General features: G+C 32.1%; 15 protein-coding genes and 1 non-coding gene across 24 annotated transcripts; 12 read left to right on the top strand and 4 right to left on the bottom strand.

Moving 5' to 3' along the window:
* The first annotated feature begins 1195 nt into the window (after nt 1-1195).
* On the top strand, nt 1196-3056 carry LOC106776379 (40S ribosomal protein S2-4). The gene is made up of 2 exons (XM_014663820.2): nt 1196-1929; nt 2709-3056. The coding sequence occupies exons 1-2, from the start codon at nt 1273-1275 to the stop codon at nt 2865-2867; spliced, it is 816 nt and encodes a 271-aa protein (XP_014519306.1). The 5' UTR covers nt 1196-1272; the 3' UTR covers nt 2868-3056.
* An 8811-nt stretch (nt 3057-11867) lies between these two features.
* On the top strand, nt 11868-19072 carry LOC106777798 (microtubule-associated protein 70-2-like). The gene is made up of 11 exons (XM_014665556.2): nt 11868-12411; nt 12508-12593; nt 15288-15353; nt 15441-15611; nt 15733-15903; nt 15996-16151; nt 16265-16411; nt 16540-16611; nt 16690-17217; nt 17318-17511; nt 18533-19072. Exons 1-11 carry the CDS (start codon nt 12273-12275, stop codon nt 18570-18572), a joined length of 1770 nt encoding a protein of 589 aa, XP_014521042.1. The 5' UTR covers nt 11868-12272; the 3' UTR covers nt 18573-19072.
* Nucleotides 19073-23477: 4405 nt separating this feature from the next.
* Nucleotides 23478-24230, bottom strand: LOC106776845. Its single transcript, XM_014664312.1, has one exon. The coding sequence runs from the start codon at nt 24228-24230 to the stop codon at nt 23478-23480; it is 753 nt and encodes a 250-aa protein (XP_014519798.1).
* Nucleotides 24231-28604: 4374 nt separating this feature from the next.
* LOC106776910 (dynamin-related protein 1C) lies at nt 28605-42004 on the top strand. Of its 2 annotated transcripts, XM_014664381.2 has the most exons (17): nt 28605-28931; nt 29051-29114; nt 29324-29431; nt 30141-30242; nt 31517-31567; nt 31666-31727; nt 32964-33054; nt 33191-33255; nt 33357-33551; nt 33666-33785; nt 33872-33942; nt 34151-34376; nt 35121-35171; nt 36467-36571; nt 37807-38056; nt 38717-38856; nt 41772-42004. In XM_014664381.2, the coding sequence occupies exons 1-17, from the start codon at nt 28800-28802 to the stop codon at nt 41895-41897; spliced, it is 1959 nt and encodes a 652-aa protein (XP_014519867.2). In that variant the 5' UTR covers nt 28605-28799; the 3' UTR covers nt 41898-42004. The 2 variants fall into 2 exon arrangements, with proteins under 2 accessions (XP_014519867.2, XP_014519868.2); XM_014664382.2 differs by lacking the exon at nt 36467-36571.
* Nucleotides 29946-30018, bottom strand: TRNAK-CUU. The gene has a single exon. It is a non-coding gene; the product is annotated as a tRNA-Lys (tRNA).
* Nucleotides 42005-43160: 1156 nt separating the features above from the next.
* Nucleotides 43161-44468, bottom strand: LOC106777331. The gene is made up of 2 exons (XM_014664905.2): nt 43805-44468; nt 43161-43402 (listed from the first exon to the last, which is right to left on the bottom strand). Exons 1-2 carry the CDS (start codon nt 44147-44149, stop codon nt 43223-43225), a joined length of 525 nt encoding a protein of 174 aa, XP_014520391.1. The 5' UTR covers nt 44150-44468; the 3' UTR covers nt 43161-43222.
* A 198-nt stretch (nt 44469-44666) lies between these two features.
* Nucleotides 44667-51871, top strand: LOC106777889 (two-component response regulator ORR21). 2 transcript variants are annotated; one of them, XM_022787390.1, is made up of 7 exons: nt 44667-45031; nt 46616-46768; nt 46851-47243; nt 47409-47485; nt 48664-49293; nt 49375-49842; nt 51391-51871. In XM_022787390.1, exons 1-6 carry the CDS (start codon nt 44890-44892, stop codon nt 49840-49842), a joined length of 1863 nt encoding a protein of 620 aa, XP_022643111.1. In that variant the 5' UTR covers nt 44667-44889; the 3' UTR covers nt 51391-51871. The 2 variants fall into 2 exon arrangements, with proteins under 2 accessions (XP_022643111.1, XP_022643110.1); XM_022787389.1 differs by having other exon boundaries at nt 48664-49842; nt 51391-51437; nt 51518-51871.
* Nucleotides 51872-54452: 2581 nt separating this feature from the next.
* On the top strand, nt 54453-63543 carry LOC106776498 (sec14 cytosolic factor). 5 transcript variants are annotated; one of them, XM_022775775.1, is made up of 7 exons: nt 54453-54722; nt 55135-55390; nt 57637-57673; nt 58372-58489; nt 58706-58816; nt 60898-61049; nt 63438-63543. In XM_022775775.1, the coding sequence occupies exons 1-6, from the start codon at nt 54651-54653 to the stop codon at nt 61042-61044; spliced, it is 741 nt and encodes a 246-aa protein (XP_022631496.1). In that variant the 5' UTR covers nt 54453-54650; the 3' UTR covers nt 61045-61049; nt 63438-63543. The 5 variants fall into 5 exon arrangements, with proteins under 5 accessions (XP_022631496.1, XP_014519462.1, XP_014519461.1 ...); XM_014663976.2 differs by lacking the exon at nt 63438-63543 and adding an exon at nt 62167-62291; XM_014663975.2 differs by lacking the exon at nt 63438-63543 and adding an exon at nt 62150-62291.
* Nucleotides 63544-68241: 4698 nt separating this feature from the next.
* LOC106776844 (probable histone acetyltransferase HAC-like 1) lies at nt 68242-73790 on the top strand. Its single transcript, XM_022776009.1, has 14 exons — nt 68242-68319; nt 68436-68763; nt 68844-69041; nt 69145-69341; nt 69494-69763; nt 69841-70080; nt 70253-70381; nt 70467-70667; nt 70769-70911; nt 71021-71321; nt 71503-71642; nt 72110-72167; nt 72269-72488; nt 73609-73790. Exons 1-14 carry the CDS (start codon nt 68242-68244, stop codon nt 73788-73790), a joined length of 2685 nt encoding a protein of 894 aa, XP_022631730.1.
* A 6510-nt stretch (nt 73791-80300) lies between these two features.
* On the top strand, nt 80301-83323 carry LOC106777483 (pentatricopeptide repeat-containing protein At1g59720, chloroplastic/mitochondrial). The gene is made up of 3 exons (XM_014665059.2): nt 80301-82233; nt 82763-82896; nt 82973-83323. Exon 1 carries the CDS (start codon nt 80557-80559, stop codon nt 81997-81999), a length of 1443 nt encoding a protein of 480 aa, XP_014520545.1. The 5' UTR covers nt 80301-80556; the 3' UTR covers nt 82000-82233; nt 82763-82896; nt 82973-83323.
* Nucleotides 83324-85879: 2556 nt separating this feature from the next.
* LOC106776843 (probable RNA-dependent RNA polymerase 1) lies at nt 85880-91787 on the top strand. The gene is made up of 6 exons (XM_014664310.2): nt 85880-85934; nt 86013-86083; nt 86453-86989; nt 87703-89558; nt 90042-90192; nt 90864-91787. Exons 1-6 carry the CDS (start codon nt 85904-85906, stop codon nt 91740-91742), a joined length of 3525 nt encoding a protein of 1174 aa, XP_014519796.2. The 5' UTR covers nt 85880-85903; the 3' UTR covers nt 91743-91787.
* A 2612-nt stretch (nt 91788-94399) lies between these two features.
* On the top strand, nt 94400-98663 carry LOC106777032 (transcription factor bHLH121). The gene is made up of 5 exons (XM_014664532.2): nt 94400-94635; nt 94805-94935; nt 96897-97024; nt 97112-97585; nt 98172-98663. The coding sequence occupies exons 1-5, from the start codon at nt 94526-94528 to the stop codon at nt 98325-98327; spliced, it is 999 nt and encodes a 332-aa protein (XP_014520018.1). The 5' UTR covers nt 94400-94525; the 3' UTR covers nt 98328-98663.
* A 4499-nt stretch (nt 98664-103162) lies between these two features.
* LOC106777534 (probable RNA-dependent RNA polymerase 1) lies at nt 103163-116322 on the top strand. Of its 3 annotated transcripts, none has more exons than XM_014665124.2 (5): nt 103163-103354; nt 110413-110957; nt 111854-113739; nt 114996-115146; nt 115292-116322. In XM_014665124.2, the coding sequence occupies exons 2-5, from the start codon at nt 110439-110441 to the stop codon at nt 116084-116086; spliced, it is 3351 nt and encodes a 1116-aa protein (XP_014520610.1). In that variant the 5' UTR covers nt 103163-103354; nt 110413-110438; the 3' UTR covers nt 116087-116322. The 3 variants fall into 3 exon arrangements, with proteins under 3 accessions (XP_014520610.1, XP_014520611.1, XP_014520609.1); XM_014665125.2 differs by lacking the exon at nt 103163-103354 and adding an exon at nt 108523-109005 and having other exon boundaries at nt 110509-110957; XM_014665123.2 differs by lacking the exon at nt 103163-103354 and adding an exon at nt 108523-109005.
* Nucleotides 116323-121430: 5108 nt separating this feature from the next.
* On the top strand, nt 121431-128680 carry LOC106777533 (probable RNA-dependent RNA polymerase 1). The gene is made up of 5 exons (XM_014665121.2): nt 121431-121513; nt 122823-123370; nt 123820-125708; nt 126872-127022; nt 127614-128680. The coding sequence occupies exons 2-5, from the start codon at nt 122849-122851 to the stop codon at nt 128442-128444; spliced, it is 3393 nt and encodes a 1130-aa protein (XP_014520607.1). The 5' UTR covers nt 121431-121513; nt 122823-122848; the 3' UTR covers nt 128445-128680.
* A 7078-nt stretch (nt 128681-135758) lies between these two features.
* Nucleotides 135759-138410, top strand: LOC106776842 (farnesoic acid carboxyl-O-methyltransferase-like). The gene is made up of 3 exons (XM_014664308.1): nt 135759-135893; nt 137318-137968; nt 138063-138410. Exons 1-3 carry the CDS (start codon nt 135759-135761, stop codon nt 138408-138410), a joined length of 1134 nt encoding a protein of 377 aa, XP_014519794.1.
* A 2069-nt stretch (nt 138411-140479) lies between these two features.
* Nucleotides 140480-142164, bottom strand: LOC106776841 (farnesoic acid carboxyl-O-methyltransferase-like). The gene is made up of 3 exons (XM_014664307.1): nt 142093-142164; nt 141043-141708; nt 140480-140824 (listed from the first exon to the last, which is right to left on the bottom strand). Exons 1-3 carry the CDS (start codon nt 142162-142164, stop codon nt 140480-140482), a joined length of 1083 nt encoding a protein of 360 aa, XP_014519793.1.
* Between the last annotated feature and the right edge of the window lie 1285 nt (nt 142165-143449).

Raw genomic sequence — 143449 nt, 5'->3', positions numbered from 1 at the left:
CACCATGTTATACACATTGGTTTTGAGCGAGTATAACTAACATGTGCATGATCTTAGAACCTAATAAATACATTAAGCTTTCATAAGATCTTGTTTATTGTATGATGGTTTGAGTTATTACTTGTTAAATGAAATGATGTAAGAATACAATTACATGATAAATATTTTATTATGACAAACCATAATGTGTAAATCTATATAAATATATGTGTGATCTTTTATTATGGTTATAACATAGACTTGTTAATAAAATTTTAATAATTCTACCTTACCTTTATCTTCATCTCTTGTCGTTTTATTTACCTACAATAATCGTATGTTATAAGTGAACAAATGATACTATCATGTGAGATACATTAATAATAAAATAATCATAATAAAGAGATTAAAGTCATTAGTATTGCATAGACTATCTTTTTTATTGTTTTAGTATTATGTCTTTTCTAAAAAATATTAAAAATTTAACGATTTTTCATAAAAATGTTAAATTAGTTTCAAAATGATTTTCTTATAAGAAATATTTTTTTAGGATATGCAACAATCTAAGTTAAAAATTAAGAAGACTTCTTCTTGGACTTTCATAGATTTCATTTTGCATCTCTAGATATGGGAAGTTATCTATTTGTCTTTATCTTCTTTCCAAGTCTTCATATGTGATCCTCTCTCCACTCTTCTATTTCAAACTTATCTATATTTCAACAATAACTACCTGCACCCAATAATTTTCTAAACGACCAATATGACTTTCATGGTATATTTTAATGGTGACTATTTTATTATCTATTATAGTGATATTTCAGAACATGTTTTCCAAAACAAACTAGAATATATGAAATGTTTTTCGTAATATTTACATAAACATTCAACCTTTCTGTATTCTGTAATCCAAAAACATTACCAATTAAACAATTCATAAATTTTATGAATTAGGCAATTCACATGGTAAAAGAAATTACAAAATTATATATAGTTTTACTCTCTTCTTCCTATTACATGAGTGCTTGAAAGAGTGTTTCGAAGTCCAAACATTTCCGTGCGCGGAAGGGTGTTTTAATTTTTTTATGATAGAAAAAGTGCAGGAAATAATCATGACGGTGCAGGAAGCAAAACCATTTTGCACACTATAAAATAAATTTTTTTAATCATATAAGCCCATTACCTGGCCCATTAAATAGCCCTCTCTTTACATAAACCCTAAAAATCACACAAACCTCATCTGCGTAGCCGCACACATACACATCCTTTCTACCAAACTCTCTCTCTCAATCCACAATGGCAGAGCGCGGAGGCGGTGATCGCGGCGGTTTCGGGCGTGGCTTCGGCGGGCGCGGGCGTGGTGGTGACAGGGGTCGTGGACGCCGCCGAGGGCCTCGCCGTGAGGAGGAGGAGAAGTGGGTCCCTGTTACGAAGCTCGGGCGTCTGGTGAAGGAGGGCAGAATCCGAAGCTTGGAACAGATCTACCTCCACTCCCTTCCCATCAAGGAACACCAAATCATTGACACCCTCGTGGGTCCCACCCTCAAGGACGAGGTCATGAAAATCACGCCGGTCCAGAAGCAGACCCGGGCCGGTCAACGAACCCGGTTCAAGGCCTTCGTTGTTGTCGGCGACGGTAATGGTCACGTCGGTCTCGGCGTTAAGTGTAGCAAGGAGGTGGCCACCGCCATTCGCGGCGCCATCATTTTGGCGAAGCTTTCCGTTATCCCCGTTAGGAGAGGGTACTGGGGCAACAAGATCGGAAAGCCCCACACCGTTCCGTGCAAGGTTACGGGAAAGTGCGGGTCCGTTACCGTCAGGATGGTTCCTGCGCCTCGGGGTTCGGGAATCGTGGCGGCTAGGGTTCCCAAGAAGGTGCTGCAGTTCGCTGGAATTGATGATGTCTTCACCTCCTCCAGAGGATCCACCAAGACCCTTGGCAACTTCGTTAAGGTTTGTGTTGTTTTCTCTTGCAAGTTAGTCTCTTTAATTTTTTAAATTAGAAAATTTTTAGTTCTAGTTGAACTAGTGCTTTGAATGTGACTAATAATCAATGCTTCTTGTGAGTTTTTTACGATGAAATTGTGGAAACTGGGAAGAATTGACTTTGTTGATGATGGATTTGTTTGGATTCGTTTAGTGCCTTTTGGAGAAAGAGTAACTGCTTTCTGGAACATTGATTATTTCGGTTTTTGGTTGGATGTTTGTTATCAGTACGTGGTTATTGATAATGAATGTTTTGAAATTATACTTAAATAGTAAAATGTTTTGTGAATGTAATTGGACTATGAAATCGTGTATAAATCTTCCTTTTTTTTTCTGTTTGTGACTTAGATGTGGACTGTGCACTTTGCAAGTGGAGTGCTTCACTGTGTATGAATCTAATGGAACTAATTACCTACTTTATCCACACTTGTAGTTTTAAAGCAATAAAATTTCTCAACTAATTTTCAAAGTATTGAATAGTCACCGATCAGTACCTCTGTCAATGAATGTTAGTAAGGTTGAGACTGAAATCAAAGGTCTTTTTATTATTTGGGGGCCGCCTATTGAGTATCATTTTTAATACTCTTTTAAGACAATTTGGTTTGATGTATAGAATTAATAGTCTATGTTGTCTCTGCTGGAATTGAAGAGCACTAAAATGCATCATGGTGGATCCCATTCTAGAGTTGCAATTTTCATGTATGAATTGTTCTGATGTTGCCATGTAATGTGATTTTTTTTTACAGGCCACTTTTGATTGCTTGATGAAAACCTATGGATTCCTGACACCAGAATTCTGGAAGGAGACTCGTTTTACCAAATCCCCATTCCAAGAGTACACTGATCTGTTGGCAAAACCAACAGGGAAGACCCTTATCTTGGAGGAGGAGAGGGTGGATGCTTGATTTACAAGTTTTTGATATTTTATGCATGTTTTAGGAACTGTTACTTATATGTTGCTTGCTTTATTTTTGGTTTTGAGGGACGGTATATTACTCTATGCATTTTGATTTCCATGTTTTAATTGACTGCAGTTTTGAGTACAATAGTTTTCCACCATTTTTATTGAATTGATGCAAGCTTAAATTACAGTATTTCGAAAGAGGAGTAAGTGTGCTTTTAAATTATCCCCACCGAGCAATGGCTTTAAGAATTATTTTTTTCTGGTGGCGAAAATTTTATCTTCCTTGATTTTACGTGTATTTAATGCTCTCCACCTAATACTTCCTGTTCATCAACTTTTTAAATTAGAAAGCAAAATGTAGGTCTTTAATTTAGTGAATTCAATAGAATGATTTAAATACAAGTGTACTACAATTGTTTTCAGTAATATTTTTCTTACGATTATTTTCCTACATTTGTCAGGGTTGAAATTGAGATTATACTTACCGTATAGACTAATTTGACTTAGAATAGTTTTTTATGTAATTCATGTTTTGTTTTGCCCTGAACTGTTTAAAATATTCTTGGTCATGATGTCACAAAAGCAAACGTTTTTATATATTTCTTTAGGAATTTTTTAACTTCACGTCACAAAAAGTTAGAGCCTTAGATAATTAATCATTTTTTGTAATTTAAAAATATTATTCATTCAATGATAATATTCGATAATTGAAAATTTGTAATACTACATTGATATTGATAACAGTTTAAGGGTATCATTTATAAAAATGCAAAAGTATATATACTTTAAAATAAAATATATACTTTATCCTATAAGTTGTCTACATAGTGAGTTGAAGGGAATCCATCTTATGCTTTTCCCCATGAACTAGAATAACATGCTTGGGGGCGACAAAATTTACAAGATCCATTACCCATTTAGAATCAGTGTAAGGACTAAAAGCTAATTGATGAACCTGCCAATTTAAGATGAGTCGAAGTTATACCTTCAATGCTAATTTGTGCAATATTTATATTTTTGAAATATATATATATATATAATAAAAAAAAATATACTATTAAATGAATATAAAAAAATTGTAAATATTATTTCTGTACTCATCACTTCAAACAACAAGTTCAATAAATTAGACTAATGTAATAGTATGGGAAAGTCAAGAAGTTTATTTTCCTAATTTGAATTCGCTAATCATGTTATTTTCACCACTGTGCAAATTTATCAACTTGTACATGCTGCTAACTCTGTTACTACCCATGCCATGTGAAGTTCGTAAAAACAATGAATTGGTAGATATATCTCCCTGTAATTGGGTACGGGATCTTATCTAACATTAATTTATGACCCAGCAATACAATACCTACAAGACTACAAAGTAACGGGCTAGAAGAATACAACTTGTTTACGAATATATGAAAATGGAATATATCAATACATATTTTTGTTCTATGCATCAAAGAACTTTTTTTACTTGTTTAAATATAGTTAATATTGATTGAATACACATGTTTTTGTGACCATTTATGCAAAAGTCATACAAAGATTTTGTAGCGTGAAAATTTGGATTGATAAGAAAAAAGAAAATAGGAAAATCTTGGTTACACACATACATATATAATTATTTGAAGTTGTGCACACGTGTGTTATTAATTTCCTCTTCTTAGGTTATCGTACACACTGTTGGGTCTATCGAGAAGGAGATTCATCGGAGAGACACAAACACTAATGAGATTTGAACCTAACCATATAAGGAATTGACACCACTCTTTGCTCAAAACCTTAAGATAATGAGTTAATGAATTTTTCATCTTTAATCCTTGTTCACTTATTTGAGTTGTAGATTTTCTTGTCAAAACATTCTTTGGATTCCTAGTGTTTTGTTATTTATGTTTGTGAATTAGGTATGTTTAGCTCTTATGTTGTTTTATTTTATTTCTTTCATATGTTGTCACCTCTTGAATCTTAGTTTTTCTAATAGACTTGTTGTGTGAACACCTTCTATTCTATACTTAGTTTTCCTATGTAACATTTAGTGTTTTGACTATTGTGAACTTCTTCTTTGTTTGTATATCTCCATTTTTACTATTTCAAAATCTAAGACTATATTCAAGACTACTTAGTTTAATGTTGTTTGTTTAAACTTCAAAACTAAAGATGTTGTAGACGAGCTTGTTTGATCTCAATAACAACACTAGTAAACCTGACTAAACGAGTTTAACCACTCCTGGTATAACACTAGATAAACTATCTATAACGTTTAACTCCACCGAGTTAAACAATATAAGTGTTTGAATCCACTTATGAATCTAAACACAACAAGTGTTTTTAAGTTTTTACAAGATAGAAGATTACTCTCGTAGAAAGGATATTTGAACAATACAATGAACTTATAAAAACTTGTAAAATATCTTTCTCTAAAAATGAGAAAGCGTTAGACGATAGAAAGAAACAACGTAACAACAAGTTTATGCATTTCTTCTTGTTCTCTTCATGAAATCATCTATATATATAGCTTTCATGAGATAGATCTGTTAGACTAAGAGTTGACTTCCATGTAGCTTTTTTAGGTAGGTAGTTAGACTCAAGTCTACGTTGCATAACTATTTTGCTCTATTAGAGATTTTTCAAAAGTAGCTTGTATAGTTCTTTAGAGCTAAAAGCTTTAAGGAGACATTCTTGGAATGTCTTAATGTCTCTTAACGTCTTTATCCTTCTTATGCAGAGATTTGAGTGAATGTCTTGTACTTTCATAATCTGCATAGATAAAGAAAGAAAAGTATACAAGCAAAGAAATGTAGGGAGGGATTCAATACTCACTCATACACATAAGTCTCCACATTGATAAGATATTGTCCGCTTTGGGCCAAGCCCTCACGAATTTGCTTTTGGTACCACTCCAAAAGGCCTTTTCTCAATGAAGGTATCTTATGTGTATATAAGCTCATGTTCATCTCTCATTTTTTCTGATGTGAGACCTTGTTTGTATCCAACATTCTCCCCTCAAACAAAGGACCACCTCCCCTACAGCGGAAGTCTTCTTTCTTATCCTCGAGTACACCATGGTCAACACTTCTCTCTCACAATCCATGGTCAAACTCTGAGCATCTCTTGCTCTCCACCTCTCATGATTCACTTCCAGGATATCAGCCACTGGCCCACCTTCCAGGGCTTCACCCAATCATGGAGGGACGTACTCGTCTAAGCCCGGTCACCAGACCTGAACCATGAGCTCTGATACCATTTGTAGGGAGGGGTTCAACACTCACTCATACACATAAGTCTCCACACTGATAAGATATTGTCTGCTTTGGGCCAAGCCCTCATGGATTTGCTTTTGGTACCACTCCAAAAGGCCTCTTATTAATGGAAGTATCTTATGTGTATATAAACCCATGTCCATCTCTTATTTTTTCTGATGTAGGACTTTGTTTGTACCCAACAAGAAACACTATTTTGTACATGCAATAAATGTTTTAATGTTGGTGAATGTTAAGACATATTGCATGTTTAAAACATTTTTGCACGTGTAATCTCATTTAATAAAAGCATCGGTTAGTTATGTTTAACGAAACTTGTGTTCAGACACTTCGTCTTTTTATGACGATTAGTCATTTTTTTTAGAGGTGTTATAGTGTTTAACACTTTTAATGTGTACGCCAAACGCTTTCGAGATATCAGATATCCACATATTGTTTGATAGCATTTAGTGTGTTTAATTGATATCCTAGATGATTAATTTCATTAGACACTTTTCTGTTCAGCACTATTTAGATATGAAATCTTAAGTTTTAATGTTTTTATAGGGCACATACTTTTGTTAGACATTGTTTGCTTAAACATAGTCTGTTAAACAATGTATGCTGGAAAATGTTATTTTCATAAGACGTTATAATTATTATTTTCATACAACATTAGTTCGTATAGATAAACGCTTATTCCGTTCAACGCTATTTTTAGTAAACACATCCCTTGGATGCTTTACTTAACGAACGATATTTTGTTAAGTATTGTATGTTAAACTTCAAAATTCGAGTTGTTAAATAGTCTAGTCTTTCTAGACAATCTTGTCTTAACATATTCTTAGACTCTTCTAACCATAAAGAATGACTTGTCTAATGTTTTTTGCTATACTAATATAATTATTGTATTAACTGACCCATATAATATGTAATGCAAGATTTATCTTGTCTAATTTGTATGTGGAAAGACTTAACGTATATTGTTAGATTCATCTAATCAATATATGAATGACTAATTTAATATGTATTGTTAGACCTATCTAATTCGTTTTTTTTACTCTACTCGTCTAGTCCATGTATTAATAGACGTATAAAATGAGTTGTTTACGATTTATTATTATACTCATTTAATAAGTGTGTGAACACTATTATCTAATGTGTATACCAATACTTGTCTAATCAGTAACAAATACTAATTTGTTTATGTACAAACTTGCCTAGTATATAATCATAGACTTGTCTAATTAGTGTATGAACAGAGTTGTCTAATAAATGTAATTGCATACTCATTTAAAGTGTATTGCAAGACTCATGTAATTAGTAAATGGACAAATTTGTTTAATTTGTATTAATAGACTCGTATTATTTGTGTATTATAGACTTATGTAATGTATATATTGGTAGACTTATCTTATTAATGTATGGACAAATAGATAAAAGAGTAGAGCAACTTTTATTCGCATGTGACAAAAAAAATATTAATAAAAAAATAAATTAACAATGTCAAATGACTAAAAAATTAAATTTTTGGTCACTTGTTAACAAAATAAACAAATGTAATAAAGTAAATTTCCTAGTATCTTATTTTTTTTATATTATAATAGATAGTGTTGTCAAAATGAACCACTCTGCCTAACCCAACCTTACCTATCATGGGTTGGTCACTCAATGAGCCAACCTAATGACTTATTTATTAGCGAGCCGAAAAAATTTCAACTCAACCTGACCCATTACAAGTTGATGGGTTAAACGAGTTGGCTCACTGACTCATTTAACTTTAATACAAGTTTTTTTTTTCACCATCTTCTTCTAGGTAGGTTACTTGGATCGATCAAATTAAAACAACAATAATTGGACCAATTGATATAAAAGAAAATGAAACAAAAGAACTTTATAGTTATATAATCTAAGCTATTAACCATAAAATTTTGACAACCTAGTTTAATGAGACATACAAAATCATTTGACCAAGAAAGTATATATAACAATTAACAAAAATATATAGCATAATACTTGTATATTCTAAAACTGTCATGCTTGCAGATAGGTCTAAAAACAAGATAAAACAAATGGCATCTTCTTGAATTATCCAATCTATAAGATTATTCATCTATAAGATTGGAGTCTTGAATGGATAAATCTGCTCTCTTTAAGCGTCTTCTTCTTTATTTCCATCTACAATACAATAAAAAAGAGTGTTAACTAATAATATTGAAACACAAAGTAATAAATAATTAAATTAATTTCTTAGTAACAATATGTTACCTGTTAGTTCAAAACCATGCAACCAATTTTGAGTTAAAATAAGTGCCTCAACATTCCCTGGAATCGAGGAACAATATTTGGTTAATACATAAGAACCAAGACTAAAGGCAAACTCACTAGCAATGTAGTGATTGGAATGCTAAGAATGTCACAAGCCATCTTAGACAAGTTTGGATAATAAGGATCCCTCCAATAACTTAATACATACGACTTATCAAAAACTTTGGATCAAGATTCCCTTCATTTAAACTAAAGATCTAATTCATACTTTTTAGTGTCAGTAACATGTTGGCTCAAATAATCAACATATTCCTAAGACATCATGAAACAAATTTAACATGTCATTCATCACAAGTAAGAAATAAAATATATATAATAAAATAAAGCAAGTCGATAATTAAAAACTTACATCAAATGCATCCATCATCGGCTTATCATTAGTAAAAGAAGGTTGTTATGTTGGAGGGGAAACTTTAGAACTTGAAGTATTTGACTCATTTGAATTTAATTTGACATATTCTTAAACAACTTATACATTTTATCCTTTAAAACATTAATCTTTTCTTCACAAGTAGATGGATTAATCTTTCTATAACAAAATCGAATTGCTTCAAACTTCATTCATGGATCAAGAATAGCCCTGATAGCAAGGATGTCACAATATTGATCCTAATACTTACTAAATTTGTTCATCATACTCAATGACATATCTTTAATCGTCACTTTTTACATTTTCTCGCAACAAGCATTCAATTTTCCAAACTTGCATGAAGTAACAATTAGAAGTTGGGTAAGAAGAATCTGAAATGAAATTAGTCATTACATAAAATGACTTCAAGAACCGAAAATTTCCAAAAAAGGATACACAACAAATACGTGGAATAATTTGAGTAGAAGATGATAAAACAAGATTAACCTATCAATTAAGAAGTGTAGTGTGAATGACTTGACTTCAGGATGTGGTCTAAGTGTTCAATAAATGTAAGCAATGAACAATATTGAATGTTTTTGAGATATAAAAGTGTAAATTCAAGAACCAAAGTTACATTCCACCACACAATTAAACCATTACTCAATTGACATTTTGCAGTAGCGACATTTTTCAATCATCAAATTATATATATCATCACGGATGAATAATTCAGTTAAACAAAATACTAAAATATTTTTCCTCCCTTCCTATCTTTTTTTCTTTATTATGGCCAAAAAAGCATGAGGAAATGACACAAAACTATACTTGTTTAGTTAACAAAGTATACAAAGAAGAACAAGTTGATGTGTTTTCTGCAACATTAAGTACAATGCCATTCAAAGTACTCTAAAAATTTTATGCAAATGTTCTAGAAGTTGTAAAAATAAAAATTGTTATTTACCTCCTAACAAAATCAAGATATTTGAGGAAAGTTAGGGTTCATTGTTGCACGAAGGAAATGGGAGGATCTATTGAGCAAAGGACTTTAGTAAGAGTTTGTTATTATGGAAATAGGAAGGGTTTCTCTCTGCATCGCGAAGGGCTCTACTGTTCGTAGTAAGGGTTTGCTTCGCTGCTACGCAAAGGGAAGAATGTTTGTTGTTTTGCATAGGCAACATTTGTGTTGCAATGTTTTTTGTTTCATTGAATAATTAATTTAATTTCATTAAAAATAATAAGTGGGTTAATGAGTTAAGCTAGATCAAAAATTGGCTCACATCAAAATTTCACGTTTTTTCAACCTAATCCAACTAACCGAGTTAGTTGATTAACAAGTTTTAATCCATTTTGAGAGCACTAATAATAGATTATAAAAAAATGGATGATAAAGTAAATTTTCTAGTGTATTATTTTACATTATAATAGATATAGATAATAAATAATATATTCTTGATAAATATATTTATTTTTAAATAATATTATTTTAAGAAATTAAAAATAAATATATTTTTCTAAATTTAATTTTGTTAAATGACAAAGTATTTATAAATTATAAATTGATAAAACTAGTAAGAAAAAAATAGTATAACAAATTAATACTTTAAATATAAGTTATCATTTAGTAATTTATTAAATGACTAAATAATTAAATGTTATAAAAAGATAAAATTAAGGATAAAAAAATAATATAAAAATTGAATTCTATACTAGAAAAAATGAGTTTAAAAATAAAAAAAATAAAAAAATAACTTTTATGTACGTGTGATAAAATAAATGTAAATAAAAAATAAATTAACAATGTTAGATTTTTTCAATATTATAATACATTAAATAAAAATAATAAATTTAGTTCTAATTTGAATTGTTGTTTTAACATTAGTTTGACTCTAGTTATTAATTAGATGAAAATTTTAAATCTATAAATATTTATACTCTCAAATAAAATTAATAAAAAATTGATTATTTTGAATGTATAATTTCTTTTAAATAAAACATGTAAATTAATATAAGAGTAATTTAGACTAGAAATAGAATTATCAAATATATCTTATAAAGATAATATATATATATATATATATATATATATATATATATATATTAAAAAACAGTATAAACAGTGAGCTACATAATATAATATAATATAACAAATTATATAAATAAAATAATTAATATTTGTTTTAAATAACAAGAATGAAAAAGAATAAAAATGAATTAAAAAATCATACAAAAATATATCTACAAAAATGACTAAATAAAAACTAATTTTAGATTATTTGTATTAAATTGAATGTAAAAAGATATATTAATTTCGTTTAAAGTTGGATTCAAGTCAACATTAAAATTAATTTTAAATTATTTGTATTAAATTAAATGTAAAAGAGACATATTAATAATTTTATTTAAAATTGGATTCAAGTCAACATAAAATTATATAAGTCTAAGTGGATGGTCGAATCAAATAAATGAGATTAATATAATTTAGTTTTGATCCAAATCGAATTGAATTGATTTGATACATGTCTAATAAATTTAATAATCAAATATATTAAATTAATCTAATTAGATTTAATCTAATTAACAACATATTAAATATAAATTTAATTTAAAATAGATTAAAAAAATCAAAGTTTAATTGATTCAGTTAATATATTTACAAATTATTTATTGAATCTAGAAATTTAATTTATATCCATGCTTATCATTAATCCATATAACTTTATGACGACTTCATTTAATTCATTAATTATTCATTTATTTATATAGTTATATTATTGTAATATAATTGTTAGATGGATAAAAACATTCTAAATCCCAGAGTAAATGTTGTTTATCCGCACACGATAAAACATCTAATTTGTCATCCCACTAACCTACGCCTTTGCGCGCACTACCACCCAAAAGATGAAGCCCCACATCGCTCGCACGGGTGCGCACCACGCTTCAAGCTCACGTTAAGCTCCGGACGATTAGGATGAGTTTCGTGGCATCGAAGAGTTAAAATCGCAGTGAAGTTTCAGACACTGTTTAACTAAAAAATCAGCTAACAAAGCCAAAAAGCCTTTTTCTCTGCAAAAAGCGCAAACCTCACATTCACTAACTCACTCGCTGCTCACTGTTTATTTATTCATTTGTTAAATCTCTCTCTAGAACTCGAATAGCAGCAGATTTAAATCGCAGATATAGAGAGAGAAACAAACAAGACAAAATAAACATAAGGAGAAAGAAAGAAAGGAAGAACCGAAAGTATCTATTTCTCTCTCTCTCTCTCTCTCTCTCTCTCTCGGTCTATCTCTCTTCCTCTTCTTTTCCCTCGCACTCTCTCTTTCTCTCTCTAAAACCACCATTTTCGAGGTCGCGAGTTTCTGGCTCTATATATATGGTGTGTAATCCGTGTTTAGTTGTGCTTTCGTGTGATTTGGAATCTGGTGGTGCGAGCAGTTGAATGTGAGTGAGAGAGAGGAGTTCGATTTTTGGATTCGCGGTTAGATCGGGGATGGCGGAGGAGAGAGGCTCGGCGCGGCGCCGCGGCGGAGTGAGGCCGCCGAGCATGGACGCCGACGAGTTCATGAACCTGCTGCACGGTTCGGATCCGGTGAAGGTGGAGCTCAATCGCCTCGAGAATGAAGTTCGAGGTTCTGAAATGCTGCTCGATCCAAAGAGTTCTTCGCCGTGATTTTTTGTGGCCCTTGAATTTTGAGTTTTGGTTTTTATGTGTTTTGTGTTTGCAGATAAGGACAGGGAGTTATCGGAAGCGCAGGCTGAGATCAAAGCCTTGCGGCTTTCTGAACGTCTCAGAGAAAAGGCCGTTGAAGAGGTTACCGCTAATTTTTTTAATTGTTGTTCATTTTTGTTCTTTGTTGTGTTTAGTGATGTTTTTATTATTTGAAGATTGTAATAAATTATCCATTTTTGTGATATGCTCGTAAGCTAGTTACTAATTTCCAATTGATTGCCGGTTGGTTGTGGTGTTGGTGTTAAGTAAGTAGGTCCTGTGTTATTTATTTCCTAGTGAGAGTGAACACATTGTTGGCATTTTTGGAAATGTTTCAGTGCGGTTACTAAGTTTGGGTGTTGGAGTTATTGCTGTGAAACAATGGATTCAATTTTTTCCGTTTATTTGTCCCAATTGCATTGGAGGATGCTCTTCACGTTGAACCAACCTCTTTTGGTTTGCATTGATGCTACCTTTCCTATTTTGGCTATGTGTAGCAATTTCTCTAGCATTCTGTTTCTTTTAGTAGTTTTCAAAGAGAGTATTTTGCACCCTCCTCTGTTGCCATTCTCCTACACTCTCTCTTTTGTTGGCCACATTTGAAAAATCTATTACCGAAGACCCTATGCTAATGTTTTGGGATAAATTATACATGTTCGCCTCTCCTAATTGATGCTTGAATTACACATCTCTATTTATTTTTTGAGTTACATTTTCCTCTCTGTAGACATTTTTAGACATTTAAAATGTGTAGAAGCTTCATAGGAATGATTTTGTTCTTTTGAGTCTCTTACCATCATTGACATCTTTTGAATCCCTATTAATAGTATCAACTCCGGGAAGGTATAAAGGTGAAATGAATATTTTGGGTAAAGTTTCAAAGCTGGCAAAAGTAATATTTAAACCATAATTTCTTCTTCTAAAGTCCTAAACTCAATAATAGAATGTTCTAAATTAGCGTTAGGTCTTACTGAAAGTTGTAGAGAAAGGAAAAATGGCTTAGGAAGGTTTGTTTATAGTTATTCATGTTACTAAGAAGTTGATTTATATTAAGTTGCACTAAAGTGTTGCACAATTTATATCTTGGGTAAGGGGAATGTACTTCTTAAAATTGGGAGAGGAAGATATAATTCAAGCATCGCTTAAGGAGGAAGGTATGTTTGTTCTATCTTTTTTCTCTCTCTTTAGTTTAAGCCATTACTAAATAATGGATACTTGTTTTACAAAATGGCTAGAGAGAATGTTTTTCGTGTCAAACAATCCCCTTTTGGCATTTGCATTGATGCAACTAGTACTACCTTTTAACATATTTTTAAGTTACATTTGGTATTCACTCCATAGTCATTGTGTTAGGCGGGGAAGTAATGAGAGGGAATGGAAAGTCTATTATTATAAAGAAATTTAAAAATATAAGTAGTTAAGAACTTAATTGGGTTGAGACTTATTTTTAGAGAGTCTATATATAGTCTTATCTTGTTGGGTGTGGGTTAAGGAGAGTTTTCAGTTGTTGTGACAGGGAGTGCCCTGTGTGAAAGGTAGATATTTCCTCTGTAAGATGATGTTAGTGTTCAGAGTTGATGACTGCTGAAATAATACAGAAAGATGTTGGTTGTGTCTGCGTTTTCTTCTCTATCTTGTTTCTATTCTTTGAGGAGGCATGTAACACATTGCAATAAACTCTGTTGACTTGATTATACAGAGATGCATTGCTTAATGCCTATTAATGTTTTTAAGATAAGTATTATACAATAATGGATATGACAGTGCTTGGCGATGTCACAATCGATCAACCATCCAATGTTTGCCCATTGAAGTATCTTCTCTCGTAAGATCAAATCAATGTGGTTTTCTAAACTGTCTAGACTTTTACTTTCCAATTTCCAGGTAGAATACCTAATTCATTTTATGGGGTTTGGTTTGCTAAAGAGTGCACTAAGACACATGTGGAGGATAAAAAACAAAAGTAGTTGATGAAAAACAACACATTTACATAATGAACTTCAAAAGCAGTGCTTTTCATTTAATACTCCCATTTTCTTTAGTACCCCTAAGAAACTTATTAAAATAACCTTTATTTTATTACTTCTCCATATCTTTCGCATAGGAGTTTTTTGTTTTATTTAATTTTTCATTTGAAAAAAACTATCAAAGCATTAAATTATTTATTTCTAATTTTTCCCTTGGTATTATTGAGTGAGATAAAATTTCAGTAGAGTGATGATAGTATTTAGAGTATTTTAAGAAAGGATAATTCTTCCTATATTTTCTTAATATTGAAAGTATATATTATTAATTATTGTGCACTATCTTAAATGTAAGCTAAAATGAATATCAAAGCAAACTTTTCTATTTTTTTTCTACCTTGGTTAATGGATGATATATTATTTTAACCTTCTGTTGACTTCTGGATAATATTGATTTTGCGTGTAATGTGTTTGTTCTATACTATAAATGAATTCACGAGATTTAATAGTTTCATTGTCTGATTTTATTAATTTATTATATATTAGATTTATTAGTAGTTTATTATGTCTTGTTATACTTTCTTTTCATAATAATATTTCTTCTATAAAATACTTCTTAAGTCGATTGCAGGTGGCATTTTTTGGGTGGATTTGTATTTGACCTGATTGTCATCATACATGTTTTTCCTCTTTCTTTTGCATTCAAGCATTCTTTACATGATTTTTCACGAGGCTTAAGCAAATTGCAGCTTTAATCTCTACCGTGCTCTGTCTTGTTCATGCTTTATCTCAGCTTGAAATGTAACTTTTCTGCCTTTTGCTTGTATTTTAGCTGACGGAAGAACTGTCAAAGGTTGAAGGGAAGCTAAAACTAACAGAGTCTCTTTTAGAAAGCAAGGTATTTCTTGATGCCTCTATCAACCTTAGTAAACAGTCATTTTCTTGGTTTAGGTGGTGTGTTTCTTGAATTGAATATTTCTGGCAGAATCTTGAAATAAAAAAAATCAACGATGAAAAGAAAGCATCCATGGCAGCTCAATTTGCAGCTGAAGCCACACTTCGAAGGGTCCATGCTGCCCAGAAAGATGATGACATGCCTCCAATAGAAGCAATTCTTGCTCCTTTGGAGGCCGAACTGAAGCTTGCTCGGCAAGAGGTATTACCTTGTTGTTGAAGTTCACATTGTAACCCGTCAGAGAAAGAGCTAATGCTAGTGCTGATGATATTGGCTTATAGTGGCTGATTGTTTTCTATGTACTTCCATATATTCCTTGCAGATTGCTAAACTACAAGATGATAATAAAGCTTTAGATCGCCTTACCAAATCTAAAGAAGCTGCACTAATTGAAGCTGAGAGGACTGTCCAGTTTGCCTTGGCTAAAGCTTCAATGGTGGATGATCTGCAGAATAAAAATCAAGAGCTAATTAAACAGATTGAGATTTGTCAGGTATTCAGTCTTTTATGAGCATTCTCTCTCTTGCTGCATCAGAATCATACAATGTAACTTTTACCTTCTGGCTATGTCATCAATTTTCTCAGGAAGAAAATAAAATTTTGGACAAAATGCATAGGCAGAAGGTGGCAGAGGTTGAAAAGCTCACCCAAACTGTGAGAGAACTAGAAGAGGCTGTCCTTGCTGGTGGTGCAGCTGCAAATGCAGTGAGAGATTATCAGCGGAAAGTTCAAGAAATGAATGTAATGTGTTAAAATCTTCAGCAAATTCAAACTGCCAGTTGTTTTATTCTTGATCATATTGCCTCTAGTTAGGATAGTATTTATTTTTGTTTGGTTTATTTGACACTCTTTAGGAAGAGAGAAAAACACTTGACAGGGAGTTGGCCCGTGCCAAGGTAACAGCAAACAGAGTAGCGGTTGTGGTTGCAAATGAATGGAAAGATGCTAATGATAAAGTGATGCCTGTCAAACAGTGGCTCGAAGAACGACGATTCTTGCAGGTATTTTTCTTTGTTCTACACTTCCAAATCATCTGAATTTAGTCGTTGAGCTTTTGACTTTTACCCTTTTTACCTATATTTCTTTGATATAAAATTCTCACATTTGGTTTTGCTTTGCATTTTTACAGGGAGAAATGCAGCAACTTCGTGACAAGCTTGCTATAGTTGAGCGTGCTGCAAAATCTGAAGCACAGTTGAAAGTAATAATCTAGTTATTATGTATTAAACTAGGTGATTAGTTCTTCCATTATTCATGGTAAACTTTTAAAAATTTTCAGGAAAAATATAATTTACGGCTTAAAGTGCTAGAGGAGAGTTTGAGAGGAAATTCTAACAGCAGTAATCGTGGCACCCCAGAGGGAAGAAGTGTGAGCAATGGTCGTCGTCAATCCCTAGGAGGAGCTGATAACTTCTCTAAACTATCCTCTAATGGGTTTTTATCTAAAAGATCACCATCCTCTCATATGAGGTCATCCCTATCCTCTAGCACAGTATTGAAGCATGCTAAAGGAACTTCTAAATCTTTTGATGGTGGTACAAGATCACTGGAAAGGAGTAAAATGCTGCTGAATGGAACACCTCCAATTTACTCATTCAATCAATCTCTTGAAGAAACCAAAGAGAGAGAGCCAAGTGATAATTGGAAAGGAAATTCAGATGATAAGCCAAATGACTTCCCAACGGTAGATTCAGTGGATAGTGTTCCTAGTGTTTTATATGACCTGCTGCAAAAGGAAGTCATAGCCTTGAGGAAAGCTGGTCATGAGAAAGATCAAAGCCTAAAAGATAAAGACGATGCTATTGAGGTAAGTGTTTGGTCCATTTTTGTGGTTGGATGTAATCCTTGACCTTCTTATTTGTAAATGACAGTCCTTGCTAATTGTTTCCATTGTCATCATGTATCAGATGTTAGGAAGGAAGGTAGATACATTGACCAAAGCAATGGAAGTTGAGGCAAAGAAGATGAGAAGGGAAGTGGCTGCTATGGAGAAGGAGGTAGCTGCTATGCGTGTAGAGAAAGAACAAGAGAACAGGGCAAAGCGTTTCAGCAATGTAAAGGGTTCTGTAAACAGTGCTCAACAACAGCTAATTTCTGGAAGGTAATTGTTATTTTGGGGCTCCCTTCATGATAATTTGGTCTTTAGTCAAGTCTAATGGTATAATGTGATGTATTAGCCAATCTAACTTAAGAGGACTAGAGGCTCTGTGGTGCGAATTTTTTCTGTTCCTTGCTTTACTATATCTATCATTTGTAAAGCACATTTCATTAGCGATTTCTGTTCGTTCTTGCATGTAAACAATTTCCTTTTACTGGGTCATATGCTCCGAATGCACTTTGGTTTCTGGCTTTTCTTTGCTGGTTCTGACAAGTCTAAGCCTGAAATTTAACATACATAGGCAGATTATAAGATCTTGCTATAACTATAGAAGTGTATTTTTACTTAAAAAGGTAGAACTTAAGTAACAAATACCTGTAGTAAGTTGACTAAAATTTTTATAATTTAGATATTTATATTTGATAATGACTATGGAAATGGAAAAAAGAGCAGAAAAGGGAAAAGGAAGAGAAACTAAAATCAGAGGTTATATATTGCAAAGGCAAGGCCCAGAACAAGTCCAATGTGAATTTTAGAAGCAACCAAAACAAAGTATGATCTACACAAACCAAAGAGGGGTTTAGAAACTATAAAATAAAAGGGAGAAAGGTTAAAAATGGGGAGAAAAGAAAAAATAAATCAAGAGAGGTGTCGAATTTGGAATGCAGAGAATGTAGAGAAAAAGCAGAGAAATTTCATACTATCTGGGAGATGAAAGGTGTCATGAATTAGTCACCAGTGTGGGAAAAAAGAGAGGCATCACTTGAAGAGATCCAGGCCAGCATGTCAATTGTTGGTATTGATTGTTGATACAAGTATTTCTATATTATTGTACACTTTATTTTTTACTGAAGATGTGCCATCAACACTCAGTTGAACCCATAATTTGCCACATAGGGTTTTTGTCGCCGTTTGTTTCTTATTTCTTTAGTTAAAGCAATTAGAAGTTTAGAATACCATTATCTTTTCTTCTGATTTCTCCCTATTAATTTGGAATGACTAATGGGGTCTTTAATTTTCACAGGAACGTGACAAGGGGTGGATTAACACGCAGCACCCAATGACAATTAGTGTATTACAGTGGCGCTCGGGAGTAATATTTGATAGGCATCATCATTCTTCTGGCCTTCTCTGTTTTTTCCCTTGTGTTTTTGTCCAATTGATTGTAAGATTGTAACTGGCATGCCGAGGACCAGTGTTACTGATATTAGCCATGGATTGGGGACAAGAAAAACAATTGCAGGATTCGGTATGCTTCTGACCTAGTGTTATGTACTCTGCTTAGAGAGAGAGCGGCTAAGAAGGCAGGCAATGGAAGGCAATTAACTTGGACTAACCTTTCACTCTTTCAGCGTTTGAGTGGTGTGGTTGTATAGGTAGCTCTTTTCTCCCCCCTTTACTCCTTTTTGCAGTTTGTATTTGTAATACGCAGATAGTGTGATTGTCTTGGTTCAGGTTTGTTAATATATACTAGCGGTTGATCCGTGCCATGCACGGAGTATATGTTTGCTTGTGAAATGATGTCTAATCTTGTTAGAAAAATACCTTCAAAATAATTCTTATATAGATATTCATTTATAATTATAATTTGTTGGATGATCTGTCCAAACTCAATTTTTCTTAGAAAAGATAGCCAAATGATCTGGTCTTTATTCCTAATGAAATTGAGTGAGATAGTGAATGAGAGTCTCCAGATTTTGAGTATATAAATACTTGAATATGATGTAAATTCTATTTATTTAAATGTTAAAACCAGCTCGCACAAGCCACTTTCTGTGAAAAAAAATTCCGGAGAGTCGAGTTGGGTCTAGGCTAATTGGTTGTGTATGATGAACTTGTTTAATTTTTCTAAAATGTTAAAGTTTTACGCTCTGTTCGTTTGAGTTGATAATACTGTTTACAAAAGAATGGGAGTGCAGATTTGTGGGAGGGATGATGTTCGCATTGGCTGATTTGCGGAGACGGATGGTGAGGGATTTGCAAGAAAGGTGTTTTTTAAATCAATCGCATACATGAGCTGATTTGCAGGGAATTGAAAGCAAATATCCACTTTGTACTTCATGAATATTTTAATACCATGCTGTATTTGTTATGAATTGTGTTGTATTCGGTTCTTCTCTCGCTAACCAAGATTACAATTAAAAATAAATTTCTTTTACTAAAATAATTTATTTTACAATATTAAAATTAATTTTAATTATTATTTTTAATTTTTTATTCTTTATAAATATTTTAAAATTAAATATAACATTAATAAATAACATTTTATATTAATTTAATAATTAGGGATATTTTATTAATCTTTAATTTCTATTAATTAAACAAATTTTTTAAATTTATCACATCAATCAAATCCTACATTAATTCTCACAAATTTTATTTCTAAATCCACTCTCAATTACCCACAAATTCACTCAAAAAAACAACAAAAAAAATCACCTTTAAATTCGTTCAAATTATCTCTCTCAAATCATCTCAAAAGAACACACACTTAAGGATGAAAAAGGAGGACAAAATTGTGATTATAAAATTGTTATTATTAAAGGGGAAAAGTTGATTATGCAAACACGGTATCAAGGTATGTATAGAAGTCCCCAAAAGTAATTAACTGTTTCAGTTTTAGTTACAGATCTTAAGAGCTTAGTTTTTATTACTTTTTTGTCAGGCTAAAGTTAGTTAGACTTAACTTTTATGGGCTTTTGCTTTCTGCACCTCATCATTACTATTACCACATATTAAAGAAAAAGACTGAATATCCACATTCACTGCATCATAGTTGCCCGCTGCCACTGCCATCATGACTGCTGCTAAAGAGGAAGAGGTGGAGGAAAACGTTACAAAGGAAGAAGAAAAGAGAGAAAATGCATTGCAGAAAAAGCTTGTTCCAGAAAGTTTTATTTTGGAATACATAAAATGTGTTTTGAAAAGTTTGTTCCGAAAATTGTTTTGGAGAACTTGCTCCGATTTGTCTTTCATCCTATATTGTCACCTCTAGGTAGAAATCACTTTTAAGAAGAAATTGTGGGGGTGCAAGAAGAAAAGCCCACTTGAGCTATATCCAAGTTTTTATGTTGATTTTACACAACTCTTTCTTCCTACACCTCCAGTTTCGTCCAACACCTCCATGGGGTGTGGGAGATATCAAAAGTACCTCTTCATGTGGTTTCATAAGAATAACATAAGATTGAATGATTTGTGAAATTTTTAGATTTGGATAGTTTAAAACTTGGGTTTTGTGGTTCATATTATACTGAAATTGGAAAAATTGAAAATACATTATGGACAATCGTAAGGTTGTTTTCCAATCTGGAAAATCTCCATCACTATCACATGTTCTTTTTCTTTTTGCATATCACCTGAATCACTTTTTCCATGATAATGTGTCCATTCAAAAAACTAAAATAAATCCTCGGAACAGAAAGGATAGAGTAGGTCTCCGAATAAATTAATGCATATTTTGATTAAGGAATATTGTTTCATTCGAGTTTGCGATAATCTGCATTCCCAACATTTATCTCCACAACATAAGGAAAATAATCAAACATCCTCCACTGCTACACTATACCACCATTGTTGTCAACACTTCCTTCGTCACCATCATCGTGATTGATGTTCCTATATGACCCAATAGACATATTAAATAATACACTTTAATAAGACTTTTTAAACTTTCTCATTATGAAATAGTTCAGATTTATATCAATTTGGATCATATTTATATATTATAACTAAATTTTGATAGTTTAGTGTGTTAGTTATTATTTATCATTATGTTATTATTTATTATATTATTATTATACTCTTTAGGTAAGTATTATAAGAACATAGGTCCATGACTCACGTTGATCCTATAAATATAATTAGTATTCTTCAAGAAATACTCATAAAATTTGATATACACGATTTATACAAAGATTTTAACTCTCTTACTGACTTAAGTGTTAGAAAGTCAAGCGTCATGGTGTTTTTTGCAGGTGGATCTCCCCCTTTTAACAATAAGGAAACCCTTTTTAAACGATGAGACTAATCAAAACCACCGTTAGGATCTTACCATTTGTCCAGAAGTCCATGCTCAAAATCCTAAGTAAAAACATTGGCACCTATAGTGAGGCTTCGGTAAAACTCTTCCCCGACCTCACATTCCCATGGTCACCATGCATAACTTTCCAACAAGATGAAAACCAACCCAATGGTGTCCATGCAACATTAATATAGATGTAAACCCAACAAAGCAACAACATGATGGGAAGCACAAGAAACATGATATCAAGCTAGACACCTTATGCACCCAACAACAAGCCGAGATGCAGGAGCATCGATAGAAGTTGACCGACCTTGAGAATGAAGAACCATCTCCTTGGTCTCAACCACACTCCTATTAAACATGCAAGGTGCAAATTCGCAAAAACAAGCGAGGTTCCCAAGCATGGAAATCTCTACCCCTCGCACGTAAAATGTGCATGTATTCTTTATATACTTATTGATAGTGCAGATAGAGAACTAAGATTCGAAGTCATCGCAGTACAGAAACATGCACCTATTTGACCTATTGAAAGCTCAGGCCCAAATGTGAGAGGGCAATGAAAGCAATTGTCATGATCATTTGTAAAAAAAAAAAATTGAGAGATCATCTCCTTGACCTCAACCATGAAGCTCAGTCGGCCAAACTATACAATGAGAGAAATTCGTAAACGCTCCTGTCACTCCAAACCTTTATCCTATTTTCTTATAACCTACTAGAATTGTAAGAACATGTGACCGTGTAGGTCAATCTTCTCTTCCTATATTAGATATTTCTACAATCTTATTAGAAGTAGGCTTTAAGCCTAACTTAGGCTCACAAAACCGGCTTGCAAGGTGAGGTTTGCATTCGCTTATATATTATGAATTGGCCTTAATATAACTCTGATACCATATTATAAGTGAGCTTCAAGCCTAACTTAACCCCACAAAATCGGCTTGCAAGGTGAAATTTGCACTCACTTATATATTATAAATTGACCTTATGTCTAGTCGATGTGGAACTTCTAACACACCTCTTCACACTGAGGTATAAATATCTCGAGCGTTAGAGTAAAAATGGATGATCTGATAGCGGCCCGATAGTGGGTGGAACATAAATTTCCAAACAAATCTCACTAGGAGATAGACTCTAAATATAGCTTTGATACCATATTAGAAGTGGGTTTTTAAGTCTAACTTAACTCCACAAAACTGGTTTGTAAGGTAAGGTTTGCACCCATTCAAGTTGGATTCTTTGCTTTTAAGAAATTACGGGTTACGTGATCTTGACACACCACTCAAGAAATTCCTTTACATACATTGAAGAATTTACATAGTATAATGCAAAGTCCTTAAAAATTATAAAAATTATGTTTATCCACCTCTTAGGAAACCATGTAAACACTTAGTTTTACTAAGAACAATTTCCACCATGTCAAAGAAGCTTTATTTAATGCGATACTAAATATAATACTTAACTAATTCCAACACAAAAAAGAATAGTCAAAATTATAAGAAAAAAAAGGGAAAATAACAACAACAATTTCATTGAATGTCCCTGATAAATCATAACAAGGGCGACAACAATATCAGTATATATCATATAATTCCCAGAAAATGTCATTAACTTAAAACCACTCCAAAGATATATGAAAGTCTGAAACACTATATCTTCACACATAACATAATTGAACAACTCCCACCATAATAACGGAAACTTTAATATACCAATCTATCAACCTGCATGCAGACCAAATTAAAAAACAAAACAACTTAGACAGAACTAAAATATAGTTACTTAAATATATTTTATATTGTTTTTCAATTAAATTTGGTTTTATCTCGATTATCTGTGTAATGAAAGTTTAAAAAAATTACCAAGATAAAACTCAAATTCTAATCGAAGAACAATTTAAAAAGTATGAAAGCGACTATATATATAGTTGCGTAGAGTATGTACCCGTTAATTAACCTGAAAAAAGGGCTTCCACAAGGCCAGCGATGGCAATAACAGGGTTTCCAAAAATAGCTGAAACTATCAGCTTGAACACCAACACAGCAATTTTGGTGATCTTTTTCATTTTCCGTGACCTTCTTGACACTGCTCCACTCTGAACAATCTCCAGTCCGTTATTTCTGTCTGCAACTTGAGAGCTTTCCGCCATTGTTGGATTGGTTTCTTGAGAGAAATAGCCCTTCTCCCATTTCTCAAGAATCAACTTCTTCACACACGATACATGGTAGCAATACTTTCCTTCAGAAGATACGTAAGACCATCCTTGAATTCCCTTCTCAACAGTTATACGCTTGCATTTAACACACTTGGAGGGAACCTTCTCACACAGTTCCAGTGTCACGCTCCCTTCTTCGTCAGAAATTCTCTCATTCAGGTTTAAACAGCATGGGTGTAGATCATGGCTTGTGCGGATGCAGTGGTACACAAACCCTACCACATCTTTTCCACAACCATCACAATACCTAGGGTACCCTGGTGGTTTCTCATAAAACTCGAACTTGCTGTCTGGGAGAAATTTATGAAGTGCATGGGAAACACCATTTGCACAGTTTTCATGGAGGATGTAATTGCAGTCCATGTTTCCACACTGGTAACTGCTTCCAAACCCCATTTCTTCGCATCCACTGCATTTGTATGCTGCCCCTGCTGGCTTCGCTTGCATTGCTTCACCATGCTTCGGACAACCTCTCTTACTCGTTTCCATCTCTGGTAAAAAAGTAAGGGTGACTATCATCCTACACTCTTACATTTATTTGATATAAAATATAGGATTTTGAATTTTTCTTAACAATTTTTTTATAATAAAACACGTGTCATTACTTTTATGAGTCTGTTAAAATTTATTTTCAAAAAAATATTTAAAACTGACCAATGAGAAATAACCACGAATGCATTATAAAAAATAATTGTTAAAAAAACTGAGTAATAATATTATGACACACTTTTACATTCATTTGACATAGAATACAAGGATAAAATGATCCAAAAAGTGTAAAGTTTTGTAATTTTTCAAGAAAAGAGTAAAAAGTAAGTAAAGTAGTGTCAAATGAATGTAAAAAATTTAGGTGTGTCAAAAAATCATTTCTCATAAACTTTTTCCCATAAGATAAGGATAAAAAGTAAATTTTTGTATTTTTTAAAAATGAAAAGAGTAAAAAGTAAGAAAAAATAATATATATGTGCCTAATGATAATAACAAGAAAATTAGTTTGTATAGTTTCAATTCACAACCTCTCAATTAGTTGTATAGTATTAAAAAATAACCATATTTTATCTACACATATTATATATATATTTTTTATTTTATCACATTCTATATTTACCCTTTTTCTAAGTTTGTATTATATATATATATATATATATATATATATATCTTTTATATATATAAATCATTTTTGTTAAGAAAAATAGAATTTTACTAGAGTATTTAGCAGTATAGACTTAAAAATAAATTAGCTCGTGTTTGTTTACACTAAAAGTAATTATTTACTTCTGCTAAATATATATATTGACAACAATTATATAAGTGTAGGATAAATAAAAAAGAGAAGTTACATGAATGAAAGATGGTTCACCTTTAAAGAATAAAGTAGATAATTCCTTGTGATACCATTTCAAATATAACTTGGTATAAAATTTTGATCATGGCAAAGATGAAACTTTCTATAGCTTACTATTAGGAATACATACAAACCCTTATTAAATATATTTCTATTTCTACCAGCTAAAGATAAAAACAGAATTATTCAATTACAGGCTATACTGACAACACTCTAAACATACTATGGGATTGAAAAATCTTTTATCACATGAAAGAAAGTTATATATAAAAAAGATGTAAAAAAATAGTGGTATAGAGAAAAAGATATACCTAGGAAGAACAGCAGTGTTTTAAGATAAAAGCCTTGTATTCAAAAAGATATATTTATAGGCAACGCTTTCGAGTATTAGGTTTATTTTCTTAAAATAATTGAAGCTAATTACGAGGAAAGTAAGGTAAGGAATTTTCTTTCATATGCAGAAAACGCGTTCTTAGGTGACAGAAACAAACAAACATAGAAGTTTGTTATGCTCAGATTCTACCTTTTAACTATAAACATATAACATTGACTCCTATAACAAATTATGCAAATATTAGGTCAAACATAATACCACAAGCCAGTAAAATACTGTTTTTGTTTTTCTTTATCGTGTTCTTTATTTTATTATATAAAAGCAATTTATTCTTTTCATATATATATTTTTTAAATTTATTCTTTAATAATTATATGATTTAGCCTTTGCTCTTAATTTCCTACTACATATATATTGAAAGAAAATATGAATATAAAGAGTAAAACTGTTAAAAATCTATATGGGTTGGTTGTTTATTGTGGTATGGTTTAATTATTGGGATGATCTCCACTTTAAGAGTGTATTAACTTGGTTGCCGTTTTTAATTTTGTGTCAATTTTGTCTCCAAATTCATTAATGCATATCAATCAAATTCTTTTTTACTGACGTTATTTAAATGGTTAACGTTGACTATTAGACATGCTTTCATGGACATTTATACAAACATCAAACATAAAGATTTTGTGATGTGGAAATTTGAATTTGTAAGAAAAATAAAAAACAAAAATCTTGGTGACTTCAGCATACATGCATAAATTTTGAAGTCGTACACCACATAATTAACTTAAACATTGAGAGGTTGGCAAGACAGTTGAAGAACTTGACTAATTAAGCACATGTATGGAGAACTCAAACAACTCAGCAAGACAACTAAATGGTTTAGGTAAGTGCATGAAGAACTAAAATAGGTTAGATAGACATACGAAGAACTTAGTAAAGTACATGAAGAAGTCAGAAGACATCCTTAGTACATGGAGAACTCAGATAACTCGATGGAAAGTCCAGATTGGTCGGTATGACTTGTCAAGCTCTCCGAATGTCTTGTCAAGAGCTATCTGACTTCTCTATACACTTTACCGAACTCTCTAAATGTCTTGTCGAATTATTTGAATTCTCCATGCACTTAGTCAATCAATATGAATATCTTGTCGAGCTGTTTAATTTTTCCATACTCTTAATCGAGCTATCTAAGTGTCTTGTAGACCTCTCAATTTCTCCACTATATAATTACAAATGTTTACACATATATACTTTTTTTTGTCACATCACCAAACTCTTAATGCCATTTTTAGAAAACTAACAAATACTTGATTGATGTATATTAACAAATTTGATGACGAAATTGATACAAAATTAAAAGTATAAACTAAGTTGACACACTACCTCCATAAACAACTATTCGAGTAATTATTTTGAACATTTCTCCTAAGATAATTGCATGTTTGAAAACTTGTGTGGATTCACATTTTTAGATGTGAAAATTCTATTAAGAATATAAAACAAAAACGCGGTAAATATCCGGTAGCTAATATGTATATTTTAGATATTTTCAAATATAATTATATATTTGAAGAATTAGTTGCTCTTCGGATATGTTGTGGGGTGACCTAGAATGAATATCATAGTTTTCGTACCTTAATTTGTTTATACATTTAATTATTTAAATTAGGCATTAATGAGATATCATAGAATGGAATGTGTGAAATCTGTTTAATCTATAAAACTGTTTTTTTTTTTTTTTTTTTTTTTTTTTTTTTTTTTTAATTCCAAACCAACCACTCTTTACCATATTCTTCTTTCAATTTCAATCTCTTTCTTCATTCTCTTCACTGAAATTTCATCTACTTTAAAGAATATAATTTTTGAAATTTTGTACAAGCTGCAGTTTTATTTTTAAGACAACAAACATATTAAAAAACTGTCTAGATTTTTTTTGTTTTTTTATGTAACAGTATAATATGCAGAAAACATAATGAGTGTGAACAAAAGGACTTCGATGTAGAAAATAATATTATGAAATGTGTGTTTTTGTAACAAAAACTTTATTCTTTTACAAAATTGTCAAATTGTATAAAATGTCATAATTTTTTATAAAACTAATAAAAAAAAGAATAAAATCCATCACACTTTCATGGTACCGACAACCACATCTAGACAAATGGTGTTGAAAAAATCAAGGATGAAACTAAGGTGACTAAGTCTAAGAAGACTAAGACTAAGAAAAACATTATAAATACAATCATAACTATCAAAGTTGTAAGTAAAGAAATGGGTGTTATGCATAAAGACAAAAAAGTTAATATTATTTGATTCATTCAAACCTAAGTTTCGACCTCATCAGATAATAAAATTCGATGTGAAAAGTATCACAAAGTCAATTCATGCATATACACCCCAATTTCTTAGAATCATAGACACGAATTGCAAGACGTGAAAAAACTTCTATTTAAATTTGCACCTACCAGCAATGAGAAAATGTTTATGTATAAAATTTCGATCATTTTTTAAGTTAATAGTTGTTTCTGGAAATTCTATGATGCTGATATTGTGGAAGGCCTTCTTATGGAATATTCAATACAGTTGTTGTTGTTTTCCATTTTTTTTTCATTCTAAATTTAAATGTATAAACAACATGGAAGTTTAATCATTTTTTTTTCATGAGTATAATTTCTTAAAAATAAATATATTTTGAAAATCTCATTTTAAAGGTCTTTTACTCTGGCCTATGATTTTTTTCAAACTTATACGAGTTTTTGTTAATATTTTCACCACCTTATGCACTTTTTTAGGAGAATTTTTTAATCCTATAAGCTATTTTAGTCCTTTCCCATATGGGTCAAGGTTATGTGCTATGGACCAAACTCAATTTATACGTCTAATATTTATATATCCTAAATTTTATTAATAAAAAAATACTCATATTAAATGTATTCTAAATTTTATCTTTATAATCTAATTTTATTATCTTTGTAATAATAAAGAAAAAACCTAGTTTCATTTCTGAAAATTGCTATTATTTAAAATCCACAATCTCAGTTGTATTTCATTTTTTTTAAATATAGATATGTATAAGGTTTTTTTTTTTTTTTTTTTTCATGCGTGAAAAATTGATTGCTGTGGATGTAAAGCAAAAGTATGAAATGAAATGCAACCATGCATCGTGTCACGTTCATTCACATAACAAACACTACGCTAACGCATTCAGTTTCACATTCTCCTTGGTTGCTGCATTTCCCATGCAAATAATGACACGCACTAACGCAACGCGTCAGTTTTCGAGATAGAACCAACCAAATCTGTGAAAAGCGTGACCATTCTGAGTGCCACTATATAACCATTTTTTCGAATCGGTTTCTGGCATTAGTCGTTGTTCGAGAAAATGGCGACCATGACGAGCTTGATCGGTCTCATCAACAAGATCCAACGCGCCTGCACGGTGCTCGGCGACCACGGCGGCGAGGGAATGTCGCTGTGGGAGGCGCTTCCCACCGTCGCGGTGGTTGGAGGACAGGTGCGTTTAGGTTACGCGCGCTTCTTTTCGATTGTGACCTTTTCTTCGTTTTGTTATCAATTGATTGTGTTTGTTATGTATATTGTGATTGGTTGATTGCGATTTTGGAAACGAACCAGAGTTCAGGGAAATCTTCAGTGCTGGAAAGTGTTGTGGGGAGGGATTTTCTGCCACGTGGATCTGGTAATCTTCACTTACAGCGTTACTTAATTTGCATTTCTTTTCCTAGTAACGTGATATCTTTTCTTCATAAGTGATATTTATCAGTTTTTTTTAACCATTTTATTCATCTTTGAATCATGCTGATAAGATCCCGGGAAATGTATATCTTCTTTTAGAAAATTTCATTAATTTCGTCTGAACGCCTTTATAACATTATTTTTCATAACAAGGTATTGTCACACGGAGGCCACTAGTGCTGCAACTTCACAAGACAGAAGATGGGAAACAGGAATATGCTGAGTTTCTTCATCAACCAAGGAAGAGATTCTCAGACTTTGGTAATTATGTTTCTGATCACCATGAACATTTCTTTTCTAATTCAGTAAGATTTACACTAACTAATGATGAACTCGCATCAGATACGCCACTCGTATTGTATAGTCTTCTATTGATTTTATTATCCGTCTAATCTTAATATTTTGTTGAATATATGGGATCATGGGCTGAAGATTATACTTAAAAAATCCATCTGATTTACCTATAATTTGCAATTGTGTTAGTTTTTCTTAAAAAGTAACTATCATCAAACTAAAATAATAATACGGAATTATTTGTCTTTATGATAAAAGAGCTGCGTTCGTAGATAAGACGTAGACTCTCATGGCATTTTGGCATGGGTATGATGCTATATTTGATGTTATACGTCCATTTTATAAAGTCATGCTAAGCATGATGACTTCACATGCATAAATTTATTAAAAGAAAACAAAAACATAAAAGATATGAAAGATCAAAGCAAATCCATAAAACAAAAAGTAAAGCTTCTGCATATTAAAAGAACAAAAAACTATACGCCCACCGTGGGGCTCGAACCCACGACCACAAGGTTAAGAGCCTTGCGCTCTACCAACTGAGCTAGACGGGCTTTCGCTTAATAGATGTTTAAGCTTTCTTCTATTCTTTATTAATTAAAATTACTGATGACAATAAGAGTAAAGCTCTTAACTGTAGAAACTGAGCTCCCTTTTCCTCATATGTCCCATGCAGCTGCTGTGAGACAAGAAATTTCAGATGAAACAGATCGTATAACTGGGAAAACAAAGGCAATTTCAAACGTTCCAATTCAACTCAGCATATATTCTCCACATGGTATTTATTTCCATTACCTGTTGAAATCAGCACAAGCACTTTAACTGATTTTATAACTTTGTAACGTTGTTTCTTTTTACTATCACCCCTGGCGGTCATTGAAATTATTATTCGGTAATTAATTAAAGCACATGTGGTTTAAAGGTAAGGCTAAGTTTTGTATAGTTGAACTATGTTATAAAGGGAGGTTAGTTTTATCATCTAATTCAGTGTGGTGGATTGCTAGATTATTACATTAATTCCATACAACGCCAAGGGGAGGTCACTCAGGTATCTGCAGAACATATCGTAGAATGGCCCAATCTTTTTTCTTGATAGTAGTGAAGAGATTAATCACTAACTTGATGGCAGCTTGTCATGTATGTCAGTGGATTAAGCACCAAGCATCCTCTCCCACAAGTTTTCTGCAGCCTTTGCTCATTCCAAATGCAATTTGGAAGAAGTTAGTACGGATTACATTATGGGGCTCCCAAAATCGAAAGGATTTGATATGGATCTAATGGTGGTGCACAAATTAAGCAAATATAGACATTTTATCTTTAATTTAACATCTATATTCTGCAAAAAGCGATTCCTGAGGTTTTAGCTAAACGGATTATAAGACTACATGGGATACCTATTTCCATTGTCGATGATAGAGATCCTACTTTTGGAAGGAAACATTGGGGTTGTCATGTACAACATTAAAAATGAGTGCAACATGCCCACCCAAAATCTAATGGTCAAACGAAAGTTTTTGTGTGTTTGTGTGAAATGTGAAATAATACAGAAGTATTTCAATCTCTCCGTTATTACAGCTGAGATTTTGTGTTCGAGATTAGGGCTCTCCAAATTTTTGTGTTGTAGTAAGGGAATTCCTGTAAGACTTTTTGCTTGAATGTAAAATTGAGTATGAAACCCATGTTGAACTAATTTTATTATCAAGTCAAAATAGATCCATTCTATGAATGATTTCTAACTTAATGATCTGCCAATTTACTCGAGTAATAATGTTTGGATTTACTGGAATATGAGAGGAGCAATTTAATTGGTGCATTTTCAATACTAGTTTTATGGGTTTCCATCACATGTAATCCCGTGCAGTGAGAGATAAGGCATGATTATATTTTCTTACTATGTTATTCTTACAGCTTTTTAGTAAAACTTCATTGGAATGATTTCTGTTGATTGCAAAACAAATCCTAATTGAGAATATGAAACACATTTTTCCTTCACTTATATATGTAACACTTCAATTATAGTTGCATAATGACTTTTCATGGCTTTGTCTGCAGTTGTGAACTTAACCCTCATCGACCTTCCTGGATTGACAAAGGTTGCTGTAGGTAAAGTTTCACATATTTCCCAGTATTTTTAAACTAGTTGGTTAAATTTTAAAGGACACATTGTTTAAAAAATAATAGAATCTGTGCTTCGTTTTCAGAGGGACAATCAGAGTCTATCGTTCAAGATATTGAGAGCATGGTCCGCTCTTATATTGAGAAGGTAATTGTGCTTCTAATATAAAATGAATGAGCATGTATAATTGAAAATTGTATTAAACTACTAATCAAGCACGCTATATGATCTTCGTCAAATAAGGCATATTAAAGGAAGCAAGTTAAAGCCAATGTACTATATATGAACTCCCTTCCAAAAACGTACCTTGTACAATGTTCCAGTAGATTAAAAATTATTTAGTGGTTCTTGACCGGACACAGTTTTATTTCAATCATCTCTTTCAAAGTGGCCAACACTATTTACTCAAATTGTAATCAACCATAGATTCATTATTAAGCTGTTTTCAGTATAACCAAGTATGTTTTATTTGAATGTTGGAATGTGAAACTAATGGTTAGAACCCGGCCAAAGGTTTAGCTAAAATATTTAAGGTTAATCATTTCCTTATTTACTTGAATATGATTAACATACCCTTGACTCTTAAGCCAAAGATGTTTAAGTCGCATAATTAGTGTTATCTAACTTATCAATAAATAAATGCATATTGACATAGTTAGTATATATGGATGGACCAGACGTAGTGGTGATAGAAGAAAGGTCAAAAGTCAAGAACAAGCAAGAAAGACTAAAAACCTAAAACCCGAAAGAGGCTGGCAAAAACTATGTATGAGATTAATCTTCCTTGTGTTGAATATGGACTACGCCCAAAATACAAATAAGAAATAATAACAAACGAAGATAAAAGATTATATAGCTATCATGTTAAGAAGTAGAATTTAAGTCTGACTTAACTCCACAAAACCAACTTGTAAGGTGAGGTTTTCACTCACTTATATACTATAAATTAACCTTATCTCTAGTGTGAGACTTCCAACACATAATTCTCACGCTGAAGTATATACATCTCGAGCGTTGGACTAGACACTAATGAGTGGTCCGATAGCAAGTAGAACAATATGTCTACCAACACAAATCTCGCTAGAATAGGCTCTAACCTGGTTTTGATACCATGTTAAGAAGTGGACTTTAAATCTAACTCAACCTCACAAAACCATGAGATTTGCACCCAATTATATATTACAAATTGGCCTTATGTGGGACTTCCAACAGATTCTACCAAGGTTGGAGAACTACATCGATCATTTGCAGCATATATAGCATAAAAATAAAGAAACGAATTACAAAACGGTAGAGGGACTAAACCAATGCATGCATTGCATCTTATCATCCAACTTCTGACTGCCTATCACAACACAAGCAAATAATTTTCTTACGATGCAGCCCAATTGCATTATATTGGCCATCTCTCCTGCAAACCAAGATATTGCTACTTCAGATGCAATAAAAATTGCAAGAGAAGTTGATCCTTCAGGTCTGTCTCGTATATTTGAAGGAATTTTTAGTGCTGACTCTGTTTCCTATGATCATATCTTCCTTTATCTTTCCTTTTATCCCAGACTCGTTTAGAAAGGAGCTAATGTGGTCGAGGTATTTGATTCTTTTTTCAGGTGAAAGGACATTTGGGGTGTTGACAAAACTTGATCTTATGGACAAAGGAACTAATGCAGTTGAGGTATAATTCTGTAATAGCTGCGTGGTGATTATGTTCTGTTTTGATGTTGTCACTAAGATGTCTATCACCTGATGAAAAGTGGTGTTTATGTGAATCGAAAGGTTCTCGAAGGAAGACAATACAGGTTGCAGCATCCTTGGGTTGGAATTGTCAATCGTTCACAAGCTGATATTAATAAAAATGTTGACATGATTGTTGCTCGCAAGAAGGAGCGTGAATATTTCGAGAGTAGTCCCGAATATGGACATTTGGCACATAAAATGGGGGCAGAATATCTGGCCAGACTTCTATCCCAAGTATTCTCAATAATATTTTCTTCACGTAATTTTCCTTAATGATTTTGTTCTGTTGATTTTAAGTGATCCTGAGCAATTTCCCTTTCCTTTCTATATTGGCAATTATCACTGCAGCATTTGGAGCTTGTTATTAGGCAGAAGATACCCAGTATCATTGCCTTAATAAAGAAAGCCATTGACGAGCTTAACGCAGAGCTAGACCGAATTGGCAGGCCAATAGCTGTGGATTCAGGGGTCAGAACTTCGATCAAAAGACAATCTTCTTGTGTTTGAAACATCTTGGGTTTTGCTCGTACTAAGCACCGCTACTCTTTATATAGGCGAAGCTATACACAATTTTACAGATGTGTCGAGCATTTGACAAAGTATTTAAAGAACACCTGGATGGAGGGTAAGTGCTGCCTATTTTTTGTTTGAGGACAACGAGGACAAAATCGCATTAGTACTTTTACTTCATAAGTTCTAATAACTGCATTAGAAAAAACCATGTGATTAATCACGTGTTTATTATGAAAAAATTTATCCATGTAATTTTCCTTATTGTCTTAATTTTTTTGGAGAATTAATATATTTGATTAAGTAACCAACTGGTATTCTAGCCGTCCTGGTGGGGACCGGATATATGGTGTTTTTGACCACCAATTACCAGCTGCTTTAAAAAAGCTCCCATTTAATCGTCATCTTTCCGTAAAGAATGTTGAACGAGTGGTTACAGAAGCGGATGGTTATCAGCCACATCTAATTGCTCCAGAGCAAGGCTACAGAAGACTTATTGAGGGATCTATCGGCTATTTCAAAGGCCCAGCGGAAGCCTCTGTGGATGCTGTAATCCTCTTCACTTTATTCCTTGTTCTGGTTGAATATGTGATGGACTTGTAAATATTTAGTTTGATTAAATATGTTTAGTTTCGAAATTATTACAAAAGATAGTATTTTAATTTTAAATTAAATTATAATATGAAAGTCATGTAAAGTAATTTAATCTGCATGTACCATCTATTGAAGATTTTACTTACTTTTATAAAATGTATATACGAGACCTACATCCTGCTTTTAAAATAATTGCTTATATCTTTGTACGTATGACAAAACCAGAACATTTAACAGCATATGGTATCCGTTCTGATCTGAATTCCTAATTAACTTTAGTTAGTTTTCATGACATACCTACTTTAAACCCCGATTTTACCCTGAAAAACCCAGCAGACATTTTATTTTTTATTTTTTAAACCTCTTTCAGATGATGATGCATCACTTTTGAAGCTAGAAACTGTAATCTTTAATTCCTAAAACCTGAATTTGAAAATGTGCACCCTTCCTCTAGTCCATCACATTTTGATTGTTTAACCTATATTTTTTCTCTGTACTGCTTATTCTTGTTTGTTAGCGTTCAAATAGGAAAAACAAGATGCTCCAAAAGAATGGATACCTCTTTTATTTTTCACTAACTACCTGCATTTCTTCGTGTCGTTTCATTCTGAAAAAGATTACCTCATAATTGTTTCTTCTTCAATATCTTTTACCATTGTTTGTTCTGCTTACAAATTGATTCCTGATACCTGCTTTCAGGTCCACCTAATTCTGAAGGAGCTTGTTCGGAAGTCAATTGCAGAAACTGAGGTAGGAACAGTCCTTTTTTTTTTTTTTTAAGTTGATGTAACTCGTTCAGAAGACTCCAATTTTCAAACAATGAATCCTAGCGCAATGGACTCAATATTAGTTAACAATTAATTCATCTGTGATAGAGGAGATATTGGTTTTCCCTCCTGCTCTGGTTTCACCGTCAAATACTAGTGTTCTGTTTTGTTGTTGGAACAAGGAAATGAGGAATTGTAGTTAAGAATACTGAGATTTTTTATCTTGAAATTTATCTTGAGCTTTAAGTGTATCTTGAAATCTTTGATAAGAACTATTCTGACAAGAACTTAGAGAATCCTCTCTCAATGAATTCAAAATTCAAATATTGACTATCAAAAGCTTTAGGTTCTAGATACCATATTGAATAATAAAACTAGGTATAAGATTAATCTCTCTTGTGTCTAAAACACACAAAGGGTAATATATTTATAATGAAGAATGATGCAAGTATATCTGGGAACCAAACATAAATATGGTTAATAAAAGATATTGTTAAGAACAATATTTACCAATATCAAACATTATCAAAATTCTATGATTCCCTAATTAACATAAACACAATATATCTAACAATACTGATGCAAATTATGCAGGGTCTATCATAGATAGGAAATCCACTTCAAGATATTATATGTTCTTGGGTGGAAATTTGTTGACTTGGCGAAGTAAGAAACAAAATGTTGCAAGGTCTAGTGCAAAAGCTAAATAATGAGCTATAGCACAAGGGGTGTGTGAATTGTTATGGATGAGAAGAACTTATGATCCTTTATTATGATAATAAGTTAATTATTAGCATTGCTCACAGTGTAGTTCAGCATGATAGGACCAAACACAGAGGTAGGTCGACACTTTATTAAAGAGAAACTAGATAATGGCCTTATAACTACTTCCTACAACCCATTTGAACTTTAGTTAGCATACCTATTCACAAAATGTCTTCCCACTTAGTGATTTCGTGATCTCATAAGCAAGTTGGGAATCATAGATATCCATTTACCAACTTGAAGAGGAGTGTTATTAGTTGGGTATTAAATTCAATATTGTAGTTGGTAGGATATTAAATGTATTATTAGAAGTTGTTAGAGGTTGTTAGAAGATTCTAGAGGTCTCTAGTAATTATTACTTTAGGATTTGAGTTCTCTATATTAGGAGTTGGTGTACTATTTCAAATCAATTAACAAGAATAAGAATCTTCTTTCTTATTGTCGTTTTTAGCTTGAATGAATGCCGATTTGTTGAACTTTTTGAATTTGTTTAATGTGGTGGATACTTTGAAGTTGTTGTGGGAGATGTTCAAGACTTTTATGGTGTTCAAGGGATGGAAATCCGAGGGGAAGATACCATTCAAAGAGTTCTTTGAAAGGTCGAAGAAGGATAGTGAGGTTAGGGACGACTGTACCACTCTTTTTGAATGTGGTTGTTATTATTAATTACATCTTTACATGTTTGTGTCTTATATGTTACATTTTTAAAAGGTTTAATTAGTAATTTAGTCCCTTTATTTAGGCATTTGATTAATTTTGGTCCCTATTATTTTTAAAAAAGACTCTATGTGACCCATTATGTTAAATTGGCTTATTGGAAGTTGTCACAGGTCAAAATATGGGTCATCTTCTACCTTGGAACCCTTTGGTTTTTTTATTTTTTTTGTTAAGAAGTAGACTTTAAGCCTAATTCAATCTCACAAAACTGACTTGTAATGTGAGGTTTGCAATCACCTATATACTCTAAATTGGCCTTATCTTTAGTCAATGTCAGACTTTCAACATACCTCCCTCACGTCGAGGTATAGACATCTTGAGCGTGGGACTAAACATTAATGGATAGTCTGATGGTAGCTCAATAGTGGGTGGAACAATATGTCCAATGAACAACAAATCTCGCTAGGATAAACTCTAACCCATGGCTCTAATACATGTTAAGAAAGGGACTTCCAACATGTTTTTTGTTTCTCCCTTGCCCTCCTCTAAATGGGCCTTATCTCTAGTCGATGTCAGACTTCCAACACACCTCTCTTACGTCAAGGTATATACATCTTGAGCGTGGGACTAAACATTAATGGATGGAGATTGCAGGTTGATAGTGGATGGAACAATTTGTCCAACAAACAATAAATCTCTCTAGGATAGACTTTAACTCGTGGCTCTAATACCATGTTAAGAAAGAGACTTCCAACATTTCTTTTTGTTTCTCCCTTGCCTTCCTCTACTTTTTTGGGCTCAGCTTGATACAATTTTGGGCTGAGTGAGTTTTAAATCCTCTCCACATGCAATATTTCAATAAAATCATGTCGGCTCCTTCAAGAGATGGATTAGACTGAGCTCAAGTTCACATAGAATATCTCGTACTTCAATTATGAAAGAACATCTTAGCATTTATGTGCTTTTTATTTAGAATTTAAAACTCTTGAAAGTGCAAACCTAAGTTATGTAATTTAAGCAATGTTTCTCTTAAATGCTAGATGCATGAAATTAGGGAAACCAACTATAACTCCTCTTAGAAGGAAAGAACAGAAACAATTATCATTTTGTCTAATTAACATTGCTCGGAACACTCAATATTCAGGAAATCACAAATGATATAAATCCTCCACTTGTTATAAATTTATTGCATGCAGGAATTGAAGAGGTTTCCCACCCTTCAAGCTGATATAGCTGCTGCTGCAAACGATGCTTTGGAACGATTCCGTGAAGAAAGTAGGAGGACTGTGATCCGGATGGTCGATATGGAGTCTGGCTATCTAACAGTGGAATTTTTTCGGAAGATGCATCTTGAACCAGAAAAAAATTCAGATCCAAAGAACCCAAATCGAAGTACTCCTAATCCCAGTGTGGATACTCACTCAGATAGTCACCTCAGTAAAATTGGTAAACAATTCTCTGCATTCATTCTTATAAGTCCACTCCTCTCAAGACTTTAGAATTTCACCCTTTTTCTTGTATATCATTTATGCAAATTATTGGTTCTACAAAATTAATAATACGGTGTTGTGGTAATAATTTATTTTAAGTATTATATTAGGTCTGGCTTTGACTTTTCAATTTAGATGATGTTCAACTGATGTTTGGGAGATATGGTCTGAGTAGAAATGTGTTGGTCACTTCAATCCCTAACTTTATAAAATTCTGATTTTAGCTTCAAGATTTGCAAAAAGACCCTCATTTTAGCTTCAAGCTTTGCAAAAAGGACCTAATGAATGCCATTCTGCAAAATTAGATACTAAAGCAAGGATTTTGTATAAATGGATTAACCAAAGCTTGCAATTTCATGGAAATAAAATGGGGTTTACTCGAGATGATTTTATTTCAACAATTAGATGAAGAGTTAGTATCCATCTATTAGTACAAGTATTTCCCAGTAAATTTACTAACAACAAAAGTCTTATTAGTTGTTACTATTTATTTTGAATTTTATTTCAACAATATCCATAGATCTCTGGATTTTATGGTCACTATACAGATTTTTTCCTTAAAAAAATTATAAGAAACAGATTTATTGTTGTTAAAGTATTCTGTGACTTATTTCAGGGTCAAATGTTAATGGTTATATCAACATGGTTTGTGATTCACTAAAACATTCTATTCCGAAAGCGGTGGTTCATTGTCAAGTTAGAGAGGCAAAGAGGTCATTGCTAAACCAATTTTATGTTCAAGTTGGGAAAAGGGAGGTAAAAATTGATATCTTTTTTTTTTTTTTGGCAAATAGATCAATTTCTATCTCTTTCTATTAAGTTGTTTTTCACATGGTTTAGATAATGATAAATTATTCTTATTTTTGGGCCTGTGCAAATTGACTTATAATTAGACTAGTTAGTGATGTCCGTGAAAAAAATGTTAAACAGTGTCAGAATCTTAATAAACATAAAAGTAGGTTTTAGTTTGTGCATGTCAATGATGATTGTTTTGCAAATGCTGGACACAGCGAATCTACTGCCACAAAAATGTTTGATGAACTCTACGGAGTTTCCTATAAAGACAACTTCGAAGGCCATGATCTAAAAGTTGATGAAATTAATTTCACCTTTTTGTTATGTTGATATTATTCGTGATTGATCAATCATCAATGGTCAGGATGATGACATTTGACTTTCATGTAATTTAAAACTTTGAATTTCCTCTTTTGTAATGTTCTTGATTGATTAATCATCAATTCTTTTGCTATCAGGGTTAATTTTTTGTTTTCACTCCAACAAATCCTATTTTGTTAAAATGAAAAACATGATTATCAATTTATTGTACTTTTATGAGAACTTCCTCCATTATGCTGCAATAGAAAACATCTTTTCTAGGTTCTTTAACGACTAGCATCTAAGAGTATTAAGTGAAGTGTCTGTCGTCATCCGTTCAAGTACTAACATTTTTCATGCCCCTTTGTTATTCACTAGAGCAACCATTTCAACCTTCATAGCATTTTTCGAGTCCTTAATATTCAATGTCTCATCTATAGTTTTTGGAATAGTGACAGTATTTTGATGACCAAGAAAGCTTTTGTGATTACTGGATATTTTGTCATAAGACACAAAGTGTGACCATGGGTACCTTGGCTTTCGAGTATATGCTCCAACACCTTTCCTTACTGCAATTGGAAGATCCTGAACTTCAATGACCACCATATTCTGTTCTTCATTAATGTCAGGTATAGGTTCCTTCGTGAGTATACTTGCAGTAGATGGATAGCACTGAGTTTGTTCTCCAAATATCCTTGGGCTTGACACGAGGAGAATGAATAGGAGAAGGAACAAAACTAGACTCAATAGAGGGTGGAGTATTAACGGGACTTAATTTTGGGAAAATGAAGTTTCCTGTCAAGAATGGATTATCCTTATCTTCAATGCATGAGTTCCCTAAGGTTGAAAATATTGAGTATTTTCATCAAAGGTGACATCACGAGACACAAGGAATCGTTTTGTTGGAAGGTGGTAACATTTGTATCCTTTTGGGTAGGTAAGTAACCAATATATAAGTTCTTAATATCCGGAGGATCAAGTTTCCCCATGTGATTAAGATGAAACACTCAAGGTACAAAGATGATTTGTTGTCCTAAAGTTGGGAAAATTTTCGAGAGTAGTTGAATGGGACTATTTTTGTTTATGTTTTGGAGGGTAGACGATTGTCGAATTAGGTAAAGATAGCTTCTCCTCAATACTATTTTGGTGCATTTTTATGGAGGAGACTCAAGTTACATTTATGAGATGCCTAATTTTTCATTCCACCACCCCGTTTTGTTCCGGGGTGTTCACACAAGAAAATTCATGAATTACCCATGAAACTTGAGTGCAATCATCAATGAATATTACAAACCAACAAGTCCGAGATAGATTAGGAATAATAGAGGTCCCAACACATCACTATGTATTATTAATGCAAAGGGAATAGTCATTCTATTTTTACTAGAGAAAAAAAAACACGCTTGTTTCACAAGTATCACAATGAAACATTTGCTTGTCAACTATTTGAAATAAATTAGGAGACATAATTTCTAGAGTATTGAATGATGGATGACTTAAATGGAGGTGGTATAACCAGACTTTTTTCTGTGTTGGCAAGAGTTGTTTCTGACATCAAAGACAAAGAAGTTTGACTTTTAGTGCTATGCATCCTCTTAGCATCCTAGAAGGTAGATCCCACTGTCTTCCTTATCAAGTCCAATCACCTTCCCCATTCCCTGATCCTGAAATTGACAGGGTGTAGAATTAAAAAACATTGAATATTGTAAATCCATTGTAAGTTTGTGAACAGAAATCAAATTGGTAGATAATTTGGGAACGTGCTGAACATGCTTCAAAATCAGATTATGGTTTATCATAATTTCTCCTTTTCCATCAACTGTATTGAAAGTTCCATCTAGAAGTGCAATTTTTTTTTATTATTTCTTGGACAGGGTCTATAAGACAACTGTAATTACATAGTTGAAACTGTGCAAGGAAATATTAACTGCAGCATAAATCAAGAGATTCTGGCATAAGGCACTGTGACCATATCTAGAGCAAACTTGACACTACATAGAACCACGACCAGAACAGCCTTTTCCACCGCAACAAACATGTCCTCCGCGACCTCATCCAACCCCATGAAAATCAATACACCAAAACTGATTATTTTCGGCAGTATTGTTGTATAGGAATTGTTGGTCAAGAACTTGTGCAGAAGAAATAGATGAAGATTGGGCAACATGAAGAGAATTAAACCCTCAATTTCTTCAATGGTAATAGCATCAACTTTTCTGTCAACAAGAGCAATAACAATCATATTCTTGAGGAAGACCTTCAAAAATAGAATCCAAATGTACTGTAAAAGAAACCTGATCTCCAACCAAACAAGGAAAGTCAATAAGACTCTTCCTACCAAAGAATAGTTTCTTAAATCCGAACGGAGTAGTCTTGCCTTAGTTTAAGTTTGATGACGAAAATATGCATGTATCTTTTTCCATAGGAATGTAACAATATGCAGAATTTATTATCCTTATATACTGTTAATATTTTCAGTCATGCATTGCTTTACTGATCTCTCAAGTGCTTTGTAGAGAAATGCTCCTTTTGGAAACTTATGACAAGGTTAAAGCAAATTTGTGGTGTGTATGCAGAAGGATCAGTTGGGAGCGTTGTTGGATGAAGACCCTGCACTCATGGAAAAGAGATCACAACTAGCTAAAAGGCTTGAATTGTACAAGCAAGCTATGGATGATATTGATTCTGTGGCTTGGAAATAATGAACATACTTCCCATCCATTACAACGAATGCTAAAGCTTCAATTTTGTGCATCTACTCTACAACGAAGAGCTATCAGAGATAAATTATTTCACTATTTATTACTAATTTTTTTTATCAATCTGCAAAGCTAAAAGCATAGTTGCTGCAATAAGTAGTAAGTAACTGCATACTAGCACGTAAATTCTTTTGCCCATAGTGTATAAAGTTGAACTTCATGTTTTCCATCTTATTAATAGTTTCCTCTTACAATTATGTTACACATTGAATTCTATCCCCTATCTCCCTAGAGTTTTCTTATATTAAATTTCTATTCAAGGTAAGACTTAGATTCACACTTAAATTTTCCACCATTGTCTTATTGCTTTACTCTTAAAATATACAGATTTTTATATAATAAAAAAAAAATTAAATCATTAAAATCAAAATACATGATTATATTTTGAAAATACAATAGAAGCACAATACCAAAACTCCAACAGCAATCCAAATTCATAAAGTTCATAACAAACTTACATTACTATAAAAACATCTGTAGCATCATTTTACTTTACAAATGTGGTTATTATTATTACGTGGTTATTAGTCTTTACACCTGGTTAACTAAATACTTAAATATGATTTATTAAATATTTCAATATGATTGTGTTATGAATGGTTAAATGAATGGAAGTATATATATAATTGTCTAAGTGCGGTTAACTGGGTTATGATATGATGAGGTAATTGAAATGGCTAATTATTATTAAATTTATATTACAAGAGATTGATAGTGTTGAGAGTATTTAAATTTCTATTAAAAGTTAACTTTATCTTACAATCGTTTAAAACCATTAAAAATATGTTTTATACATTACGGATTGAGCATTCTTGGAATTTTATTTTTACATATTTTAAAATAATTGTTCTTGAAAATGATTTTGAATTTAAGAATATATTTTAAAAAAAAAAGTTATTTTGGAACGGATGTTTTCGAAGTTACTTTTGTATTTAAAAATACATTTCGGAATACTTGTTTTGAATTTTTTTTACATTTTGCAATACTATTCTGAAATGTATTCGAAAATTTATTTTCGAACAATTATTCTAAAAAAAATGTTATATTCTAAAACTTATATACAAGAATTGATGGGTCTAATTTTGTTTATTTGAAAGAGTTTAATAAAAAGAGATTACATAAATACGATTAATTGTGTAAATAAATGATATAAAAATTTTAACTTAAAATCTTAAAGTAATAAAGTCGTAGTCTTTTTTATAATTATAAAATAAAACAAAAACTATTATTTCATCTTGGAGAAAAATAAGAACAAAACAACATGGTCCTTAATTAGAGAGAAATTTAGTCTTGAATCCTTCCCATGTTACACCCTTTTGCAGATACTCTATATTAGAAGGATCAAAAGGTCCTTTCACTCTATCTATGGACACTATCACTGCCCTCGCTGGAACAATGCTTCTTGTTGGATCTGGTGAGGTACTGTAACTCAAGCATGAAGAGAACCCCTGAAATATGTTTTTGCAACCAAATTTATCTTAGCAAATACATTATTAGAAAATTAATTATTATTAAGGAATATGATATGTTAACAATTTTTTTTAACAACTTTCTAACAATAAATTATGTGTCATTATTATTAGAATGTGAGTTTAGGCCTAATTTAATCTCATAAAACTGCCTTGTAGTGAAGTTTGCATCTCATTTATATATTATAAATTGGTCTTATCTCTATCTCTAATTGATGTGAAATTTCTAACAATTATTTTATTAATTCGTATATTTAAAACAGATCAATCACAAATTATTACATCTGTTGTAGAAAAGTTATATAAAAATTGTTAAAAAAATATTTTCCTAATATTAATTATTTTTACATATTTTAAAAATAAGTAAATAAACAAAATTACCTTGAAGATAAGCAATTCTACTTCCTCTTGGTCCACAAGTGCATGCACAAGAAGTGCTTCTCCTTTTGCTGACTGAGTATAAATCTCCAACTTTGTAATCTCTTCATTGTGACCATACTCTTCATCATCTCTATCTTCATCTTCGTCTTGGTATCTAATTTGCCTCCTTGCTGAACACAAAACTGTTCTGCCTCTTTTTCTCAAATCAAAATCTTTGAGGGAAAAACACAAGCTTGAGTAATTGTGAGTGGAAGTGTTTGCAAGAGAAGATGGAAATGGTGATGGCATAAATATTGTCCATGAAGAAATGGCAACACTTTTCAATTGAAGTGTGGTGTGATGCATGTTGATGCTGTTGAGTGATTTTATCGACTCAGATGTTATTGGTGTTTATGTAACGATATATCTAATAGTTGCATGGAAGGTTTTTGTGTTCTCAAATTACCTTGCTTGCTTTAAAACAACCAAATGAAGGAGTTGGAGATGATGCCTTCAAGATAAGGTTAGGTTTGGTGTCTTGGCAGTTATGGAAAGAAGGACTTAGAATCTCTAAAGGATAGGAAATTACCCTTTTGGGTTCAAAAACAAACTACTTTGAGAACTATTTTATGCTAAGCATGTGGGTTGTTGTTTCCTGCACCTCCGCAATTTCTAATTGCACTCTCCATAAATAGAACAAGACTGAACTATCTTTCATTACTAGCAGAATAACCTTTTTTCAGAGTGCATTCTATGTGGGGTGGTCCGGAAAATTTCTTAATTAAATATAATTATTTAATGATTTAATATATAATCTTTGGATATTTAATTAATACCTTTGGCACCGTTATCATTTGCTTCTTCCCCCTCCAATTTTCCATTCCCACCTTACATTTCTCCAATTCACACCAATCTTCCTTCTCAATTCACTCGCACCTTTCTTCTCCTTCTCTTTTATTCATTCATTTTTAGCTTTAAAGCTTTTCTGCGCACTTTCCTTTTCCGTTAGGGTTTCCATTCTTCTCCTATGCTCGCTCTCCGCCATTGTGCTACGCTTCTCCGCCTCTGAACTCTCGCCAGACCACGTCGTTGCTCTCGTCGCTCTCATGGCTCAGTCGCGTTCCGCCGGCGACGCATGCAAGGGTGGCACGGCGGAGTTCCCGGCGGGGCTAAGGGTTTTGGTCGTCGACGATGACGCCACCACGCTGAGGATTATAGAGCAAATGTCAATTCGATGCCGTTACCGCGGTTAGTTAGTTTGTTATTTGCTTTCCACGGAACTTTCATTTCTCGGTTATATTCCTTGTTTTCTTACGAGATTAACTGGTAAGTAAATCACTGGTTCCGTGCTTGAGGCATTGCTTTATATCTTCACCACCGAGCTCGAGGATTGGCGCGAGATGTTCGTAGTTAATCACTGGTTTTGAATTCGAGATTTTGAAATATATTCAATGCTCAGCATATCGATAGCAGTGATCTTACCAGCTGAAGCAGATATATATCTATGGTTCTTTATGTAAAAGAAACATTATTTTCTCGTCTAATTGTTCCCTCGAGTGAAATACCCTACTGGTAGGAGTTAGGAATGCTACTTAATACGGAACTATAACATTGAGGTTCTCCTTCTAATTAACCACTATTGAGTTCTTCTCTCCTCTTCTACTCAAGTCCTAACAACGTGTGCTTTCATTGAGAGTTGAGTTACGGTCAAAGAGGAACTGACTATCACTGAATCATTGTCGGTAGGCCACGACTTTTGAAGGAAGTGACAACGGTAGTTAGGAGTATCACATTCAATATAATAACTTACTCGATGTAATGCCAACGACTTGAGGTTCTCTTACTAATGAATTAGTCTTTTGGGTTGGATTCTTCTCTTGTACTTAAGTCCCACACCTACTTAGAGGTATTATGATTTATGGAAATTATGCAAAGTGGTTTCTGATGTTAACTTACGGAGAAGCTTATTACTTCAAGTACGAAATTGGTGGTATGTTAAAAATTAAGGTCTGTTTTAGGGAACTGAGCTTAGTGCCACTTAAACAATGACAGTTTTTGTTATGTTAGGATCATGGGTGACATTGTATCAGGTTTTCGAGACATGCCTTGCTTGGGTTTGATTCATTTAATTGATTGTACCTATGGGAAGAAGGAACTCCTGGGAAGACTCTTCATATCCTCCACACCCTTCACATGCAAGATTGGATATTTCAAGGGGGGACTATATATTTATGAATGGTTTAATAGTTGCTTGACTGTGGCGATAAGTTCAACAAATCTTGTTAGGATAAACTTTGATACCATCTTAGAAAATAGATTTAGGCATAAGTCTATTTTACAAAATTGACTTGTAAGAGAAGATTTGTATCTACTTATATTTTACAAAATTTGATGATATCTTGAGGTGATGTGAAATCTCCAACAGTTAAATGTGAAGACTGACTCAAATTTTGCCTTTCTGCAAATCCCCACATTGTTCGACTATCTGATGAAGATTATTGTAAATAAATGGGCGTATAGGTTTTGTACTTTATTTTGCGGTGTTCTTATTAAGTGTGCTCAATTATGTGTAATGAGTGTGAAGAGGCTTGGTTTTTACCATGGGTTAAGGAGCTCAACAAAATTTTGTTTAAGTCTAATGGAGAATGTTTATGATGCAGTCTATTCACTATGATCTCAAATTTCAATTAAGACACAATGGCCTGAAAATCTTCAAATGATTTCAATAGATATTGTAGATCTAGTAAATTTCATGACATGGATTTCTTCTGATTTGCGACTTGTCTTTATTTGAACTAAGTTTTTCTGCTTACTTGTGTTTTTATCTTCCAGTTACCACGTGCACTGAGGCTACTGTGGCTTTGAATCTTCTGCGGGAAAGGAAAGGTTGTTTTGATGTGGTACTGAGTGATGTTCATATGCCAGACATGGATGGCTATAAGCTCCTTGAACATGTTGGACTGGAAATGGACCTTCCTGTAATTAGTAAGTGTTGTTCCCCTTGTTCTTAGAATAACAAGTGTCTTAGTAATGCTTAACATTTGGAAATATATTCTGCATTGTGCAGTGATGTCTGGTGACAGTACAACAAGTGCTGTCATGAAGGGAATTAGACATGGGGCTTGTGATTATTTGATTAAGCCTGTACGTGAGGAAGAACTGAGGAATATATGGCAACATGTTGTTAGGAAAATCTGGAATGAAAATAAAGAACATGATAATTCTGGAAGCATGGAAGACAGTGATTGGAATAAACGGGGAAATGATGATACTGAATATACTTCTTCTGTTGCTGATGCAGCAGAAGTAGTTAAAGCACCAAAAAAGAGGAGCAGTTTAAAAGAAGAAGATATTGAATTGGAGAGTGATGATCCAGCCACATCTAAGAAGCCTCGTGTAGTGTGGTCAGTAGAACTGCACCAACAATTTGTTAGTGCTGTGAATCAACTTGGGCTTGATAGTAAGAATCCCCTGCTATATTGTTCTTGCTATTGCTTCTATTTTTTCTGCTCAGTTACTAGATTTAATTAGATTACGATAAGTATAAAGTATAGATATTTTGATTTTGTTTATTTAAGCATTTATCACAATTTAACTTATAGATTGTTTCTTATCATTGTTTTAGAGGCTGTGCCGAAGAGAATACTTGAATTGATGAATGTCCCTGGTTTGACTAGAGAAAATGTTGCCAGTCATTTGCAGGTTGGTTTTTAGTTCAAAATGTGAAGCAAGAATTTACCATTTTCCCCAGAATTACACAATTAATTCTGAGTAGTTGGATGTGCAGTTGATCTCGTCAGTTACACTGTTTATTTTCTTGGCTTTTTTAATTTTTCTTAATTTTTTATTGTGTTATATCACCTTTGTTAACACATGGCTTACTTTTTACGTGGTTCAAATGCCAGCATATTAATTTCTTCTGTCTTGATGTCAATTTCATGTTGTATTTTTTGTTGTTGCAATTATACCTTCTGAGCAGAAATTGCCTTTGTGGTATCTCCTATAAACTTTAACTTCCACTGCTTAATACTCTTATGTGCATGATTAGTCTTTCTTACCACTTATGAGTATGCATTACTAGGGTTAGCTTCAACTAATGTGTACTATGCATTACACATCTGCAAGCTCAAATTTTGTTATTAGAAAATCAATCGCTCCAAGCACTGATCAAATCAAGTTTATATTTTTTGCTGTTCCAATTTTGATAGGGGTGGTTGATGAGGTTGCCTGTTGTGAATGAGGTCTTAGTTTTCTTGTTCCTTTACTCAACTTAAAGATGATGCCAAGAACTTTCAACAGTGATGCCTGTCTTTATTTTACTGTTGTGAATGAGAAATGTAAAGTTACTAAGAAATGAAACATTGAAAATGATTTTAGCTGAGTTGAGAATCTTGATATGGATTATGCAGCACAACAGACTAGTTGTTATAAAAAATATGTTTTCACTTGAATCAATGGAATGAAATAATGAGTGTATTGATGAATGAGAAAGGGGAGGGAGACCAAGATTGACATGGGTAGGAGTGATAACAATAATTTTGTAACTATGCAGCTTTTTAAGTTTCTCTTTTTTAAAATGACATGTAATTAGTTGATATCATCGAAAGGTCAAGTATATGTAGAAATGAATCGTAAGCATTTTTAAATGATAAATGTCATTTAATGTAAGTTTACTGGTGTCAGAATTACGAGTTTATGGCTAGTCATTCTTTACTAATCTACAAATATTGCAATAATCGGGTGAGGAATATTGTCTGTTAATATGCAAATATTTGATCTATTTTATTAAGTAAGGCAATATATGTAGATAAATGCGCTTGGGTGTTGTTGCTCTCAAGTGTAATTAACATTGTCGTTTGAACTACAATATTCATTTACAGAAATTTAGACTTTACTTGAAGCGATTAAGTGGAGTGGCACAGCAACAGAATGGGATGCTAAATGCTGTTCCTGGGACTATAGAATCCAAGCTGAGCGCTACTGGAAGATTTGACATACAAGCTTTGGCTGCTGCTGGCCATGTTCCGCCTGAAACACTTGCAGCCCTTCATGCTGAGCTCTTAGGTCGCCCTGCAACTAGCATAATGTCTACAGCGGACCAGGCTACATTGCTGCAAGCATCCATTGGGCTAAAACATTCCCATGCTGAACATGCTGTGGCGTATGGTCAGCCTTTTGTAAAGTGTCCTTCCAACATTGGCAAGGATTTTCCTCCCTCTTTCTTAACTGCAAATGACGTATCGTCAGGATATGGTGCATGGCCATCATCTAATAATACAATGGGTTCAGTGAGACCCAATAATAGCGATGAAAGAGTGGGTACTCAGTATAACAACATGCTGATGGATATATTAGATCACCACCAACAAAGGCAGCAACCCCAGCAAAAACAACAGCAGCACCAGCAGCAAAAGCAACAACAACAGCCTTTGATACATGATCAAAGCTGTTCAATCAATGTTCAACCATCTTGCTTGGTGGTTCCATCTCAATCCTGTGACACTCTACAGGCAGTAAACGGTTCTGCTTCTGTCAATCAGAATTGCAGTTTTGGCATGAATGCCATTATTGATTATAGTTTATTGTCACAGAAATCAAATAATTCAGTTAGTGCCTCTCAATTTTCCGGTGGGGACACAAAAACTCAAGCTGTTCTGTATGCTCATACTACGCCCTCCACTTGTTCTATGAGCTCCATCAATGGCAGTATTCCGCAGCTTCAAAACTCAACTTTGACATTTGGTGGTGCAAGACCTTTGCCTAGCCCTTTGCCCATGTCTGATAGACAAGATCCCTATGGTTTGAAATCAGGTGATTCATTTGATCAAGTGTGCCTTAGGAATATTGGGTTTATTGGAAAAGGTACCTGTATTCCAAATAGGTTTGTTCAAAATGAAATTGAATCATCTGTCAGTGATTTTAGTCAAATGAAAGTCAATGTAGATAGCACTGGCAACACACTGAAGGAGGAGCCAAATTTTATAAATATGCAAAAAGTGAGTCGCCCAATCTTTGGAAGATATCAATCTTGTGATCATTCAAGTGTGTTTACTGAATAGGTAAGTTGATGACTATTTGAGTGTTATGTTTTATAAGAATGTGAATATTAGTTTAAATCTAGATCCTCAATGATTTGACTATTATTTGTTATTGGAGCTTATTGTATGTATCATGTTATGTTTCTGTACAGGTTGCTTGCTAATTTAAACTTCTAAATTAGATTCCCTATAAAATAGTACTTATCCGTGTTTTTGAGTGTTTGGAATGTGCATTTGTATGGTCTTTGATATATCTCGAACGAGATATTATAAATAACTACTGCAGAAATGTGTTGAGAGTTTATTAAAACCATGAGGAGGAAGCACATTTTTCTTCCAAAATATGCTAATAATTAAATACAGACTGGGATGCTTTCCACTAAAAGGTCGAAGATATTGTAGCAACTAGCAAGCTTTGGGATCACACAATTTTTCTTCCACCCTTTCTTGTTGTTTAATTGTTGCTCATTTTCCAACAATGGCGCACCGTTTTCTACCCCCACACTTTTCAAAATTAGTGCTGCATTCTCTGCCCCTGCAACTCCTACAGAGGGCTTTAGAAAGATCTTTCCAAGAAAGATTCTTGTATTTTTGTTGCTAGGTCTTGAATCCTTGGACTGCATTTTCTTTCATGTTAGTGACTGTTGGGTGTACCCTTGTTGATCCTTTTGATGTTCTGAACTTCAAAAACATCTGCTGTCCTTTTTGTGTGACCTTGGGTGCCATTCCCTTCAAATATGGACAACTCCCCTCTTTTTATCCAGCACTTCTGGATTTCCTCCCTTTCTACCTTAATTCCCCCTTCAGGATCCTCCCTTCTTCCTTTTCTTTCTGCATTAACCGAGCTCTAGCTGCCTTCGGATCCCCTTTCATGGATTCTTGACTTCTGCAGCATATCTTTGATTTCTTGGAAGTTTTCCCTGAGTTCTTGCATAGTGTCCTTTATTTCAGTTATAGCTCTAACCTGTTTGCTGGCCAATCTTTCCAACTGACTCTCCCTTCCATGTTTCCACACCTTCTCGATCCAGCAGGTTGGACTAATTGTTAGGTTCCTAGATAGAGGAAACCTGGAAAAACCCACTGCAACCACCTATACACACTGCGTAGAACTATTATTATTGATTTTGGGCACAGATACAGTATGAGAGCAGCCAAGGGAGAATGTTCCCTTCACATAGGATGCCAAAGATCTTGTCAACCCTTCTCCAAACTATCAAAAACACAAAGACCCCCCAACTACATATAGGAAGCCTCACTCACCCAAACAATCTACTAACAACTACTTTTTAATAAGTTTCCTCCTAACATATAAATTATATCTATCAATTTCAGTATTATATTTTCTCACTCCTTTTGATGTTCCATTATTTTCTATATCTGCATTTTTGAACAAAATTTAATTGAGGAATAGCAGAAAGTTGAATGGACTTGCTCCTTTTCTCCTCCTCGTTGCTTCAGTAGTTGATATTCCTGGATTACGCATTTTCCTGCTATAAGTTCCTGTCTTTCAAATTATATTTTTCATCACATTTATGTTGGTTGTGAATGCTTGAATCTTATTTGCAACAGGTTGAAATATATGTAGCGAGAGAAGACCTTTTCATACATGTACAAAGGTAATCCTTCATACTGAGTCAGTATTCATTGGGCAATGAACCAAATAGTCGTTTAAAAAGTTCTTTCCATGAAGGTACAGATTGATTCCTCAGTCTTAGATGAGTATTGTAGCTAGCTTGTCTTCATTGGCTCTACAATAGAGTCCAATGAAAGCTTGCTGTGTATAAAGAAAGCTGAACTATTATGGCTTCTGAAAAACTGAAGTAGAAACAATGTGTACGTTTCTGGAAAGGCATATTCTCATCATGGTGCATTGTAAAGCCCAAGGAAGAGTGTCTATATAAATATTTAGTCTTTATAGGTGTGTTGGTTTGCTTGTTTGTAGGTGCACATGTATCTAGGAATGTTCTATAATCTATGAACTAGTCTGTAGGGAAATAAAACCTTTTGCTAACTTAAACTGTTTGAATTGATGGCTTATTGCCAGCATAAATTTATCTAGGAATTCTTTCGTTTATGATGATAAATGCTTGGTGATTATCCATTATGAAAGTAGTCTAATGTGTTCGGTGTAGTGTCTAATCATGCTAATGGTCTTCTTACCTATGTTTGTCCTATTAACTGCTCATAGATGTTGGTTGAGAACTTTAATATTTAGGGTAAAATGCAATGATCACCCTTAGAAAGTTCCGTTGTATTTTCCATTCTTTATAATTTTGGTCAAAGTATTGTTTTTTCAATTAATTGGCTTCAGTTAGTTGCACCGATTTATCATTTAGCTTGTTTAGATTTGTGGTAGGAATCCACGTTGGGAATAAAATCGTGGTGAAACGAAGGCGAAGGTAACTATTTGTTACTTTAGAGCATGCTAAGGATCCACTGAGAGTCTGTCTGGAAAGTCCAAATTGTCCATTTTTTGCTGTTTTTTTTTTTAAAAATAAGCTGAATATTAAAAGAAAACATAGACTTAAATTTACAAAAATATTTTATTTTTGAAAAGATGTTTTGCTGATTAAATTTACAAAACTATATAGCTTATGATTATTTTCTATTTAGTTTGATTCACTTTTCTATGCAAAGTTATTGACTTTTATCCAAATGAAATTAATTATATTAAAATCACTTTATAGCGATGTTTTTTTTTTTCAAAGAGTTAATTCTGACTTCACTAATTTAGTGTTACAATAACTAATTGTTAAAATAATGTTATGTTTGAAGCTGTCTGATCAACCTTAAGTATGGTGAAATTTCATGGACTTATCTTCTGGTAATCATAAATGGGCAAATACAAACACTTTTGGATTCGGTAACTTTAGCTGTATTTTTTTATTTATTAAATCTGAAATATATTTCTAGATTTTTGAATTATATAATATGAACATGTATTTTATACCATATAATTTAGGATATATTTTTATATCATGTAATCTAGTATTGATTTTTAGATAATGTAGTTTGAAATGTATTTGTAGATATGTAATCTTGTGCATATTTTTATATTTGAGAAGTGTATTTTGGATTGTACACATTTTTAAAGATTGCGTATATATGTTTGAGTTTTGATTATAAACTTATGAATAGTTTAGTCTTAATCTAAATCTTGAGAGGTGTAGGAAAAAAATGTGGAGGTAGTAAATAAAATATCTACTAGAAAAATGAGATTCATCAGCTTTTTTTTTTTTTTGTTTTAATTTTAAAGTTATCAATGAATAAAAGAACCGAATATATCTTATTATTTATTTGTTTGTTTTGTTCAATTTGATTTTTGTTGATAAAAGGTTGTTTCTCAATTTTTAAATAATATCATCCCTTCAAAGTTCCATTAATATTTTTAAAATTTAAAAATGAAAACGAAACAATTAGTTTTAAACAGTCGCTATATTTTGATAATAAATTATCTTATTAAAAATATCAACGTTTTGCTCACAATTTTATCATTAATTGGGTAAGTATGATTACATTGTTGTTTTAAATAAATTTATTAAATTTGAGATCGATATAATAAATAAATAACGAGACTCAGAAACTACATAATATTCTTTTAAGAAATCAATAGGTTTTAGTTACCATCATTTAAACTTGTGTTGATTGCATTTTGACATGAAAATATAAAAATGATCCATGTGACATATATTTATACGACATATCTTTTCTAGCTACTTATATAACGATAAATGTTAGGAAATTCTTCAATTATTTAAAATTTGTCATTTTCTTTATTGGTTAACATTTGTTAAAAGTTATTTTTGCTTTTGAAATTTCAAGTTTACAATAATTTTTAACCAAAACATGTACTATGAATAAATTTGTTAGAAGGTATGTTGTTCACATCATGATAATTTATTGATATACATATCTTGTATTACTATAACAATTTTATTAAGTCACGTCAATAGTTGATAGGATGACACTCGTATTTTTTTTAAAATATATTATTTAAAATAAATATTATTGAGGATGAATTTTGTATTTATTGAGAACTAAAAAAGACAAAAAAATTCCGTACTTTAGTTATATGTAAACATTAACATGTCACTGTTGCCCTTTTGGTGAACACTACTGTTAGCCAAACTTGTTCGCCAAACTTGTAGTTTGTGTAGACATTGGTTTGGATTTTTTTTGATAAATTTTTAATGTACACAATCTGAAGAATAAAGGTATTTTACTTATGGACTCTTTGGGCTAAGCAAGTTAAAATTTATTCAAAATTCAAAATTTTCTATAAATCTGTCTGCTTCAATTGTTATGTATTATTTAATAGTATAAAGTGGAATTGTGGTTCTAAATGTTTCACAGTAAATAAATTTATATTAGAAACACAAAATTTAACATCCTATTATTTTAATTAAGTGTTAAAAACTTCTAACAAGCTTCTACATTTATTTAACATATACTATAAAAATAAAATAACTATAAAAATGTAAATTTTTATATTATTTTAAAAAAAGAAAAAAAATATTAAATAAATATAAAAAATTTAGATATATGAAATAATATTTTCTTAAATAAATTATCATGCATGTTATTTTGAGTCTGAGTCAATTTCTCGTTAAAATTAAAAAATATTCAGATATGGCAAACCAAAGAACCAATATCAAGGAGACGTGTCCCACGCAACCAACCTTCCTCTCGCTCTCTGCCCGTTTTTCAACAGAATTAACTCTTCTTTCTTCTGTATATGTTGATGGCACTCTGAAACTCTTGTTGCTCACTTCCAAGATCTTTCCTTTCTTCTCAGTTTGTTCCAACCCCTTCATTTTTTCTTTGCCCAAATGGATCAACAAAGAGATTTTGTACTTACCCAGATGAGAAAATCTGTTGAGAAGCTTGGTTCTTCTGCAGAGGTGAGCTCAGTCTGTTGTTTTTCTTGTGGAACCTACTCACTCTGTCTTCCTAGTTCTACTATTGTTATTGATGCTGTTTATGTTTTTAACTTAATTTTTGGTTAAAATTGGTGTTAGCTCTTATTTTTAATCTTTCAATTTATTTTATAGGATTTCAATTTCCTTCCTCTTTCTGGAACTAAGAATATTAAAGTAGGAGACATAGTTCTTAATCACAAAAAGTACTAAAGTCATTGTTATTTTGTACTCGGGAATTTTTGAGAGTCAAGAAGAACTCTTTAATACACTAAAATCTATTTCTAGTGAATGTTCTTTCATCAAGTCTTCTAAAACAGTCATTTTTTTTTTTAAATCTATTTTCACTTTCCTTTTCACTCTCTCTCTGATTCCAAGCATTATATACATTTTGTAGGGGTATGGAGACCATACACTGTTTAGGTTTTTGATTGCTCGATCAATGGAAGTGGAAAAAGCTGCAAAAATGTTTGTGCAGTGGCAGAAGTGGAGGAGTGCCATGGTTCCTAATGGATTTATTTCAGAATCTGAAATTCCAGATGAACTGGAAGCAAGGAAAATCTTCTTGCAGGGTTTGTCTGGAGATAAATTCCCTCTCATGATTGTTCAAACCAACAGACATTTTTCTGCCAAGGATCAGATTCAATTCAAGAGTAATTCCCTTCCCTTCTTTAAACTCTATTAAATTCCAACTCTAAATTTTTTATGATAAGAGAATTTAGGATTAATCATGTTTTAGTCTGATAAATATAGATGCAATTGCTCATTAGTTTAAACACAAAAATCATGTTCTATTTCAACTCTGATTGATCTTGTTGGTAGAAATCTTACTGGTAGATAATTTTGCAAGACCTATTGAGTATCCTGGTTTATCCATGAGTCCTCAAATTTATCTTCCTAAATACCACAAAGATTATTGTTTCCTTTGATAATTTGTTAGGAATGTGCAGTATATAATGATAAAAAGAAACAATTTTTTATAGATTTTAAAACATACATTATCCTATTAAAGAGAATGAAGATACAGTTAAGTCGGCTTTTATTACCATTTTATCTTTATTTTCTATTTAAAAATTTAAAAATAACAAATTTATGTTAAAAATAAATACAAGATACAATAAATGTATTTTTTAAAACAACTTTTCACTGTTTAATGTACTTCTTCATCTCTGGGAGAACCATGATATCCTTTGGTTTCGCCAATAAATAATTTCAGGGTCTTATTATCACCTATCTTCGTTTTCAATTTAAAACATTAATATAAGAAACTTATTTTAAGAAATAAATATAAAATACATTGTAGTGAAACGTGTTACTGTTTAATGTATTTTTCAGAAGTGGAAAGCTTGATGCCAATACAGGGAGTTTAAAGATTCCATTTTCATGTGATTTGTCTCGGTGGCTGATATTCTAAAACACTTCATTAATTAATTTTACCAAATTGGTTTTACTTGGTTTTCGTTCTTTGACTTTTTATGTTCAAACTATAGAATTAATTTATTAATCAAGATCCAAATTTCTGGATATGCCACTTAGTAGATGTTATTTTAATGTCTTATCTCCTCTCTCATCTTCTTCACGTGCTGGCCATCTCTGTCTTATTCTCTCACTGTCAAATCTTTAAAAAATTCAACTTTTGAATTGTATTGTAGAGTTTTATTTAATATTCATAATATTAAATTTTATGATTATCAATCGATGTATTATAAAGATTTTATTAAATTCCAGTTTAAAATTTATGACATGATAGAATATTCTTTATAAAGTATAGACTTTAAATTTGTGATTATTCTAGTTATAGTAATGCCTTAAATTTGGAAAATTATTTTATCAAACATTGAAAGAAGGTTGTGGCATATACAGCTATTTACATCAAACTTTTTTAGTTGAAAATTAATTATAGACAGAGAGGTGGTTGTTGATGAAGAGACTTGAATGAACTTGTCCAATTGTTTTGCAAGTCAAACACTCTCTTGTACCTAAGCATTTATTGGAAACAAACATAAATAAAAGAAGAAATTTTTATAAATAAAATTAACTTATATATAAATTAAAAACCAGATTTTAAAGAAAACTTCAACAACTTTTCAAAAAAAATTAATAAGAAATAGTGGGTTATAAAGAATATGTTTCTAATGTTCCTCTCTCCAAATCCTTTTGTACCTGTTTTCAGGTCCAATTAATTAATTCACCAAAGTTAAAAGTTTACTCCCTGAGTATTGTCTATGTTTATAGGATTATTTTGGAAGAACTAACAAATATAATAATAAAATCTTCTAATCTTGTAATAAAATAGTTTTTCACTTTATCCATTTCTCTCTCCATTTAACTCAACAAATACACATGTAAATTATTTAAAAAATGTTCTAACTTATTAAAGTTAGAAAGAAAGAAACAGATAAAAAGGAGCATTCTTTTTTCAAAATTAAGATAGATGGAAGGAATGGAGTGATTAATTAATATGACAATAAATTTGTTTTCAATTTGTATATTTTCTTCAAAATTACCTAATCATTAATACTCTTCTGACTCTTGAAAAAGTTTATCAATACAACCTGTCACTGATTTTAATCACACACAGTCACCTCTTTAATCACACACTGCCAACTATTTAATCACACACACACACACACACTTGTGTGATTACCTAAAACAAAAGGATCTGGTAAAAGAATAAGAAGTCAAGTCACAGTACAATGTAATTATAGAATATATTATATTTTCCTTTTCATGTTTCCATATTATTTCTCCATATGGCTATATATATCTGATGATTATCAATTTTGTAATACTTAATTGACTTTTGATTTGGTTATTTATTGGGATTGATAAATTATTTCACTACCTTCTTTAAATTTTTTAAGTTTGGCTGATTGCTCTATTTTCTTCATTGATTCAGAATTTGTTGTATATTTACTGGACAAGACAATTGCAAGGTACTGTGATTTTACTAACACTGGTGTTTTTATATCATATTTTCTGTACATTATAAATGTTTGGTAAACTTAAATATAGTTTGTTGTATTTAATAGTTCTGTCATAATTAATTGTGTTAGGGATTGCAAAGATTAGGAGTGCTTCTAGTAATGATTATGACATGTAATAGAGTTCATTAATTATCATTTGGTAGTAGTTATGTTTAAACCCTATAGTTGAAGGGAAGGATCTATAAATAGTTCAATATTTTACAGCAAGTAATACAGAGAAGTGCTTAACCAGAAAGACTTGTCAGCAATAGAAGTATTTTAGTCGTTTTAGGAGAGGCTCATCTACACATGAATATCTGTTGTAGGCATTGAAATTCAAAGCATCTAAAGTGATGTAATGAGCTTATAAGTTATAAATGATGTGGTAAGAAAGGAATATTATTGAAGAGAGAAAACGCATCTGAAGCTGCAATAATATACCCTTATGAGATAAAATTCCTCCACAAAAATCATAAGAGGTTAAGTGTTTCAAATCCAGAAACATGATTTCTTTTTTTTGATATAGTTAGATATGTCATATTTTTTACCTCCAACTACAGTGAAGGTTGTGTATTGTCAAATTGTAATTTTCATCTATGTTCTCTCTCTTTATTCTCTTTATCTTATAGAAAGTTAAGAAATTAATATTTGATGTTTTTCAACTTCAGTGCTTTCAAAGGAAGGGAGGTAGGGAATGAGAAGTTGATTGGGATTATTGATCTACAAAACATTTCATATAAAAACATTGATGCACGTGGGTTGATCACAGGATTTCAATTTTTACAGGTAATTTTCATTTTATTTTTCCTTGAAATTTGCATACATATCATAAATGCCAATCTGTAAAATCAGACTTTGGCTTTATTTAAATTTTGTTCAAAATCGCTGTTCATATCATGTCTGAATTGGCACCAATATAGTGTGGCATTTTATAAACATTTATTTGAATGATGAATAGAGAATATATTTTAATTTGTTTTTACGTTTTTGGTTGAACTGCAGAGTTACTACCCTGAACGTTTGGCAAAGTGCTACATTTTGCACATGCCATGGTTTTTTGTGAGTGTTTGGAAACTAGTTTCTCGTTTCCTAGAGAAGGCTACCCTAGAAAAGGTACTTACTATCTTAAGAGCAAATTTTATGCTTGTGCACAGTTGTCATTCATGGCTACATGCATCACGTCTTTTCTAATCTCCACTCCCCATTCTAATTTTGTGATTCTGATAGTTTAATCCTGTTTATGAACTAAAGGAAAATCAGGCTTCCTAAATTGACTAAGATTCTGGTTTGCATCTCATTTATTTAGTTTAATTTTATCTATATTATTGGTTAGTATGAAATCTGTAATTCATCTTCCAAAAAAAACAAAGTTTCTTTGGATGAGATTCCAATTCGACTAGAGATAAGATCAAATTATAATGATATATAAGTGGGTGTAAACTTTATCTTATTAGTTAGTTGTAAGATTGTAAAAGGAAACCGAAACAAAAGAGAAAGAGAGAAAGCTGATAGAAGCAAAACAAAAGATTATAAAGACCCTTATATGTCATGCAACTGCATGAGAAAGACGTTACAGAGACGTTATAACAGATTACCTAATATCCACTGTAAACTATTGAGGGGAGGATCCACCATGAGTTTAGAGCAAAATTCGGAAAAAGAGCCAGTGTATCAGATTTACCATAAAACCTAAAGCTAGAAAAGAAGAGAAAGTTGAAACATAGAAAAGGTAAAACTTTATTGAATGTTGTTCCTCTGAAAAGAGGGTCCAAGAGTTTATATAACAGGCAAAGATTAAACAAAAACCAACTAAAAACTAACAAGACTTAACTAAACTAGTTAAAAACTAACTTGATAAAACATAATAAACACATATGATAAAAGCCCCCCTCAAGTTGGAGAGAAAATGTTTTTGAGGGCCAACTTGCAGATGAGAACTTGAAACTTATGTGATGGGAGGGCTTTGGTGAAAACGTCCGTTATTTGTTGATGAGATTTCACATGAAAGAGGCGTAAGAACCCAGACTCGACGTGTTGTCCAACAAAATGGACATCAATGTCAATATGCTTTTATCTTTGATGGGAGATAGGGTTAGTGGAAAGGTGAATAGCAGAGATATTATCACATAGCAGCAGGACCATATGAGGTTGATGTTGGAAGAAGCGTAGGAGTTGTTTAAGCCATAGCAGTTCTGAAGTGATGGAAGCAATAACTCTATACTAAGCTTCTGTAGAAGATCTGGATACATTACTTCCATGAATATACACCTGTGGTGGATTTTCGACTGTTCGAACAGCTTGGCTAAAAAGATCAGTTTCTAACCAATGAACACAGTGGGCTCAGCCCGAGGACTGAATTTGTGTCTATCATGATTCTGTGTATTAGCATAACATAAAGAGCCAAAAATTTTAAAGTGGGTATAGTCAGGAGAGTGTTGAAAAAGAATATGATAAGGACTGTGATTTTTCAAATTAGAAGGGGGAATCCTATTGATAATGTAAGTAGCAGTCAAAACACAATCTCCAAAAAAAACTACAGGCATTTTGGACTGAAACAGTAAAGATCTAGCCACATTTAAGAGATGTTGATGCTTCCTTTCCACAACAGAATTTTGTTTTGGTGTACAAGGACATGAAAATTGATGCAGGGTTCCTTCAGAAGCTAAAAAATCAGTAAGAAAACCTTTGCATTATCACTTCTTATGCAAACAGAAGCTTGGTTTTTTGATTTTAATAAGAAAATCCATGCGAATCTTCTGTGATCATCAAATATGGTAAGAAAAAATCTATGATTGTCATAAGTGGTAGTATGGAAAAAGTTCCCAAATACTACAGTGGATTAAATCAAAGCATTCATTAGAGAAATGATTATTATGATGAAAAGGAAGAGGCTTTTGATTATTAGAGAAATGATTATTATAATAGATTGAGTTAATCATATTAGAATTCATCTTAACAAAATTCATTGTATACAAGATCTAATATTTCACCCAACCCACCTAAGCTTTTATAGAATGGTTCACCTAAAGCTTTTATTAATTGGTATGACCGAAGAATCTACATTCATGCTTACTTTCTTTAGTACCTAAAACGTGTGGTCTCTGCGTTTTGTTTGGTAGTTTATACTTGGAATAAGTATCTGAATTTTGTTTGACTTGAGCTTCTCAGTTTAAGGCTATGGATGGTGAATGCAGATTGTAATTGTGACCAATGAGGATGAGACAAGAGAGTTTGTAAGAGAGGTTGGTGAAGAGGTTCTTCCAGAAGTATATGGTGGAAAAGCCAAGCTTGTAGCAATCCAAGATGTTGAATTGGAACCACTGCAAAATGGATCAAACTGATTAAGGTGATTTGCATCACATGCTGTTATGTCTTGTAGGGCATCTAGACAAACTTCTCAATAATGATTTCTTCGAGATAGAAAGAAAAAAGAAATGATTTTTTTTGTAAATCTAAAATTAGTTTATGTATAAATTAGTTTGTAAAAGGATTTTTCCAACTTTTTGCTTTTTAAATTATATATAACATAATTTTAACTTTAAAGATAACTTTTATAATTCATCTATTATCCATGGAATCTTGTAGTCTTGTTTTTCTTTACATTGTCTTCATTAACCTTTATTTTATTCCAAATTCGATATTAACTTTGAAAGTAGTTGCATGTTTGTTATATTTAGAAGCAAAATGTTCCTATTTATTTTCTTTTATATAATATTAGAGGTAATATATCTTAAAATTTAATTAATTTTCTTTTTCTAAATCAAATTTAGAAACATTTTTTTATTTTAAAAACATATATATAACTATAAAATTTGTAGGATTAGTTTTGATCCATTAAGTATTGGCCAAAAGATCCATTGAATTTTGAAAAATAGGAGATTACTTATTAATCAAATGGATAGACTTGATCAAATTAGCTTCTTTTTTTTTTCTTAATGAATCGATTAAATGAACGTAGTTATAGATGAACCAAATTGATTATTGATAATATATAAACAACTATACATAATACAAATCATGCGGATGAATATAATATGAATTGCACATCCACATAATAAAATGTTGCAGAAATTTTATTCAAAAATATATTAATTTTTAATTAGATTCTTTTGATTATTTGTCATTAGTATACAACATGATTTTTTTTATATACTTTTTACTCCAATCTCATTATTAAATTAAAAAGGAGAAATGAAATAAAACATCAATTTAAAACTATTAATATTGGAGGACTTCTGTATCTATTTGTATGTGATACACTCAATTTTTTAAAATAAATTACTCTTAACAAATTTGTTAATAACTAGTTAAAAATGAAGTATAACAATTCGAATATCTTTTATTATAGCATCATGATATTTTAACAATTGTTTTGACAATAAATTAAGTATTATTATTTTATTTATTATTTGTCTCGTTATTTTGATGTTTACTTTGTTTTAATAGGAAAATATCATTAACAGGTGGATCTTGGTTGGAAGCTGCTATCATTGTTATCCACAACTTCTCTTATACTTCAAGTGATAGGAAATCTCACTTTATTGAAGAATTCAATCTAAAGTCGTAGACTTCCTCACAAAATAAAAAATAATTGATTAGTCCTAACAATAAGTTAAGTTATATAAATATCATGTACTTATAATATCTCATAATATTATTAATTTCAAACCTGATCCATTTTATTGATAATAATTTGTCTGAATAACTTTTCATGTTTATTTTCTATTTAGAAAAATGATAATAAACATATAAGAAAAAAAAAATAGAGTTGAATTACATAATAGTAACCATAAAGTATCATATTAAATCCAAATATATCTTCACCCGAGCGTTGCATTAACCATACCAAATAATCAAATGTGATTAAAAGAATTAAAAACCTTTGTAATATATTGAAACTTAAAAATTTGTGTTGTGTTCTATATCAAATTCATATAATTTGTAACTAACTACTACTTTTACCCGTATATTTTAAAAAATACAATATATTTGTTGTATAAGTTTCGGTAGATAAAAATAGTTTTCCACCTCTTTATATATGAATTAAAATAAGCTAAATAATAATAAAATAATATGAATAATAAATAAATATGGTATGAAAGTTTTATTACATTGTTTCTGACACTCTGATTTTGGGATGTAATGTAAAAATTTAAAATATTTAAAATTATAATATTATTGTCCAAATCCACAATCAAGAGTTATCACCACTCAAATTCATCCTATTCTCATATCCATGACTGAAGAGAATATTCCTCCCATAGAAACTTTTTAAGAACAATTCTAAATTAAATATTAACACAACAAAGTGAAACTAAAACATAAACATTTGACTTTACCTTTTTCTTCTTTTTGTTGTTATCAAGATAAACAAATATATCTTCCTAAGCAATAAAATGGCTCCACGTATACACTTAAAACGGCTTCTTTCTCTTTCTACCCCCCATCTAAAATGGTCATTTCACCAATTACAAAACCCATGAGTTCTTCTGTGTGCACCTCAAAAATGACCTTATTACCTCCTTGATGCACTCATGTGTTTGAATTAATGATTCACTAACGAATTTTCTTAACACCGACCAATTAAATGACTTTGCTTATACATAATTGTACTCCTCCTTTCAAATTTACTTTGCATTTCTTATTCAGTTACTCATTTCTTTATGCTCTTTCTGTGTATTCTTGTATTGATCCATTGGTAGTGATTTTGATGTTCGTTTCGTGATGCTCACAGTGGTTGATGGTGGTGTTGTCTCATGTTGCTGAAGGTGGTGTTATTCGTTGAGAGGTCGACATTGAATAAGAATTACTTTTTAAAATCTTAATCTCACTTCGAAACACAGTTAAGGCTTTGTCGTTGTTCGAAAGTTGGTTGAGACCTAATCGTAATTTAAAGTTTGGTGTGATCTTAACCGGTTTTTAAACGTCGGTGAGGGCTTAACCGTGTTTCGAAGGACGGTTAAAGCCTCGTCGACATTCGAAAGTCGGTTGAGACCTCGCTATAATTCGAATTACGACTAGGTTTCAAATGATTTTTGATTGTCAGCAAGACCTTAACAGTGTTTCGAAGTGCGATTAAGGTTGACTGTATTTCAAATTTCACTGTAATTTTGTTTTTATTTATTTTTCTCTTGATTTTACTGTAATGTTTTTTTGTTAAAGCCAAAAGGAAGAGAAAAATGTGTTGTTTAATGATGCAAGAATAAGAAGAATATGATGGAGTTGATCATCATAAGAAAGGGGGACATTGTTGAAAGAGAGTATTTCAATATCTTCAAACCAAGTAAAGTGGTGTGTTTTTTATGATGATAGTTGATGTTCCTTCTTAATAATCATAGTTGATGTTTTTTCTTGGATGAATAGGATCAAATAACAGGTTAGATTCCATGTAAAATAAGGTCTTTATTATTTAGAATGGTTGATCTGAGCTAAAGACCAAAACTGTATGAATATGGGGTTCCTTCAGTTTTAATCGATTAAGCAAACTAGCTAATAGATTAAAATTGCGTTCAAATTTTAATCGATTATGAAAATAACATAATCCATTAAAATGGTCTGAAGCACATTAGATAATTTGCTCTCTGTTTTAATCGATTAAGAGAAACACCTAATCAATTAAAATAATGTGTAAACCTTAATCGATTATGTAAATAACATAATCGATTAAAATATAAGTTTTGTGCCTATGCTATATATGTGTTTTAATTCTTCTACAAGCACGTAAACATTTTGGAAAGTGATCAAATTGTGAAAGAAGAACATAGTTTTGAGTTATCTTGAAACAATCTTAGAGGCATCGACATTTGATTGAAGAAATTCAAGGTTTTTAAGAGTCCAATGGTGAAAGAAAGATCAACCAAAGATCTACATTTGGCTTCTTTGTAAAATCTACAATTGTGGTGCATCAGGTTCTACCTTTTTGTGTATTCTTTGCATTAGTTTAATCTTAACTGTGTAGGAAAGATTCTTAAAGAGTGTGTTTAGCCTCTTCTTTATGTATATGTGTTTGTCGTATTTAAGAAGAGTGGGAGTACATTGTGTGTATCTTGCTTTATGTAATTCTTGACTTTTAAAGTTAATGAATTTCCTCAAACTAAGATTATTGGAGGATAATTGGATGTAAACTTATATAGAATAAATCAATATAAATCTTGTACTTTATTATTATCTATTGCATTGTAAAATCTTTAAAGTTTAAAGAATCTTTTGAAAACAACCTAAAACTCTCACAATTTTTTAAAAAAAACTTAAAAAGCATTTTCAAACCAATTTACCTGCCTATCTTGGATTAAAATATATTGTTAATCAAATTAATAAGAAATACTATCACAACAATTGTTTGAATCAATATGTTTCTATTCTTTTTGTAAGTTTACATTGTCTAAGTCTTTCTTTGAAAGAAAAAAGCTATTTTAAAGTTTTCATATTTCATTATATTAAATATACCATCTTTTTTAAAGTCATTTAAATATGTACTTGCAAAGCAAAGACATTTTGATTGTATTTGTAGATTCAAAAATGAATTTAACCACTTATATTATTTAACTCCCATATATTTTTTAGTTCAATGAACTTAAACATTCAGAAAGTTTATGTAGAATTTAACTAAAAGTATTAATAATATTTAGTGAATAATAAGTGATTGAGAATACTTTATATAAAGTGATCGATATTCGTTGTAATTTTTATTAAAAATTAGTATAATCCCTTAAAATATCTTAAGAAATAACCGAAATTGAAACGAAAAAATTCATGTATAAAAAATTAGGATAATGATATCTAGACAACATTTTTCTGACAACATTTGAACATTGATTACGTGTCAATATGTGATTGGTCAAAAATCACTTCACAATCAATAATAATAATCATAAACATTATTGTGGAGTGATTTTTGACCAATCACATATTGACACGTAATCAATGTTCAAATGTTGTCAGAAAAATGTTGTCTAAATATCATTATTCATTTTCAACTACTAAGGCTTACGTGTCACTATCTTAACATTTAAATCTGAGTAATTAAGAGCTGCCACGTGCTAGTACCTCCACCTAAAAATCCGTCTAATCAAGTACCCCCACGTCATCTCCACGTCATCTTCGTCTTTTCCCCTAGACCTCAGGAGACCACCGTCAACTATTACCGGAGCAGCTCCTCCGTCCACCTGCCGGAGATCGGGCCACGACCAGCAGCCTCACCGAGGCGGCACCGGACTTCGTCAACCATCGCACGACGCCGCAAAACGCGAGCCCCAAAACGCGTCAGCCACGTACTGCAACCACATCACTGGAAAGCGCGAGCCACCGCGAGCACCAACCGAGCCATGCGAGAACCAACTACGACCTGTTCTGCAGATCCACGAGCGCACTCGACGTAGATAGCAGCTCCACCACGTAGACCGCGAAGTCATGGAAATCCGAGCGTCTCCATCGCCGTCAATACCTAATACCTGCAGAGCGCGCCTAACCACGCGTTACTGGAGCAGATCCGCATGATCTCAGGCTATCAGCGGATGCTTGGCAGTGAACATGTCTGGAACGGAAATGACGGAGAAGAAGAGTCTACCGGAAGGATGATCTCGAAAATTTGTGCTTAAATTAATTCTTGATAAGATATTTCTAAATAATTTATTTATTTGATTATACGAGTAAATATAATATTTGTTAAATCTTTCTATAATTAATTAAATCTTTTATATTTGTAAATATGAATTATTTTTTACATTATTTCATTCTGATTTTAGTGTTAGCCAATTATATAACAAAAAGTGAACGTTTTATATTTTTTAAATTTCAAAAAATCTAAAAAATAAATTAATTATCTTTTATTTTATTTAATTGTAATTAGTGTGTAACCTAATGAAAGATAAAATTTATATATTTCTTAAGATTTCAAAAGATTTACAATAAAATGTTTGTTTAAAAAGAGATTTTAATTTCTTTTTGTCTTCTTAATATCAAATAGCTTCTCTTATTTCTTATTTATCCATTTTTACTAAAAGATTTTTCTTTTTAAAATATTAAATCCATTATTTCTAATAGATTCTAATTTCAAATAGATTTTCTTATTTTTTATTTATTCATTTTCACTCCAAAAGATTAAATTCATTATTCCTAATCCTAATTTAAAATAGTTCTCTTATTTTTTTTATTTATTCATTTTCACTAAAAGACTTTTCTTTTCAAAAAATAAATCTATTATTCCTGATCTCAATAGATCCTAATCTCAAATAGATTCTCTTATTTTTATTCAATCATATTTCATCTAAGGCTTTTTTTTTTCCAAAAGATTAAATTCACTATTTTTAATCTCAAATAGATTCTCTTATCATTTTCACCAAGAACTTTTCTTTCCAAAAGAAAAAAACGACTACTCATTCACTTAAAGGTTTTTCTCTCTCTCTATCGTTGTTCTATAATTTATCATTTTCATTCTATCTTTAGTTTTTTTTCTTTTTTTATCTACTTCTTCATTTTTTATTTATTTTTATCAAGTTTTGTTGGTGACTTGCTTTTTTTTTCAAATTTAAATTTAATTGGTTTCTTCTTTTGAATATTAAAACTAAATAAATAAAAAACTTAATATCACGTTTGGTTTCAATTTTTGTCGACTTTCTTCAATGATCGATATGTGGCATATGTGTTCTAAGTTGAATAACTTCGACAAAAATAAAGGTTAAAAGTGATATTAAGTTTATATAAAATCAATTATTAAATTTTATAAGTGGTTTGTGTTTGTTTTGGGTTGATTATAATATTGCTTATTGTAATGTATCTTGATTTTAATAAAGTATTTTTTATGATGGAATAAAATATAAATTGATGGAAGTTAAAGGTTTAAGATTTAGAATAGTTAAAAAAATAAATTTTAAATAAAATAACGAGTAAAGTGTTTTATTTTAGATTTTCCAAAACTTTTTGACTCGTTTCGTGTTATTTCTGTTAGATTTTGCATGACATTCGTTGATTTAGATAGTGTCAGCCAATAATGTTTTTTCCTCCATTTAATGCTAATTCTATAATTATTATACTTAATAAAAAGAATCCATTTTTTATTTTATTTTGTGGTGGTCTTCAGAGTATTTGCATTGTTTTCCAAGTTGGCTTGTGATAAACTTAATTACTTTATGTTTTTAAGTAAAGATATCATATCAAAACTGATAATTTATAATGGCTTTATAGTTCCTGCAGATTAAACAGTTTCTAATAAAACAAGATGATGTATGTCAAAGGTTCCAATGTCGGGAATTCCAGCAAATGTAAAGCAGAATATCTTTCATCATTAGTCTCAAACCTTCCTCTACGTGAAGATTTGGATTTAAGACATCAGTATAATATAAGAAATCAAGTCTGGTGTAACCATCCTGAAATCAACCACTATCGTAATAAGATTAGAAATGACATGTAAGTTTTTACATTAACTTGAAATTTATAAATTTTATCCCTGTAAGATATAAAGAATAAAGTTATTACTGCTGACTTTTGCTTCATCATACTAACCAAATTTTACTTATAGTTATGAAATTTTAATATCCATAATGCATTGGGAGCAGAAAAAGTCATCTGGTATTGCAAATATTCTAGAAAACGATCTATTTATGGAGGCTGCTTCACTGGTATGTTTTGAAACTGTATAAGCATGTTAGAGGATCAAATGCAAATTTTGTCCAAATTTTCTTATTTAAGCATCCAGCATTATTTGATAAGTTTTGTTACATGTTTGGCATAACAGGAGGAGTATATCAACAGGAAAACATTGGTTCAGCGGTTGAAGACAAAAGTCAGAATGTTGGCTGCAAATAAACGTTGTCAAGTAGACAATACTATTTCTTGCACATCTAACACATTGTCATCTTCTGAGTCATTGCATTCTTGGTCTAATGGAAGTCTATCCGGACATGCTTTTCAGAAAGTGCTCCATCCTTGTAACAATGTAACTGATTATGGTGCAGCATATAATAGACATGACTTATCAAAATGCAATGATTTGAATGTGCTTTCTGAGTTTTCTGCTGCTTCTGTTGGGGAAAGCAATTTGGAAACTAACTCCAAGTCATTTGGTTGGTACTTCGAATTTTGTTTTTGTTTTACCTTTTTCCAAACTAGTAATTTTTGTATGATGTATGGTTTGAATTTTCAGAAGCATCCAATCATTTTCTTGAGTGTCTTTATGAAGTCACGCAACCACCAACCAAAAGAAGAAAAGTGAATTCTGAAACTGAGTGCAAGGTGGATCAAATTACAAATCCAGTATCTGAAAGCAATACTTGGATAAAACATGATTTAAGGAATGATACATTTGGACAGCCTCTTGAACAAGAACCAATTTTATATGAAGGTACACAAGCTTATACTGTTCTGATAATTAACTATATAACTTAGTAGATACTATCAGTGAATCTGATTCTAATGTAAAACTGTTTGTGAAAAATCTATCCCAGAGAAAATGCAAGACAGAAGCACATCCAAGCAATATGAGTCCAATGCTAGAGAGGAAGTTATTCAACCAAAATATGAAGAAAAGGGAATGAAGTCCATACATCCAACAGCTGATACTGTTTCCTCAACAGCTGAATTTTTAACAAGAAATCGAATAGAGGAACACATTATAAGTCTCAGAAAGCAAGATGATAATAATGTTATTATTATACCATCTTCTATTGTCTTTTCATTAACATGATATTTTCCAATACTCTTACTAGTATGGTGTATTGTGAATTTGTTGTAGAATTGACAAGTTTGCTTTTGGATTTTTTCAAGCATATACAAACTAACCCTTTCTTTTAATAGGGTACAACGGATGGAGAATCTTACAAATGCCAATTATGTTCAATGGCAAGGCTGTACTTTGGCCCTGAGCCAATTTATTGCATTTGTTGCGGCACCATCATCAGGCATAATGCATGTTATTACTATAGAAGAGAAGAAGAGGACACACATAATTGCATTTGTACTACATGCTATAGGAAAGCCCGAGGTGGGAACATAACATTCAACGGGACAACTGTTTCCAAGACGGATCTTTGCAAAACTAAAAATGATAGAGAATGTGAAGAAGCGGTACATTTAATAATATCTTTGTACTATATTCATCTGAATGTAGACAACTTCAAACTCACTTTTGATTTTTCTTCCAGTGGGTTCAATGCAGTAAATGCAAAAATTGGCAGCATCACGTATGCGCACTCTATAACAATAGAAAAGATTTGGACAACAGTGCTGAATATATCTGCCTTTTATGCTGCCTAAACGAAAATAGAAATGATGTGCGTGTACCCTTTGATGCTAAAGACTTCCCGAGAACCATGCTTAGTGACCACATAGAGAGGTGGCTTTTGAAGCGTCTCAGTCAAATTGAAAGGAATAAGATTCCAGAGGTAAGACTTTTCAAGTAAAGATTTTTAATTAGCTATGTTTGAGTATGCATGTGCCCAGTTTCTTTAACATTTTTGTAATCTTATTTAGACAAGTAAACTGAAAATGGGATGTAAATTATTAATTTAGAAAGTTCATATTTTCTGATTGGTCTGGTGTCAATCAAATTACTAGGGTTTTGTAGCAGACAATCTTTCTGTTAGGGTTGTGCTATCTGTGGACAAACATATTGAAGTGAAGAAACAATTTCTGGATATCTTTGAGGGGGATAATTATCCTGCAGAGTTTTCTTACGCTTCAAAAGTAAATAAACAGTTTAATCAATGAATATATTTACTTTTAATTCCACTGTTGTATTCCGAAATGGCAGCATTTGCTTCTGTTTCAGGTTATTCTTCTGTTTCAAAAGATTGATGGAGTGGATGTGTGCCTCTTTGCAATGTATGCTCAAGAGTTTGGCTCAGAATGTGGCTATCCAAATCAGCGTTCTATATATATTTCATATCTCGATTCGGTTAAGTATTTTAGGCCCGAAATACATATCTCTGCTGCAGAATCTCTCCGTACCTTCGTTTACCATGAAATATTGGTATGTGTTTTCAAATTTTGTTTATTATATCAATTCATTAATATGGTAAGCACTTTAAACAATCAATTTTTCCATTCATGTTTTGCTTTTTTGTTCCTCAGATCGGATATCTCGATTTTTGCAAGAAAAGAGGTTTTACAACTTGTTACATATGGTCCTGTCCACCTACAAAGGGAGAAGATTATATATTCTACTGTCATCCTGAATCTCAAAAAACTCCGAAAAAAGATCAACTACGACATTGGTGAGTCTTTTTGTCCTTGTCTGCTTTTAGTTTTCAGGCACTATGAAATTCTTTTATTAATTTCATCATCTCTGAAAAATTACATATGTTGTTTGTTTTATTCATGTAGGTATCATTCTGCACTAAGAAAGGCTGTTGAACAGGATATTGTTGTTGGTGTATCAAACCTATACGATTATTTCTTTGTTCCTACTGGAAAACGTGAATCCAAGGTAACGGCTGCTCGTTTGCCTTACTTTGACGGAGACTTCTGGTCTGGTGCAGCTATGGATAAAGCCAGTGAGATTGAACAGCATACTGGAGGAAACCGAGAAAAGATTATGAAATTAATACCAAGCAGATCTTTGAAGTGGATGGGATGTGTAAATCTTTCAAAAGGAACTGCCAAAGATATTCTAGTGATGCAGAAGGTAGGTTTTTTTTGTTATATTAGCTCTTCATAGTTGGATCTTATTTGGTAGTTTAGTTTGTTTGTCAATCCTTCTTATGAAAGATTGAAAGCTGTTATATATACATGTTTGAATGAAATGTTGATCCATATTTATTTGCTGTATTTGATCTTTCTTTTCTTTTTTACCACCCTATAACCAGCTGGGACAAACCATATCACCTTTCAAGGAAGATTTTATGGTAGTTCAACTTCAGTATGTTTGCATCCACTGCCATAAAGTGATAGAGTGTGGGAAGCGATGGTTTTGCAAGGAGTGCAAGATATTTCAGGAGTGTGAAAGGTGAAAACCCCTTAAACATCAAATATTTGAACTGATTTTCCCCTTTCACCCATATAAATGTGTTGTATATGATTGAATTGGAAATTTCATATAGAAAAACACTTTTCTTCTCTAGAATACAGACTTTGCATATTTTTTATGTCAACTATGTTCTTGTTAATAAGTGCTACTGCTTAATTCTCTCATTGAATTGAACAGCAGCTTGCTATAAATATAAACATTGCCTCCTACGTATATACTTTTAGACTTACTGTTATCATTCTCTTAATTATACATTCTTACTATTATGTTTACCCTTTTCTAACGAGTAACTCACTATTCCACAACTTGAATTATATTACTTATTATAGCTTTATTGTTCAGGGTCTAATTCTGTCTCGTGTGTATATGTTGCATGTTTCTGGCTTTATATTTGGTAGTAGGATAAGAAATGCTTATGTCGTTTGCTTTTCATGTGAACATTGCAGATGTCACACTTTTGATTCACACATTTCTGTAAAAGCCGAGAAGCACAAACTTTATGAGGTACTTCCTAAACTTTAAGATACGTTCATATGATTTTCTCATCAACCCTGGATGAGTTTTTGAGACACTGTACATGTTTGAATGTGTTCATCTGATTCCAGGTCCTTATGGAAGGCATCCTTCGTGATACACCTAAGGAGAAAGATATCATCATTAATAATAATGGGTTATTTGATACCAGATATAACTTTCTTAGCTTTTGCCAAAGGAATAGATTTCAGTTTGATTCACTCCGTCGAGCCAAGTATTCCTCAATGATGATCCTCCATTTTTTGAGCAATTCTACAACTATGACTGATGGAATAAGTTTCACTCAACGTCGTATACACACGATGTTGAGTGAAACTTATTCGCCCACACTAAGTTTCACTCAACGTCTTACACACACGATGTTAAGTGAAACTTATTCGCCCACACTATCTTCTTCGGAGAGTGAAAAGTTAAAGCAGAACACAGCAGTGGTACGAGTGAACCTTAGTTTTATTTTCCGTTCTTATGAAATAATATGCATGCATGCATGATTGCTGAACCAACCTTACCATGCAGTTGCAGGAACTGCTGGATGTTATAAAGCATGCATCAGAGTGTCATTCAACTCAAACTCAAGCATGCACCTATCCCTACTGTCTTAAAATAAGAAAGTTGTTTTATCATGGTAGTAGGTGTACTGTTCGAGTTTCTGGAGGATGCCAACCTTGTAAGAAGGTTTGGCAGGCAATAGCTTTACACTCAAGGACTTGTACGGACTCAGCATGTCGCATTCCTCGTTGCATGTAAGTTACTTTTACATCTCTCAATCTACACTCTTTTTTTCTCTGAATTTTGCATAAATATTTATTCATTGGCATATATTTTTCAACCATTTGCAGGGATATGAAGAAGCAAATGGTTGGCATCGCAATCTGAATCAAGACGTAGAACTGCAATTTTGGAAGATAACAAAGAACTAGCAGTTGATTGAAACCTTTTTCTGTATGAATATTGAATAAAACTAACACTTGATTGAAACCTTTTTCTCTATGAATATTGAATAAATTAAATGTTGTACATGTAATTTGTAAATCTTTTATTCATTGGTATATATTTAAAAACTTAATAATTTCATAACTCCATGATTTAATAATTTTGTTAAAGACAAAATTGTCAAAGAGATGAGATAGTCTAACATTTTTTATTTTAAAGTTTAACAAATAACATTGAAAGAAATAAGTGTTATCAATATAAACCATTTATTAAATAATGTTTTGTGAAAACCGTATTTTCTAGCATATATAATCTAATAAATCATGTTTAAAAAATAATGACTAACAAAAGGAAACGCAAGCTTCAAATTTTATATCTAAATAATGTTGAACAATAGTGGATGTTAAACTATATAATAAAAGAATCATATAGGAAAAGCTATATATAAATAATCTTTCCGTTTCTGGTACCATCACAGTTTCGTCCGTCTCTGGTAATACTCTTTCCTTCTCCGAAAGTCCATCAATTACCTCCGAGAAGCTAAATGGAAAAAATTATCTATCACGGTCTGCTGCCATTGAAATGTGGTTCCTTGGCCTAGGGATTTATGACCACCTTGAGCGAGATGGAAGCCATGTGCCTTCTGAAAAAGCTTATTAGTGGAAACAAGTAGATTTCTAGTTGTGTGCCCTGTTATGGCAATCAGTGGAACCCAAACTTCTTATATCTCAGAGGGCTTTCAAATCTTGTCACTTCTTTTAGAAGAAAGCTCAAAGCATTTATGCCAACGATATTCAACGTCTCCATGACACTACGAACAAGCTTACATCTCTTAAAATGGAAGACCATGATATGATGTCCTTCACGGCTGAAGCCCAATCTACCGTTGAAGAACTCAAGATGTTTTTGGAAGCGGATCCATTAGAGGATATAAAAAAGAAACTAGAAAATTTTTTCATGGTATTGATCCTTCGCGCCCTACATCCCGATTTTGATCATCTCAGAGATCAACTTCTGACTAGTCATGAGGTCCCCTCCATGGAAACATTGACACTCGCCTTCTGCGTGTACCGGTGCCTCAAACTTAGGAAGCGCATGAACTGGTGGAACCATCTGTCTTGGTTGCCACACGAGGAAGAGGAGGACGTGACACTAAAGGAGGAGGACGAGGAGGTCGGGGACGTCCTCAATGCACATACTGTAAAAGGATGGGTCACACTCAAGAGAATTGTTATTCCTTACATGATGGTTTCCCTTCCAAAACCGCCAATATTTCGAAGACTGGAACTTTCACTCCGAAGACTGAAACATCCACTTCTAAGTTCACCAAGGATGATATTTAAATGAATATTTAAATAAAAGAATCATATAGGAAAAGCTTGTTAAACTATATAATAAAACTTACAAACAATTTTATAAAATAAACATTTAACATTTTATATAGTTTAAAAATCATATATTAAACGCTTTGCTTCTTAAACAATGTTTCTATCAACAAAATGACGTAAAATATTTTAAACATGCAATATATGCCTACACGATTATTAACGTTTAAAACATTTATTGTACGTATGAAAAGTACTTCTTTACTTATATGTTTTGTTTTCTTTATTTGTGCAGATCATGAAAATACAAAAGTTCACTCAAAAAGTTCTAATAAAACACAGTAGCTCTACAATGTAGACTTGAATCTGACTACCTATCTAAAAAGACTATGAAGTCTACATAGCAGTCAACTCTCAATCTAGCAAATCTTTCTCGAAAAAGGTTATATATAGATGATTGCATGAAGAGAAGATAAGAAGAATACATGTATATATAAAAAAATCTTGTTGTTACGTCGTCTCTCTTTGTCTACATCATCTAACGCTTTTGTTTAAAGATAAAATCTTTATAAGTTTTTCAGATTTGTTTTGTATTGAAAACTTATCTTTGTCAAAGAGTTATCAAATTTGTATCTTGTTTGAAAAACCTGTTTGGTTGTTTTGTAAATTTAGAAGTAAATTAAAACACTTGATTTTTAGCTCAGTTAAGTTAAACAATCTAGTCAGTTGACTAGTATTGAGATCAAGAATGATTGATACGGGTGAAACTCGTGTAATATTTGTTAAAGATTAGTGAAACCCCTTAAAAGGTCTTAAGAGAGAACTGGACGTAGCTCAAGCTAGAGTGAATTAGTATAAAAATATGTGTGCTATCAATGCAGAAATGGAAGGTAAAAGTAAAGGTACAACATAAGAAATACACCTCAGTAAATACTTATTCATTAGAATTCATTATATTAAGCTTCTTTTGTTAAACTTGTTTAGACCCTGGTATTATTGTATTGTTTTTACACGAAGAAATATAAGAATTTAGACAATAGTATGTGCAATTCCACTTAACGAAATCAAAGTTTCTTCATAGGTTTAATTGGTGCACATTTGTTTCCTTTTTCTTCCATGCTCATTTGGATAGTTCTAAGTTGACATATTTTTGGTGCAATGTTGATTTTGGCAATGTGACACTCATTGGAGAAATTACTATGCAACAACGAAAATGCAAATGAATCCAACATGGCCTTGCCAATCTATGCTTCGCTAAAGCGAGAAATGTTGATGTAAAGGACTAAGCGAAATGTGTTTGCTTAGGTGAACTTGTCTAAAGTTCATTTGTGAAAACATGGATGACCACTCATTTGTAGATAGATGACTAGATATTCAGGTGACCAACCTTTCATGGCCAAGTGCACACTTAGTGGTGGATAGAGTTAATGTGATAATTTGTCTACTAGTGGCAGTGTTAATGTGATACTAACACAAAGGATTATACCACCACTTTATTTCCCCAATAATATTGTCTAGTTGTCCTTGGAAGACAAAGACGACAATTGTGCACCATTTATAAGTATGTTGTAAGTTCATATTCTTTAAATAGTTATCTACAATAGACATTTTTAACAACATGGACATATGTTGTAATAAAGGAAATCCACACACAGTAATGACTATAACGGTAAGACCCAAAAAAATTAGATATCTAAAAAATGTGGTAATCAAAGAGTTATTATTTAAAATAAAAAAAGATAATTATTATAGAAGTGAAGAGTAACACAATTAGTTAGAATTCTTGTTCGTCATGTATTTGATTCTTGCTCTATATATAATATATGTTTATTATTTTTATTATTTGTTTTATGTACATGTGTATTAATATTTATAATAATCATTGTACATACTTCTCTTAGGTTTTATCATAAAAAACATAAAAAGAAGATAATTTTTCTAAGCACATTTTCAAGGATGATTGTTTTCTTTTTGGGACGTGAGATTCTAGAAATTTTAATAATTAAGAAAAATGTACAAATGTGGTTAACTATTTTAAATAAAAAGATAAAATAATTTGTTATTTTTATTTAAAGGGTTTATTTTATTTTCTAAAAAACAATAAGTTTTGGGGAAAAATTATTCAAGTGAAAAAATAATTATTAGATATTGTTAAACATTTTAAAAGATATTCTCGGATATTGTTATATACTATATACATGTACAAATTAAAAGATATCTTGAGATATTGTTACAAATTAAACAATATTTTGAAATATTATTATATATAATTAGATATTATTATTAGATAATAATAATAACATAGAATATATTATTTAGGGACTTATCATAATCAATTAGAATAAAGATATTAAAATAAAATATATTATCCAAGGACTTATCAAAATTAATTAAGTTAAAGATTATTTTATTTTATTATATTATATTATGAAAGTAATGGGCTTTCATAAATATTTTGAAAATAAACCCAATTCGGTTAAATATATCTCCTCTTAGATAGATTATTATTAGATATCTTTGATAGATGTCGTATTTTTATTTTATCTTTATCTTTTATCTTTTAGTTAGCTTGTTATTACTTCTTATTAGTAATTTGTCCTTAGTCTATATTTCTTCCCTTATAAATAGAGTACTTATGTATATTTAACATAAGGAAAATTAATTTCATACATAGTGATTATTATACACCTCCTATTTATATAGAAACTCTGGTCATTAGGGAAAAAAAGAGACATAAACTTTGAGGGTGTGAGTTTGATCCTATAAAGGTTTATGAGAGCTCAGGGGAGTTGTTGAAGGGCATTGTTTATTCTAGGAAAAAGTCTTACCGGGAAACTCAAGCAAGGGAGCTTACGTTCTTGACTTTTGTCATTCTTGATTTTTATATTATTGACTATTGTCATTTTTTATTTTTATTATTGAATATTGTCATTCTTGATTTTTATTCTTGGTTTTATCATTCTTGATTTTATTCTTGGTTTGGTCATTCTTGACTTTTATTCTTGGTTTTATCATTCTTGATTTTTATTCTTGACTTTTGTCATTCTTGATTTTTATTCTTGACTTTGTCATTCTTGATGTTTATCATTCTTGATTTTTATTGTAATTGGTTGTATGTTATATATGATCTTGTGGTATTACTAAATTGATACTATTGCATTTTTTTTATTGGCTATTGTTTTTGTAAAATTTGTTGGTAGATGTTATTTGGACCTTTTATACGTGGTGAATGATAGTATGAATGATTTTGAATAGGTTACGAGAGCAAAACCATGTTTTTGGGTGTGAGTTGTGTATATGTGTGTTGTCGTTTGGATGTATGTGTATGAAGATATGATCGATTGTTGTGGGGTTTTCTCGTTGTACCTAGTAAATCTTGAGTTTTGGGCTTTAGACCATGTTGTTAAGGCAAAATCGTCTATAAGACTTATATGTTTAAACGCTCTTATGTTTTGAAGTTTAATCAAATAACATTAAACGAGACAAGAATCTAAAAATGCTTAACCAGAATAATGGGATAGGTAGAAACACAAGTGTTAGGAACAAATCCCCAATCATCCAACAACATAGAAAAACCTGAAAACACTATAGGAAAACAACTAGGTTAAAACTTCCAAACGCAACGATAAACGACTTACAAGTCAAAGCGTCTAAGAGTATTATGTTAAACGCATAAGCTATACTGTACCCAATGGTATTCAGTTGAACCCTCGAAAAGCAAAAAGGTGCCAAGATAATGTTTTTAACTAAACCCTCTAAAATTCTTAAACAAAGATTCAAAATCTTATAGAAGATGAAACGTGTTAAACGCTCTAGCTCTAAAAAGGCAATATCCCAAAAAACGTTTGCAACAAACTAGACGATACCATGAGCTGAAATCTTTACTTCATCTACGATGAAGCTCTTATTCAATGTTGGTATCTTAAAAAGAAAGCTTAAATGATAAATGCTACCTCAATGGTAGAAAATGTACAAAACACTTTATTGTTCTGAACATGCATTAAATGTCATTAAATGCTTAACGTCCAAAAACAACAAAAGTGATATATGATAAGACATATTTGTTGCATGCACAGTCTACTCAATTCTATGTAGATAACCTACAACACACATTCACATGCTTTATTTGAAATATATCAGAAGTGGACGTTAGAGACAAAGAAGACATTCAGGGAATGTTCTCTTCATAAGAAGACGTGTTTGAAAGATAGTACAACCTACTTCGAGCAAAATATTAAAAAAACAAGTCTGCTCTGACAAGTTGACTTTAACCAACGACTGCTTTACACGCAAGATAGAGAAGACACAAAATTCAAGGCTAAGAGGTCATTCTAACAAATATCTTTTGAAAAATCCTTTAAATAGAAGATCATTCAAAGGAACAATCAAAAGGATAGCTTACAACATAAATATCAATCCTACGAAAAGTGTTTAGAAGAAAAGCACATAATGCTCAAGTTCAAATAAAATATCAGAGAAAAGAAAAAGAAAAGTCAAGCAATACTCTCAAGCTTCATTGTAATATTTGCTTACTATTGTAAGAAAAGATAAAAGAGAAAAGAGAGAAACATCCAACGAGTCTATAAACTGTATTGTATTGAATAGATATCCTCTCGCCGATATCGTGAGCAATCGTTAACTACAATTCTGAAGAGAATTAAAACACTTGTGAAACTCAGACGAGTTAAGAAAATCTAGACAGGGTATTAGAGGATATCTAGATTGTAATTAAATTGGAATTTTGGTTTATTTTTGTTGCATTTTAAAGACTTAATTAATTTGGATTCCTGTAATGGTATTATGATTTTAAAATTTTAAATTTTCACTCATAATCGTGGCATCCCAAAATTGGGGTGTTACAACAATAACCACACTAGGTCCAACCACACATGATGAACTTCACATTCATGCATTAAACCATTTGAATCCACAAACACCACAAAAGAATGCCTATGGTTGTTATGCATAATTGTTATCCATACATGAATATTTGAGCAAAAATATGTGGTTACCCATGCTTTTACAAATGCACCCAGAATTATGTCGCCTAAGTGAACACCATTTTCCTGAAACTTTGCATGAAATCATCCCAACCCCGACACACTTCGATACCCATGCTTTTAAAAGCATACCCATGGTTATATCGCCTAACTAAACACCATTTCTCTAAAACCTTTACATGAAATTAGCTGAGCCCCAACACACGCTTTGATAACCACATTCATTACAATGGTAAATATTTCAATATTGCGAAAATGACATTGTGGATCTAATAAAGGCTTAGTCCTTACTTCGATTCAATGACAAATTACAAAACAAGTTTCACCTTGTCACATTATGCCTTACGAGACACTTTTGTCCACCAATATATGTCTATTTGTCAAAGATAGTGAGAATCCAACAATAATATTAATAAAGGTAGTAATTATTGACAAATTTAAGTTGTCCTCAACTTCAATTAGCCTCTTACATAAGAGAAGGTTGTTGCATTGATCAAAAGACAAATTGAATTTAGTATTTAAGTGAGAGATTATTGGAATTGGTCGACAATTAAATGGAGAAGTGTATTATCTTTTGGAAAGAAAAATTAAAGCAAATAAATATTAAGCATTGCATAAATATAGAAAACAAAAAATGTGAGTATTAGAAATAAAGAATGCATGTATAATATTATAATGCAAAAGTTTATTAGGCATTCCTTTAACGAAAAAAAAAAGAGAAGAGAGATAGGAGAAGCTCTTAGAAGTTATAAAGACATGTTTCTATAAGTTAGGACAACTTATAGACTATTCCTTTGCCTTGAAGATAAGAAACACCTTTTTTTCACCTTTAGAAGGTTAAAAATGAGTTCTCTTAACTAAGCAAAATCAGCCTTCTAAACATGTTTATTTTATATGGACAGAAATTAGGTTCATCATAATACCAGTTAAAAATGTAATGACACGTCTTATACTTATTATGGCGACTGTTTGTCGCATTGAATTGAGAAATTAGCGAATGTGATTATGGCTTGACTTTTGGTCACGAGATGCAAAGGTCAAATTTCGAGTTTATGCTGCCATCGATATTTCAATTTGGAGAAGAAGGTCGATTTGAATGTAATGAGTCCCAAAGACGGAGCATTTTGGAAGGCTCAACAAAGTCTTTTGAGACTTTTGAAGCAGTGTTCGAGCATGAAGCAGTTGAAGGAGACGCAGGGTCGTGTAGTCCAGAGTGGCTTCCATAAGACGCCGCTTCTGGTGGGAAAGATCATTGAGTTTTGCGCGCTTTCAGACCACGGAGATATCAATTACGCTGTCAGGGTTTTTGACAGATTCGATAAACCAGATGCGTTTATATTGAACACCATGATCAGGGGCTTTGGGATGACTGGCCAACCAGAGAAGGCCATTCACTTGCTCAGGAGAATGCTGCAGGGAGAATTTGATGTGGCAGCAGTTGACACTTTTACATTCTCTTTCATTCTTAAAATCATTGCCGGATTGAGATCAGTCACACTGGGAAAGCAACTGCATTGCAACATCCTTAAACTTGGACTCCAAACTCATACTTACGTTAGAAATTCTCTTATGCACATGTACGGTATGGCGAAGGACATAGAAACCGCTCACAACCTGTTCGAGGAAATTCCAAATGCAGATTTAGTGGCTTGGAACTCTATTATAAATTGTCACGTGCATTGTGGGAACTATAAGCCGGCTCTCCATCTGTTTGCTAAAATGCTGCGGAGTGGCCTGCAACCGGATCACGCCACTCTGGTAGTGACCCTCTCAGCGTGTGGTGCAATAGGAGCCCTCGATTTTGGGAGGCGAATCCATTATTCTCTTGTTCAAAAGCATACTAACCTTTGTGAGAATATATCGGTCTCCAATTCCCTAATTGACATGTATGCAAAGTGTGGAGCAGTGGAAGAAGCCTACCACATATTTAGCAGCATGAAAATGAAGAATGTGATTTCATGGAATGTCATGATTCTCGGTCTTGCGTCGCATGGTAACGGAGAGGAAGCATTAGCGCTTTTCTCAAAGATGTTACAACAGAATGTGGAGAGGCCGAATGATGTTACCTTTTTGGGGGTTCTAAGTGCTTGTAGCCATGGAGGATTGATTGATGAAGGTAGACAATGTATTGATATTATGGACAGATATTATAACATCCAACCCACAATAAAGCACTATGGGTGCATGGTGGACCTTTTGGGCCGAGCTGGTTTAGTTGATGATGCATACAATTTGATAAAGAACATGCCAGTGGAGTGCAATGCAATTGTATGGAGGACTTTGTTAGCTGCGTGTCGACTTCATGGAAATGTTCAACTGGGTGAGAAGATAAGGAACCATCTGTTGGAATTGGAACCTGATGATCATAGCAGTGATTATGTTCTTCTTGCAAACGTGTATGCTAGCACCGGTCAATGGAATGAAATGTCCAAAGAAAGAAGATTAATGCAGCAAAGGCGAATTCAGAAACCACAGCCTGGAAATAGCTTCATCGGAATTCCTGGATTGGCGTTGGAGAAAGAGACTATTGAAACATTGTTATAAAACTGACATTAGCACTTGACACATTAATGTCCAAGTCAATGAAGCTTTCACTAGATAAATGGTAGAATTTGAGGATAGTGTGCCTAAAGGTTGTATCCTCTTCATTAACCAATGTATTATAAACAAAATGAAGCCAACACGTCAAGATTGTATCCTCCTCATTAGCCAATGTGTCTTAAACAAATTGAAGCCAGCATGTGATAGGAGGATCATTTGATCAGACAAAACTGATAGGTAAGAGAAATTTTAGGAACCTGCAAAATCTTCAGTGACATTTTAATGTAGATTTTTAGGAACCTGTTAAGTGACATTTATGTGAAATATTTACGAACATACAAAATCTTAAGGAACCTGCATGATTGTTTTAATGTAGATTATGAGTGGAAATAATGACTCTCTAAATTTAGACCATTTCCATATTAAAGACATTGAATGAAATAATTAACCTCTTATTATTTCTTGTATATTTAGTTTGATCTGAATTGATAAATATAATGTCTCTGTTGTCTTATTTTGCTACCGATATTAGTGGAACTTGTAATGAAATCTTAAATCAAAAGAAAGTTGTCATATGTACTTTTGTGATATTTTTCTACAAAAAGCTATTGTGACTCTAATTGATATTGAAGAGTTATTTTATGAGTGGTAGTTTAGAAAGGATAAAGACTAAAGAAAATACTTATAATTGATCATGGATGCTAATTTTATCAACAAGAATTTCTTTTAAAATAGCTTGAATTATAATGAACGACGATTGATGTAGGAGTGTTCCAATCAAGAACATGAATATGGCATTTGTGCTGAGGTCTTAAGTGTTGTTTATGCTGCCATTCAAAAGGCTGGTTGATGATCAAGGATTAAGCATGGGAGAGGTTTTCAAGGTTATAAACCTTCCAGGTACAGACTAATTGTGTAGAGAGTTTTTCATTTATTTAAACTTGAGATTGTTTATTTTTCTTTGGCTGTCTTACAGGTAGATGGCTTGATTGTTGAAGCTCTTCTAGCATTTGGGCAAACTTTAAAACCTTCCCAATCTAAAGCAACTATTTCCCCCTTCTACTCAAACGGTGGGTTGAGATCCAAAATCATGTTCAAACACAGCCCATATACGAAACCATTATTTTATGCAACCTGTGATGTGTGGATCAAAATTAATTTAAACGAGGGAACTAGGATTTAGGGTGTGCGATCTATGTCCAGAGTCAATGTAAACACCTGAACTAGAATATTTCTGAACTTTAGAAGCTGCAGCTATTACAGAGCTCTATTGTGTGCTTCTTTGTGCACTGATAGATTGGTTATTTATATGATATATCGTGTGCCTTTACGGAATTTTTTGTTTCTTGTTTAGTTTTGTTGAATGTAATATATATATATATATATATATATATATATTAGACTATTAGAGAATATATTTTTATTCTTCTAAAGAATCATACTATATTAGTAAATCCAGCGATGAATCTTTCAGTTGTGGATACAGAAAAAAAAATTTCTTCGGCCGTGGACGTGAGAAGAGGATGGATTCGAGTTATGAAACTCTTTTGGCTGTGAATTCGCGAAAGAGATTCTCTTCGATCGTGGATGCGGAAAAGAAATTATTTTCGGTTATGGATGCACAAGTTCTGATAATTCTTTTGGTTGTGCGATGCGAGTAAGAGGTTCTTTTAGACCACTTGTTTGTGATAATAAGGTGTAACCGTGGCGTTTTATTGTTATGTTTAATATTGTAATGAATGTTTAGCATTTGTGTATTGTTATTTTGTTTATGATTGATTATCAGTTAATTCATTTCTATGTTTTTGGTTATGGTTTCTACCTGTTATGATTGTTATATATAAAAACAAATGATCGTGTAAATAATTCGAATGTTGTATAGTATGAAGAGTTGATTCAGAGAATCAGAGAATATATGGTTTTGTTTTGAATAAACTATTTTATTTTGTAATTAATTGAAATTATGATTTATTTTTGGTTAATTTTAAAGACTTATATAATTAAGTTTTCTCTAAAGGTATTATGATTTTAAAATTTTAAAATTTTACTCAACCTTGATATCTAAATGGGGTGTTATATTTGTGTTAAAATTTTGAAACATTTTAAACGATTCCAATAGAGAAATGGATTCGAAAGGTTTTATTGCAATTGAAGATTAAAAGAGATGAATATATTGTAGGGCACGTGAACATAATGTAAAAAGAGAGTGGGAAATCAAAATGTAAAATTGTTTACACTTATCAGAGATTTGAGAAATCTGCATTATGCGTATTTCTTACCGGATGTTAACGTCGATTAATAAATCATGTTAAAATTATTTTTTTAGTAAATTATAAAAATATATAAATCTTTCAATAATTGTATTATCATTATTTTGTCCGTATATATTTTATATTACAATAAAATAAAAACATCAAAATAATAAATCAAAATATAAATTTCTTTCATTTTTTTAATATATGTTTTTATATTGTAGAAACAAATAATTTAATTAGAAAACTTAAATAAAAATAAAATAAAACACAATAAGACAGTTAATTTGATATTTTATGGACAGTTATATTTCGTATTATAATAAAATAATAACTAAAAATATTAAACTAATAAATTAAATTAAATTACTAAAATATTTTTTTATTCTTTATCTCAATATATTTTCTTTTGCAATATCTTTTTTATCTATTAAAATTTCATAAGCATCCAAATATCAGTTAAGATGTGAAAAAGATAATATTTAGAAAAAAAAATAATAAAAACAAAACATAAACATCGAGTGGAACAAGGCAAACCATGATAAACATAAAGTCGATTTAAGTTTACCATGAATAATTTTTATTTTAAAATGAATTAATTTTTTTTCTTTCATGATCACCTAAGTCATTAACAATACTAAAGAAGCTAAAACATAACAAGAATAATCTACATAAAATGAGTTTTGGGTTTAGGACAAAGTAATATTTAGGGTATTTGACAAGAATAAGATAACAAGTATTGGTTGAGACACAATCTCTTCTTTTATCTCTTCAAAATGTGTTATATATTGAAAGATTGAAGTATAACCTACTTAAAGATCTGACTAATCACATTATTAGATTTTATTTTTCCTATCTTGGGTCTATGAAAGAGAAGATTCATTGAGATATTTTTATATACTTCTCTATTTTTTTATTTTTATCTAACATGAGACTTAGACTCACACTTAAACTTCTAACACTTCAAACATTTCTCGAGAAGGTTGTTTTTTATCTAAAACCCAAGTTTCATTGTTGCTAATATGTTCCTCTTGAATGTTATTCTTATTAATGATGAAGATGAACACAGACATGAAACGTATAACACTCGTTGTTATTAATTGAAGAAATTATCTGTTATTGCATATAGTGACTATAATTTCTTTTGAAGTAATAGTAGGATTGTAAGGTTAGGAGTGAATTTCATCTTTTCCAAACTACGAAAGTGAAGAAAAGAATGAGCATCCTCCTTTCTATACTTACCCTCTATTCAAGGAAATGGCAAAGCACATATACCTCCCTACACAAAACTATGGAGTGCAAATTATAAAACAACACCAAGCTATGCATATATGTAAAATAGAAAAATATAAAGACAATTTTAAAAACAATAATAAAATAGTAACGAAGTAAAGTAGATGTGGGAAACATGAATACTATAAAGAAAATATAGCTTGCAATTAGGGGAAAAATGTTTATAAAATTCATGGTAATCTTAATTTGTAAACAACACGAGACAGCTTTTTGTGCATCGAAATGGAAGAGATTATAATAATTAAAAGTTGAGCATTCTAACAATCATATATATAAAGTTAGCCATTTCAAATTCCATGTCTAAGGAAAAGGGTTCATTGTGTAATGTAATTCAGCCACTCTTTCTTCTTGTTCCCTTATGCATGTCTTGGGTTTCTCAAACTACATTGAGAGGTATAATTTGAGTTTTCCCAGTTTTCATGTTGTTAATTAAATTATCTTTTTGATACTTCAATTTTATTTTTTTTTCAGTTGAAAGCTGCAGCTGCTGCACTTTGGTAGTTTGGCTCACTTGGCTCACTTTTCTGCAAGATATTCTACAAGTAAGTGCTCCACAACATGCATTTTGGATCTCTTATTGTTCTTCTCACTGAATTTGCATGGTTGATTTCTTTTATTTTGATGACTTCAGTTTGTTTCGAATTTGAAGTTTGAAGAGTTTTGATTGCTTTGATGTTATAACTGTTTGATGATGAATCCTAACATTGTTTTTCTTCAATTTTCTTCGTTCTTTTTTTCAACCAAGTAGCTTATGGATATATTTTGCAAAACTAATATTGTGAAGGAAATGAATCTATCTGTATATACTTTTTCTACAAGGTAATCTCTCATTGGACAGCAAAATGTTAATCATGTTTTTCTTAAAAATTAAGGAATTGTGCACTTATTTTTCGTTCACATCAAAATTTCAGGTAAACCAATCAATTGAAACTATGTGCAAGACAATTCGAATGCATGGATTCCCAGCTACAGTGTCAGCTGAAGAGGTGAGGAAATTTTTGGAACAAAATACAGGCCCTCAAACTGTTCATGCTGTAGAGGTTGAGCAGCTCAAAGAAGAAGATCCTACCACACATGTTAATGTTAAATTTACAGACAAAAAAAGTGTTGAAACAATCTTGCTCTTAGTTACTCAAAACCTATCATACGGTGTCCATGTTTTGAATGCTACAGAAATAGAACGTGACCTTTTGCCAAAGCAGAGAAACTTTTCTCACAGCTTGGATGACATAGCAGTGCACTTTGGATGTCAAACATCCAAGAATAAACTTAGTGTACTATGGGAACATCCAAGTGCTTCAGTCAAATTCGGGTCCAGACTGAGAAAGATGTATATATTTTTCCATTATTTGTCAGTGGATTATAAGCTGCAGATTTCTTCTGAGAGTGTGTCACGTATTGAGCTGCATCACTCAGATGATTTAACCAAGAAACTTCTCCTTTTCCAGGTTAGTTTTCTACATTGGTTTACTTTTGTGTCCAAATCCTTGTGAAAAGATTCAAGAAACAGGGACAAATACACATCCACAAGTCATAGCTTCATATATTCTTTCAAGTATCCTATCAACTAAGGATGGCAAATACATCCATATATCACCCTTTTGGAAAGTCTCACATTGATTAACTCAATCAACTTATATATACTTATTAGACAATTTTTGCTAAATATCAATTCGTTCTATAAGATGAAATTTGACCTCATAGTAAAGCTTATAGCTCATCTTGATAATTGCTTGTTCTAGCATGCATATGTGAAGGGGTATTGGACAACTTCAGTTACTGTCAATTGATTTTGAGATGAAATCTGACATCACTGGTTTCAGCTTTGACTAATTATCCTCACATTACATATATTCTATTTGAACAAGTGCAACTTCTGCATAAAACAGTGCTACAGAATTATCATAAAAGTGTAGAAACTGCTTTCTGATATAGTTCTTTTCCACAGCATCATGTCAAAACTTAAGGACTTAACTATTTTACTTTAACATGAACCTTGTTCTGGTAGCTGAAGCTTGACTAGCGTAGCATATTGTTAGGCCTCTACTTGTATATAGTAGGAGGAAAGCAGTTACTCACATATGATAAAACTAAATATTTTGGTCGACTTGATAATGACAAGAAGAAATCTTATTATTCCACTTTCTCTTCCAATTGTTAGTTACGCAACGCTCCTCTGATCTATGAGAAAGATGTATCAAAAAGCAAATATTTTAAGGAGGCTTGTGACAACCATTGGTTTCGAGGAGTAGATTTTACCCCATCATGCAGCATTGGACAATCTTCTACTTTATGTTTTGAGCTTCCAAAAAGTGTTGAAGTTCCAAACTTCAATCAGCACTATCGTAATTATAATGAAGTTGATGACAGTGTCTTTACTCTTGAAAGAAGACACCTTGGTTTCTCTTCTAACTTCAATTTTGTCCCCATTGTGATTCCTCCAGAAGGCTTCAACTTGCCATACAAAATTTTGTTCAAAATCAACTCACTAATTCAGCATGGTTGTCTTCCTGTTCTGGCAATTGATGTCAACTTTTTTCAACTGGTTGACCCTGGAAAAGTAAAGCTTGAATATATAGAAAGTGCCCTGCATAAATTAGATCAAATAAAAGTATGCTGCTATGAACCTGCGCAATGGTTGGAGAAACAATATAAGAAATACTCAGAAAATAGTGCACTTCCAGTATCTAGTACTATTTCATTGGATGATGGGTTGGTCTATGTGCATAGAGTACGAGTAACTCCATCCAAAATATATTTCTGTGGTCCTGAAGTGAACCTTTCTAACCGGGTTTTGCGCAACTATCCTGAAGATACTGATAATTTTCTTCGTGTTTCTTTCCTTGATGAAGACATGGATAAACTTCACTCATCAGATTTGGTTGCGGACATGGACAGAGAAACAAAGCTTCATGAGAGGGTGCTAGCAACACTTAAAAATGGCATAGAAATTGGTGATAAGAAATTTGAGTTTCTTGCCTTCTCACCAAGTCAGTTGCGGGATAACTCTGTGTGGATGGTTGCATCAAGAACTGGACTTACTGCATCTGATATAAGAAAATGGATGGGAGAGTTTCATGAAATTAGAAATGTGGCCAAATATGCAGCAAGGCTGGGCCAATCATTCAGTTCTTCCAGGGAAACAGTGAGCGTTGGCAGACATGAAATTAAAATTATTCCTGATATAGAATTTAGAAGGGGTGAAACCAGATACTGTTTCTCTGATGGAATTGGGAAGATATCTTATGAATTGGCTCAAGAAGTGGCTGAGAAATGTGGTTGTGGGGATAATACTCCATCTGCATTTCAAATCAGATATGGAGGGTACAAAGGTGTTGTTGCTGTTGATCCTACCTCATCAACTAAACTGTCCTTAAGAAAGAGCATGTGCAAGTACAAGTCAGAAAACACAAAATTAGATGTTTTGGCATGGAGCAAATACAAACCTTGTTACCTTAATCGTCAAATAATCGCCCTCTTGTCCACCCTTGGGGTCCAGGACCGAGTCTTCAGAAAGAAACAAAGAGAGGTCCTTAATCAACTTAAAATGTTATCAAGAAGGCCCTTGATGGTATTAGATTATATGTCCACAGGAGAGATTGCAAAGGTTTTAAAGGAAATGCTCATTTGTGGCTTTCATCCAATTAAGGAACCATTTCTCTCCATGATGTTGCAAACATTATATGCATCAAAATTACAGGAATTGCAGCTCAAAACTAGGATACTTGTTAAGAAGGGAAGAGCATTGTTAGGATGCTTGGATGAAACTAGAACTCTAAAATATGGAGAGGTATTTGTGCAGATAGCTCACCAAAGAAATAAGCAAAATCTTGCTATGTCCTCTCTTTCTTCTAACAGAAATGCATCCAACAAAAGCAAACATATTGTTAAGGGAAAGGTAGTTGTTGCCAAAAATCCCTGTCTGCACCCGGGAGATGTACGAGTTTTAAGAGCAGTGGATGTACCTTCTCTGCATCATATGGTGGACTGTGTTGTTTTTCCACAGAAGGGGAGAAGGTGTGACTTCAATTTTACTATTTCCTATTCCCAGAACAGCATACACATGAAGATATTGATTCAACTGCATACTCTTTTCAGATTAACATTTCACACATTGCATTACAGCTCAATCATTTATTTTTATTGTAACATAGCATAACGTACCTAAATTTCAGTTAAGAAAACATAGTATAGCTTTAGCATATAAAGCAAATCATATGCATAAAATTGCACTATCACAAGCTCAAATTTTAAGGGTGGTGGAATGGTTTTCAATGAATATTTGTGATTAAATGGAAAGGGATTTATATAATGAAAGAAATCAACAACATTCTTTTGGATTTTCCTTTCATTCTTGTTCCAGGATTCCAAGAATAGTTGACCCATTCATTGGCTACCAAGTCTTCCTTTCAGCCACTATCATGGCAAATTGATGGAAGAGATTACATTTTCAATGTGTATGGTGTTTTCTGATTTCATTTTTTTTTTTTTTTCATCTAGACCACATCCTAATGAATGTTCTGGAAGTGACTTGGATGGAGATATCTACTTTGTCAGTTGGGACCCTGATCTTATTCCTCCTCGTCAGGAAAATCCCATGGATCATGCAGCATCACCAGTTGTGAATGTGGATCATGATGTTACATTACAGGTAATGATTTAACAGAAGTATAATTGATAGAAGGGAGGGGATCAAGAACACAGAAAAGATAAATTCTTACCTCGTATAAGAAAAACAAAGCTTGTCTCTCATATAAGATAACTCCATCCACTAGTTAGGTTAATCAATGCTGTATTTTAGCAGTTGGGGATCGTTCTAACAAACTATGAATAAGGGATAGAGAAAATATATGAAGAAATAGAAAAACCTTAATAAAAATGTCTTTATTATCAGTGTTCTTACAAAATTTTACATATCTGCTAGCCAAATCAGAAATAAGTATAGGCATTGCTTCCTTTCAGAAATTGTTGTTACTTATCTTGTTTTATGCTTAATCTATATCATCCTATAGTCACTACTCACTAGTTATTGTTGGCAAGGACATAGTTCTTTGGCTTCCATTTCTATATTTCAGTATGGATAAAGTCCTGAAGATGCTAAATTAAAATAGATTGTAAAAATGGTCCTGAAAAGTAAAAATGTGTGGAAAATGATGAATCTATGATATAGCACAACTACTTTAGACAACAAGTGAAAAAAACCTCCACAATATACCCACTCTATATCTGACTCTTGATTTCTGCTTGTAGAAATTAAACACAATCTGTGAGCTTTTTCTTGTAGTTTAATTTGTTGGCACTGACATCACTATCTGGCTACAGGAAGTTCAGGAGTATTTTGCTCACTACATAGTTAAAGACAGATTGGGCATTGTTGCAAGTGCACACATGGTGTTTGCTGATAAGGATCCTCAAAAGGCAATGAGCCCTGCATGTATTGAGCTTGCAAAGCTACACTCAGTTGCTGTTGATTTTGCAAAATCTGGTGTGCCAGCAGAAATTCCACAACATCTACGCGTGGAAGAGTATCCAGATTTCATGGAAAAGGCAGACAGACCAAGTTACCAATCAAATAGCATAATAGGAAAGCTGTATCGTGAGGTGAAGAATGTTGCACAGCACAAGAGTCTCACCAAACCATTCACAAGAAGAGTGGCAAGGCAATCATACGACCGTGACATGGAGATTGATGGCTTTGAGAAGTACACAGCTAGTGCCAGTGAATACAAGAATATGTATGACTTCAAGTTGGGGAACCTAATGGATTACTATGGCATAGAAACAGAAGCAGAAATAATCAGTGGCAATATATTGAAAATGCCAAAATCATTCAGTGAAAGAAAGGACTTGGAAGGAATTAATCATGCTGTGATGTCTCTAAGAAAGGAAGCTAGAAGCTGGTTCAATGTGATGATGAAAAACAAGTCAAATTCTCAAGCTGATGATGATGCCTATGCAATAGCATCAGCTTGGTACCATGTTACATATCATCCTAGGTATTGGGGATCCTACAATCAAGGGCTAAACAGGGATCATTTCCTCAGTTTCCCATGGTGTGTGCATGACACTCTTATGCAGATAAAGAAGGACAAAATCAGACAGAGAACTTTTACCATGAATCACTGGAAATTACTGAAACTGATTCTACTATTACTGTTTTTCTTCCTTTTGTGGATAATAGTGCCTTATCTAAGGACTTGAATATGTAGCTCAAAGATATTCATTTACTTAATGTATATTTCTTCTTAAAGGGTGTAACCATCTAAGAGCATATAATGATATGGCATGATATATTTTACAACCTATCATATCATGAGCTTGTTAAAACAAAGTAAAAGACATATTATCAAAATGTTTTAGGGATATATTGTTAAGACATGATCTAATACTATAAGAGAATAATAAGCTAGTTATCAAAGAATGAAAGATTATAACATGAACTACTTATTTGAGAGAATATTCTAATCGTATCAAAGTAATTTTATATGGATATCAAACAAAGCAGCAAGTATAAAAAAAGACAGAAGATATACAACATCAAAACGATGAAAGAGATATAATATGAAAAAAATTGAGAGATATAATACTAACAAGAAATATACAAAAGAACAAGTACATGATAAGATGGTTGATGTAGTTCCTTCTTGTAGACAAACTGGATAATTGATTTCCATGGAGGAAAAAGCCATGATTTGTACAAAAATGGAGAGGAGATGAAGAAATGCTTCACTTTCTATTTCGGTTATGAGATTGAGTTACTCCTAATACCTTCACAATTTATCTTCACTGTCGTCGTCGTATGTAGCTAACCCTCTTGTACGTCGTCAGTATAATATCCTATTGGTAATAGTAAATCAGTAGTAAATGTGCATTAAAACTAACCACCTACCTCTTACTTTGACTCATATTTATAGTTTTTTTCGTGGGCTCATGATTAGTCATATCTTAATCCTGGTCCAATCATGGTCCATTATAGTTAATCAAGATTTATTTTAATTCTAGCGAAATTAGGCTCCATGACGCCGTCCAGGCCGGTCGTCTCTCTCTCGTGTGTCTTGTCCTAGGTAGACTGAGATGTTGTCCCTTGGACCGCTCGTCTTCTCCGATCGTTCGGTGTGAAAAGTCTTTCGTGTGTCGTCTGGCATATGTCCGGTCACATGGTACACTTTCCAATAGGTTCTAAGAGAAGCCAAGTTTCTACAAGCAATTATCAAGAAGAGCTCAAATTTCATCTTATAGAACGAATTGGTATTTAGAAAAATTGTCTAATATCTCTCCCTCTCCTTCTCTTATGTGGACTGCATTTGTATAAGGACTACTTAGGACATTTAGGATTAGAACCTTGTAGGAAAATTGAAAATTTGAGAAGGTGAGTTGAACAGTATTTTAAAAATATTGATATCTCGAGTTATAACTTTGATTGAAGTGATTCTAAAACGAGATGAAAGTTCACATTTTGGACTTCAATTTAGGCTCAATATTCACTTAATTTGGTTGAGTAAGATGAGATATATGACCACGAGATAATACGAGATAATATTAACAAAAGTGAATTTTTGAATTCGGGTGAAGGAAGAAGAGGTGAATATGAAAGGTGGAAGGAAAGAATTACTCTTTACAAAAGAGACAACACACAAAGAATGGAAAAGTCCTTTGGTAAAATTAAAGGGTTCTTGAATCACTTAAGAACTTAGACAGTAAGATAAAAAAGAGAATCTCTAATATTTTTTAATAAAACTCAACTTGTTCCTTCAAATGGTTCAACTTATTTAGAAATTTTAGCCATCAAAATTACAAAAAAATAATCCATTAATTGTAGTTACATTCCACTTAAGATAATAATGATTTTACTTAACATAATAATGATCACACTACTTAATGGATGATTATAATTGAAATTGTGGTAACCAAAAATCATCCAAAAACACTCGCGTCTTTAGTATTTACATTCTATGTTTGTTATATGCTTAAGACCAAAAGGACTAGGAAGATTGACATTAAAATCTCGGACACAAACTATCTAATATATATTATTCACAGGCAATCCTAGTGATTCAACAAATTTGAGGTTCGAAACTTTCTCACATGAAAGTGTTTGCAAGTGAGGATAAAGGCCAACAAAAACACCTAATTCTGTAGAATCCATAATCAAAAACAAAAAATAAGCATTGAGTTCTTCCTAAAAGAAATAAAAAGAAAATATCGAAAAATGTTCTTTATCTCCATGCTGCAACGTTTATTAATTTATTAAAGGATAATAATACTTCGACAATATTTCGTACCTAACGTTTTCGTACTGTAATTATCAATATTAAAATTATTATCTTATTATATTTTATTATATTATGATGATTGTTTTTATGAGTACTGTGTGACATTGCATTGCATTACTAATATCTAATTAATATCCTACTTTTATAATTTCAAAAGTAATCCATAGTACTCATAATTAACCCTTGTTCCTTATCTTATTTAATTGTGATAAATTTTAAATGTTTTTATTAAAATTAAAGTGCAATTTAAAGTGAGAAAAGTATCATATAACATTTCAATTTCTAAAATGGGGAAAGTACTAAAGATTTTCAGTTATAATTTTAATTAATGAAACATGTTAGAACACAATAAAAAATTTAAATTATTTATTTTCTACGCATACTAAAATTATCGTGATTTTAAAAAAGAGAAGAGTAAAATTCAATATTAAATGTAGATGTTTAATAAATATAAAGCACAAATATATGCCAGGAATGTCAACTCGCGTGGGATGACACGTGTGAGGCACTGGGTCCTAATCCAGGGGCAGGTGTCCCGAAAACGACGTCCTTTGAAAACAAACAGCGAAATTCAACATATATGGATTCCTCGCTGGCTCGTGGAATGCACACGCTTCATGCGTTTCTCTCTCTTTCAAAACCGGTTTTTGGATTAGATTCAGATTGTGGCCGTGGCAGCACAAACCACCGACCCCAACCACGCACACCAGAATGGATCAACCAAATCCACCACTCTCCTCCAAACCCAAACTCGCTTCAGAGTCGCCGCTCCACCGCGTCACTCCCACCTCTAACCGTTTTCGCAGCTCCCAGCTTCTCAGGTTTGGATGCTGCTTACTCACTTCAAACATTTTTCCAATCAGATTTTGTGTGAACACTTCTACGGAAGAGAATTTAATAGGTTAAAATTGTAGGCTCAAACTCAAATTTTACAACAAGGAAGAGTTTTCAGAAATAAATTTATTAACCATAGTGTTGTGCTCTGTGCAGGGAGAGAGAAAGCAAGGGTGAAGGGGAAAAGGAGGATCCGAGTGCCTCACGGAAGGTTCTGAAAGCTGACCGCGAGAAACTCCGAAGGGACCGACTCAACGAACACTTCCAAGAGCTGGGAAACACGTTAGGTTCGTTGGTTCATTCAACACTTTCTTTCTTTATTTTACAATTTCATTTTTTTGTTTTACTTTTTAAAAAAAAAAAAAAAAGCAAAATTGTTGTCGTTGTTGTATAAGTGTTGAGGTATCGGATGCCAAGTTTAGAACTAATTTTATTTCCGAAGAACCTTTCATCGATTGGTTTAGGATCCCTTTGAAAAGATTCTTAGTTCTTCTCAGTTTTGAAAATTTTTAAGTTAGTCTTAGTTTAAGGTGACTTCTAGTTTTAAAAATATTATTTTAAATTTTCATTTAAAATAAATTGGTTTACAATTTTCTATTCTATTAAAATTAGTTTAAAGAAATGTTGATTGTGATGGTGTGGACAAGAGGATAGTGTGAGTCGTAGAAATGGTAACGGGGATGACGGTGTAGTGATAATGATGGTAATGGTAGTGTCTGAGTTGGCAGTGGTGGTACCAGTAGAGGTAATGGAAGTGTCAGTGGTTGGTGGTAATGGCAACAACAATGAGTATAGTAGCAATGACAGTGACAGTACTGGTGACAAAAATGTGACGGTGAAGGTAGTAGTAGTGTGAATGATCTTGGTTGTTGTAGCAGTGATAGTAGCAATGACCATGGTGGTGGAGACGTAGTGGTGGTTGTGGCTGTGTTGGTTTTGGTGGTGGTGGTGGTAACGTGGACAACGTTGAGAAGTGTCATTGCCAAAGGTATCAAGAGTGTGCATTTTAATACTAAAAGACAAATTCAGGTAGTGATTTTTTCTTAATTTGAAAATAAAGGTAAAAGTGTTTCAAAATTGAGTTGAGAATCATTTCAAATAAATTTTTTGCCGAACACGTTTTGATTTGAAAATTATATTTGGAAACTAAATTTAAAGAACTATACAACCACCTTGAAAAAATCATTAGTAATTTATTCTCTCTCTATTTATATTTTTTTGGATTTAATTTAATTCATTCAACTTTTACAAAAAGGTTTGAAGTAATTTCTCTTATCATTTTCCTCGCTTTTTCTTCTACCAAGCCATGAAAAGAAAATTTACCCGTGAGTTTTTTTCCTTCTTTATATATTTTCTTTCCTCTCACTTCCATCTCTTCCAAACATAGCATTAAGGTAACTATTATTGAAGTCAATAAATACCTTGCATAGAGGTTTGTGATCGGTTGACATGTGAAACGATTTTATACTTGGTGCATAGTCTATTTTATCTCAGTACCCTCTCCTCTTATTGGCTGGGGATGTACACAGCAGTCCAAACAACGTATACAAAGCGTCCTCGATAGATCATGATATAGCCTAGCTAGATTATTGTTGAATAAAAATGAATAAAAGTATTTTACATTGTTTCCAACCATATACTGTAAGAATGTTAATTCTGTAATAACTATAAAAAATCATATCCACCGTAATTTTAATTATTTGACAGTGTAAACAAAAATTATGCTAACGGTGGACAGAAATTAAATGACAAAAGTTGAGCGAATAATGAATAAAAGCATGTCAATTAGACTGGTGTTTGGTGGATAATATACACAATTCTCCTTTACTCGTAATCTTTGCCATAAGAAACTACTGATATAGTTGATTCTGTGGTGATTGCTGAAACAAAAACCTTCTTTGAGTTTCGATCTCGTTCTGTAAATGGCTAGTGCAAGCAGGTAGTCCTTATATAACTTTTACCTGTTGTACCTGGGGTGTTACAATTTTTCTGGTAGTTATAGGGAAATCTTAGTATGTTAATATGACTTTGAGGCCTCTAAGACTCAGAGGTGCTTTTTCCAGAACTTTAATCTAGTTTTGTATTGATATCTTTAGTAAGGATATATGATATATATATATATATATATATATATATATATCATATCCAGTGCAAGTTTTTATGTCTATTTCAACATATATTATCAATTTGTTTTAGCATTTATAACATAACATTACAGAGATATTTATGCTTGTTGAACTCAACGCAGATCCGGATAGACCCAAGAATGACAAGGCAACTATCCTTACTGAAACCGTCCAAATGCTAAAGGACTTAACTGCTGAAGTTAATAGGCTTAAAACTGAACATAAAGCACTTTCTGAAGAGTCTCACGAAGTAAGGTTCTTACTTGTTTAAATTTTTATCACAGGTATACAGCTCCAATCTTCTGCTTATTTCTTCTGTTAATTTTGTAATTTGCAGCTAATGCAGGAAAAAAATGAACTCAGAGAAGAGAAGGCATCTCTTAAATCTGATATAGAAAATCTCAATGCCCAGTATCAGCAGAGAGTGAGAATCATGTTCCCATGGACTGCAATTGACCACTCTGTTGTCATTAGTCCACCTTACTCTTATCCACTTCCTATACCTATCCCTCCTGCTCCAATTTCCATCCACCCATCTCTTCAACCTTTTCCTTTCTTTGGAAATCAAAACCCTGGTCCCATTCCTAGTCCTTGTTCAATGTATGTCCCATATTCTACTCCAACTAACAACCCAGTTGATCCACCATCTATGCTTTATGCTTCCACATCCCACGTGTCGAACCAAAGGGAATCTTTTAGCAAGTCATCGGGAGATAGAAGGCCTAGTAGTGATGCTGAACGATGTAGCGAGTCTCACGATGTGGCCACAGAACTTGAACTTAAGATGCCTGGATCATCATCAACACAACAAGTAGGTTACAAAATTTCTGGGTTAATGTTTTTCGTTAAACCTATAATTTAGACTTCACATGTTGAGAATTCTTAATTTTTGGTCCCCACACGTAAAGATTTGGTCCTTATAGGTGTAAAACTTAGGTGATTTGGTCCTCTTACGCATGCTTAATTTGATCTTTCTACCTCTACGTGTAGTGCATTCTTACTTCCGTCGTAAGGAACTCAAGTAGGAATGTGTTGCATGTAGTGAGATCAAATTAAAAATGCGTTGCAAGTAGTGAGATCAAATTAAAAACGTCACGCGAAGTGAGATCAAATTAAAAGTGCGTTGCACATATTGAGATCAAAGTAAAAATGTGTTGCGCTTGTAAAAGGACGAAGTGATAGATGGTAGAGCTAACAGTCAACATACTTTGGCAGAAACTGAATAGACGAGATCTGCTGGTATAAGAATTAATTTAATAATATTGTGTATGAGGACCAAATTGTGGACCTGCTACACGTATAGGAACTAAAATTTATATTTAACGTATATTATCAGTCTTGAAAAGTAAAAGTTGTCTCAATGCTCAAACTAACAGCACTATTTTCAATTTCTGAAGGATTCCACTTCTGGAGGAAGGAAAGGCAAGCATTCAGTGGTAAGAGATAGAACCATCATAGGTGGGAGTGCTGGGAGTGCTTCAAGCCGTTATTCTTCTTCTCAAGGACTTCAAGATAGCTCCAACAGTGTGGGTGACATTCCAAAGACTGATTGATATAACTCATTGTATATGGATTCTTGTACCATTTGATCTCACCATAAAGGTCATATATATATATATATATATATATATATATATATATGTATGTATATTAGTTTCCAATTGATACCTGTTCCTTGGTCTGAGTTTAATGTGGCAATGGAACACTTATTAAGAGAAAAGATGTAGTATTGATGTAAATTCGTTGGTTAACTACTACAGCATCGTAACCCTAACACCTAGGTTACAAAATACTCACAATAACCCACCTTTGAGTAATTTGAGTCCTTGAGAACCTCTCATCACTGTGTAAATATAAATTCGCATTATATACTATATATTATGAGGATACTTAATGAATTTGAGTAATTAGGTTAGCTCTTGATTACACTTGTTATGATGCTGTTTGGTAAGGACAATATCTTCAAATTAGTTTCCACTTATTAATCTCTATTATTTTCAATTAAAATTCTAAGAAGACGAAAACAACGAATTGATATAAATATTTTAATATAATATATAATTTACGTTAATTAATAGAAATTATTAAATTTCTAATAAAAACATTTGGAAAATTTTAAAGCGTAAATTACTGTTTTAATTAATTTCATCCAAGCACATTATTAGTTTTTCAAATAAAACTCCATCCCAACCAAACCATGCTCGAGATTGAAGATATTGTTAATGGAAGATTATTTAGTTCTCAATTTATCTTTACCGGAATTAATTTATTAATTACTCATTATACCATAAAAAAGTTATTGCATATATTGTGGGATACTTTCTCCCAAAACCAATATGATTACTTTTATCTTTTTGTAAGTCAACACTTAGGTCCCATGATTCATACTTATGCACCAAGGAGTCCTAGTTCATTTGTGGAGAAAAAGAAAAGTAAAAACGATCAAATCAAGAATCTGAAGTAGCTTTCTTTAAGAAACTCAATTTTTCCTAAAAGAATAATTGAAAAATCAAATAAAACAAAAACAAAAGTGTTGATTAAATTATGACGTAGTTATATATACTTATTTTACATTTTTTCCTTGATAAACATATGTCTTAACTACACTATTTCAACCACAATTTTTTTTATTATAAGTCATAAAACTTTGTGGTCTCATACTTATTAATTTAGTTGTTGGGATAAAGAAATATTTACTGTAATGTATCATTTTAAACGTTATAATTCGATTGAAATATGATCTATTTAGTTACTACCATGTAACAATTTATGTAATTTGTAATATTTTTTTCTCTCACCATTATTTCAATAGGGATTGAACAATTGTAATTTGATCACTTAATTTGTCATAAAATAATTGAGGAAATATACAAATAATATGTAAGTAAAAAAATGAATTGCGTACTATTAAGAGGGAAGATGAACTGGTGTTTAATGAACTTTTTAATTTTAATAATATAACCATAGAAATATTTTTATATTAAAGGAGTAGAGTACAATTGTAGGGTATAAGATATATTTCTTTTCAAGAAAATATTAAAACTTAAAAACAAAAGAAAGATAAACGTATCAATTTTTTTATTTTGATTTGCTTATTCTCAAATTTACATCTAATCTTAATTGCCACAAGTAAGATTATTTCCTTATATTGAATATCCACCTGACCTAGGTTGTATTAAAATATTTTTTTTTTTAATTTTCATTTAAATACCTTGTCATTTGCTACCATGAGATTACACCACCATTAACTCGGTCTTATTATTTCAAACTCTCAAACTCTCGATCAATTTGTGTAAGGATTCAATAATTAACTAATACTAGAAATATAATTTTATAAATGACAATCAATTGTTTGATTATTAAATGACCAAATTATAAATGGGAAAATAGTTAGTTAAGTTTCATCTTATAAAAGTTATCATCTCTCTAAAAGTTATCCATTTTTTTCCTATATATTTTATCTAAAAGTTTTCATTTTTTTTCTTAAACACTTTTTTTAAGATTATGACTAACCTACTCATTTGTTTGAAAATCAAAGTACATCATAAGAATCTTGACAATACTACAATCTTAGTTGATCATAATTCATTTTGAATAAGTTTATTTCTCTTGCTTCTCTTAAGTTAATTTTTAGAAGTTTTACACTCATGAGTTAGAAGGCTTTTTCATGCGACTCGTATGGGTTCAAAATTAATCTTTTTTAACTAGGAGTGTTAAGCTATATTTAGATTATTATAGTTCTTAGAACATAATTAACTCAAAGGATCAATTTAGGTAGGAGAAGACAATTGTTTTATTATTATTCTGGTATATTATATTATTTAATGGTGTGAATATTATGTGTGATGAGTTGTGATGTTGATTACTTTGTTGAATATTAGTTTGACACTGTGAGTTGAGTGGTTCTACAAGATTGAGAAACACATGGAGGATAGATATATAATCTGACTAATTGGGTCATGGTAATATATTTTACAACTAAATTGTATTTGTTTAGGCTTGTAATAAGGGGTAAAAACACCCGTTGGAACTAATAGACCAACTGATATATGTATTAGTCTTAAAATTATATATACTCGTTGAGCAAAAAAAAATTGAAGATCCTAAAGTTTGAGTAGTTTACTAGTTAGACAAGCCTTGTGAAAAAAGACTCCCGAGGTTTTTGGGTCGTTAGGTGAGTGAATCATTCAATGAGAAAATATTTTAGAAAAATTTCAAAGAGTTTAGAGTGGTTGGGTCATTGGGCGAGCTTTATTCTAGTTGGATGAGTTTATGTGATTTTACTTCTAGTACTTAGTCATTGAAAAAGTTAGTTTCTTGTTTGAGAGAAAATAAATTGATAAAAATATAATGAGCTCAAAAGGGACTAGTTCTTGAGTGAGTCAGAACTTAACGAAGTAAGAATTTAGAAGTGTCTCATTGAATGAATAAGGATACTCATTGAGTAAACATACGTTTAATAAAACTCCCAACCATGTCGAATTAGGTGAGCTTTTATGCCCGCTAAGTGATATGGGAAGATTTTGTACATGAAAATCAATGTTTTGAGTTCTTAAAATGAAATGGGTAGGTGTGTGACTGAATAAAGTGAGGTGTTTGTCATAATTTACTCGAGCGTGGATGTGTGAATGAATAGAACCACGACATGAGCATAATTTAATGTGAGATGTTGATTGATGTGTGAATGTAGTTCATTATAAAGAGGAAATATTATATTGAGATGTTGTATATTGTGTATTGAACGACGATTTCATGTATCTTGACTCTCATATAGAGGAAAACATCTATGTGATGAGAGTCTATGAATGTTCCTATATTTGAAGAGCGGTGTGAAAAATAATTGTATCTTGCAAGTAATAAGAATTAAGGACATAGGTCTTGAGATATATGACTTTGGATGAACTAGAAATAGTATGACATGTGCAAAATTTGAGTTTATTTAATACATCAATCTCTTGAAAGTAGAGAAAAATGATTATGATATAAGTTTGAGTTAATGAAATGTTAGAAGATTGAACCAAATGATTGTTATTTAAACGAGTTAAATAGATTTTTAATTATAGACATTTGCTTTTTTTTTATTGGGAATGATACTTTATAATTGAATATTTATGTTGATAAATGAATTTATGGTGTTTTATAAATTATTAACTTACCTTTTCATGTATTTGTGTTAGTTTTAATTACAACGATAATATGATACACAATGTTGGAAGTGAGAGTGCTAAGTAAATTTAAGGAAATGAGATAATTATGCATTAATTTTTATTGGGATTCATATATATATATATATATATATATATATATATATTTATAATTGTCTCCTTTGAAATTTTTTAATAATTTTATTTTGAATATTTTATTTTATTTAAAGGAGGACTACAATTTACTTTATATATAATATAATATTAGTAAAGTGGGGTTGTTACAAGTTTTATATATATATATATATTATTTGTGTTTTATTTATTATAAATAATGTAATATTACTAAGGTGTGGTAGTTACAAGTTGCACATTCTCTATTCGATTTGGTTTAATTCGTTGATCACCTTCTCATTGAAGAGGAAAAAGAAAACAAACTAACTTACAAGTTGGAGAGATTTGGATAATGAAGGAACCATAAGTTAGAAATGAAAGGATAAAAGTAATAATGATTTCCTATTAATAACGAAAGTTAAATAACAAAGTAGTTAGAAAAAGTTAAACATATTTTAAACATTTAATTAAACAATTTTTTAATAAAAATTCATTTAAAAATCTTTAAATTTTTTAGTTAGTGGATAAATTGATTCGCACTTGGGGGAAATAAAAAGAAAATAAAAACATAAGAAATATGAAAAGCTAAAAATATTTTATGCATTAAACATTTTACACAATGGGGGAAAAATTTATACAAACAGTTATATCTAATCAATCATGTTGAATAATAATATATTATATCATAAATATTAATAAATATAATTATTATATTAAATACGTAATTTGTTATGCTTTAATTTAATAACATAATTGATTGTATAATAATATTGACGTTTCTGTTATTATAATACATTTAATAATTACCATAAAAATATTACAATAACAAATAAGATAAATAAGTTAATTTAAATTAGGTAACCTTGTGAAATAATGTATTATCTTACAATAAATTATTTTTATTTCTATTTTAAATTTATTTCAACTTTAATTTTTTAAAGTTATTTTATGCATCAAATCAATTTTTAAAAACTTAGGAATACGATTAACATTAAGTAATTATTGATTATTTTATAAATAAGCACCTAATTCGTATCGAGGGAAAATGTATTTACTAACAGAAAAAGTTAAGAACTTCTTGCGGGAGAAGGAGTCGTGCTTGATTGGTCAATATTGGTCAATGAAAAAAGAACAAAAATGTGTACGGATTCGTACTCTCAATGTGTGATTTAATGAGAAAATTTATTGATAAAAAATATATGAAAGTTCCTTCAGTCATTCTACTCTTCGTCGTCGCTGGAGTGTTCGTAACAGTGCTTGTATTGTTGGCTTAACTTTGATATATTTTTTCACTGAGTTTGTCTCCAGTTGCTGAATATTGGGTCAGTTTCAAATTCTTCATTCTTTTGCTAATTTTTTTTTTTTTTTTTTGTGTGGGGGTTTCATTATGCATACTTTGTCTTTGATGATCATATATATTCTCATGGTTTCATGGCTCAAGTCTAAGGATGTGCACTGCACACACAGAATGTCTTGATGTTTGTCAATGTGGAAGAATTTTTTGTTTTTCTTCAACAGGGTGTTGCATTTTTGCTGTTCTTTCTTTTTTGGTTTTTGGGACTTCTTCATTATGGAGGTTCTGATGGTGTTGCAAGAGGTAGAGACACTTTTTGTGAAACAACTTAATGGGTTTTATGCCTGACCATTACTTTCTTTGTTAGTTAAGTAAGTACTGTACTTTACCAAAATTCTTTTTATGCTTGAATCCGCACCGTGAATTACAACTAGGGCTCTGTTGCTGTTTATTCTGATAAATGAGGTAGCATAATTTAGTAGATATCAGGATGAATATGGTTTTACGGTTCTGTCTATCCACCATTGTTTTAATTGCATGTATGTTGTCCATGGTAATAAAACTGGCCCAAATGACAAAAGGCCCAATAGGAGCTAAGCCCAGAAGCTGGTTTCGGGAGGCTTCCTTGCCAGAAAGTGGATGAGACTGAGATGTCTTCTCAGTCACTCAGAAACACGATGGAGAAAGGAAAGAGATCGTAGCTTCAGCGTCGAAGCTTCTGGAGAAGCTCCCTTCAAGGCAATCTGATGGGAGCAAGCGTCGCAAGAGAAAAGGAAAAGAGGGTTCACGCAGGAGCAGAGATTTGATAAAGGTGAGAACTTTCTGGAAATGAATGGGTTTTATTATTGTGTATATTGTGTTTGAACAAGAGACCAGAACTCTCCTTATATAGAGTTCTGTTACAAGAAAACTAAACTAATCTGTTAGAGATCCTAACAGAATCAACAGAAAACATTAATGAAAAACCTAATTAAAGGAAAAAGCTCTTAGGAGCATTAACTACGAATAACAGAAACCTTAATACACCCCCCTCAAGCTGGGTGGTGGATGTTCACCAATCCAAGCTTGGGTATGATAGAGTTGAAGTGAGTCCGATGAGGGAACTTGGTGAATACATCAGCAAGTTGCTCCTCTGATCGTATAGGGAGTAGATTCAAAAACTTGGCTTGAATCTTCTCACGGACCACATGGCAATCTAGCTCGATGTGTTTGGTTCGTTCATGGAAACTCTGATTGTGAGCAATATGTCTCGCAGAATCATTGTCGCAATATAGGATAGCAGTGGCAGTTGGCTGGACCTGAAGATCTTGTAGGACATAATGAATCCACTGCATCTCACATACAGTAGCCGCCAAGGCTCGATACTCTGCCTCAGTGGAAGACCTTGACACTGTATTTTGCTTCTTCGACCTCCAGGACACTAATGAGGAGCCCAGAAAAATACAATACCCCGTAGTTGACCTCCTGGTATTGGGACAAGTGGCCCAATCCGAATCACTAAAACCTTTAATTTGTGTATCAGAGTCAGCAGCAAAGAAGAGCCCCTCTGAAGGACTAGATTTTACGTATCTCAGAATATGCTGAAGCGCCTTGTAATGATGATTAGTGGGCTCCTGCATGAATTGGCTCAATAGGTTAACACTAAAACATAAGTCAGGTCGAGTATTAGTTAAGTAGAAAAGCTTCCCTATCAATCTACGGTAGGAGCTGGGATTCTCAAGATAATCCTCTGTCTTGTATAGCTGGCTTGTGTCACTCAAAAAAGGAGTGGTACAGGGCTTGCTTCCCATCATTCCAGTTTCTTCAAGTATGTCAAGAGCATACTTTCTTTGGCAAAGATGGATCCCTTTCTTGGATCTAGCAACTTCAAAACCCAAGAAATATTTAAGTTCTCCCAAGTCTTTAATATGGAATTGTCGATCCAATAGAGTCTTTATGTGAGTGATTTCACCCATGGAATTTCCTGTTATGATAACATCATCCACATATACAAGAAGTGCTGTAAAATCTGCAGAATTTCTTTTAACAAAGAGGGAATGGTCAGACTTAGATTGAACATAATCAGCTGAAATAAGGAAATTAGATAACTTTTCAAACCATTGTCGGCTAGCTTGCTTTAGGCCATATAGAGATTTAGTCAATCTGCACACTTGTCCTTCCCTTTCAGCCTTCAATCCAGGTGGGAGTTCCATATATACTTCTTCCTTTAAGTCTCCATGTAAAAAGGCATTGTCGACGTCAAGTTGGTCCAAAAACCAGTTCCTTGAGGCTGCAAGAGCGAGTAAAATTCTGACAGAAGTGAGCTTGGCAACAGGAGAAAAAGTGTCTAGGAAATCTATCCCTTCCTGTTGAGTGTAGCCCTTTGCTACTAATCGGGCCTTGTACCTCTCCACACTCCCGTCAGCTTTATGCTTGACCTTGTAGACCCATCTACACCCAATGGGTCTCTTACCAGGGGGAATTTTGGTTAAATACCAGGTAGAGTTGTCTTGTAAGGCTTTGATCTCTTTCTTCATAGCATCTGCCCATTCTGGGTTGTTTCTGGCTTCTTCATATGAGCTGGGTTCCTTAGCAGCACTAACAGCGAGGGTGTATCTCAAATGCTTCTCTGATAAATTCTTATAGGATAAAAAATTACCAATAGGATAGGGAGTTTTCAAACCATTTTTTATGCATAAGGAGGTAGANGACAGTTGANTTGTTTCATGCACATAATCCTCCAAGTAACCAGGTGTTTTTCTTATCCTATTGGATCTTCTTTGATTGACTCCCTGTGTCTCTTCCGCGAGTTCAGACTCTCCAGTAGTGGCATCTGCACTTTCTGCTGGGCTTTCACCATTTTCTGTATAGCTGCAAGGCAAATTGTTAAGGAAAAGTTCATTGTCTTCTCCCTCACTATTGTTGACTTTATCATTTTCCAACTTCTTACAGGGAAAAACACTCTCATAAAAAACCACATTTCTGCTAATAAATATTTCTCTATTATTGATATCAAGGACCACATATCCTTTAACTCCACTTTTATAGCCTAGAAAAATACCTTTCCTGGCTCTAGAATCAAGCTTAGTTCTCTTATTCTCTAAGGTAGAAGCAAAACACAAACAGCCAAACACCTTCAAGTCAAGGTAAGTGGGGGGACTGTTATGTAAAACTTCATATGGAGTCTTATCTCCAATAACAGAGGACGGTAGCCTATTCATTAAGTATATAGCATGTGAAAGAGCATATGACCAATATATATGAGGGAGATTAGACTGAAAAATTAAGCTGCGGACAACATTCAATATGTGTTGGTGTTTTCGCTCCACAACTGAGTTCTGTTGTGGAGTTTCAACACAGCTTTTCTGGTGTTCGATCCCATAGGACTCATACACGCTACTGCAACTAAACTCAGGGCCATTGTCAGTCCTGATAATTTTAATAGCTTTATTAAACTGAGTNTTAACTTTTATAATAAAGGANTGCAAGAGCTCTCTAGCTTGACCCTTATTATGCATGAGAAAAGCCCAAGTGTGCCTACTATGATCATCAACAACAGTCAGAAAATACCTATGTCCATGTATAGAAGGGATAGAGGAAGGTCCCCAAATATCACAATGTATTAAATCGAAACAATTGGTAGTTATAGAAACACTTTTAGGAAAAGGCAATCTGTGTTGCTTAGCAAAGTGGCATATATCACAAGCATCATCCAAAACAGTTTGAACATAGGGAAAAAATCTACATATTTTTTCAACAGTTTTGTGTCCAGGATGGCCTAACCTATAGTGCCANAGGTTCACATTTACATGTTCAAAAGAAAAACTAAANCTAGAGGTTGGGCTCCTCTCAAAAGGCTGCAAGTAGTAGAGGCCTTTGTGCATATCAGCACATCCAATCATCTTCAAGGTGGAGCTGTCCTGTATTTTGCAGTTCTCAGATCCAAAAGTTAGTACACAATTCATATCTTTGATCAAACTCTGAACAGATATGAGATTAAAACTAAATTCAGGTANATATAAAACATTGAAAATTCTGAAATTATTAGTAAACTCCACAGTCCCTGCATAATGGGCTGTAACAATGGAACTGTTTGGTAACTTAACAGATATAGGNTTGATTNTTNTGAAAGTTAGAAACTGATTTTTATCATGGGTTACATGGTCAGTAGCCCCTGTGTCAATAATCCATGAGGACATACCTTGTTTGTCCTCACCAGTGTCCCTTTGTACTTGGCTAATGCTGTGTGAAGCAGTGTCCACCTTTTCNAGCATCTGCAACAATCTCTGCATCTGTTCAGGGGTGAAAGAGCTTTGGACAGAACTCTGTTGATTGGTGTGCCCACTGACTTGTGGTGCTTCTGATGTAGAACAAGCATTGNTTGAACTCCATTCATTCTGTCCCTTATTTATTTGACTGTTGCTGCCATTTTTCTTGTACCATGGTGGGTATCCATGCTTGGAGTAACACTCATCCACAGTATGATTCATTTTATTGCAGTAGGAACATTGCTTCCCATAATTGGGATTCCTTCCTCTTCCTCTGCCTTGGTTGTAAACCTGAGATCCTCTTCCACCTTTCCACTGACCTTGTTTCTCAGCGGTATTGACTAGAATTTTAGTATCACTGTTTTGGGTAATTCCAGAATCATGCTTTTCTTGTCTTTCTTGCTGTATGATTAATGAAAACACACGGTTGATAGTGGGTAGGGGTTCCATCAACAATATCTGAGTCCTTANTGTACTGTAACAGTCATTTAACCCCTTTAAGAAGCATATCACATGTTCTGTCTCCCTGTATCTGTGAGAAATTTTAGAAAGCTCACAGCTGCAAGGAANTTTGCAGCTGCAATTCGGAATGGGTCTCAAAGATTCCAATTCTTCCCATGACACTTTTAANTCAGTAAAATACTGACTCACACTTCTTTCCCCTTGTTTAATGGAGTGGATTTCTTGGAGTAAATCTGAGAGTTTGAAATAATCTCCCTTAGAGAACCTTTCTTTTAATTCTTCCCATAGTTCTTGGGCATTCTCTACGTATATGACACTTTCTGCTATTTGGGTAGAAAGAGTTTTAGTGATCCATGACAGCACCATCATGTTGCTTCTCTCCCATGCATCAAAGAGAGCATCATTTCTGCTGGGTTTCTTGATCTCTCCATTTATGAACTTTAACTTGTTTTTGGAGAGGAGAGCTCTCCTCATGTTCCTGCTCCAGGATGTGTAATTAGATTCATTGAGAATTTGAGGAATGATGGAGGCACCAGGGTTTTCTCCTGGATGGAGGTAAAAAGGACTGGAGGGATTGTTGGCTTCGTCTTTTTCTTTGTCTCCCATGTTGTCAAGAAATCAAGAAACAATTCAAGATTCTCCAAGAAAAGAAAGAGAGGTTTAATGCGCAGAGAAAACGGGCAGAACAGGCACAGGGACCTGCTCTGGTACCATAATAAAACTGGCCCAAATGACAAAAGGCCCAATAGGAGCTAAGCCCAGAAGCTGGTTTCGGGAGGCTTCCTTGCCAGAAAGTGGATGAGACTGAGATGTCTTCTCAGTCACTCAGAAACACGATGGAGAAAGGAAAGAGATCGTAGCTTCAGCGTCGAAGCTTCTGGAGAAGCTCCCTTCAAGGCAATCTGATGGGAGCAAGCGTCGCAAGAGAAAAGGAAAAGAGGGTTCACGCAGGAGCAGAGATTTGATAAAGGTGAGAACTTTCTGGAAATGAATGGGTTTTATTATTGTGTATATTGTGTTTGAACAAGAGACCAGAACTCTCCTTATATAGAGTTCTGTTACAAGAAAACTAAACTAATCTGTTAGAGATCCTAACAGAATCAACAGAAAACATTAATGAAAAACCTAATTAAAGGAAAAAGCTCTTAGGAGCATTAACTACGAATAACAGAAACCTTAATACATGGTTTATGTTTTTGTTGTCAAGCTTCAATTGTATCTTATTCCTTTTTGTGTAATTTCTGGAAATATATATAAATTCTTTGAATGGTGCTCCTTTCTGTACTTGTTGACAGAAACTAGAGATTGATGAAAATTGTTGACAGAGGTTGTAAGCTAGAGACACAACTGGAAGCTGTTTTTCACATTTTTTCTTTATCATGTATGAGAGCATCTGTGTTGAGAAGTTGAATATTTGCCTGAACTCATGGTCTAACTCACTTGATTCATTATACTTGAACTTGTTCTTGGCATCAGTTGTTCTTATTTCCGCTTCTCTCTTTGTGCATCTTTTGGAGAATTAGTTTTGCACGGGAGAAAGGATATTTTCTATTTTCAGTCATTAAATATTTGTACAGAAAGATATTATTTGCTTAATATTTTTTATTTAAATTAGATTTTAAGAAATCTTTCGGTTTTAATATTTTTTATATAAAAATGAATATATATTATTGAGATTTAGAAAATCAAGATAAGATATTATAAATATTTAATGTTCTGTTCTATTCTTCTATATGTATATAGAATACATAAATGAAATGAAATAATCAACTTTTTTTATATAACATATTTCTTATATCTCTTCTGTCTCTCAAATCCTAACAAATGCCAACAATTATGAATATTTTTTCATTCACATTGGCAATTGAGTAAAAGTATAAAATATAATCATCTATGTAAGGGCCTATAGCATATTTGAGTTACATGCTTAACACTGAGGGTAAGCGGTATACATTTTGAACCTCCACTTTCCTTCTGTGAGTGTGCTGGATTTCAATGTTAATCATTAGTTTGGAACTCTTCGATTTGTAGGCGCAAGAATATTTGGATAATGATATGCAATAAAGAACTGAATGTGTGAAAACATGTTGTTTCTCAACTAGACCTACACTGAACTTATGCTTAGTCATTCAGAGATACTTCTATCATTAAGTTGTTGCAGATGTAGGTCATAAATTTAACGAATTGTGTGGATATGTGCTTTGATTAGATATATAACGTCTTGTATATGTGCTTGAATAACATGTATAGACTTTGGCTGCTTTGTTCATCAGAAATATGTGAATCTCCTTGTTGTTAATATAAATATACATCTTTTAATTACTCGGTGTGACATTGGTGTTTCATATTCTAAGTTTTCTCTTGTTCTTCTGTCCAGGTAAGGCAAAAGAGTTTGCATTTAGGATGGGTAAAACAATTGAGTTGTATGGATTTCCTTATTATGTGAAAGCGGCTGATGTGAAGATATTTGTAGAGAATTATACTGGTAAAGGAAGTATCGCAGTTATGAAGCTAAGACATGGCAAAGGTCGGACTCGAAGAGCATTTGCTATTATTCAATTCATCACAGAAGACTCTGCTACACATATGATGTCGATGACCCTTTCAAGAGGATTGTGGTATGGAACCTCTTATTTAAAAGCTCGGGAAATGGAGAGTGATATAGATAAAAAACTAAGAATGGATTTGCCTGGTTTGGAAGGTGTGAATTTGTATTTTGGCTGCCAGATATCGAAAGGAGGATTTTCTGTTTTGGAGACAATTCCGGATGCCAGTTTAAATTTTGGGAGTGGAAAGAGAAAGGTGGAGTTGCAATTTTTGTATAACCTCGTGCAATACAAACTCGAGCTTTCATACGAGAACATTTGGAAGGTTGAGCTGCTTCGACCACGGAATAAAACTGCACGTTATCTCCTTGTTCAGGTAATCAAATTTGTTTGTTTTATTAGCTTAAGACAGATTTGGTTTCTTAATAAACTTAATGATGGATGTGTTAAACATAAGGCTACAACCTCTTTTACCATAGAATCCTACATAACGAAGTTCTATAACCTTTTCGATTAATGAAACAAGTTAAACTCATACAGAATCCTACAACCTCTTTTACTAGTGAAACAAACTCATGCATTCACAAAAGATAAAAAAATATGCTTGTTTTCACAAAAACTCGTCTTTTAATCCCATGCACCCAAACACTCATGCGGTTGATAAAAGTATCCGAACTTTTGTTTCCCGTTCACACTTGAAAAACATTATATTTCTTAGTTTCAAACACACCAACTGAAAACCCCACACCCAAATCAGTAAATAAATTCTTAAAATCTCAACATGATTCACATAAAACTCGTTTTAAACATCAAAAGTTAATAACCTTAACACTATTAAACCAAAACGTTTTGATAGAAAACACATCCCACAACCTTAACATGAATTCACCGATCAAAACCCAATTTTCGTTTTGTAATCATGTTTTACCATCATATAAACAAAATTCGAAAACCAATCAACACAAAACAAAACCCATGATAGATTCCCCTCATCCTATTCATTGAGTTCCTTTGTCCTTTAATCTCGCAGCCTAGGAAACAAAACAACAGAGCACAAAACATGTGAAATGAGGAAGACGTGTAGTTATTTATCGTATAAGATTTTATTTAAAGCCAACTACATCTCTCATTATGAATTCTTATCAAATTCTTAGGTTCTATTTGTATTATCGTATTATTCTTGTGATTGACAAATGCTGAATCTTATTTATTTTGCTTCAATTGTCGTGATTGACAAATGCTGAATCTTATTTATTTTGCTTCAATTGTCAGTTACTTGGTGCTCCCCGGATATATGAGTACGACGTGCAAACGTCGGCAGATGTATCTGACACTGTATTTGATAAATCTTCGTACAACTACAAAAAATATATCCTTGATGAGGAATGGACCAGAACAATAGATTTCACTAAGGATGGTTGTATTGGGCAGTGCTCCGCCATATGTCTGGAGTTTCCTAGTAGCCAGAATTTACCAAATTTCAAGGATATCTTTGCTTATTATGAGCAAAGTGAGCGGCAATACACATTACATCCAGGAGTTCCCTTTTCTCAAAATTGGGGTCTTGTCCCCATTGTTGCTCCCCAAGGTGTTGAAATACCATTTGACATCTTGTTTAAAGTCAATTCATTGGTTCAGCATGTATGTCTTGCGGGACGTGCACTTAATGATGACTTCTATCACTGGGTTGATCCGAGCACAATGCCGCTTGATTTTATTAAAAATGCTTTAGAAAAGATGTACTTCTCTAAGGAATTCTGTTATGACCCCACAAAGTGGTTTACTGATCAGTACAAAAGGTACCTTAAATCAAATTCAAAGAATTGTCCTCGGTGGCCTGCAATGTCTTTGGATAAAGGGTTGGTATATGTTCGCAGGGTTCAAATCACACCTTGCAAAGTTTACTTTTGTGGTCCAGAGGTTAATGTCTCAAATCGTGTTCTCCGTCACTTCTATGAACATTTGGACAACTTTATACGGGTTTCATTTGTCGATGAGGAGTTGGATAAACTGTTTTCAACTGAATTATCATCCCGTGCACAGAACAAGAAAACTGACTTGTACAAGAGAATTCTTGACATCCTTAAAAATGGCATTGTTATTGGCGATAAGAAGTTTGAATTTCTAGCATTCTCATCAAGTCAGTTGCGGGAAAATTCTCTCTGGATGTTTGCTCCTACAGGAAAGTACACTGCCGCATCCATAAGGAGTTGGATGGGAAATTTTAGCAAGATTAGGAATGTTGCAAAGTATGCTGCTAGGCTGGGACAATCTTTTGGTTCATCTACTGAAACTCTAAGCGTCCCTAGGAATGAAATTGAAATTATTCCGGATGTGAGCAGGACTTCTGATGGAAATGAATATGTCTTTTCTGATGGAATTGGGAAAATATCTCTTAAATTTGCCAGGAAAGTGGCTAAAAAATGCGGCTATCATGGCACTCCATCTGCCTTTCAGATTCGTTACGGTGGTTACAAAGGAGTTGTAGCTGTTGATCCAACATCACGTTTTAAGTTATCACTGAGGAATAGCATGCGGAAGTATGATTCAGATAACACGAAGTTAGATGTTTTGGGTCGTAGTAAGTTTCAGCCGTGTTATCTGAATCGGCAGTTGATTACTCTCTTATCCACTCTTGGCATCAATGATGGTGTTTTTGAGAAAAAACAAAGAGAAGCTATGTATCAACTAAACACTATACTAAAAGATTCATTGAAGGCGCAGGAAGTTCTGGACTTAATGCCTGCTGGGGAGATTACCAATGTTCTGAAGAAGCTCCTCATCTGTGGCTACCAGCCTAGTGAGGAACCATTCCTTTCAATGATGCTGCAAATATTTAGGGCATCAAAACTGTCAGAATTGCGACACAAATCCAGGATCTTTATTCCGAAGGGAAGAGCAATGATGGGATGTCTAGACGAAACTAGTACCCTGGAATATGGTCAAGTATTTGTGCAGATTTCCAACAATAAGCTGCGGGATCTATCTTATGATTCTTTACCCTATAATTTGGAAAAAAAATACCCTGTTACAGGTAAGGTGGTAGTAACTAAAAACCCTTGCTTGCACCCTGGTGATGTGCGTGTTTTAGAAGCTGTGGATGTGCCAGATTTGCACCACATGGTGGACTGTGTTGTTTTCCCTCAAAAAGGACCAAGGTAATATGAATATTTCTATTTCTGAGTGTTCAACACTATTTTATGGAATGATGTAATTTAAAGATCGTATGGTGTTAGTACGATATTAAATGTATAACTACAAGCTGTTAGAAGGTGTTAAAACATTCTAGAGATCTCCATGTAAAATATTACATTAAGGTTAGATTTCTATAAAGACCGATGTGCTATTTCAAGTTAATCAATTGAATACGAATATTCTTTCTTTCAAATTAATCCTTTCAAGTGTGTGTAATTTACATAAATGAAAGTGGTGAATAATGTTTCCTTAGCTGCAATTTACATTGCTTTTATATGTTTATGGGTGTTAACAAATGCTTGTGATATGTAGTAAACTGGGATTGGAACTTGGAATTTACTGGATTTAAAGAGACCTAGAGAATGAGTAAAAATAAAAGATAACTCCTTTTGCATTAAAACTTTCCTTTAACTATCGACTAACATTTATCTCTCAAATGCTACAATGTGTATAGAAAATGCTCTCGATGACCTTTCAATATATATTCATCTGATAGACTCTAGAAAAAGGTTAGCAGCCATCAGTGTGCTCAGTGGATACATAACTCTACTGCCAATACACATGAACAACTTTTCAAGAGAACAACTTTTTAACAGAGGCTAGGAGTAACAAATATTTAATTTTACATTAGATGGTTGGGGTTTCTCAGCATGGTTTCTAGGAGGTCCATTTATACACATATTGAAAGTCATTTTCTATAAATATATATTTTATGCTGTTTGCTCTTCCATTGCATTATTTTATTCTATTTTTCGTGGTAAGTGTCAATTTTTTTAATGGAGCATTGCTATACTACACTAGATGTGATCCTGTTTATACTGCTAGGCAGTTGCGGATTACTTGTTGCCTGACATAATCTTGTAGTCTTTTCAGTTTTGCTCTGTTTCTGTTTGCTATGTAACTTGAGAAACTATCAGTATGAAATCATATATGTCCATGCACAACTTTTCTAAATAGAAATCCGAAAAATGTTTCTATCCATTCATGTATGTTATGATTTCTGCAATGGAAATTATGACTTGTTTTGAGAGTCATCGTCAGCTTGAAATGCCTAGATGGTACGCATGTACCTAATGCTTATTTCAAGATTTTTTTGTCTATCTCTTTCTGCAGATTTCTTCTGTAAATTGAAATGCTGATATTTTGCTTAGTTAAATGCTTTATAATTTCCTTTGAACTGTCTATTTATACCACTCTAGTAACTAATATTCATTATCAGACCTCATCCAAATGAGTGTTCGGGAAGTGATCTGGATGGAGATATCTACTTTGTTTGTTGGGACCCTGAATTGATTCCTTCCCGCCAAACCGAACCAATGGATTATACTCCTTCCTCAACTGTAGAACTGGATCATGATGTGACAATTGTGGTATCATTCTCAAAGCTTGTGACATCCATAGACAATTTTTTTATTTATTCTTTGCATTTGTTTTTGGTATAACTATTTACCGTTATAAATGATCTTTGTAGTTGTTTTTGCATTGTCAAAGTTTGTGACTGCTTTCTTTGTGCAGGAGGTTGAGGAGTATTTTACCAATTACATGGTCAATGACAGTCTGGGAATAATTGCCAATGCACACACTGTCTTTGCTGACAGACAACCAAAAAAAGCCATGTCTGCAGAATGTCTTAAGCTTGCAAAGCTGTTTTCAACAGCAGTCGACTTTCCAAAAACCGGTGTTCCTGCTGTTATTCCTCGTGAACTGTATGTCAAAGAATATCCGGACTTCATGGAGAAGTCTAACAGAGAAACCTATATATCACCTAATATAATAGGAAAGCTCTATAGGGAAGTTATGGAAACAATTTCATCAAGTGATGGTGGCTATGTTTCATCCTTCACCCAAGAGGTCGCTAGAAGGTCTTACGACTTTAACATGGAAGTCGATGGCTTTATGGATTATGTTGATGATGCTTTCTATCACAAAACCAATTATGACTACAAGTTGGGAAATCTGATGGATTACTATGGCATCAAAACTGAAGCTGAAATCCTCAGCGGTAATATCATTAAAATGTCAAAATCCTTCAACAAAAGGAGGGATGCAGAAGCAATAAATCAAGCTATAACGTCCCTAAGGAAAGACGCCCGGTCCTGGTTCAATGAGAGCAGCAATGGTGTGGATTCTAGAAATGGTGATGATAAATATGCAAAAGCTTCTGCTTGGTACCATGTTACTTACCATCCAAGTTACTGGGGTCACTACAACCAAGGGATGGGTAGGGATCATTATCTAAGTTTCCCATGGTGTGTTTTCCCTCAGCTTCTCCAAATCAAGAAAAAGGTTTCCAATAGAAGGTACTCTTAGGCATACAGATTGAGTGGGTTGCATTTGAATTGATAACTCTGGATTTCTCAGGTACCGATTACAGAATACAACTGTATTTCATGCTAATGTTTACGTAACATTGAGTGGAGAATATGTCTATAACATTGAGTAGATGTAGATATTGCAAAAGTATAAACGAATTCCTTTGTGTAAATGCGGCTTTTAATGATGTCGTTGCAGCATCTAAATGTTTCGTAATATAACCTTTCTGATGACTGTTTGACTATATATATAATTTATATATATATATATATATATATATATATATATATATGTATGTATGTATGTATGTATATTAATATGTATATAATATTTATTTATTTATTGCTGCTGTGGATAGATAATAATAGGGTTAAATATGTTTTTAGTTCCTATACTTTTGGGCGATTTTGGTTTTAGTCCCTCCTTCAAACTATAATACAATTTAGTCCTTCAACTTTAGAAAATTTTGGTTTTAGTCATTTTTACCAAATTTTTTAAACTTTATTTGCTGTTTCAAGCACGTTACATTATAGCATTTGGATTGTTTACACTGTTTGACATATTTTTGTTTCAATGTTAACTGAGAAACGCGTTTGAAACAGCAAATAAAGTTTAAAAAATTTGGTAAAAAGGACTAAAACCAAAGTTTTCTAAAGTTGAAGGACTAAATTGTACTATAGTTTGAAAGAGGGACTAAAACCGAAATCACTCCAAAATATAGGAACTAAAAACATATTTAACCCATAATAATATGAAAGTACGTTTTCTTTCTTTCTTATCTCAGCTTTGTTTCGTTGCCTCTCTTACATGGTCTAAAGAGCAAGGTTTTTTATCCATGGTTTCTCCATCATCATCTATTGCTCTAACTACTGATTTTGTCAGAAAATGAGACTTTTCTAAATATTTCAATATCTTTCTCTTTTTCTTGCTTGTTAAGTTTTGTGAAAAACTTGTTTGTTAAACACAACTCAAGACCAAGAACTTAAAACAACAACTGAACCAAGCTAATATGATCAATTGCTAATCACTAACGTAGTTTATAAGCTCAAAGGAAATTAACCACATGCATTCTCAGTTGGACCAAAAAAATAATTGACTAAAAGGGAAATAAGTCATGAATTATGCAGAGATAAAATTGATCGTTGCAAATTTAACAAGATGAATGACCTAATTAGTGCTCAAAACTCAGAAGAAGTGTGATCAAAAGCCAAATGGGAAAAGCAAAGAACACTTATAAACAACAGTAGCTAGAACCTTGTAACTAAAACTTGAGATTAACACACCAAAAATTAGAATGAGGTTTGAAGTGTTGGGTCTTGAAGTCACACTTGGATTTCCAACATGAAGGAGTTAAATTCAACATTCTACCAAGCTGAAAGGTTCAAAAAGTGAAGCTACTAAACAAGAGAAAGTGAAAACAATTGAATACAAATAAGTTGGAAGCAATAAAACAATGATCTATAACAAATAAATAAATAAATAAAATGAGAGTAAATATGTTTAGAAGAGGTAATATCAAACTTGTGCAAGCCGAAATGAAAACTCAAGTTGAACAGTAGAAGCATAAACATTTTGTACAATATAGTGAAAATTATGTATGAGTGATGGGTATTTATGTCTTCATTTAGTCTTTAATATTGGATTCTTAATTAGTTTTTGTAATTTAATAAAATGTTTTAATTAGTATTTGTTATAATTGGATTTATTTAGCATGAGATACAAAAGTATGTTAAAAATAGTTTTTTAACTGCATAAATGTTCTTTGGATATTTTGAGGTGTAAAAATAAATTTGATACAATATCATGACACCTTAAAGATAAACTAAGAATATCAAATAATCAAGATCGCAAAAAGTCAATTCAAACATAACATGAAAAAGTAAAGAAATTTGACTAAGTCAAGACGAGAGAACAAGCAACAAAAATTAGATCTTGCAATTTTCTCTATTTTTTCTACTAAAAGGGATTTAATAATTGATAAATGTTTATGATTAAAGATCATTTGGGAAAAATATATCTTAAGATATTTTATTTGATATTGTTAAATAATTACCGTATTTAACTATATCAAAAACTATCAAAAGATAATATTTGTCAAGTATTGTTTAATCTAGCAAAGGGTTAAATATGTTTTACGTCCTTTAAGTATCACCCAATTTTGGGTTTAGTCCTACTCGAAACTTTGATGGCTTTTAGTCCTCTTATTTTTGAAACTCTTATAATTAGTCCTTAAAATTGGACGGCGTTAACTTTGTTTAACGGCAAGCCAGCTTCCCCTTTTACTTTCTGCCACGTTGCTTTTCTTTTTATCTGGCCAATAAAAATCTGACATGTGTCAACCCCCTTCCACCCCAAATTAGGGTTTGCCAGATTGGAGAAACTTGCCCCTGCACCTGCGCCACTAGTACCGATAGTGTTGCTGGTTCACCCTCTCTGCAAAAACCATCATCTTCAACAACTCGTCACCACCATCTATCAAGAAAGAAAAAACTTGGTAGACCCGTAGGTTCTAAGAACAAGCTAAAACCGGTACTTGTGATTGACAAAGCCAATAAGAGTGTTGTAAAACCTGTTTTCATTGAAGTTTCTGAAAGTTATGATGTGATTAGGACAATTGTTAAATTCGATCGTCATCACCAAGTTAGCATCATAGTGCTAAAAGCATCGTTTGTAACTCTCACTCTCATGCTTCTCCTTTCACTCTTTATGGACCTTTCAAATTAATTTCCCTCACTGGTACCTACATACTTAATGCTTCTTTATCATCAACCCTTAACAACGACCCTCATTGTTCTTTTGGGATTTCTGTTTCTGGAATCAAAGAACAATGCTTCATCGGAGGAGTTGAAGGAAAAGTTGTTATAGAGAATGGAGTTATGGTGACAGCTATTATTGTGAACAAATTTTAAATTGTATCAACAATATACATTCTGGTTACTCTACTGGAGAAGATGAACGAAAACGAGAATGAAGAGGCAAACTGGCACAAGACGTGGCCTCTCCGTTTGCCACATCAAACAAAAATTAAGTCCGTCCAATTTTAAGGACTAATTATAAGAGTTTCAAAATTAAGAGGACTAAAAGCCATCAAAGTTTCAAATAGAGACTAAACCCAAAACTGTGTGATACTTAAGGGACGAAAAACATATTTAACCCATCTAGCAAATATCTTTTCAAATATTTTTAGATCTCCACAAGCAAATATATTTTGAAGATATTGGGTTATTTAGAAGATAATAGGAGGATATTACATTATCATAAGTAGGGATGACAACGAGTCGGGTCGAGTACAAATAGTGCCTACATGTAACCCGACCCACTATAAGCACGAATATTTGCTTAAAAAATACTTACGAATATTTTAAAACCTGCGGATATCAATGGATACCCGCAAATACCTGTAGATATCCGTGAATACTCGCAGATACCAGCAAATGTTTAAAAAAATATATATTTTTATAAATTATTAAAATAAAATTACAAAAAGTATAAAAAATATAATATAAATTAAATTAAATATAAATTAAAACAGATAAAGAGAAAATATAAATTTAAGAAAACAAAATGGAAGAAGTATGATTACGCTATAATAGAAGGGGAAATGAGAAAGAACACCAATCATTTTCATTCCCCTTCCTTTTGTGAATGCATTGTATAAAAAATAACATAAAAACATTGATGGACAAACAAAATTATGGGTACACTTTGAAAATTTGATATAAAAGGACACTGAGAAAAGTGAGTGTTAAAAAATAAGGTAAAGAAATAAAAAGTTGAGTCATGAGAGTTCAAATTAAAATTTTCTATAGTTCCAGATTGCATGATCTACTTTTAGAAGCATAATTTTAGAAGATTAATTAGTTCTCATTTTATCATTACCAAAATTAATTTATTAATTACTTATTATAACATAAAAAAGATATTACATATTGCTAGATAATTTCTCCCAAAACGAATTTGATTACTTTAGTTTATTCTTTTGTAAGTCAACACTCAAGTCCCTTGATCCATACTTAAGCAACAAGCTGTTCTACTTGATTTGTGAGAGAAAAAGGAAAAGTAAAACAATCAAAACAACCAAAGAATCTGAAGTAGCTTTCTTTAAGAGACTCAACTTTTTTTTCTTCAAAAATAATTGAAAAATCAAATAAAAAAAATCAAAAGTGTTGATTAAATTATCACAGTTATATATAAGTCTTAAGGGATGTTTCCACTTATATATACATATTATTATATTAAATGCATAATCTATTATGTTTTAATTTAATCTATTCCTTTTCATTATGATTGATTGTATAATAATATTGATGTTTCTGTTATTATAATGTACTAAAATAATAAATAAGTTAATTTAAATTTTTTTACCTTGTGAAATGATTCATTTTAATTTATTGTTTGGATGCACATGTTTTTTCAAGTACTAAATTTTTTAATAACTTATTGTTATTTTTATTTTAAATTTATTTCAACTTCAATTTATTGTCATTTTATTTATTTTTTCAATGTATTTAAATATTTATGTAACGTTTACTTTTTTTTTTTGTTTTAATACATAAATTTTTAGTTGTCTAAATCAATAATTTTTTAACTTATCATATTAGCAAAATTATTCTTAAATTTTAGTTTAATTAAATTTTAAGCCTTTATAAATTTAAATTCTTTTAAACAAATCTCTATTAATTAGTTACTTTTCATTTTTCAACAAAATTATTTTATATTAATTTTAAAATCTTACCTTTCTTAACACATATAAACAAGATTACATGATAAAATAACATCACTTTCTTCTGTTAATGAAAAAGTTAAAAGAACAGAATCATTTGAAAAATATAAATATTTTAAGTATTCAATACATTTGAAAAAAATTAATATAAATTAAGAGCCTAACAACTCAATTAAATTTATATTTTATATTAATTTATTTTTATTTTTTCTAATGTAAAGTATTTTTATTTTTTATTACTTTTCTAGTTTTTTCTCGATTCAAATGAAGGAATAGTTGATGCAGAAAAAGATAACAACTGCTTGGGGAAGAAGGAGTCGTGCTGATTGGTCAATGAAAAAGAAAACTGTAAAATGATGATATACGGAATCAGTACTTTAATGTGTATTTTATTATTATTGGATTATTCAATAATTAAATGAATATTTCATTTGTATTTTTGTGACTGTATGGAAAGAGATGGGTATCTGGTGCGGTAAGCTACAATGAAATCCTTGCAAATTAACCGTTGTGATTTTAATGTCTTTTGGACTACTTAAAATCCACACCGTTACAGTGTCCTATCATTAATAAATTCCAAAAGTTTATTTTAAGAAAATCTATATAAATTCCTTTACTCACTACACTTCATGGCTTGACTTTGGTCTTTTCTCATTCTGAGTCTGTCTCGTATTGTTGATGCCATCATTCTTCAATATTGGGTATGTTTCAGATTCTTGCTCATTCTTTTTGTGGCTATGTTCTTGATCACTTGATAATGCTTACTCAATCCCAAAGTCTTTATCTTGTCTTTGATAGTATGTTATGTTCTCCTGGTTTCATGACTGAAGTGTGAGGATGTGCATTGCACACCGAGAATGTCTTGATGGTTGTTAGTGTTTTTCTTGTTGTTTATTTCTTTCTTTCTTTGTTTTTGCTTTTTGGGTCTTTTTCTGAGATGATCGTAAGGTTTTATTTATCTGTTTTTTTTCTTAGTTTAAGCAAAATGGAGAATAACATATTTGTTGGATTTTATACCAAAATATTATAGCTGTTCTGATGGTGTTCCAAGAGGTCAAGACAGTTTTTCTGAAATAACCTAATGGGTTTTATGTATAGCCATTTCTTTCCTTCCTAGTTTTTACAGTGATATATTTTTTCTGAAAGAAAATGTCATGCCGTGAGAAAATAAGAGAAAAATGTAAAGAAAATTGCGTGAAAAGAAAACGAAAGAAAAACTATTTGTTTCTTGGTTCTGTGTTTCTGTTCTGAATTTTCTGCGTTTCGTTATATCAATGTCCTTGAACGTTTTACTGACCATGGCTGGACTATATGAACTCTTTATATATTTAAGAATCAAAGCAAAAGAGTTCAGTTCCTTTTTAGGAAACTCAGTGACCTCAAGAATGCAATATGGTATCTATATGGACTTCATTTTGGTTCTAAAACTTTTGCTGATTGGAAAATAAATTGCAGTTTCGAGAAACATCACTTTACATTGTATGACATCATACATATGTTTTCCTGACTATGGTTTGACTGTAAGGGCTTTTGCATATTTAAGTTACATTCTTAACATTCTGTGTAAGGAGGATACATTTTGAAGCTCCACTTTCCTTCTGAGGGTATGCTGGATTTTAATGTTATTCATTAGTTTGGAACACTTTCTTCAGTTCGTAACTGCAAGAATATTTGGATAATCACATGCAATAAAGAACTGAACGTGTGAAAACATGTTGTTTCTCAACTAGGCCTACACTGAACTTATGTTTAGTCATTCAGAGAAACTTCATTCATAAGGAAGTTATTAAGTTGTTGCAGATGTAGAGGTCATAAATTTAACAAATTGTGTGTATATATGCATTAAATATATAATGTCATGTATATGTACTTGAATAACATTCAGAAGCTTTCAGTGCTTTATTCATTAGAAATCTGTGAATCTCCTTGTTAATCCAAATAGATATCTTTAAATTACTCAGTGTGACATTGCTGTTTCATAGACTAATTTTTTTTTGTTCTTCTGTGCAGGTAAGGCAAAAGAGTTTGCATTTAGGATGGGTAAAACAATTGAGTTGTATGGATTTCCTATTATTGTTAACGCGGATGATGTGAGGAAATTTGTAGAGAATTTTACTGGTGAAGGAACTATCCAAACTTTGAAGGTAAGACATGGCAAAGGTCGGGTTCCAAGAGCATTTGCTATTATTCAATTCACCACAGAAGATTTTGCTGCATCGATGATGTCGAGGGCTAATAACGTTTCAAGAGCATTGCGGTATGGAACCGCTTATTTAAAAGCTCGAGTAATGGAAAGAGATATTGAGAAGATAAGTGAGAATGTGCCTAGTTTGGAGGGTGTGAAACTGTATTTTGGCTGTCAGATCTCTAAAGAAAGGTTTGCTGTTTTGGAGAGAATGCAGAATGTCAGTTTAAGTTTTGGGAGTGGAAAGGGAAAGGTGGTGTTGAAATTTTCACGTGACATTGTGCAATACAAACTTCAGCTTTCATACGAAAACATTTGGAAGGTTGAGCTGCTTCGACCACGGGATAAAACTGCACGTTATCTCCTTGTTCAGGTAGTCAAATTTATTTTTTATTAGCTTAAGACAAATTTGATTTCTTAGTGAACTTATTGATGGGTATGTTATAAAAATAATGCTATTGTGAATTGGAGTAGAATCATGACAAATACATTGCTTGGGTTTTGCATCCAGGGATCTGCAATTGGAGTATGGAATTATTAAATTGTAGTTTTGCTTGCTTAAGCACTAGTTAAATCCTTCGCATGCCAAAGCATCATGGTGAACCAGAACTCATTTAACAAAAATAAGATTCATAGCAACAGAGCACAAAACATGTGAAATAAGGAGGACATGTAGCTATTTATTGCATTAGATTTTACTTAAAGCTAACTACTTCAACTGTCATCATAAATAGTTTCAATTTCTATGATTCTCTTTGTATTTAGCTAGTATTGCTGTGATTGACAAATGCAGAATCTTATTCATTTTGCTTCAATTGCTAGTTACTTGGTGCTCCCCGGATATTTGAGAACGGCATATTTACTTGCACAGATGAATATGACAATATGTTTGAGGATCCTTTGTACAACTACTTCAAAGATGTCCCTGATGAGCAATGGACAAGAACGACAGATTTCACTACGGGTTGTTGTATTGGGCAGTCCTCTGCCATATGTCTGGAGCTTCCTAGTGGCCGGAATTTGCCAAGTTTCAAGGATATCTTTGCTTATTACGAGCAAAGTGAGAGGCAATACACATTACAGACAGGAGTTCCCTTTTCTCAAAACGGGAGTCTTGTCCCCATTGTTGCTCCTCGAGGTGTTGAAATACCATTTGACATCTTGTTCAAAGTCAATTCATTGGTTCAGCACGTATGTCTAACTGGACCTGCACTCGATGGTGACTTCTATCGCTTGGTTGATCCGCGCAGAATTTCCCTTGATTTTATTGAAAATGCCTTGGAAAAAATGTACTACTCTAAGGAATTCTGTTACGATCCCACAAAATGGTTGACTGAACAGTACAAAAGGTACCTTCAATCAAATTCAAAGAATGGTCCTAGGTCCCCTGCAATATCTTTGGATGCAGGGTTGGTGTATGTTCGCAGGGTTCAGATCACACCTTGCAAAGTTTACTTTTGTGGTCCAGAGGTTAACGTCTCAAATCGTGTTCTCCGTCATTTCCATGAACATTTAGATAACTTTATACGTGTTTCATTTGTCGATGAAGAGTTGGATAAACTGTTTTCAACTGATCTATCATCACGTGCACAGAACAAGAAAACTAATTTGTACACGAGAATTCTTGACATCCTTAAAAATGGCATTGTTATTGGCGATAAGAAGTTTGAATTTCTAGCATTTTCATCTAGTCAGTTGCGGGAAAACTCTCTCTGGATGTTTGCTCCTACAGGGACTGGATGCACTGCCGAATACATACGGAAATGGATGGGAGATTTTAGCCAGATTAGGAATATTGCAAAATATTCTGCTAGGCTGGGACAATCTTTTGGTTCATCTACTGAAACTCTAAGCGTCCCTAGGCATGAAATTGGAATTATTCCGGATGTTAAGAGGACTTCTGATGGAAAGGAATATGTTTTCTCTGATGGTATTGGGAAAATATCTCTTGAATTAGCAAAGAGAGTGGCTAAAAAATGTGGATATGATTGCATTCCGTCTGCCTTTCAGATTCGTTACGGTGGTTACAAAGGAGTTGTAGCTGTTGATCCAACATCACATTTTAATTTATCACTGAGGAATAGCATGCTGAAGTATCATTCAGATAACACGAAATTAGATGTTTTGGGTCGTAGTAAGTTTCAGCCGTGTTATCTGAATCGGCAGTTAATTACTCTCTTATCCACTCTTGGCATTAGGGATGTTGTTTTTGAGAAAAAACAAAGAGAAGCTGTGGATCAACTGAACACTATACTAACAGATTCATTGAAGGCACAGGAAGTTCTGGACTTAATGTCTTCTGGCGAGATCACCAATGTTCTGAAGGAGATGCTCATTTGTGGCTACAAGCCTAATGAGGAACCATTCCTTTCAATGATGCTGCAAATATTTAGGGCGTCAAAACTGTTGGAATTAAGACTAAAATCCAGGATCTTTATTCCGAAAGGAAGAGCAATGATGGGATGTCTAGATGAAACTTGTACCCTGGAATATGGTCAAGTATTTGTGCAGTTTTCTAGCAATAGGCTGCAGAATCTATCTGATGATACTGATTCCTATGATTTGCCAAAAAGTTATATGATTAATGGTAAGGTGGTGGTAGCAAAAAACCCTTGCTTGCACCCTGGTGATGTGCGTGTTTTACAAGCTGTGGATGTGCCAGCTTTGTACCACATGGTGGACTGTGTAGTTTTCCCTCAAAAAGGACGAAGGTAATAGCTTAAATATTTCTATTTCTATTAGTTTTCAACACTGTCTTATGGATTGATTTAACATTTTAAGATTGTGTACAACAAAGATTTATAGTCTCTAAAATACAAATAAATGAGAGTGGTGGAATAATGTTTCCGTGGCTTTTATGTTTATTATGGGTGTTAAAAAATGTTTGTGTTATTTGAGAATCTTGGGTTGGAACTCAGAATCTACTGGAATTAAAGGGAATGAGTAGAAATAAAAGATAACCCTTTTACATTAAAACACTTGCAACTCAAAACAGAGAAGATATATTTAGGAGTGCTTGATGCACCTCCAAATTTCATGTTACATTTAAAAGAAGTAGAAAGCAACAAGCCACACTTTAGAGAGCTATAACTGGTTGGAACACACTCATACACGGCTCACACACAGCTCACACACGGCTCACACACAGCACATTATTCTAACAAAAACTTTCCTCTAACTATCCACCAACATTTATCTCTCAAATGCTGCATGTGTATAGAAACGAAAAAGGAGGGTAGCCATCAAGTTGCTCAGTGGATATATAACTTTACTTCGTAATAAACATGAATTTTCAGCAGAACTTTTTAGCAGAGGCTTTCAGTAACAAATATTTATTTTAGCCTTGGATGGTTGGGGGTTGCTCAGTGTGTATTGAAAATCATTCTAAATAAATATAAATTTCATGTTTGCTCTGCTATATTTGAAGTTGTTGCATTATTTTATTCTATTTTCTTGGGTAGGTGTCAATTTTTTTTTTCATAGAGCATTGCTATTGCTATACTATATAGATGGCGGATCCTTTTTGTACTGCTAGGCCGTTGGAGTTTTACTTGTTTCTTGAAATAATCTTGCAGTCATTTTAGTTTGGCTCTTTGTTTCTGTTTGCTGTTACTTGAGCAACCATGAGTATGAAATCGTATGTGCAAGTACATATTATCCGTTATTGTATGTTCTGACTTCTGCACTGGGCATTGACTTGTTCTGAGAGTTTTGTTCAAGATGTACCTAATGCTTATTTCAAGATTTTTTCTTTCATAATATGTGTAGATTTCTGCTGTTAATTGAAATGGTAACATTTTGGGTAGGTAAGTGTTTTATAATTTCCTATTAACTGTATATTGATACCACTCTGATAACTGATTTTTAATATTAGACCTCATCCAAATGAATGTTCGGGAAGTGATCTGGATGGAGATATCTATTTTGTTTGTTGGGACCCTGAGTTGATTCCTTCACGCCAAATCCCACCAATGGACTATACTCCTTCCCCAACAACAGAGCTGCATAGAGGTGTGACAATTGAGGTATCATTCTCAAAGCTTGACATCCATAGGCAATTTTTTTATGTAATCTTAGCATCTTTTTGGTATTACAACCGTTACCTTGATAGAATAGATTATGTGGTTGCTTAATAACACCATTACATTTACATCTGGTTATGACAAACTTATTTTTTAAGTTGCATTTCTTGTCTTTTTGTACCCCCATTTTTTCAGTGACCATGTACATTTTTGCTCTAAAACTTCACCCATTGTTTTGTAGCTATCTTCATTGTTTAGTATTTTTACTTGTGTCCTATAGTTAAAAAATATTTGTCCCCTTAATTTCTATAGGTTTTTAGGGACTACTAAAATTGTGGTGAAAATTTTGTTTAGTTTTAGTGTAAAATTTTGATTGGAGAATTTTCTTGTTAATCTAAAATTTATGTACATTTCATGACTCATGATCCTCCCTCATCTTCATCATCTCCTCTTTATATTCCACTACTGAAATTTAAATACCTGTCCCAATATTCAGCACTATCCATCAGTTGTTAGGTTCCTTTTTTCTTGTATTTGTTTTGTCCTGCAGCATAAAATTGTGTATATAAGTTTGTGACTGCTTTCTTTGTGCAGGACGTTCAAGAGTACTTTACCAATTACATTGTGAATGACTGTCTGGGAATAATTGCCAATGCACACACTGTCTTTGCTGACAGAGAACCAGGAAAAGCCATGTCTGAAGAATGTCTTAAGCTTGCAGAGCTGTTTTCAACAGCAGTCGACTTTCCAAAAACTGGTGTTCCAGCTGTTATTCCTCGTGAACTGTATGTCAAAGAATATCCTGACTTCATGGAGAAGTCTGACAAAGTCACCTATATATCGACTAATGTAATAGGAAAGCTCTATAGGGAAGTTATAAAAACAATTTCATCAAGTGATGGTGGCTCTGTTTCATCCTTCACCCTAGAGGTCGCGAGAAGGTCTTATGACGCTGACATGGAAGTTGATGGCTTCATGGATTATGTTGATGATGCTTTCTATTACAAAACCAATTATGACTACAAGTTGGGAAATCTTATGGACTACTATGGCATCAAAACTGAAGCTGAAATCCTCAGCGGTAATATCATGAAACTGTCAAAATCCTTCAACAAAAGGAGGGATGCAGAATCAATCAATATGGCTGTGAGGTCCCTAAGGAAAGAGGCCCGGTCTTGGTTCAATGAGGGTAGCAATGGTGTGGATTCTGGAAGTGGTGATGATGCATATGCAAAAGCTTCTGCTTGGTACCATGTTACTTATCATCCTAATTACTTGGGTTCGTACAACGAAGGAATGAAGAGGGATCATTATCTGAGTTTCCCATGGTGTGTTTACCATCAGCTTCTCCAAATCAAGAAGGAGAAAGTCTCCAATAGAAAGTACTCTTCGGCATACAGATTGAGTGGGTTGCATCTGAATTGATAACTCTGGACTCTGCATGGAATAGATGTAGATACTGCGTAAGTGTGAAGAACTTCCTTTGTGTAAATGTGGCTTTTAATGATATCGTTGCGTAAGTATGAAGAAGTTTCAATTAGTAAGTCTTTGTAAATTCTGTTTAAGATAGTAAGCAGGATGGAACTAACACAAAACATTAGCATGGACTTCTTACTTTGGATTTGGGTTTCAATATATTTCCTTCTACCTTGGCTATTGGACTTTTAACGTTTCAATATATTTTCTTAGTTTATATATTTACCATTAACATCTTCAATCAAAGTCTTGGGCGATTAAAACTTGACAAACAGTTATATACTCAAAATCTCACATGAAGACAAAGCCGATAAGTTGATACATTTTTCATATTATAAAGATTAAAAGTTAACATTTTTAAAAGCGGAAACATAACAACTTTTAAGAAAAAAAAATTTAAACCAAATGTTTTCTAGCAGTGTCAAAAGTTGTATTTTGCTTAAGGTTAAAACTTCTTAGACGTCCCTGTTTTCGTAAGGTCTTTCCATTTTGGTCCCGTTCTTATAAAACTTTCCAATTGGGTCCTCAAAAGTGCTAATTTGAAACAATCCAACCCCTACTGTTAAAAATTGTTAACGGCCGTTTAAATTTGATGATGTGGCATTATAAATAAATTTTATATTAAAAACTATTAATGAATATAGATTTTATAAAAGGGCAAAGTGGGAACTTTCTTCTTCCTCCTCCTCAGAACCTGAACTCATCTTCCTCAATAGTGGAAGATGCAGCCAACCTAATACCCATCAAAACTAACAAATAAGAAATAACATTATAAATCCAAAATTACTACCGGTTCAGGGTTTTACATGATTGAATGCTGACTCAACTAACCTTTAGTATATATCCATGAAAGTCTTGTAGTGCATGTCTGTTGTCTGGGAGACTGAAATTGATAGCCAGTTTTCAATTTCAGGAAGGACAAATGAGGGGTTAAGCGATTTTATGAATTTTGTCCAATAAAATAGTGGTAACGAGACTTCTGAATTTCGTTCTGCAAAAATCGTAAAGCAATTTAATTTATTTTTTTCTAAAAAATCGTAGAAAAAATCAATTTAATCATTTCTTTAACATTCTGCAGAGTTCTTATGCTATCCAGGATGAATCAGTGATGAAACTGGAGAGTTGCATGATGCGACTCAAAAAGATCAACCAAGCATTTCTTCTGTGACCTCAGAAAAATCCCAAAATTCTGAATAGATTCAAATCAAAACGGAGAAGACCAAATCAGCCCCCTAATCTCCACTACGCTTTCCCATCATCACACACCAATCCATCCAAATTCTTGGATTCGAAGCATCAAATCCTCTCTTCCGGTTCATCACACAGTAGATACATACAGAAGACGAAACCCAATACAGGGAGATGGCTACAATTATCAGAACAAAAGAAGCAGAGGGAGAAGCGCCACTGACCCTATGAAGCTCCATCGGCTCTTGGCAGCGTTGGCGACGGGCTCTACTGNGACGGTGGCGGGCTCGACAAATTGAATTGGGGAAAAAGATCGAAATTAGGGTTTTATAAAGGATTTGGTTATTTTTGTTCGGTCTGAGGAAAAAGATCGAAATTCCGAGATATGCAAATTTNTGTTTTANGGTTGGTTTGAGGAAGNAGATGAACTATGNGTTTTGCGGAGGAAGAAGATGAAGTGGGAGCTATGTTTGGGTTCTGCAGAAGAAATTATTTTCTATTCCAAATTTACCCTTCTAAAATCCTGATCACACAAATATTTATTAATTATTAATATAAAATTAATTTATAATGTCACGTCATTGATATTTAAACGGCCGTTAACGACTTTTTAACGGTAGGGGTTGGATTGTTTCAAATTAGTACTTTTGAGGATCCAATTGAAAAGTTTTATAAGAACGGTACCAAAATGGGAAGACCTTACGAAAACAGGACGCCTAAGTGGTTTTAACCTTTTGCTGGGACGCCTAAGTGGTTTTAACCTTTTGCTGAAATACACCATCCTCGTTCGTAAAATATAACAATTATAACTAGAAAAATAGACACATTATATATTTTTAAATAAATTATTTTTATTATTAAATTTGTTAGTCTGGCATGAAAAATTGGGTGTAGCTGACGTGAGTCTCATATTAGTTTGTCTGGTACCACAAAAATGGAAATTATGATTAGTGTCCGTACATGACGTCTCCTTAATAAATTGCTGAGACATCCTTTGTACTTTTTGGAGGCTTAATTCACTTATTCTTCTAATACATTTCCTTTTTGAAGTATTATCCATTTAGTCTTTATAATATATAAATTCCAAATCTTTTGTTTATATAAGTTATTCTTTTTAACATCCACAAATATTATTTTAATATTTTAATTTTTGTATATAACAATTTTTTTATATCTTTTAACTTAACAGCCTAAAGTAAAATAATATATATTATATATAAAATAAATAGTTAGTCAATACAATAAATATTAATATATATATATATATATATATATATATATTACTTTTAGAATAATTACAACTTGATATAACAATTTTAATTCTTTTAATTTTATTGAATTTGTGTAATTGAACTAATCTCTATATATTTATGAATTATTCTTGGAAATATCCATACATGTTATTTTAGTTTTTTTATATATATACCAACTTTTATTCTTTTTTAATTATATTATCTATAGTTAAATATTTTTATTTTTAATACAATAAAAAACATTACTTAATAGAAAAAATTTAATTTTGTTAATAACCGAAATAGTCAAACATTATTAATATTTAATATTTTTCATATGTTATTAAAATATAACGTTAATATATAATTAATATTTGAAAAAATATTTTATTTTATTTTTAAATTTAAATTTTTAAATGACTCATATAAGATTAATTATAAATTAATATTAATGATTTTTATTAAATATATGTAACAGTTATTAAAGACAAACAAAAAACGTATTCAAATATATTAAGTACAAATAAAATTAAAATAAAACTAATAAAACTAGTACTGTTATACTGTAGTTCTTTTGTTATATTAAAAGTAAAACACGACATATTTATTTATATTGAATACTTATTTACTGGACCGAAAAAAGTTTTAAATAAAGACTAAGGGATAAAAATTATTTAAAGATAGATAAAAAATTAATAATTTTATCAAATCATTATAAAAAATAGGTCTAATGTTTCGGTAAATCAATTTTTTTTCTAGAATATCAAATAGGTCCTTAGTTATTCAGTGTCTCAACTGGATTCTTATTTTTGAAAAATTGAAACAAACAGAGACTTACCGTTAAATTGGATAAACATCGTTTAAGAGATCCTTACGTAGCATACTCACATTATTCTTTAAATTGACGTGGTAGTAAAAACCTGATTGTGAAGTATATTTTGTAATTTTTTAATTAAAAAATTGAGAACAAATTGGCGAAAACAAATTAAATTAAGGACAACCTCTTTCTCTGCAATTGAGAAATTGAGAACAAATTGAGGAAATTGTGATTGAGACTTCGTATTAAGGTTCGTGGGAGAAAAAAAAGTGTGTTTTGTTGTGTAATCTATGAAAATGAGCTACCTTACCTCAATACCAACAATGATGTTAATGGTATATCAAAAAATAGGAATCCTAATAAAGAAGGGATCATATTCCCTCGAAGCAAAACCATTTTTCTTTATGTGATAAAGTACTACTATTTTATCTCTTCATATCCCGTGTCCAATAATTTGAGGAAAGAAAGCATTGTGTTAGAAAAAAAGTGGTTATGGACCAGTCATTCCTTTTCTGAGTTTTAGAACAGGGTCGCGTGGTCTCGCTTAAGCTAAAAATTTCCGTTTAAGCTAAAAATTTTCACTTAAGCTAGATTGATGAGGCAACAGTTTTAAAAGGTTTCGCCTAGGCAGACGACCCAAGTTTTGTCTAAGCAAAAAAGCTCTAGTGGCTCAAGTTGCAAGACATTGTCACCCAGGCAAGCAAAGTATCGCATAAGCGAAAATGTTGCAATGGGCACTCCAAGTTTTAGCCTAAATCTCGCACATACAACTTATTTTTAGCTTAAACAAAAATATTCCAGTGAGCACTGATATTTGAAATTCAATTATTGCCAAGACGACCCTTCTTTCACCTAAGCAAAAATATCAACAAAACTTGTATTTCAGTTTTCTGCATATCTCACCCAGGTGAGAAGGTTTAGCTAGGCAAAAATAATGCAATTTTTAACACTTTTAAAAATTTTGCTAGTTTGCAAAGGGAAGAAAATTTTACGGTTTTAGAAAACAATGAAACCTACAGAAGGAAAAGGTCTCAGTAACCTGTTTCAACTCTTTACAAATACTTTTTCTTAGTTCTAAAATGCACATAGAGGAGTTCCTTCAACAATAGACCTAACACGGGTCTTATATTATGTTTCACTTTCCAGGAGACATTTTTTAATCAAAAATTACATAATACATTTCACAATCAAATTTTTACTATCACGCCAATTTAAACGATATTTCTCTAATTTAACAACAAAGAATTTAATTGAGACACTATAAAATCTATTTGAGATTTTCAACAATAAAAAATACCTATCAAAATATTAAACCTAAAAAATATTTTTTTTTACCTTTTTATTGAAAAAAAAAAAAGAAATGGGTTACGTGAGCCCCACACTATACATTATTTCATGCCTATGTGTAGGATAGGATGACCTAAATTAAGACCTACAAGCATTGGAGATGCTTTTTAACGTGAACAGTACAAACCCCCACTACTTATACAATTACAATAATGGGATTCCTTTCTTTGGTAACGTGAAATTTGTAACTAGTGTCATTAATTATATACATTACCCATCACCAATCACCATTTATATGTATATTTTTAATCAATTATAAAGATTGGTGAGACACAAGGGATTAGGTTTTCTTTTACTATTGAAAAGTTACGAGTATGGAAGCATGATGTTTAATGAACATATTAAAATGCTTCCTTAAACTCAGCATCTTAGTGTTCTTTTCAGCTGCTTCCTTAAACTAAGCATCTTTCTTTTTTGTTTCTTTATCGTCAAATGCACTGCTGCTTCCAGGGCAACATCTCTACGTTTAATAAATATAATTCTACAGCTAAATCAATAAAGATTCACAAATAATAGATTGAAAATAGAAATTCACTCAAGTTTTATCGTTATTTTCTGAAGTTTGATGAATTCAACCTTAAAGGCATCTTTCCTTGAAGAATCGAAGACTTAAATGTTCAAGGAGTTTGGTTTTTATTAGATTATATGTGTGTTAATTTCTCTTAAGGTGTTTGATTTTTAATTATCTTTAAAAGTTACTTGGATTTTTTAGAGTTTAATAAAATAATTTTAATTAATTAAAGGATTATTTTAATTTGCTAATGATTACAAATAATATTTTAATTGATTAGGTATTCATTTAATAGATTAAGATTACTATAGGACCATGGTTAGTTTTTAGAAAAAGTTTTTAATCTATTAAAACAAGTTTTAAATAGATTAAACTTTTCTACGCTTTTAGAAGGTTTTAAGCTACTATATTTTAATATGTTAAATATGTAGTTTTAATCCATGAATTTCAAGAAAGTGAAATTTAGATATTAAAATGAAGTATTAATTAATTAAAATTGTTATCTTAAAATCTATATAGCTTTGTCGTCTTAACTTCTTTCAATATAGTTTTTGAGTGATTTTTTCATAAATCATTCTTACTTTTGAGACAAAGTTATTGTTGAGCAAAATCAAGTTTTTGCAGTTTTCTTTGAGTTTTTAAAGACCACTCTCACTGTGGAAAGAGAAATTTGAGTTTATACAACTAGCAATAACACAAACTCATGAGTTTATATCTGTTATTGCTGGTTGTATTCTTTAATCGAGTTAATTTGTTCCCTTATAATTTTAGTTTTATCATGTTGTCTTGTTGGTTTTGCAGAGTTTCCATACAGTTTAATAACACGACTGGTGTGGTTAGACACTACAACAAAAATGACTTTAGATAATAGTGAGAAATCATGCCATAAGATAATGATACTTTGATAATATTTTTTTTATAACATTTTAACATCATTTGTGTGTTATTCTATGATTGGTTCATGTTGGTGTTTATGATTATTATTATTGACTGTGAAATAATTTTAAACCAATCACATAATAACACGTAAATGATGTTAAAATATTATCAAAAGTATCGTTATCCTATGCTAAGATATCATAGCAGACAACATAAGATATCCTAATATATCATAATAGGCAACATTTTGTAAAACTATTCAGCAGTGAAAAAATCACTTACTAAGATATTAGACAACATTTTTGCATCCCTTAAGCAACAATTTGTTTTTTTTTCTTATTCTTTTAAGCCATATTTATTAAAGAGTGGTCCTATATTTTAGGCGAAACATTTTCAAGTGTTGATTAAAGTGTAAAACAACAACAAAAAAAACACACATGTTTAAACAAATATTATAAAATTGTTGCCTATAGTAAACCATGACAACACTTTTTAAATGTGAAAATATAAATATGAAACCGTTTAAATTAATTTTAGAATATTATTTTGAATTTTAATTATACATTTAGGCAATCCTATTTTAAATGATATCTTAATAATTTTATTTTTGAGATATTAATTAAAATAAATGTATTCTACTATAAAATAATAGAAACAAAACAAATAAATAAAAATTAAAACAATTCTAAATATATAATAGAATTTAAAGTTTATATATATATATATATATATATATATATATATATATATATATATATATGTTCTCCCAAAATAAATTCATTAGTAACCATTTTTTATTGTTGAACGGGAGTAATATATATACCTTAGCTTCAATAAATTTGATTACAATATATATGATTTGATACATATTAGTAAGTGTAGTTTATATTTAACTCAGTCTTGTAAAATGAGATGATAGGATGAAGTTTATATATCCTATTTATATATTATAATTTGAGTTTATTTTTAGTTAATAAGACATAACCAATAATAAATATTTATCTTTTTTTAAATTACCATTGATACGAAGTTTGAAGAGTGTTGAATAGTGATATGTTATATTATTCCAAACCATGGTCATGATGGTCCCAAAGGGTTGAGCCTATAAAGCCATAGGAATGACATTTTTTATGCCTTCGTATACTTTAATTTATCTTCAAAAGCGAATATGACCTTCGTCAGACAACCATCAAAGGATAAAAGGGTAAATAAACTTCACATTACATTAATGCATGCTTCTATGGCCATGTCAACTTAACTCTATATAAACTCTTCCATAGATGAATACAATGCCAGAGTTCTACATAATGGATCATCAATCACACCAAATTTCTGGAGATGACAAACTCAAAATGGTAATCAACACATTACCACCAAATGGGGGAAGTGGCACATTCAGCTACTTCAAAAATTCCTACTTTCAGGTACACACATCAATGTCCCTTTCATCAACTAAATTCACAAAATAGATAAATATAAACTTACATAGATCTCATTGTTTTCAAGGTTCATATTAAAAAGTTATGAACACCAATGCATTTAAACTTTAAAGTTATTGTTACCCTTTAGTTTTGAATTTGAAACTTGGAAGGCAAAAATACCACAAAGAAGAATTTTTGAATAGTTCTTGGAGTACAAACAAAATCTCACATCAGATAAAATAAGAGATGGACATGAGTTTATATAAACATAAAATACTTTCATTGGAAAGGGATTTTTAAGCGAACAATATCTTACCAGTCTAGATATCTACGTTAATGTGTGTTGAACCTCCCTACAATATTTTCCTTTTCTTTTACACTTGATTGTGTGAGATATTTTTTTGTGTCTTGAGACGTAAAGTATAATTCATTGATGTGAAATATGTCGTTTCCTTGGGATTCAGATTCAAATAGGTGGTGGAATTTAACATTGATTATTTGAAGACTAATTATTACTACTTTATGCACTTTTCATGTCACTGTTAAGATTTTCTGTATCAAGTTGAGCTTAATTAATGAGCATGGTAATTAATTATTAATTAATTGCAGTTGGCATCCCTAATTGTCCTTTATATAAGAGGAAAAGAAGCATCATTTTTTTTTCTAATCTTTGAATCTACTTTTTAGAGTTTATACTTTTCATAATCACTGATTAGTTTTTCTTAATTTTAGAAAAGGAAAAAGTGAATATAAATATCAGTTCGATTGACAAATGAACCGAAACGATGATATTATTGTTTTTACTTAACTGTTTCGAGGAAAAACACAAACAAAATTAGTTTTAAATTCCTATTTTTAATTTGCACTTGTCAAAATTCAATTCATTGTTATGGTCCATTTTCTCACCATTCACTTAGGACAGCATAAAATCGGCATAATTAAATTGTCAAATGGTTGTTTCTAAATTGATAAAAGTATTTTATTTGCTAGCTAATTATTGGAACTTGAAGCAAATAAAATATTTTACGACCAACATTTCAGCTACTTTTATAAAAGTTTTGGACCAAAGTGACACAACTTGGTAATCGCATATTCTCTTAATTAAATACTTAATTAAAATTTCCATCGCATTTCTTCCATATACACAAATCACATGCATAACAACACATTATTATGTTAATAGAGGGTGTTGGTGAAAAAAATATAGTAATTGTTATAATGTTCTTAAATAACAGTATTACGATATATTTTTACATTTATTTAAAACACAAAATAGAAATAAAAGTATAATTTTATTTTATTTTAAGAAACAAAAAATAAAAAGTAAAAATAGTATTAAATGTAAAAAAATTTTATCAATCAACGTTAAGAAAATTTGAAAGCAAATGTTGAAAAAATGTGTCATTCTAAAGAAAAATTGGTTGTAGAAACGAAGTTCAAGTGTTGAAGAGAGTAAGATTGAAGAAGAAATCCAGAAGAAGCTGGATGTGGAAAAGATAGCTTCTGCTTCAAAGATGATTATTCGTGTGGTGGATTTAGGATGTGCAACTGGTCCAAACACGATAATGACTGCACAAAGTGTGGTTGAAGCTATGAAAAACAAGTACGAAACCCAATGTCCAAACACTGAAACAGCACCAGAATTTCATGTCTTCTTCAATGACCTACCATCGAATGATTTCAACACCCTTTTCACCAGTTTGCCAAAAGATAGAAACTTTTATGCATGTGGTGTTCCTGGTTCTTTCTACAATCGGTTGTTCCCTGAATCGTCAATTCATTTTGCACATTCAACTTATGCGCTGCACTTTCTTTCAAAGTCACCTGAAGGGGTGCAAGAGATGAACAAAGGTAGAATTCACTACACAAGTGCTTCCAGGGAAGTGGTTGATGCATATGCAACTCAATTTGCGAGAGATGCAGGGAACTTCTTCGATGCTAGGGCTATGGAACTTGTGCCAGGTGGCATGTTGGTCATAGTCATGCAAGGTGTTCCCAATGGCATGCCTTATTCTCACATCATCAATGGTATGCTGTTTGATTGCATGGGATCTATCCTCATGGACCTTTCCAAGGAGGTAATCTAATAATCACCATGCTCTTTCATTTCTTTCTTCCATTTGCTGCATGCATGCATGTCAGAATGAAAATAGTTTCATTCAATTTTGTTAGGGGCTATTTGATGAGTCTGAAGTGGATTCCTTCAATTTTCCTTACTATGCACCAAGTCCAGATGAGATGAGAAAGGTGATAGAAAAGAATGGAAGGTTCAGCATTGAAAGAATGGAACTAACAGATCCAGCACCATGGTTAAAGAACATGGACCAGGTAATACCTCAATGGATACTTCATGTCAGGGCTGCAATGGAACCAGTTTTCATCAAACAGTTTGGAGATGAAGCCACACATCAAATGTTCCAACGCCTCACCAAACAATTGTTAGACAAACGTCAACTGCTCGAAACTAAATACAGGGACAAGATTCAGCTGTTTCTTGTTTTAAAGAAAAAGGAAAATTAAACCATCTTTTAGGTTATGCATGCTTCAATCAATCTTCCTTTTGTTTACTTAGATATTATGTAATCCTTGTTTTATCTTTTCTAATTTTCTATTTCAAGCAGCTTCATCTTGTACTTTGTTTTTCTCTGAATGAATCTTTTTTTTAACATAGTATATATTCAAGTTTATAAATTAACTATGATAGATATAGTAATCTCATATATAATATTTTAAAAAGCAATTTCATAATTTTCTAGATGTTTTAATTATTTGTCATGGAATGAGACACGAAATGATCTTGCTTTGATTATTTAAAGTTCAAGTTGTTGACAATTTGAAGTACCAACATGCATGCAATATTACGCATATAAAAGACTTCAATAAGAGAATCGGCACGTGGAATTGAAAAGAGACTGTTTTATGCTTTTGCAGTGACAAATCAAAAAGCCCTAAGGCCACATTTTTATATCTCCAATTTATAAACATATATAACAGTAACAATAATGATACTTTCATAACATTTTTTAACAAAATTTTAACATATTATTCTATTATTAGTCTATAATGATATTTATAATTATTATTAATTGTAAAGTAATTTTCAATCAATCAAATAATAATACTTAAATAATGATATTAAAATGTTATAAAAATTGTTATCATAGTATGTTATCCTAACAGTAATATCATAATCATCCATAAAACTACCTAGGAACTTAAAAACTAAAACAAATGTCTGAAGTGATTTCCCTAAGGATAATGTCTACTTTCCAATGTCTGAAGTCGTAATAAAATTCAACAAATCATATATGATATGTATGAAATCAAAGCACCTCTCTAACTTTTTGTCAAAAAGCATTTAGTTAAAAATATATATTTCATTTAGAAACAAAGTACAAGTTTTTAAATAATTTGACTCAGCAAACATATTTAACAATAATTACACAAAAGAACTTATATATGTAACCGTTGGATTAAAAAATTAAGATTAAAACAACGAATAATAACTTTCAATTTTATAAAAATCCCATTTTATTGTTATAAAAAAGACAAAATAAAAGAGAGATGATACAGAGAGACTTGAACTACTTTTTAGGGTTTGAAAAGTTTTCTTGATGAATGAAGTTAAAAATTCAAGATGAGCATGCATCTGGAAGTAAGGTTTTAAATTCAAGGTATGATTGATATTCTTATAAATAGACAGTACTACTGATATGATAGTATATATTATAAATTATGAACATATGGGTACGAAAGATTCTTATCTTAATATAAGTTTATGTTGCAATGGAAGTAAGTAGAGTAGTTTGAACATTATAAACCAACAAAAGTAAAGGTTTTGTTGTTTCTGGTTAGATCACATTGAAGCACATGCAAATCCCACTTTTGATTTTCATATATATAATGTCATTCCGTACATAGTATAACATGCTATACCCTATGGATTCTAGGGTGGGGCTTCTTGCTTTCAACCAAGAGGATTAACTTCATATATTATATGTAAGCATTAAGTTCAAATAATTTCTCAAAAGAATAATTACAAACTAAAATCAATGCAATGCATTTGATTATATTAATGCATTTGAATTTGATTATATTATGAGAAATGATTCTTTGACACACTTAAATTTTTTACATTTATTTGACATTATTTTTACTTACTTTTTATTCTCTTCTTTTTTGAAAAAGAGTAATAATACTATAACACACTTTTACATTCATTTGACACAGCATACAAGGGTAAAATGGTCCAAAAAGTATAAAGTTTTGTAATTTTTCAACAAAAAGAGATTAAAAAGTAAGTAAGGATAGTGTCAAATGAATGTAAAAAATTTAAGTGTGTCAAAGTTTTATTTCTGTTTGAAAAACTATAAAATTTTACACTTTTTAGATCATTTTACCCTTGTATTCTGTGTCAAATGAATGTAAAAATGTGTCATGGTATTATTACTCTTATATTATATGCAAGAGTTGATGAAAGAGTGAAGTGTAATTGTGTTTACTTTATTAGATTAGGGAACCGATTGATATATAATGTATTATTTGAAATTGTGGAAGGTTTACCTTTTATTGCAAAATTCAAAGAACACTTATTCCTTTTTCTGTAATACAGCAAGAAGTTGAATTTTGTCTCTGTATTTTGTTTCCAATATTCCAACTTTGTCTAACAAGTGTTTGGTTAAACGTTGGAACATTTGATGGGTGACTTCATTTCCAAAGTGTCTGCTGAAAATTGCTTCCATTACAACCCTCACATGAATTATCCAATCAGGTATTACTTTTTCTATGTTCTTTAACCACGGTACTGGATTTGTTAACTCCATTCTTTCAATGTTGAATCTTCCATTTCTCTCTACCACCTTTCTCATCTCCTCTGGACTTGAGGCATAGTAAGGAAAGTTGAAGGAATCAATTTTAGATTCATCAAACACCCCCTGTGAAAAAAAGAAGAAAAAAGCACATTAATTACTGTTAATCAATAATTAACCACCGTAATAAAATAAGGTTTATCTAATTTTATAACTTTTGTTCAAGCCACAGTTTAATCCATTGGAAATATCTATATGTATATAAACTCATGGTCAGTCATTCTTTTATTTAATGTAGGATTTTGTTTGCACTCCAATACATAAAAAGCATTATATATAATTACCTCCTTTGAGAGGTCGATGAGGATAGATCCCATGCAATCAAAGAGCATGCCATTTATGACATCAGAATAAGGCATGCCATGGGGAACACCAGGCATGACTATGACCAACATGCCACCAGGGACCAACTCCATAGCCCTAGCATCCAAGAATTTTCCAACATCCTCGGCAAATTGATTTGCATATGCATCAACCACTTCCTTGGAAGCACCTGTGTGGTGAATTCTACCTTTGTTCCATGCAGGACTCTTCTTTTCCTGCAACACTTCTGGTGACTTTGAAAGAAAATGGAGGGCTAAACTGCTGCATGCAAAATGAATACACGAATGGGGAAACAAACGATTGTAGAAAGAACCAGGAACCCCACATGCAAAGCAGCTTCTATCTTCAGGCAAAGAGGTGAAAAAGGTGTTGAAATCGTTCGATGGTAGATCATTGAAGAAGACGTGATATTCTGGTTTTGCTTCCGTGTTTGGACATTGCCTTTTGTACTTCTCTTTCATTGCTTCAAGCACCTTGTGTGCATTCACCAAGGTGTTTGGACCAGTCGCACACCCAAAATCCGCTATGCGAATAGTCATGTTCGAAGCTGAAGCTAGTGCTTTCACATCCAGCTTCTTCTCAATTTCTTCTTCGATCTTACTCTCTTCAACGCCTAAACTTTCTTTCTGTAAAAAATATTTAAAAAAATTAACCCAAATATTTAAAAAATAAAGATAATTTGTTGAATGTCTCTCGTGATCATAAACTAGAGATAAGGTTAAATCATAATATATAACTGGATTCAAACATCATCTAACAAGTTAGTTTCATAAGATTGAATTAAACTTAAAGTCTATTTCTAATATAGTGTCGTTTTAAAGTCTAACCTAACAATATTTGTTACTTAAAAATCGACTTCTATACCGTAATTTAATCTAATCCGAAATAAATAAAATATTATATATTTGAATTTTTTGGAATTGTTAAAATCCATTCATCAAACTGGATGTAAAACTTGTAATTTATTTTATTTTTCTTATTTTTGTAGATGAAAAGGTTGATTTATGTACCTGAAAGTAAGAATTTTTGGAGTAGCTGAATTCGCCGGTGCCGCCGTTTGGTGCCAATGCATTGATCACCATTTTCACTTTATCTTCTTCTCTCTGCAAATTTGGTTTCATTCACATAACTAATGACTCTGCCTTTTCTTTCATATATGTAAGTCAACACAAAAACATGTTGGGATGTTTGTTTAGAAAAATGTTATTTGTACAATAAATATTACGGCAATTAACAATATATTTAACGTCAATGAAAAACTTGATTATAAAGAAAGCTCTTAGTACAAATTATTTATAATTAAAACAGAAAATATACAAGAATTTGAGATATAATAACATGGTGTGATTGAAAAACATAGATAAAAAATTGTTATATGTGTCATATTTTTTATTACTGTTATGTTGACTAATTTTTTTCTTTATCTTTTTCACATAAACAAAAATGTTGGTTATCAGAATCGGATTTTAAAGATAATTTAAATTAAAGGCTAAAAAAAATGACATTTGATCGAACATTAAAAAAAAAATATGCCATTTGGGTTGGTTTACCTACAACCCTGGGCCCAACATGACATTTTGTTGTTTGGAGAAATACTAGATTAAATAATTTAGATTTTAAATTTTTATATTTGTATGAAAAAAAAATCGATTATTCTTGTCACTTTATACAAAGTTTCTATGCATTTTATCATTAAAAAAAATAGTTTTTCAAATTGTATTAATTGACCTTGGTTAGAACGTCGTTTTAGACTTGAGAAGGCAAGATAAAACAAAATAAAAACATTTTATATATCCTTTTGTCATTATATTATGAAAACTTTATACATTTTACCATACAAAAGTTAATATGTCATCTTCTATAATTTGTTGGAACATTGACCTTTTTTTTCTTTAAATCAATAAGTCTAACCTACGGGGTATTATTATGCAACTATGGATCTCAACTAGGTTTGCATTCAATATATTTTGATCCATATTTAATTTTGTTAAAAAACATAAAATATAATTATGAGAGAACAAACTAAAACTATGGAAATTTTGATTTTTTTTTTATGCATTTTCTTTTCTCAAAACTCTAATGTTAATATTTTGGTATAAAAAACGTTTTACTTTACATTTTAATGTGAGAAATTTTTCATAATTTTACCTAAAAAAATTGTTTCCATGATTTTATTCATTAGAGCTTATTTAAGTTTGTGGGAAATTTTCATATGAATTTTGTTCCGTAATTTTTCACCATTCGTTTTTAGGAATTTCATTCCATAATGTATATAAAAATTTCATTCGATTATATCTTATTTAAATATTCATAAATTACACGTAATTTTTGATATGTAACTCCTATCTTATGTTTTAGATGATTTTG

The sequence above is a fragment of the Vigna radiata genome, chromosome 11 (genome assembly GCF_000741045.1).
Source record: "Vigna radiata var. radiata cultivar VC1973A chromosome 11, Vradiata_ver6, whole genome shotgun sequence".
Taxonomy (NCBI): domain Eukaryota; kingdom Viridiplantae; phylum Streptophyta; class Magnoliopsida; order Fabales; family Fabaceae; genus Vigna; species Vigna radiata.
Note: the sequence above shows the minus strand (reverse complement) of the source record. Positions and strands in the feature narration are given on the sequence as shown.

Coding starts and splice junctions, on each gene's coding strand:
- LOC106776379 (XM_014663820.2), top strand. CDS start 1,273: ATGGCAGAGCGCGGAGGCGGTGATCGCGGCGGTTTCGGGCGTGGCTTC. Junction 1,930..2,708: donor CCCTTGGCAACTTCGTTAAG/GTTTGTGTTGTT, acceptor TTTTTTTTACAG/GCCACTTTTGATTGCTTGAT.
- LOC106777798 (XM_014665556.2), top strand. CDS start 12,273: ATGGCGGAGGAGAGAGGCTCGGCGCGGCGCCGCGGCGGAGTGAGGCCG. Junction 15,612..15,732: donor TGAAGCTTGCTCGGCAAGAG/GTATTACCTTGT, acceptor TATTCCTTGCAG/ATTGCTAAACTACAAGATGA. Junction 17,218..17,317: donor ATAAAGACGATGCTATTGAG/GTAAGTGTTTGG, acceptor ATCATGTATCAG/ATGTTAGGAAGGAAGGTAGA.
- LOC106776845 (XM_014664312.1), bottom strand. CDS start 24,230: ATGGAAACGAGTAAGAGAGGTTGTCCGAAGCATGGTGAAGCAATGCAA.
- LOC106776910 (XM_014664381.2), top strand. CDS start 28,800: ATGGCGACCATGACGAGCTTGATCGGTCTCATCAACAAGATCCAACGC. Junction 29,115..29,323: donor TTTTCTGCCACGTGGATCTG/GTAATCTTCACT, acceptor TTTCATAACAAG/GTATTGTCACACGGAGGCCA. Junction 31,568..31,665: donor ATTGACAAAGGTTGCTGTAG/GTAAAGTTTCAC, acceptor CTTCGTTTTCAG/AGGGACAATCAGAGTCTATC.
- LOC106777331 (XM_014664905.2), bottom strand. CDS start 44,149: ATGCATCACACCACACTTCAATTGAAAAGTGTTGCCATTTCTTCATGG. Junction 43,403..43,804: donor TAGAATTGCTTATCTTCAAG/GTAATTTTGTTT, acceptor AACATATTTCAG/GGGTTCTCTTCATGCTTGAG.
- LOC106777889 (XM_022787389.1), top strand. CDS start 44,890: ATGGCTCAGTCGCGTTCCGCCGGCGACGCATGCAAGGGTGGCACGGCG. Junction 46,769..46,850: donor AATGGACCTTCCTGTAATTA/GTAAGTGTTGTT, acceptor TGCATTGTGCAG/TGATGTCTGGTGACAGTACA. Junction 47,244..47,408: donor GAATCAACTTGGGCTTGATA/GTAAGAATCCCC, acceptor TCATTGTTTTAG/AGGCTGTGCCGAAGAGAATA.
- LOC106776498 (XM_022775775.1), top strand. CDS start 54,651: ATGGATCAACAAAGAGATTTTGTACTTACCCAGATGAGAAAATCTGTT. Junction 55,391..57,636: donor GGATCAGATTCAATTCAAGA/GTAATTCCCTTC, acceptor TCATTGATTCAG/AATTTGTTGTATATTTACTG. Junction 58,817..60,897: donor AGAAGGCTACCCTAGAAAAG/GTACTTACTATC, acceptor TGGTGAATGCAG/ATTGTAATTGTGACCAATGA.
- LOC106776844 (XM_022776009.1), top strand. CDS start 68,242: ATGCATTGGGAGCAGAAAAAGTCATCTGGTATTGCAAATATTCTAGAA. Junction 69,764..69,840: donor ATAGAGAATGTGAAGAAGCG/GTACATTTAATA, acceptor TTTTTCTTCCAG/TGGGTTCAATGCAGTAAATG. Junction 71,643..72,109: donor ATATTTCAGGAGTGTGAAAG/GTGAAAACCCCT, acceptor TGAACATTGCAG/ATGTCACACTTTTGATTCAC.
- LOC106777483 (XM_014665059.2), top strand. CDS start 80,557: ATGAGTCCCAAAGACGGAGCATTTTGGAAGGCTCAACAAAGTCTTTTG.
- LOC106776843 (XM_014664310.2), top strand. CDS start 85,904: ATGTCTTGGGTTTCTCAAACTACATTGAGAG. Junction 86,084..86,452: donor TTCTGCAAGATATTCTACAA/GTAAGTGCTCCA, acceptor TCAAAATTTCAG/GTAAACCAATCAATTGAAAC. Junction 86,990..87,702: donor AGAAACTTCTCCTTTTCCAG/GTTAGTTTTCTA, acceptor TCCAATTGTTAG/TTACGCAACGCTCCTCTGAT.
- LOC106777032 (XM_014664532.2), top strand. CDS start 94,526: ATGGATCAACCAAATCCACCACTCTCCTCCAAACCCAAACTCGCTTCA. Junction 94,936..96,896: donor AGAGCTGGGAAACACGTTAG/GTTCGTTGGTTC, acceptor AACTCAACGCAG/ATCCGGATAGACCCAAGAAT. Junction 97,025..97,111: donor TTTCTGAAGAGTCTCACGAA/GTAAGGTTCTTA, acceptor TGTAATTTGCAG/CTAATGCAGGAAAAAAATGA.
- LOC106777534 (XM_014665124.2), top strand. CDS start 110,439: ATGGGTAAAACAATTGAGTTGTATGGATTTCCTTATTATGTGAAAGCG. Junction 113,740..114,995: donor TTCCCTCAAAAAGGACCAAG/GTAATATGAATA, acceptor ATTCATTATCAG/ACCTCATCCAAATGAGTGTT. Junction 115,147..115,291: donor ATCATGATGTGACAATTGTG/GTATCATTCTCA, acceptor TTCTTTGTGCAG/GAGGTTGAGGAGTATTTTAC.
- LOC106777533 (XM_014665121.2), top strand. CDS start 122,849: ATGGGTAAAACAATTGAGTTGTATGGATTTCCTATTATTGTTAACGCG. Junction 123,371..123,819: donor CACGTTATCTCCTTGTTCAG/GTAGTCAAATTT, acceptor TTCAATTGCTAG/TTACTTGGTGCTCCCCGGAT. Junction 125,709..126,871: donor TTCCCTCAAAAAGGACGAAG/GTAATAGCTTAA, acceptor TTTTAATATTAG/ACCTCATCCAAATGAATGTT.
- LOC106776842 (XM_014664308.1), top strand. CDS start 135,759: ATGCCAGAGTTCTACATAATGGATCATCAATCACACCAAATTTCTGGA. Junction 135,894..137,317: donor TCAAAAATTCCTACTTTCAG/GTACACACATCA, acceptor AATTGGTTGTAG/AAACGAAGTTCAAGTGTTGA. Junction 137,969..138,062: donor TCATGGACCTTTCCAAGGAG/GTAATCTAATAA, acceptor CAATTTTGTTAG/GGGCTATTTGATGAGTCTGA.
- LOC106776841 (XM_014664307.1), bottom strand. CDS start 142,164: ATGGTGATCAATGCATTGGCACCAAACGGCGGCACCGGCGAATTCAGC. Junction 141,709..142,092: donor CCAAAAATTCTTACTTTCAG/GTACATAAATCA, acceptor TATTTTTTACAG/AAAGAAAGTTTAGGCGTTGA. Junction 140,825..141,042: donor TCATCGACCTCTCAAAGGAG/GTAATTATATAT, acceptor TTTTTTTCACAG/GGGGTGTTTGATGAATCTAA.